This window comes from Microcaecilia unicolor, chromosome 3 (assembly GCF_901765095.1).
Source record: "Microcaecilia unicolor chromosome 3, aMicUni1.1, whole genome shotgun sequence".
NCBI classification, from domain to species: Eukaryota; Metazoa; Chordata; class Amphibia; order Gymnophiona; family Siphonopidae; genus Microcaecilia; species Microcaecilia unicolor.
Window position 1 is genome coordinate 365,569,765 of NC_044033.1, and position 144,179 is coordinate 365,713,943.

Here is a 144,179-nt window from a genome sequence, read left to right on the forward strand (position 1 = left end):
CAAGTCACTTAACCCTCCATTGCCCCATGTAAGCCACATTGAGCCTGCCATGAGTGGGAAAGCACGGGGTACAAATGTAACAAAAAAAAAAAAGTAACTGATTTAAGGAAAAATTGCATGTATACTCAGAAAAAGCAGCAAGAAAATGATCTCAGCTAGAATAGGAGTGGTTAAGCAAATCTCAATACAGTATCTGCAGCTGGTGTTAGTCATTGTGTATGGGACTAGCTAAGTGACCATTTCTGCCATGAAAAAGTTGGGAGAAGAACCAGCTCTGTTGTTTAGCACCTCACAAAACTTTTTATGCTCAAGAAAGTTTAGTGAGGCTCATATTTAGGTGCAAAATAATAGGCACTGGCAACCCCTCCATTAGCCACAATTTTTCTATGCATATACATTTAATATATTTAGCTTGAATATGTGATGGTGTCCACGGTGATGAAATATCACGTGATGAATTAGCTCACTGATGAACTATTGCGTGATAAAGTTGCTCAGTGATGAACTGTAACACCATGAAGCATCAAGTGATGAAATGTCACCAAAACACTCCAGAGAAGGCTCATTAGTGGATATCACTTGTGTGATTTCCTTTGGGGAGGGTATGGTTAGAGATATTCCTTGGGAGGACCTTAGCAAACTTGGAGGTGTATAGAGGGAGATCTTGTTCTTCAAGTACTCTAGCCTTGAAGGCCTTGAATATCAAACATATAGGGGTCCTTTTACTAAGCGGTGGTAAGCTCTAATGTGTGCTTACCATGCGGGAAAATGCATTACCACGGGGCGTGCTAAGGTATCCCACTGTAGTGTTGGCATGTGCGCATGTGTTCCACGCGCTAAAGAAAACTTGTATTTTTTAGCACTAGGGGCATGTTTGGGGCGAAGAATAAGCATGACCCAGCGCTAATTGGTTAGCGCAGCTACATTGCCTTATGCCTATCAATTAGCACGTGATTAGTGCATAAACCTTTTCCACCTACTAAATAGGTGTCAGTAAGGGCTCACGCATTTATGGCCACTTGCCAAAATGAAAAATTAGCCATTTTACAGTTGTGCTAAAAGTGGCCTTAGTGTGCAGGGAAACCCACACACTAGTCATAGTGCAGGCCATCTTTTAGCGCAGCTTAGTAAAAGGGCCCCATAGACTTTTAAATTCAGCCCTTTATTATACTGGTAGCCAGTGAAGTTTTTGCAGAAATGGTGTGGTGTTGGCACAGCTCATCACATCCTGTGATTCTTACTCATATGATTTTTGAATGCATCAAACTTAGAACTTTTTGGTCCTCTATATGGTCTACTATTCAGAAAATATGCGATGCAGACACTCCTGTTACATTATCTGTGGTCCTATGTAGGTCTATAGTCATATCTCCTATGATAGACGTATATGTAGGCAAACTGCTAGATATTTTGTTCACATTAGCAATTAAAATGATATTATCCTCTTGGAAGGATATTGATAGTATATTATCAGGCTTATTTTTGAAAGAGAAGGACGCCCATCTTTCGACACAAATCGGAAGATGGGCGTTCTTCTCACAGGGTCACCTGAATCGGCATAATCGAAAAAGCCAATTTTTGGTGTCCCCAACTGCTTTCCATCGCAGGGATGACCAAAGTTCCCAGTGGCGTGTCGGAGGCGTAGCGAAAGCGGGACTTGGGCGTGCCTAACACATGGGCGTCCTCGACCCATAATAGAAAAAAAAGGGCATCCCTGACAAGTATTTGGTCGACTTTACCTGGTCCAGTTTTTCTTATGACCAAGGCACAAAAAGGTGCCCGAACTGACCTGATGACCACTGGAGGGAATCGGGGATGACCTCCCCTTACTCCCCCAGTGGTCACTAACCCCCTCCCACCCTCAAAAAAGAACTTTAAAAATCTTTTGTGCCAGCCTCTAAGCCAGCCTCAAATGTCATACTCAGGTCCATCGCAGCAGTATGCAGGTCCCTGGAGCAGTTTTAGTGGGTGCAGTGCACTTCAGGCAGGCAGACCCAGGCCCATCTCCCCCTACCTGTTACACTTGTGGTGGTAAAAGTAAGCCCTCCAAAACCCACCACAAACCCACTGTACCCACATCTAGGTGCCCCCTTCACCCCTAAGGGCTATGGTAGTGGAGTTCAGTTGTGGGTAGTCAGTTTGGGGGGCTCAGCACACAAGGTAAGGGAGCTATGTACTTGGAAGCAATTTCTGAAGTCCACTGCAGTGCCCCCTAGGGTGTCCGGTTGGTGTCCTGGCATGTCAGGGGGACCAGTGCTCTACGAATGCTGGCTCCTCCCATAACCAAAGGGCTTGCATTTGGTCATTTCTGAGATGGGCGCCCTTAGTTTCCATTATCGCCGAAAATCAGAAACGACCAAGTCTAAGGATGACCTAAATATCAAGATTTGGGCGTCCCCAACCATATTATTGAAACAAAAGATGGACATCCATCTTGTTTCTCTAATATGGGTTTCCCCGCCCCTTCGCCGGGACGCCCTGCGAAGATGTCCTCAGAAAAATTTGGGCGCCCCTTTAGATTATGCCCCGCCACATATTCACTGGTGAAATTTAGATTGCTTAAACAAGAAAATTAGAAATAGCTAGTGTGGTGCATTATAATAGAAATTTGACAGTATGTAAAATCTGGCATCCTGTAGACACATGTATGAACCCTTCCTCTTGATCAGATACCTTATGGACATAGATAAGGTTCTGCTTGCTCCCTATTTAGATTTGTTTATTGTTGAGAATGTTTGGTTCTTTTCATTGAGTTAAATAGTTTTACAACTCACTCTTTGTATCCTAATTCCTTAGACTCTATTTCTATGTCTGGTTCAAAATAAAAATGTCAATAAATAGATTGAACTTAACAGAGAAAGAGAAATGGTGTGTCATCATCATATCACTTACAGCCTTCTATCATCTGTGCTGCAACATTCTGAATCAATTGGAGCTGGCACAAACCCTTTGTACTGAGAACAATCTTTTTCCTTAGAGCAGAAGATAGAATTGTATTATTATTTTCCCTAATGTATGTCACTTTGTTATAGTCTTCTGGATGAATTATTGTCGTGCTATTCATTTCCCTCCCTACAGTGCCTTTTGTGTTATGTTGTGACAATCTTGTTATCTACCTATTGTGGTATTGTTTTATCTTCCAATCATACAAAACATTTCGATTTTGAAAGGCAGTATAACAACAAAAGAATGATATATATATATATATATATATATATATATATATATACATATATATCATTCTTTTGCAACCCAAGTATATATACTTTGTTTTATGTAAACTACACTAAATGGTTATGGTAGGGAGACTGATAATGAAACCTACATTAATTTAGATAAGGATTATTTGCTACAGTTGATTGGTTGTTGAGAAAGGAATGTTTAGGATGTGGATAATGTGCTCTTTAGGAAATGAAATTTTGGTGAAGTTTTTTGTCAATAAAATGGAGGCCTTGTGTGGTGGTCTAGATTTACTCAACAATCACTGAAGAAAACAAACCTCTGCAATGGTAAAACCAAGAGAAAGGCACAGCGAAGGTGACAAGGTGGATGATGTTGATGAAACTACTACAGGACTCAAAAAAAGTTCACAGCAAGAGTTTATTGATAAAGACTGGACTCGACACGAATCGTGTTTCGGCCGCTCTGGCCTGCCTCAGGAGTCCCTAAAATAATACGCAACAATTAAATAACAACATAACGTAAATGAATATTTAAAAATATATACGAAACGGGTGAATGACAACTTAACTTTAAAATATTTACTATATAACATTTACAGAAACAAACACACACTGAAATATATAGGTCCAATATATAAACACACTTAGTGAAATGAAAGTTAAAAGATTACATGAAAAAGGCACTCAATATATATAACAACAAATGATAATAATGTATTACGTAAAAATGCACTCAATCTACGTGTAGCATTAAGTGATAAAAATATTTTTATTACATAAATAATAAAGAATATTAAAAACATAGTTAAAAGGGCATACGGGGACCTCATGGCCCAATGAAAAAGTTAAAATAATCAAAGAAAGCATACAGTTGCATGTACTAATAATGACATAGTCAAAAGGGCATACAAGGAGAAAAAATATATAAAAGAATGTGTGGCAGAGTTAAAAATCACATTTATAAAATCAAACCATTGAAAATCAACAGTAGAAAATGATCAAGAACATATTGTTTATATGTGCTAATATCTGCACATTTTGACACAGTCAAAAGGGCATATAAGGACCTCATAACCAAGTAAAAAAGTACAAGAAAATGTGACAAAATTAAAAATAAAATCTATGAAATTGAGCATTGAAAATCTACAAGTGAAAATACAGTGACATGTGCTGATGTGTGTACATATTGACACAGTCAAAAGGGCATCATAGATGAGTAAAACAATGTGTGGCAGAATTGAAAAAATCTTACAAAGTCACCATTGAGAAACATGATCGTTAGTAATCAAGGAGAACACGACGGGTGGGAAATCAGTCCATACATGTGCGGTGCTTGCGCGCCAGAAGACTCTGGCAAAACGTTTTTTATATTTTGCATGCAAAATGCTGATTCCTGGTCCGACGTGGACGTTGACCCCACATGTGAGAACAATCAGCCTGCTGTCCTCGGAGAATAGCTGCTACAGTAAGTATCTTCACTTTACTCCCTATATTATAGAAAAAGATGTTTTGAGTTGTGGCACAGACTCCATCCTTCCTGTCTTGGATATATCTGGACCTAGTGGTCTTTTAAGGCTTATAAGTAGCTCAGAATGTGGCAATGTGACTTATTTCAGGGAAATCAAGATAGGACCCAGTGACCTCATTATTAGGGGTGTTGCACTGATTACTTTGCCTGGGGTTTAGAGCTTTGGATAGCAAGGGACTAAGTACTAAGCAGTAGTGACGTATTTAGGGTAGATGCATCATGGCATATGAACCCCTCTCGGTTTTTAAGGTGGCAGGGGGAGGACAGCAGCAGGAGCGATGGCAGTGGCATGGGGGGGCAGCACAGAAGAGCAAAGGGAGACACACCCCTATAAAAAGTTACTGGCTATGCTACCGCTTGTCAGAGAAGTTAAATTGATATGTTCCAGGCAGATAGTCATGATCATGTCAAGGGATGTATCTTAGAGTTCCATCTGTGAAGCAGTTCCAGTAGTGTCAGCTACATGCAAGAACCTTTTCAAATGTGGTTACCACATCCTGCAACACCTTCCCAGGGAAGTTGAGACAGGAGAAGAGTTATGGAGTATTTCCTATGAAATTGAAGGGCATAGTGGTAGAGTGGGGTCCTTATATCCTGTACTTGTTGCTGTAGGGGTGGAGGTGATGAAAATATATTGATTTTATGATATTGGTGAGATCGTGCAATATACATTTCCAGAGATGATTTAAAGAGTGACAAGGTGATTTTAAGTTTTGGGGGCAATTTTGTTTTTATTGTAATATCTAGCTGGCTTTCTATTTTTATAGTTGTTAACTGCTTCAAATGACTTTTAAGGAACATGTAGGCTGTATATAAGAATCTATATAAATAAAATCCCCCTCAGACATTCTGAATCCCCCTCAGACGTTCTGAAGCTCACCTCTCTCCAACTGTGGCTCCTGACCTAGGCTATTCGGACTCCCGCACTCAGCCACGCCCATCTGCGCCCTAGGCCACGCCCCATCTGGACATAAAAAGCACTCTCAACGTTCCATTGACCACTGACGTCAATGAAGCCAGTTCGTTTGTTCGAAGCTCTGTAGCAGCAGATGTGGGCCCCGCCCTCGCGTCAAACGTAATGACGTTGAGGGCAGAACACATTCAAGGAGCCAATCAGTAGCCGAAAGCAGGAAAGAGGCCAGGTTCTCACTCTCGCACAGGACAAAGAGGGAGGGCGGCAACACAGTGAGCAAATGGCTGCGGCGAGTGTCCAATGTGCAGGAGGCGGGTGAGGGCTCGGGGTCGAGGACCACTGGCAACTCGGAAGCGGGGGGAGGGGGGAGGAAACAGCACTGCCTACGACTCCAGCGCAGCTGTCATCCCATTCACTGAAAACAAAAGAAGCAAACCTATGACATGCTTCAGGACGTTTAATACACAGGAGTGGAAGTGACCCAAGCAACTGTACGGTAAGGAAGGAAGCCCATTGGTTAATCTCTGTTTCAACTCCCCCACGCAGCCGTCATTGCTATACACTCACAAACAAGCAAACCTAGGAGCTGCTGCTTCACATTGTCGTTTTTAAATTGAGGACAAAAGGAGAGGGGACACAGACAGACCCTGCAACTGGGAGGGGGGACCCTGCAACTGGGAAAAAGGGATGGGGGGAACCCCCCTGGAACTGGGAGGGAGGGGGGAATCCCCCCTGCAACTGCAACTGGGAGACAGACCGGGGGGGGGGGGGGAGACCCTGGCACATACTCTCATTCTCACACACACACTCGCACCCAGTCTCACTCTCCCTCTGTCACACACACACACACGCGCGCACATTCACTCTCTGTCACACACTCACTCTCTCAAACATACACACTCCGAGGAAAACTTTGCTAGCGCCCATTTCATTTCTGTACGAAACGGGCCTTTTTTACTAGTTTTATATAAATAAAAAAATAAATAACTCACCAACTTCTCCCTTTTTCTCCTCAATACTTTCTTAGCCCTACAAAACTAGAGCTTGATTTTTACAGTCATTCTTTTTGCTATCATGGGATTCCCAAAGAAGTAGCCAAGGATGACATCACATGATTCCACTTCTTCTCTAAGCCTAATACTTCATCTTGGAAATTCCACAACAAAGTCTTAACCACTGCTGAAACATCATTTTAGACCAAACCCATGCCTATCCATCATTTTCTCTGCAGTTCTTCCTTCCCAATAATGCCTAGATCATAAATCACTAAAAATGATTGCACCTGGGGATCAAAATGTTCTTTTAACTCTTCAAGAGGAGCAATACTGAATGCCAAATCTAAAAAAAAGGTCATTTTCATGGGTTGCAAAGTTGATCTGCTGAGTAAAATTCATAAATAATGTCATATCTGAAAGCTCCATAGTCACCCTATCTGAGGGATCATATCCTAAAATAATAGGACAATAACTATATTCCAATACTCAAAGATGCCGAGTGAATTCTTCATTTATGTATGCAAGCTGTGAAATATGCTTTGTCTGATATTCCTGTTAATGTTTCAGAAGCAACAGAGAAAATGGCAGCAGATAAAGACCATGACCAATTTAGTCTAGTCATCCACACCAACTACTAATCTCTAATATCCCTTCCTCTCCCTTCGAGATTCTCAGTGCTTGTCCCATGCTACTTTGAATTCAATGTGACAAGGCAGTGGCTGTAGACTGAAGGATGCTAGGCTGCATATAGAGAGGTATAACCAACAGAAGAAAGGAAGTGTTGATGCTCCTCTACAAGTCATTAGTGAGCAGGGCCGTGCCAACACAGTAAGCGGAGTAAGCACTGCAGGGGGGCGCCGACCTCTGGAGGGCACCGTCGCGGTGCTTACCCTCGCCGCTTACCTCAGCTCCGCGCCGCCCTGGGGGCTTTAAATCTTTTACCTCCGACGGCCGCAGCAGCTGAGCAGCATCAGTGAAAGTGCTGCTGACGTCTCCAGCCTTCTCTTCACGCTCGTTGGTTCCCTCAGTGTCCTGCCCTCGCAAGGAAATGACGTCAGAAGAAGGTGGGACACTGAGGGAACGAACGAGTGAGCGCGAAGGGAAGGCTGGAGACATCGACAGCACTTTCACTGATGCTGCTCAGCTGCTGCGACCTTCGGAGGTAAAAGATTTAAAGCCCCCAGGGCGGCGCAGAGCTGAGGTATGGGAAGGGCAGAGAGGGACATGGATGGGAGGGCAGGGCCCAGGGAGAGGAGAAGTTGCTGGAAATGGAGGGGAGGGGAGAGAGGAGAATTTCTGGCTATGGCTGGAGGAGGGAAGGGCAGAGAGGGACATGGATGGGAGGGCAGGGCCCAGGGAGAGGAGAAATTGCTGGAAATGGAGGGGAGGGGAGAGAGGAGAATTGTTGGATATGGATGGAGGAGGGAAGGGCAGAGAGGGACAAGGATGGACATGGATGGGAGGGCAGGGTCCAGGGAGAGAGGAGAAATTGCTGGACATGGAGGGGAGAGAGGAGGATTGTTGGACATAGATGGAGAAGAGCTCCTATTTCCTTTGCATCTTGTGCCACACGGGGAGGGGGGCACCAAATGATAGTCTACAGGGGGGCACCAGAGACCCTAGGCATGGCCCTGTTAGTGAGGCCTCATGTGAAGTATTGTGTTCAGTTTTGGAGGCCTTATCATGCTAAGAACAGAAAAAAGATTTGAAATGGTTCAGAAAAAAGCAACAAAAATGATATGGGGTTTATGCCAATAGACATACAAGAGACCTGAATATTTGTACGTTAGAGGAAAGGAGGGATAGGGATGATAAGATACAGATCTGAAAGGTATTAATATGCAAACAAATCTTTTCAAGAAAAAACTAAACTGTAGAAATAGAGGACATAGATTGAGATTAAAGGGAAGTTGACTTAGGAGTAATGCTAGGATGTACTTTTTCATGGAGAGGGTGGTGGATACCCTCCTGTGGGAGATGATGGAGATGAAAATGGTAGTGGAATTCAAGAATGCATGGGGTAAGTATGGAAAGAGAATGGATTCAAAACAACTTAGCTGTGCTTAAGTAGCAATTCTAGTAGTTGGGAAGTTGGGCAACCTTGGTAACAGATTGAGAGGTCTTGTTCTTCAAGCCCTATTCTTCAATTGCAAATTTTCCCATGAGTTGTTCACATCTCTGTTTACAAGGAGGTCCTAATACAGTTAAGCAATAAAGACATGCAAGGGCAGTGTTGTAACATTACCTCTTCTGCCTCTCATACTACACCTGAGATGCGACGCACCTCCTCTCTTGTCTCACGGCTCACCTGACCTCTAATCTGACCTTGCTGTGGGTGCTGCACTGGTGTGTGTCGTGTGCCCTGCATGAGGATCTTGCTGCGTAGGGAAGACCAACCCACATACGTATGTGCCAGTAGATCAGGTGACCTCTGCTCTACTGGTGTGTGTGTCTGCTGTGGGGCTGCGAAAAACCCAGATAATTAAACAGAATTTGAAACCCGCCCGGGCGCCCCATAGTGACTTCAAAAAGAGGACGTACCAATTTGTCTGTAATGCTTAGACTCTTTAAAGTTCATAGTAGTAGTGTGCAGCCAGAACAGTTTCATTTTCTGTTGTTTACAGTGTAATTTCTGGGAATGTTTCCCCCCCCCCCCCCCCATATGTTTTCACAGGAGCAATGTCATTAAGAGTGCGTGTTGCTGTGAAAGAATGTGTGCTCTTTCAAATGAGTGCATGCTTTTTTGGAAAGAGTGTCTGTCTGTGAATAATGTGCCCTCTTTAAGAAGACCACACACTATTGACAGCAAATGAAAAAAAAAACCATGAAATTGTATGTTTTCAGCTCATATTTGTTTGTCAGTGACATAGAAAATGTCACACCATATCCTATTTTATTTAAAATAAGTGCACATGTCTAGTTCATATCCTGTTTATAAAAGTTATTCTGCGATTCCTAATTATGATTACGAAACGCGGTTACATTTGTGACTGAGATTGTTAGCTTTCTTTACAACATCCTTTTCCTGCCTTGCTCTTTGATCTGTCTCAGATTGATGACAGTCTTCCTCCATTTCATGCTTTGTACCATTCTTAGTGTATGAAGCCTTCCTTGCACTGTAGTTGGTGCCACCTTATCCATTTGCAGTACCTAGGGGTATAGTTACCTTCTCTGTAAATAGGGAGAATGTTTGATATACCTCTTAGTCCTCAATTACAATGTGCTCTTCAGAATATCATTTTGTAGCCTAACAAATTTCAAGCACTTAAGTAACTTATGAGATTATGGTAAATTGATGCCACTTGGTATGCTGACCTGATCAATGAATTCCAATGCCCAAATATTTGGGGTTAAACCCCTGAACACATGGGACATTCTAACAGTGCTGCTTGGAGTCATTATGCTTTTTCTATCTTTTATCATCTTGGAGTGTTCTTGCCACTGTTGGTGCTGCTTTGCCCCATTCCTAAAACATGAATTTTCTTGATCTTTTAAGAGTGGCTTCAGAATACATAACTTTTTTTCTGTCTAAAATTCTCAGTGCCTTGAGGTATTGCTGCTTTGACTTTCTTCTGGTGCTTTGGGTTGTTCATGGATACTGTTGATGCTTTTTTGTTCTTCTTTCAGTGCCTTGGGCTCTTCATGCAACTATTGGTGATGATTCGGCCCATTCCACATGCTTTAGGATCTTCATGCCTCCGCTGTTGGTATTTTGTCCCTCTCTCAATAGCATAAGATATTCCTTCCATTACTGGTTTTGTTTTGCCCCTCTCATGTAATCAAACAACTGAAAGAAGTCGTAAGCAATCACCATTTGTAGTCCATTCTGTGTTGAATTTCACAGATAAAGTTTAGTTGGAAGCTGCTTGCTCAGAGATGATGAAGGGAAAGGTATAAAAATTACAGAGAGAGAATGAAAGCAAAGGAGTAATGATTGGGTGGGCTCTTACAGGTGGGCATTCACTCTGTATATCTTTGAGATGTGACTTTTAAGACTCTCTGGGGGTGTTTTACATTAATGCAAAAACCTCTACACACTCTGTTTCACTCATATCAATGGTTTCATAGGACAGATATGGGAATGGGAGAAGTGAAGGAAGAAAGGTAATTCATTCTCCAGAGAGACCTAAGATGACTATAAACACTAGCAGTTATGATAAGAGACTTGGGATCCCCTGTAGTCCATCATAGAAACTAGACAAGATATAGAGAGATTTTTTCCAAGAGTGAAGAAGCATTGCAACCGACAATGATTTGTAAGAAATTGAAACAATAGCTTTCTGCTTCCATCTCCATACATGGACAAAGAAGGCCTAGTTGGTAGAGGATGACAGTAGTGGTAAGGGGGAGAGGGACAGTAGTAGGAGGGCAGCCTACGCCCTCCTCAGAATTCTATGGCACAGATTTTGCAAAACAGCACAGAGAGGGTCCAAAGTACAGAGCAAAGTCCAAATAGCAAAAAGAAACACCAGGAGCCTTCAAAATCGGAACACAGTTCCTTTAATCATATAACTTGAACATCAATCTTTCCATGGTGACCTGACAAGGGCCGTGTTTCGGCGCACAGCGCCTGCATCAGGGGTCAATAGTGTTCTAACATCTAATGTGCAGCAACAGAGCTTTCTCCCATGCATATCACAAACTAATCGCTCAGTGGAATTGAAGCAAAGACGGCCCTTTGTACTTTGATCCATGACTGAAACACAGATTTTTCAAGGCACTATTTTGCCACATTTCTGCTGCTTTGGAGTATTCCTTCATCTGTAGTTGCAGCTTTGCTCCTCTCTCAGTTCCTGGAGGTGTTCCTTCCTTCCAATACTGGTGCTGCTCTGCTTTTCACATACTACCTTGGGCTACTAGTGCATTTTTTATACTGCTCTGCCCTTCTCATGGTGCCTAGGTTTGTTCAAGTTTTGCTTAGGCTGTATTACCCCTCTCATGGAGCCTCAGTGTATTCCTACCGCTATTGGTGGTGCTTTGCACCTCTCTCTGTCCCTTAGGGTCTTCATGCCACTGTTGCCACTGGTGTGCCCCTCTCATGCTGCCTACAGTGTCCTTGCCACTATTTGGGCTGCATTTTACCCTCTATCAGTGTCTTGGGGTGTTCAGGCACTATTTTGGTGCCCTATGCCCTTCTTTGGTTCCTTTGGATATTGATGGCACTATTTTTGCTACTTTGCCTCCATCAAGGTTGCTTGGTCTACTCATGCCACTGTTGGTGTCCTTTGTGGCTCTTGGCACCATGGAGTATTGTTACTCTTGGTATCTTGGGGTGATGTTGCCACTGCTGCTGATGCCTACCAGCAATTTTAAGCAAGTTCTGTAAACGGTAGATAGAAAAGTCAGCTCTCAGAGTCCAAAATTGCTTCCCCATTTACTTTATTGGAAATGAATGAACCTAATTAAAGAAATGGGTTCCAGTGCCCTGAGCACAAATGAACCAAATGAAATGAAAACTGATCCAAAAATGAACTGAAGCAAACATTTTTTCAGTGCAGATTGCTACCATTTATTAATGCCTGCCTATTTACTGCCTTCTCATGCATAAGTATCTAGTAGCTTTCAGTTAGCTAAATAAAGAATCCTATTTATTTTATCCCTAGTTTTTTAGAACATCTGAATTTTTTTCACTAATAATGTAGTGAAAGCTCTGAGGAGGGCTTTACCCAATTAAATTATCCCAGAGACCACAACTGGGAGATTTGACAGTTATAACAACCAAGTTACGTGGGACCCCATGTGCTCCTCAGCTTATCTGTAAAAATGATTTTGTGATACATAATAAAGCATGCCAAAGATATATAATCATTAAATCATTTGCAGGATACATGCTGTTTAGTCAAGTACAAACACACTGGCGAAGGGGTGGGAAACCCGTATTATTGAAACAAGATGGGCGTCCATCTTTCATTTCAATAATACGGTTGGGGACGGTCAAATCTCCACATTTAGGTCAATCTTAGAGATGGTCGACCTTAGAGATGGTCGCCCCCGGTTTTCGGCGATAATGGAAACTGAGGACGCCCATCTCAGAAATGACCAAATCCAAGCCCTTTGGTCGTGGGAGGAGCCAACATTTGTAGTGCACTGGTCCCCACCACATGCCAGGACACCAACCGGGCACTCTAGGGGGCACTGCAGTGGACTTCAGAAATTGCTCCCACGTGCATAGCTCCCTTACCTTGGGTGCTGAGCCCCCCAAAACCCACTACCCACAACTGTACAACACTACCATAGCCCTTATGGGTGAAGGGGGGCACCTACATGTGGGTACAGTGGGTTTAGGGTGGGTTTTTCAGGGCTCACATTTACCACCTCAAGTGTAACAGGTAAGGGGGGATGGGTCTGGGTCCATCTTCCTGAAGTGCCCTGCACCCACTAAAACTGCTCCAGGGACCTGCATACTGCTGTCAGGGAGCTGGGTATGACATTTGAGGCTGACATAGAGGCTGGCAAAAAGTATTTAAACAGGTTTTTTTAGGGTGGGAGGGGATTAGTGACCACTGGGGGAGTAAGGGGAGGTCATCCCCGATCCCTCCGGTGGTCATCTAGTCAGTTCGGGCACCTTTTTGAAGCTTGGTCGTAACAAAAAATGGACCAGGTAAAGTCAGCCATGTACTCATCAGGGACATACTACTACTACTACTTAACATTTCTAGAGTGCTACTAGGGTTACGCAGCGCTGTACAATTTAACAAAGAGAGACAGTCCCTGCTCAAAGAGCTTACAATCTAATAGACAAGTGAACGGTCGGTCCGATAGGGGCAGTCAAATTGGGGCAGTCTGGATTCACTGAACGGTAAGGGTTAGGTGCCGAATGCAGCATTGAAGAGGTGGGCTTTAAGCAAAGACTTGAAGACGGGCAGGGAAGGGGCTTGGCGTAAGGGTTCAGGAAGGTTGTTCCAAGCATAGGGTGAGGCGAGGCAGAATGAGCGGAGCCTGGAGTTGGCGGTGGTGGAGAAGGGTACTGAGAGGAGGGATTTATCCTGTGAACGGAGGTTATTGGCCAAGGACGCCCATATGTTAAGCACGCTCCAGTCCCGCCTTCGCTATGCTTCCGACACGCCCCCAGGAACTTTGGTCATCCCTGCTACGGAAAGCAGTTGAGGGTGCCCCAAATTGGCTTTCGATTATGCCAATTTGGATGACCCTGGGAGAAGGACAACCATCTCCTGATTTATGTTGAAAGATGGGCTCCCTTCTCTTTCAAAAATGAGCCCAACAGTGTTTCATGCGTTAATTGGGAGTTGGCACGCGCTGACCGGTCACCGTGCGTGTAGCATGTGAGCCCTTACTGTTAGATCAATGGTTGGCGTTAAGGGCTCAGGCTGTAAATAGGCATACATTGGTTTCTATTCTACCAGAGGCCCTTTTCCCAGCCCATTGAAAAAACACCCTTTTTCTCAGTCACAGTAAAACAAGCGCCCACACTGCCACAGGCCACTTTTTGCCACACTGAAGCTGGCCTTAGTGAGTGGGAAAGTCCCTTGTTAAAACGTGCTAAGGCTGGATTCTAACATGGTTTAGTGAAAGGGCCCCTTTGTGCAGTAACTTAGCTGGTTAGTGGACTGAAAACCAGTACTAACCAGCTAAGTTGATGCTCTGCCCTAATTCTACCCTAGGCCTGCCCCTATCCTATCCCATTAGGGGATGGCTGGTTAGTAGACATATTCAGTGGCACTAACTGGTTAAGTACCACTGAATATCAGCTGCCAGATTGCTCAGTGGGGTTAAATCAGGCAGGAGTCTCTCCTGCCTGGTTAAACCCTCTTGGATATCAGGTCCTGAGTTACTTGTTGGTTTTGATACCAGAATTGCATAAGGCTTTAAGGGTTGAAATAGAAACAAATGATATGAAAATTGTGGCCTGTGATATGGACATGGTAATCAATGCTGCAATTGTATGTGTAATGCCCCTTTGCCTGAGCGCTACTGGGTCTGGAGTTTGAGTGGGCTGGAGCCCCCATGAAGGGCAGACTCTGTCAGTCCTTCACTCACTCACTTCGTGAGAGGTGCCTCCACGTGGGGAAAGAAGTGTTAACGGGTGGGATGAACTTCTTCTTCCCCAGGAAACTCAAAGTCAAGGTCCAGAACCCTTCGTGAGAGTTAAGACTGGCAGTTTGATTTGGCTGTCTAGTCCAAAATGACCACTCTGTAGTCAGCAGTTTAAACAGTTTATTCTTCAACTTGAAAACACAGGAACAGTCCAACTGCATAAACTTACCATCACTTGGTGCAATCTTTAAATCAATTGTAGTTCTGATATTCCCCCCTTAGGTCATAGGAGCCACTTTTCAAAATGATTGGGGATGCTGAACACAAGCCAACATTCTCCCTCCACCTGCCACCACCAAAAAATAAATAGTCCTAGATTGCATTCAAAGATTAACACGAGGCTCCATTCCCCAAAGTTTAGCTTATACACCATTCCTTATTCCTGAGACATTACTATACCATCAGCACTGCTCTCTGCACATTTTAAAATTCAAAACACACCTTGTTAAAACATCTTTAACACTATACACCAACCCGGGCATAACACACTCAGAATATTACCATAGCATAATAGCACTAACTGCCAGTATATGAAGAGTTACAACCTCTTGTGTGAAAAGGCAGCAGTGTAAATACTACACTGGGCCCTAAAACCCCAACACACTACCTAGTAAAAACAAACAAACAAAACAATCAAACAAAACAAACAAGATCTCTACACAGAATACTACACCATGGCCTCACATGAATAACACATGACACAACAAATATATCATCAATATGAAGGCAAAACAAAAAAAAACTGAACTGGAAACCTCAAGTGGTCAACTAAAATGAAAAATATCAGAGATGTGCATTTCCAAAAACTGACATATTCCAATTAATGCAAAGTCTGTACTCCCCCGTTTCTTTACTTGCTGGTACATTTAAGCAGGACTTATCTAATATTTCCTCTAAATTAGAGGATCAGGCTCAAGTGCAGGAACTGCAAAATACAAGGTCAGAAGATTTGGAATCCTGTGTAACTGGTTTGAGTGAAGTTAATATGATCCGGATAATGAATATGTACATCATAAATTGGATTTTTCAAAAAGAAGATAAAACTTGAAATTCCTGAGCTTTCCTAAGTCACTTTTGGTTTCCCTGGTGAAAATGGTAGGCAGGATACCTGCCGAGACATTATTCGTCATTGTGAGAGTGCAATATTTATCTGTATTGGGTCATGGTGAAAACCTTATGGTAGGATTTTAAGAAAGGACTCAACCTGATTTGGATTTGATGGGATTTATGGAATCATCTTTAGATGTGGTTACATAATGAACCGCCTTTATACTGACTTTTACTCTTGAACTCAACTGAAACATAATTTTGAGACTTTGCTTTGAACAGAACAAACGAAACAGTGGAGGTGACCAAACCAACAGTCTCACACCAAGGGTGCCATCAATTCCTTTATTCAGTCTTCAAATAGACTAAACACAAATCGTGTTTCGGCCTACAAGGCCTGTATCAGGAGTCTGAAGATCTGCAGAAAAAGGAATAGAAATGCATATGCTCTAAATATCCTGTATCTACCAGAAATCCCTCAACAATAAGTGCCATTCGTGGCTAAGACACTTTATGCCTTACAGGCCAAAACACAATTCGTATTGAGTCTGTTTGAAAACTGAATAAAGGAATTGGTGGCACCCTTGGTGTGAGACTGTTGGTTTGGACACCTCCACTATTCTGTTTGTTCTGTGTGTTACCCATGGAAGGTAGTTCTTCTGGGAGTTTTTTGAGACTTTACTTCCCACATATGAATAAACCATTTTTGGGATCTGTAATTTGAATATTTCCTGATGTATCTGAAATAACAGAAACGGTGATATGGCTGCTTGGTGCTTAAAATAAGAGTCACAGAAAGTGGACTTTTTAGTTGCAAATTTGTTTGGGAATTAATCCCGTGGAGGCTTGGTTTGAAGATTGAAGAATGGCTGAGGAAGATCTTTTGATTGTTTGCTCTTGGGAATTTTTAATTTTCTTTATTATTATTTCCTGTTGCTCCACCTTTTTCTTGGTGTTTGAATTCTAAAGATATCTATGTGGTTATTGATTAATTCTGTTGTGTATGTTTTTTTCTTTTTTCATATTTACTAGTATTAGAGTAGCTTGTGGCAGACACAAATTCTAAAACATCCTCATGTCAGGTATTTCCAGCAGAAGCATCAGATATTCTCTTACTGACCTTTAAATGCATCCATTCTGCAGCGCCCCATTACCTCTCCTCTCTCATCTCTCCCTACATTCCTCCCCGTAAACTCTTCTCACTGGACAAATCTCTCTTGTCATCCCCCTTCTCCTCCACTGCTAATTCCAGGCTTCGTTCCTTTTCCCTTGCCGCACCTTATGCCTGGAATGGACTTCCTGAGCCTGTACGCCTAGCTCCATCTCTACCTGTTTTCAGATCAATGCTGAAAACCCACCTTTTCACCACTGCTTTTGGCTCCTAACCACTACTCAATTCCCCTATCCTTGTTCCTTCTCACCCAGTACTTTCCTTGCCCTTAATTGTCTTGTCTGTCTGTATTTTTAGATTATAAGCTCTATCGAGCAGGGACTGTCTCTCTGTGTCAGGTGTTCAGCGCTGCGTGCGTCTGGTAGCGCTATACAAATGTTAATAATAATAATATTGAAAATGTCACAGCTGAGGAGGGTCTGTTCTAAGTGATAAGTAGGTTAGAAATGATATTGGCAGTCCCCTCCTACTCCCCCCCCCCCCCCCCCACACACAGGTAGTTCCTAAAGAGGTAGAGAGGAAATCACATAAAACATCAAACAAGTGCATGCATTTTTAAAGCATGTATTTAAGGATCTGTATAATACAGACTACATGTACTGTGTGAAGGCCATTAGTGAAGGAAAGCTAATGGACTATCTTTTGAACAGTGGCATGCTGCATCGTTTGTGGAAACAAATAACCTGTCTAGCTATATTCAAGGTAGGGTGCTGATAGTAGCTGTAAGCAGCAGCAGCTGCAGAAAAGAAGAAATCCAGTTTTCAAGCTGAGTCCCCAGCATCTTCAGCCAGTTAGGTGGCAGATGAGAAGACTTGGTGTCCTGGAAGCAATTTCACATAGAGGAGATGGGGTGGTGTTCAGTATCACTTTTGTGGGACAAGCAGTAGGCAGCAACGAAGGTGGTAACATGATGCATAGGAGCAAATGATTGCCTTGGATGACCAGCTCCTGTAGGTATCGAGAATATGGAGTTTAAGAGGCAATTGTAACTCTTTGTCCCGAGTTGTCAAATGTTTTTCTCCAGGACAATTTTTAGAAGGCAGGTGATCCCCAACCTGTATCAACAACGCCACACCTAGCTGCAGGAACAACTAACCAAGGCTTTTATGTTTCACAACTGATGAGGTTTATATATCCTTATATCACTTTTTATATCCATTACAGTTTATGTGTTCCTCATTTTGAGAGATTAAGAAGTCAATCTGTATACGTCAAGCTGTTGGTATGTAGATTTATGATGCTATTTACAAATAATTCTGATGTTCATCTGAGATCGCTCAATATATATATATAGCATTTGTACACCACATTTTCCCACCTATTTGCAGGCTCAATATGGCTTACATAGTACCGTCAAAGGCGTTTGACCAGTCTGTGGATAACAAATACAAAGTTGTATAGTGATTGTATGATGTATAAGTGGAGGGTTGAAATGAATGAAGATTGCGTGTTGTCCTGTGCGATCATAGTATATATATTTTTATTTCCTATTCACTTGATTTTATATACAAACTTTGTGTGGTATGGGTGTCTGGATATTGCAATTATTATACATGTGTGTTTATGTATATACAGTGGGGGAAATAAGTATTTGATCCCTTGCTGATTTTGTAAGTTTGCCCACTGACAAAGACATGAGCAGCCCATAATTGAAGGGTAGGTTATTGGTAACAGTGAGAGATAGCACATCACAAATTAAATCCGGAAAATCACATTGTGGAAAGTACATGAAATTATTTGCATTCTGCAGAGGGAAATAAGTATTTGATCCCCCACCAACCAGTAAGAGATCTGGCCCCTACAGACCAGGTAGATGCTCCAAATCAACTCGTTACCTGCATGACAGACAGCTGTCGGCAATGGTCACCTGTATGAAAGACACCTGTCCACAGACTCAGTGAATCAGTCAGACTCTAACCTCTACAAAATGGCCAAGAGCAAGGAGCTGTCTAAGGATGTCAGGGACAAGATCATACACCTGCACAAGGCTGGAATGGGCTACAAAACCATCAGTAAGACGCTGGGCGAGAAGGAGACAACTGTTGGTGCCATAGTAAGAAAATGGAAGAAGTACAAAATGACTGTCAATCGACAAAGATCTGGGGCTCCACGCAAAATCTCACCTCGTGGGGTATCCTTGATCAAGAGGAAGGTTAGAAATCAGCCTACAACTACAAGGGGGGAACTTGTCAATGATCTCAAGGCAGCTGGGACCACTGTCACCACGAAAACCATTGGTAACACATTACGACATAACGGATTGCAATCCTGCAGTGCCCGCAGTGCCCCCTGCTCCGGAAGGCACATGTGACGGCCCGTCTGAAGTTTGCCAGTGAACACCTGGATGATGCCGAGAGTGATTTGGAGAAGGTGCTGTGGTCAGATGAGACAAAAATTGAGCTCTTTGGCATGAACTCAACTCGCCGTGTTTGGAGGAAGAGAAATGCTGCCTATGACCCAAAGAACACCGTCCCCACTGTCAAGCATGGAGGTGGAAATGTTATGTTTTGGGGGTGTTTCTCTGCTAAGGGCACATGACTACTTCACCGCATCAATGGGAGAATGGATGGGGCCATGTACCGTACAATTCTGAGTGACAACCTCCTTCCCTCCGCCAGGGCCTTAAAAATGGGTCGTGGCTGGGTCTTCCAGCACGACAATGACCCAAAACATACAGCCAAGGCAACAAAGGAGTGGCTCAGGAAGAAGCACATTAGGGTCATGGAGTGGCCTAGCCAGTCACCAGACCTTAATCCCATTGAAAACTTATGGAGGGAGCTGAAGCTGCGAGTTGCCAAGCGACAGCCCAGAACTCTTAATGATTTAGAGATGATCTGCAAAGAGGAGTGGACCAAAATTCCTCCTGACATGTGTGCAAACCTCATCATCAACTACAGAAGACGTCTGACCGCTGTGCTTGCCAACAAGGGTTTTGCCACCAAGTATTAGGTCTTGTTTGCCAGAGGGATTAAATACTTATTTCCCTCTGCAGAATGCAAATAAATTCATATACTTTCCACAATGTGATTTTCCGGATTTAATTTGTGATGTGCTATCTCTCACTGTTACCAATAATCTACCCTTCAATTATGGGCTGCTCATGTCTTTGTCAGTGGGCAAACTTACAAAATCAGCAAGGGATCAAATACTTATTTCCCCCACTGTATATATATATATTGTAACCAGGTCTCCCTCCCAATCCCAGGTGGGAGCTGGGATTGACCCTGCTTAGCTTTCACCGGCTTCGGTCTGCTTTCCTAGCCAGCCACCACACTTTTGCTCGCCCTCTCTCTCCACCTTGCCAGCTGCTGAGAAAATCAGTCCCACTCCAGCAGTAAGAGCAATCCAAGTTCTTTATTGTTACAGATGTCAGCCTTGTCTAAACACCTCCAACTATCAACAAACTTTAATCCATTTTCAATTACAGGCTTTTGTTTTAAATTCTCCCTCCCAAACCTCCAGCCACACTATCTTCACCGCAGATAGTTTTGGAGATTTAGCTGGAACCACCTCCTCTCTCATCTCCTACAGTTTTAAGTTCCCCAAAATGCACATGCCTTTCTGACTTAAAACCCTTCCCCCCCTTCCACAGCACTACCTCTTGGGAACAGCCAATATGGTAGCAAGTTGTGCTTTCCAGTTGCTCCCCCACTGCTTTGCTCCCAGCTTCCCCCCAACTCCACAACCGGGGCAATGCTGAGGCCACAAAAGCTCTCACCCTGTCTGCACGGGTTAGAGCCAAACCACCCACCTCCATATATTCCCCCTTACCTTCTCCTTCTACCTCTTCTTTATTCCACTCCATCTCCTCCTCCTCCCCAAGCTCCACCAGCTGTTCCCCATCTCCAGGATCAGACCTCATCTCCCAATCAGTCATTCCACCCTCCCCCTCCTGAGAGTTCAGCTGACCCTGCACTGGCTTCTGGGGAGTGTAGTTTTTCTCCTGCATTACAGCTTTCCCTGGCAGTTTGATCCCTAGAGGGCGCCCTGCTCTCCTAGCTGGGTTGAATGACCGGGGATGATGCCGGCTGAAAGAACCACTATCCCCTTTCCCTCGTACCAGCCCTCCAGAGTGCTCACTATATATATATATATATATATATATATATATATATATATATATTTCATTACATTTTATTGTATAATATATTTTATTACATTAGTTTACTTCATTGCATATTTTGTGTAATTCATTATATTATCAGGTTTATTTTCGAAAGAGAAAGGCGCCCATATTTCGACCCAAATCGGGAGATGGGCACCTTTCTCTCATAGGCGCCCAAATCGGTATAATCGAAAGCCGATTTTCGGTGCCTCCAACTGCAGTCTGTCGCGGGAACGGACAAAGTTGATGGGGGCATGTCAGAGGCGTGGTGAAGGCGGGACTGGGGTGTGTTTATCAGCCGAGGAGAGATGGGCGCGCTCGGCCAATAATGGAAAAAAGAAAGGCGGCAGTAGCGAGAATTTGGGCCACTTTATTTGGACCCTTTTTTTTCACGAACAAGTCCCCAAAAAGTGCCCCAACTGCCCAGATGACCACCGGAGGGAATCGAGGATGACCTCCCCTGACTCCCCCAGTGGTCACTAACACCCTCCCACCAAAAAAATGAACTTTAAAAATTTTTTTTTTCCAGCCTGTATGTCAGCCTCAAATGTCATACCCAGCTCCATCACAGTAGTATGCAGGTCCCTGGAGCAGTTGTTAGTGGGTGCAGTGGACTTCAGGCAGGTGGACCAGGCCCATCCCCCCCTTACCTGTTACACTTGTGCTGGTAAATGGGAGCCCTCCAAACCGCACCCAAAACCCACTGTACCCACATCTTGGTGCCCCCCTTCACCCATAAGTGCTATGGTAATGGTGTAGAGTTGTGGGGAGTGGGTTTTGGGGGGGGGATTTGGGGGGCTCAGCACCAAAGGTAAGGGAGCTATGGACTTGGGATGTATTTTACATTTTTTTAAAACTTTTTACAAGTGCCCCCTAGGGTGCCCGGTTGGTGTCCTGGCATGTGAGGGGGACCAGTGCACTACGAATCCTGGCCCCTCCCACGACCAAATGCCTTGGAGTTGTTCGTTTTTGAGCTGGGTGGCTTTTGTTTCCATTATCGCTGAAAAACGATACCGCCCATCTCAAGTCCGCCCAAATCTGATGCATTTGCCAGGCACCAACCGCCCATCTTTTTCGAAAATATGGTCTGTCCTGCCCCTTCGCGGACCCGTCCTCGGAGATAGTCGCCCATGGAGATGGGCGCTCGCGTTCGATTATGCCCCTCATAGTATAAAAGGCATCTATGAAACCTGGTAAAAGGAGGATAACCAACGGGACGCTGTCATACCATAGTACAAATTCCATCACAGTGATAGGTTAGATCAAATTAGTGGAGGGATAGTGCTGTATGTTAAAGAAGCTCTTGAGCCAAATAGAATAAAAATCCAGCAGGAACAAAATACACTTTGGAATCCGTATGGATAGAAATTCCATGTGTAAAGGGGAAAAAGGAAAACAAACAGACAGATGTTGAAATGTCAGCAAAAATTATGGAAGCTAACAAATCATGTAATACAATAATATTGAATGATTTTAGCTCAATCTCAATATATGGTAGTAGAAAATTTATTGTATTATTTAGATTCCATAGCACTCATAACATGCCCCTGATATTCAGTGCTAATTAACCAGCCAGGAATGGCTCCTGGACAGTTAAATAACGGTTAGCCGGCTAACCGCTAATATTCAGCAGGAGATAGCCGGTTATCTCTGCTGAGTTATTAGTGGTTAGCGCATACCCCCAGATTCTGTATAGTGCGCCTAGAGATTCGTGCCAAAATCTAAGTGTATTCTATAACAATGTGCGTAACTTAATTGGCTTAACAAGCCAATCAGCACTGTTAACAGTACTTAACAAGTAATAATGAGCACTAATTGTCAATAATTAGAATTCACACGCACAACTCCCTAAGCAAATTCTGTAATGCACTGCACCTAAATTTTAATGGGCACAGGCAAAAGGGGCATGGTTATAGATGAGGAAATGGGTGTTTCAAAATTTACATGTGTTATAGAATATAGCCCTCTGTGCCTAAATCAGGATTTACGCCACATTTTCATGTAAATGGAGGTATGTAGTTTTAGGAGGTAGGATATCAGCTAGGTGTATTCTATATACAGCGCCTAAATCTAGCCTCGCTAATAGAATCTGCTTAGGCGGAAATGATTTCAATGCAGTTTTTCTAGGCACCATATATAGAATCTGGCCCATAGTGGCTAACCTGCTATATCATGGGTATTCAAGCACTGGCTGGCTAAGTTTATCAGGCAAATTGGACTGCATAATAGCAGGCCTGTCTTTTGCCTGTTATTAACTTAAACGGCCAGCACAGAATATTGACATAGCCGGTTAGTTTAAAGCCAACCCACAAAATCCCAGATATTCAATGCCAGTCACCAGAAACAGCCCGACATTGAATATCCGGGGTCAGCACTGACCGCAGCACTTATATGGGCTGCCTCCCACTGTCTGAATATCGGTTCCATAGTAAATAAATTTATACAAGATAAGTCAAAAAGACAAAACAAAAATGGAGATAAAAAAGATTTCAGCATATAGCAGCTCTGTAAGACACTGAAGTAATACAACACCATCATGGGTCACAAGAAACAAAACAAAAAAAACTCCACCTACATGACCTTCATAATCAGATTTTCAAAATGACAAAGAAATGAAGGAAAAATAAAGATCGCATATTGACTAGTCAAACAACAAAGAAACATCTACCACAGATGAAAAAACTTTTTTTTTCTCTTTAGTTTCTTCTCAACCCAAGAAGGGCCCTTGTATCACCTACTGCTGCATTAGGGGAACAGCAGACTCTCAATACAAGATGTTAGTCAAAATGGATTCATTTCAAGAAGATGCTGTGAGCCCCAAAACACCAATCAGGACTCCCAAATGCAATGACATTAGCCTATCTTTGAACCAATCCATTTAAGTCGTCCAATGCATCAAAAATTCCAACAAAGGTCTCATGTTTCAATGATGGCTGCATCGGGGTTTTGCTACTCTGGTGAACTGAATGGATGATTGAAATGAAGATGAATTTAAATGAAAAGTTTTGCCATCCATATTCCTAAGACCTGCACTCCAAAAAAAAGAGGTTGTTTTTTTTGGTCACCTCACATAGCATCAATTTCACCTCTCCATGGGCAAAATTATCCTTTTGAAATAAAGAATTCTTTCTAGTGGCCATTTGTACATTATGAAATCTACACTTACACATGTGGAAGTCAATATTAAGTATAGCTTAAGCTGGCAGAAGAGACTCCTGCATGCTTAAAGCACATTGAGGGACCAGCTGCTGATATTCAGGCAGTGATGCTGAATATCTGCTCTGACTGTCCAACCTAAAACTGGGCAGTGGAGGCATGGTCTGGGGTGGAATTGGTGCACAAAAAGGTTGCCCTATCTTTGGCTACTTAGCTAAATGGATGTCGGGCACTGAATATCATCTGTCAGCCACATAACTTCTGGATTGTCAATCTGATCCTCCCCACTCTGATCTCCTAGATCCTGCTCTTTGCTCTGATAAACCCCCCTGTCCCAATCCCCATACCCAACTAACAATTCCTGTTGCTCTGCCCAGTTGCTCTGAACCCTCCAATGCTCCACCCAGGAGTAGACAGAACCAACCCTGGGAGACTACTCTTGGTGGTGACTGGGATGGGGTTCTTCTACAACATCTGGCTCTGGGTGCAAAATGGTGCCAGCTGTCCCCTGGTGGTAGTCTCGTTGTACTACCACTAGGGCTCAGCCTTCCATATAAGGGAAGATGCCCTTATATGAAAGTCTGACCCTTACTTGTAGTATTGTTAGACTACTGCTAGTGGTCAGGGGGTGCCATTATACACCCAGATTCAGATGGAGCAGGAGGACTGACTTGTCCCAGTCACCACCAGGAATGGCTTCCTGGTAAGTCCCAGAGTATCTCGGCGGGGGGGCTGTAGGCATAGCTTCAGAAAGGTTCAACCTTGCATCTTAGAGAGTTGGTGCGACTGAGCATTGGGGTTTCTTGGGTGGGTTCTGAGTTGGGAGTGATCGGAATGGGGGGAGGTTTGGAGGACTTGACACATCACTTTATGCAGGTTCTGGTGAATATTCAAACTGGATCTGCATAAATGTCTTGTGCGAGTCCTGGCTACAGAGCTGCACAGGAATGCGGATCGCGGGAATCCCACAGAACTCACGAGAATTCCATGAGGATGGAAGAAGTTTTCATGGGATTCCCAATGGGATGGGAGAAGTTGCCACAAGATTTCTGCAGAAGCGTAGTCAAAATCTCTGGCAAAGCCAGAATGAGGCTTGGAATGCACTGAAACAGGCAGCTGGAACACCAGACTGTTGCTTGAAACACTCACTGGTTGAACAATAAATACTGCCCCCCCCCAAAAAAAACAAAAGCACAAAGACTTTTGGTGTTGGGGGGGGGGGGGAACAGAGATCTGCAAGCAAGTAATGGCGCTGACTCCTATGGATACGGGAGGGGATGGAATGGATCTTAGTAAGTATGGCTTAGATTCCAGTGGAGATGGGTGAAATTTCTGTCCCCCTGCAACTTAGTGCTGGCTAAATATCGGCTGGGACCCACATAAATGCCAGTGGCCAGCACATGCTTGGTCATTCCCAGATATTCAATGTCAGTATTTGGGCAAGGCCAGCATTGAATATCCATGTCTTATTTACCTGGCAGCAGTCTGCACTTAAAAAATGCTGACCACCACTGAATGAATATTGACTAGGGGATTACTGCTGACTCATTGGATGTAACTTTTTTGGGTATTGAAATTTGTAAAATTACACTAAATCTTGTTGTACATTGCTGCTGATTTCATGTAGAAGTGACAAATTCAGATTTATAGAAGGCTTTGGATAAGAACATAAGAATAGCCATACTGGGTCAGAATAATGGTCCATCTAGCCCAGCATCCTGCTTCCAGAAGTGGCCAATCCAGGTCACAAGTACCTGGCAGAAACCCAATTAGTAGCACCATTCCATGCTACCAATCCCAGGGCAAGCAGTGGCTTCTCCTATGTCCATCTCAATAACAGACTATGGACTTTTCCTCCAGGAACTTGTCTAAACTGCCGTTACCATATCCTCCGGTAACGAGTTCCAGAGCTTAACTATTCTTTGAGTGAAAAAAATGTTTCCTCCTATTTGTTTTAAATGTATTTCCATGCAATTTCATTGAGTGTTCCCTGGTCTTTGTACTTTTTGAATGAGTGAAAAATCGATTCACTTTTCCCCACTCCACACCACTCAGGATTTTGTAGACCTCAATTATATCCCCCATCAGCCCTCTCTTTTCCAAGCTGAAGAGCCCTAAGCTCTTTAGCCTTTCCTTATATAGGAGCAGTTCCATGCTCTGAACCTTTTTGTAATTCTGCTATATCTTTTTTGAGATACAGCAACCAGAACTGAACACAATACTCAGGGTGAGGTCGCACCATGGAGCTATACAGAAACGTTATAATATTTTTCGTCTTATTTTGCATCCCTCTCCTAATAATTCCTAGCATCCTGTTTGCTTTTTCAGCTTCTGCCGCACACTGGGCAGAGGATTTCAGCGTATTGTCTTCAATGACACCTACAACTTTTTCTTGAGTGCTGACTCATAAGGTGGACCCTAGCACCAGATAACTACGATTCGGATTATTCTTTCCAATGTGCATCACTTTGCATTTGTCTACATTAAATTTGCCATTTGGATGCCCAGTCTTCCAGTTTTGGATGTTGGTCTGGTGTTCCTAATCACCCAACAAGTTGATGGTGCTTCAGGATCCACCTGATTTGCTTACTTTGTCTGTCATATAAGAAGGGTTTCTGTGCGTCTCACTTTTCAAGATGGCATAACTGCTAGAGTAGTGCAGGTGGAAGAATTTTGTGAAAATTTTTGGTTGTTTGTTTTATATTGTTGGGGGTGTTGGAGTAGTTTCAATGTATACATTTGTAGAAGGTACTAGAAAGATGTTGTAATGACATGCACTTATAGATTGTTGTATTAAGGTCTTAAGAAAAAGCTCTGCCCTGTCCAATGTTTGTTAGTGTTGAGAAGCTCCTGGCCAGTTCATTTGCTTGTGTGGGGCTATCCATTGATATTCAGTGACACTTAACCAGTTAGTGTAGCCAAATATCAGCAGTAAACACTATGGCTATTTTCTGCGGAATCTTGGAGTCAGAGTTGGTACTTATGAGGTTAGGTGCCAATATTCAATACTTAACCACCCAAATGAAAGCGAACAAAGATAGGACTGAGTTTTATGCAGTCCCGTTAACTTATGCAGTTTTGTGCTGAATATTGCAGTTATCCGCATAAGAGGTAGCAGGCTGCACATAACCAGATATTCAATGACTGTGCCGGACATGGTCCAGCATTGAACACCTTAAGGTCCTTCCCCCTTTTTTCCAAATTTGGAATTTTTAAAATTGAGAACTTGGTCCTTTGCATGACACCTCTTCACCTTAGCTGTCAATCCCAGACCCATATGACTACTGAAAATGTCTGTGTCTTCTGAAGAGATGAGGCATGGGAAAATGTACCAGAAGATCTCTGTGTTAAAATGGTTAAAGGTAAAAGAAAGAGTGGGGTTTATATTTATTGGGTTGGCATCCCTTAAGATAACTGGTTAACTTAAGTGTAGTTGTTATCTATAATGACTTCCTGATGGAGGGGGTGGAGATGAAGACTGTATCTGAAGTTAAGAAAGCTTGGAACAAGTGCATAGGATCTCAAAGGGACAGGAAGAGGTAGTAGATGGCATGGCTGGATAGACTGGAGAGGCTTTCATTTTTCTCTGTTTCTATGTTGAGTGAAAATTAAATTGACTTATTCAGTTACTACATTGGACTGCAGAATGTGCAGTCCTAAGGTTAACCAGGTAAGTTATCTGGGCAGTGATTTATGGGGTACTACATAACAACATATTGTAAACCAGATGACCTTGCCCTTCATTCCTTCTAGAATGAAGCAGTTACATTTTAACTGGACAACTTGTTGCCCAGTTAAATTTTAACCACACATCTGCAAAGGATTTTTTAAATAATGAAGCTATGTTTTTAACTCCCAGTTAAACACACAGTACTTTTAAATATTGATCTGTGTGAGCAAACTGAAATTATCTTAACAGCCAAAGGAAGATACAGCTTCAATGCAAACCATATAAAGCAAATAAACCTCCATATAAGTCAGTTTGTCTTTGAATCATTGAAGACAACAAAGTGCACGTTACTGACCGAGCATGTAATAGTAGTTTTGCATGCAAAATTGTTTTAGAATTAATATATTCTGATTGACAGTTATATCCTTGCAAATGTGAAGGTGTTATAAAAAAGCCAAACCTTAGAGAGTATCAGTAAATAAAGAACATAATTTATGCACACTAAACTATTAATGTGTCTCTGCTGCATATGAAATAAACAAATTCATGAATCTTCATTAGTTTTTATTTTATAGCGAATAAGTTCACATATTCCATCTCAGCAAAGAATGAAAGCAACAATTTAAGACAGCTGAAAGAAGCTGCTTTGTGTCTGCAAGGATATATCATCCTGCAAGGTCACAATACTACTTTCACATATTAAAGGAAAGTAATTACTGTTCCACAATTGTGCCCTCTTCATATTCTTTCTGTATACATTTTGACCCTTGCGGAATCCAATCTAGGAGAAGAGTGTGGAGTGAAAGCTTAATAATACTTTTAGATTTGGAAAGCTCAAAGGCTAGAGAGATGCCATAAAAGTCTTTTTCTTTTCTTAAATTTTAAAAACTATTACACCCCCTCATCCTATAACAGGTTGCTTAAAGTTAGGCGTCAATTGTGTGCGTAAGTTATAGAGTACTAGCAGTTTTGTGTGAATTTTACAGTTAAACCGCACATTCTGCAGTATTCCATAACAGTAGTTATAACATAACATAACATAACATAACAGGAAAAGCTACGAGAATGGTATGGGATTTGCGTTACAAGACGTATGAGGAGAGACGTGTTGACCTGAACATGTATACCCTGGAGGAAAGGAGAAACAGGGGTGATATGATACAGACATTCAAATATTTGAAAAGTATGAATCCGCAAACGAACCTTTTCCGGAGATGGGAAGGCGGTAGAACGAGAGGACATGAAATGAGATTGAAGGGGGGCAGACTCAAGAAAAATGTCAGGAAGTATTTTTTCACAGAGAGAGTGGTGGATGCTTGGAATGCCCTCCTGCGGGAGGTGGTGGAGAGGAAAACAGTAACGGAATTCAAACATGCGTGGGATAAACATAAAGGAATCCTGCTCAGAAGGAAGGGATCCCCAGAAGCTTAGCCGGTGGTGGGAGGCAGGGCTGGTGGTTGGGAGGCGGGGATAGTGCCTGGGCAGACTTATACGGTCTATGCCATGAAAAAGACAGGTACAAATCGGAGTAAGGTATACACAAGAAATGGCACATGTGAGTTTATCTTGTTGGGCAGACTGGGTGGACCGTGCAGGTCTTTTTCTGCCGTCATCTACTATGTTACTATGTTCCATAACAGGAGTGCAATACGCTTACCACATAAATGCAAGGGGGGGTGGGGCACAGTGTGTGAGGCTTGGTTAGGGCATCAGTAGGTTCCATATTTATGAGCTTACCTTACAAAATACTGTAAGTTGTGTGCTAAGGTGCTGCATTTAGGTGTGGGCATTGATGCCAGAAAATGTCAACTTGCGCTAGTAAGGATTCTGGGCACCCAGATGCTGTTATAAAAGTAGCGCTTAGCATGCTAGAACTTGTTGCCCAACATTTGGCACCCTTTACAGAATTGTCCTCTTAGGTCCCGATGATCAAATTCCTCACGCTGTTCTGAACAGCGCTGAAAAATTAGCCCTAGAGCAATGCGGGAAATTAAAGCCCTGATGATCAAAACTAATAGCATGCTTTTAGTTTTGATCATCCTGCATGAGGATTGTGCCTGGACATGCGCCCAAGGCACAATCCTCCTGAAGAAGTTGTTTGACAAGTCTGGGCTGTCAAAAGAAAGCCTGGACTTGTCAAACATGGGCTGGAGGCCTCTCCATCCCACCGCAGGCCAAGAAGCACCCCCCTCAAGCCCAAGCTACTTGACACAGTGGGCTTGAGATCCAGTGGACCTCCAAGTTCTCCCAGACCCTCCCCGACAAAGGACCCCAAATCCCCTCCCCTGGACAGAGAGCGCTGGAGCTTAGCCCTCCAGCCCTCCCCCCCCCATGGTCTAGCACCCTCCAGAACCTTACCCCCCAGTACCTCAAAGAGACAGAGGAGGGAGTAGCATGCTGGGGATCTTTGGAGTCATTGGTCAAGGCACCTTTGCTCTTCTACTTGCCAGCTTTGAAGCGGTGGTTGCAGCATTATCCCAGTTGAGCTGATTCATGGCTACTGTGGGAAGGGTTTTCTTGGGATTTGTTGTTCCTTTTTTGAGTCTTCTTTTGCAGCTTAGATCACACAATGCACCTTCGATTGTTTTGCATATGTCAGTGGCTTGTGATAAGATCCAAAAAGAACTGAGTCTTGGTCAGATTATGGATCTTTCCAGGCTTCTCCTTTTGAGAAGTTTGTTGTTTCCCCTCTGGGAGGAATTCCCAAAATTTACCATGCTTGCAACATTTGATTAAAACTGGTTCTAGTCAGTCTACTGCATACATTATTCAGCATGTAATGCACAAAGAAGTTCTGCGTTGCTTTTTCTGTTCATGGCAGATGCTACCGATAATCCTAAACAAATGTATTACAATGAGCTCATTAGTATTAAAATGCAATACACAGAAAGGAGCATCCACCATTAATGTTCAAAATATCCTGGAAGGTCTGGAGCTGTCATTGCATGAGGACAACTTCTCAGTGGAGCAGTCTGCATTTTTTAATAGTATCTGCACATGTGTGTTAAATGTGCCATGTTTGTGTGTATTATATGTGTGTGATCTGCACATAATAGTAGTGTTAAAAAATTGTCGTAGAACATTCATTAATAGTATCTGCACATGTGTGTGTGTGGAATGTGCCATGTGCGTGTATTAAATGTGAGTGCATGTCCTGCACGTAAGTGGCGTAGCCACAGGTGGGCCTGGGCCCGCCCATTGGGGGCTGAGGCACACCCAACAGTAGCACATGTTTAGCGGTAGCTGGTAGGGATCCCAAGCTCTGCCAGCTGAAGACTCCCCCCTGATGGTAATGAAAACACTACTCTCCACGAGACCGGCACCTGCACATGCTCAGTTTTCAGTGCATGCCTGCTGCAGACTGCCAAGGTGGAAAGAAGCGTTTTCCCGCCAGCTGAGATATTTTTCTGGTCATAGTGGGGGGGAGGGGAGGGGGGAGAACACTTGGTGCCCACCCACGTCTTGCTTAGGCCCACCCAAAATCTGTTGTCTGGCTACGCCCCTGGTAACAGCACTGTTAAAAAGTTGTTATGGAACCAAAAAGAAAAGAAAAGAAACGAAACTTCATGTGTCATCATGCCAGGGGATGCACATTTTTTGCTGCAGTGGTCATCTTTTTTCCCTGGGCATGCATATAACATTAACGCTTACTGCAAGACTGTCCTACGCATGTGCTAGGCCCTTTCCCTACCAAGTCACTTGCAGAATTTCCATGCATCTCATTTGCATGCGATTTCCTTTGAGTATCAATCACTATTTCAAAATTGTTAAGTTCAGCTACGGATATAGACGCATGCTGTATTTATTGGTGACTTTTGAGCATCTGGCCCCAGGTATGGTGCCCAAGAAGGACCCTGGGAAGTTTCACTTAAACTATAGTCTGTCTTATCCTTGCATCAGCAGTGTGAGTTAATTCATTGACCCCAGTTTTTGCACAGTCCATTACGCCTCTTTGGTCAGGCGGTGGACATGTTGCAGGTTTTGGGTCCTGGGGCACTTATGGCAAAGGCGGATATTGAAGCAGATTTTTTTCATTTATTGAGTTTTCAGTTTGATTGTCTTATTTTTTTTTTTTTTACTATGACAAATGTATGCCAGTGGGCTGCCCAGTGTCCTGTGTTTACTTCAAGGTCTTCTCTTTGTTCATGTATTGGGTGGTATGGCAGGTGTTTCTTTTGATTGTCTACTATTTGGATGATTTTCAGTTTGGAGGCTCCACATCTAGCTCACAGTGTCAGCAGTTGTTTTCTGCATTCCAGTTTGTATCGTGTAAATTGGGGATCCCACTGGCAGAGGATAAATCTCAGGGCCCATGCACTACTTTGGTTTTTCTGAGTATTGTGCTTCAGTCCCTTTGGATGGAGTCGAGGCTGTCTCATGATGAGGTGAAGGAACAGCTAGAGGTCATCCAGGGGGGTGCTGTATAAGCATAAATTTATTTTGAAAGACATTCAGTCTCTTGTGGTAAGGTATAATTTTGCTGTGCATTTAATTCCCATTAGGAGGGTGTTTTCTTGTTGATTGGTGTTGCTGTCTCGGGGATTGCAGAAGAAGCATTTTCTGGTGTGGACTCTGAAGAGTGTGTGGGAGGATTTGCGAATTTGGAGTTTATTTTCAGTCCAGTTTAATGGGGTTTGCTTGTGGCAGTTGCCTTTTTTTTTTGTTACATTTGTACCCTGCGCTTTCCCACTCATGGCAGGCTCAATGCGGCTTACATGGGGCAAGGGAGGGTTAGGTGACTTGCCCAGAGTCACAAGGAGCTGCCTGTGCCTGAAGTGGGAATCGAACTCAGTTCCTCAGGACCAAAGTCCACCACCCTAACCACTAGGCCACTCCTCCACTCCTTCAGTCTGCACAGGATATGCAGTTGTTCATAGATGTCTCAAGAGGCCTGGGTTTTGGCATTTATTTTCAGGGCGCCTGGTGCGCATCCCTGGCCTGAGTAGTGGTGGGAGTTGGGTTAGAGTGCCAATATTGCACTGTTAGAGCTTTTCTGGTGTGGGTGCCTTTGGTGGTATGGGGAGAGCATTAATTGGCAACAATTTGGATTTGCACATATATCTTGTTAAGTGCTATTCTATAAGATACGTGTACAAATCTTACTGAAAAGGGGGCTTAGCCATGGGAGGGGCATGAGTGGGTCAAGTCATTAATTAAGGATGCATGCAGTATTACAGAATTTGGGGGATCCATGCCTAATTTAAACATTAGGATTTACACCAGGTGCCAGTTGGTTTAAATCCTTGTACCCAAAGTGGGTGCAGTTCCCGGTGCTACGCGCTGTTCTATAAATGGGAGCATTGTTAGTACATAAGTATTGCCATACTGGGAAACTGTTTCCAACAGTGGCCAATCCAGGTCACAAATACCCAGCAAGATCCCAAAAATGTACAAAACATTTTATACTGCTTATCCCAGAAATAGTGGATTTCCCCCACGTCCATTTAATAACGGTCTATAGACTTTTCCTTTAGGAAGCCGTCCAAACCTTTTTAAAACTCCGCTAAACTAACCACCTTTACCACATTCTCTGGCAATGAATAGACTCAGCACGCATATTTTTTGGCCCCCAAATTTGGGTAACATTTACTGAATCTAGTCCTTACTGTGGAAGAGACTTGCTGTATCTGAATTACTCATAATGCTGTTAGCTGCCTTGAGCGTTATTTGGAAAGGAGCTAAATGCCCATGCTATATAGATACCAGCAGTAACAGAGATTTCAGGACTCAAGCAAGGACTCAAGCAAGGAGTCCTGACCTTTCACTAGCCACAACACATTCCAGAACAGGTGCTTTATAGGCGCCCCATATAAGAGGCTTAGGGAGGCTAAGCCTCCCCAGCCCAACCATGACCTTCCCCTGCCTCCTCTGTCAGTACTTGCTTGCTTAATGCCATCCATACCAAGTCACTGCCTCCTGTCCTCCTCAAATTCAAGGCAGAAAGAAGAAAAGAAAATTGTATCTTCCTCTCCCTGCTGGTACCCACCTCCCGCTCACTTTGTTGCTTACCCCGCCTGCCTGACTTGCTATCTCCCTGACTCAGTGACCTTAAATAATGAGAAACCACCTGTGGGGACAGAGCTATAGAGCTCTGTGCACTGCAGCTGCCTCTGTAAGTCCTCCCCAAACACTTACTCATAGGCTCACAGCCAGGCTCTTTCGGAACCTCCCCCTGTGACACACTTCCTGCAGCCATTCTGGCAGAGCCCGGCTGTGAGCCTGTGAATGAGTGTTGCAGCATGTGACTCTATACCGGCAGCTCTTTTTTTTTTAGTGCTCAGAACCTCTGCGGGAAGGAGCCGCTGCTTTGAACTGGGGGGGGGGGGGGCTGCGGTTTTGAAGTGGGGGCGGGCCACGGGAGGTGGGGAGCCCAAGGAGGTTAGTTTGAGAGCAGGAGACCTGTATGAAGTGAAGATGTGATTTCATGTGCCCTAATGAGTTTAATTTTACTTCCATATAATTTCAACATAGTCCATCTTTATAACGCGGCTTCCTAAGGCAGATTACAACAGCTGTTAAGATGAACCCACCAGGAAAAAGTATATCCTCACTGAATTTGGCCATCTCTATTGTATAGAACAGTGTAGAAAAATGAGCACAAAATACAGAGTTTGTAACTGCTGTCTCTACCAGCTAAAGTATTTTAAAGCTGTTTTAGTGATATTCAATTTGTATTTCACGATATTTATATCTATATATATGGGAAACTTTGAAATAAATGAAAAGCTGTCAAATAAGTACAAAAAAATTTTTGTCCTTCATCTTTTAAGGCACTACCTAACCAACTGGAACAGCTTTTGACTTTTTATGGATGGACCACTCGTAGACAGTTTTATGGTGATGCACAATTAAATAGGGTGTTTTCGACTTTCAGATCCATAGACTTGAACCAGAATATACTAAACATTGACTTCTGTGCTATAACTCATTTTGAAAGCCCTATTAATTATACCCTTACTGCCCCTTTTCTCTTTCTTAAAGGCCCTGGGACTTGAGACCGGAGAGCCTCTGCTGGGGAACCTCCTGACTCAGAATCTGGGTTCAGATCTCATCAGACAAACCACAGGAATAATTCTTATCAAATCAGCCTCAAACTCTTGCAGTTTCAACTCAAAAAAAAAAATCTTGTCCTTACTCCTGTATTAGATCTTCTTGGTTCAACTACAATGGGACCATCACAGCCTCATTTACCTAAGTTTCCAAAATCTGTGTTTGGAAAGCAAAACCATTCCCTCACATCAGAATATTACAAGACATTTTCATTTTTAGAATACAGTCAGCAGTTAGATGCAGTTTTCTGCTTTCCTTGCAGACAGTTTTCAAGTGTTTTGAAAGATTCTGCTTTTACTGAAAAAGGAGTCAGGGATTGGAAATTTTTAAAGAAAAAGCTTCAGAAATGTGTAGATTCTGTTATACATAGTAAGCAGTGTTCTGAAAGATGGCCTTTCCTCAAACAATCCAGAGAAGCAGGCTCTATCACAACACAGCTCTCAGCTTCTCACAAAAAGTTAGTAGAAGAAAATAGAGACTATGCTGTAAAAATGACTAATTTGGCCAAACAAGAAATTGCACTGTGGGGACATAATGAAAGAGAAGAATCAGCAAATCGTGGAAACTTCCTGGAATTGTGCAATTTGTTTTTTAAAATACAGTGAAGCATTTACAAGATAATTGAAGGGTTCTTTTCAATCTAGTAGGCCACAGAACGCAAAATGAGCTACTACAGATTGCAGCAGATTTTGTAAAAGCTCAAATCATTCAGAAATTGCAGGGAAATGGGTTCTTTACTCTTGTTGTTGATGAAGCATGCAGTTTCAAGCAAGAAGAAATGACAGTGTGTGTGAGATATACAGAAAAATCTGGCAATAAAAGAAAGCTTTTTGGGATTTATTGATTGTTCTGAGCGAGGAGATGCTAATGCCATCTATCCGCACATTAAACAATTCTTACAAGTATCAGGGATTGCAGATTTGCCAACTGTAGCACAGTGCTATGATGGAGCCGCTGTCATGGCAGGTCAAGTCAATGGAGTACAGCAAAATAGACAGCAAGATCACCTCACAGCTATATATATATATACTGCATGGCCCATAAATTGAATTTGGTGTTAGTAGAGGCCTGCAAAGTAAACCAAACAGCAACAGGATTTTTTTTACACTCTGGAAAGCTTGTTCACAATTTTTTCACAGCCTGTTACACACCATGCATACCTAGAGGCCCAGATGGTGCTTGGTGTCAAATTAGAATTGTTCAGTTTAAGTGGCACGAGATGGGCCTGTCAATGGAAAAATGTATCTGCTGTTAAAAACTCACTGGGAGCATTTGTCAGCACTTTATTGGGACTGTCAGAGCCTCCATACTATACATTCATTGAAACATCAGGTTTGCTGAAAATTGTGCACAAGTTAGAATTTTGTGTGTTGTTGATTGTTTTTTTTTTTTTACTATGTATTTAGTATAATTTATGTCACACACAAAGCACTGCAGACAGAAGATACAACACTTTCTTGGGCTTCTAGTGTACTCCAGAGAACCATTGACGTGTTGCAGAATATGCAAACAGATGCTAAGTAGGCTGATATTTGAGAGGAGATCCAAAAGTTCTGTTAGCTGCATAATGTTCCTGACACAGATGAACAGCACACTTACAAACGACGACAGTCAAGACCTGTGAAAACAACAGCTTCACTAGAATGTTCGTCTATTACAAGCACACTTGGACAACGAGAGTATCTCTTGGAGTCATTGAGTAAAAATGAGAATGCAAAAGAAAAATGGGGAAGACAACTGTATTTCTCTTTGCTAGATACACTGTTAGGAGAATGTAGTAGCAGGTTTTCACCTCAGTCGACGGAAATCGCAAAAAGTGTTGACACAGTTCTGAAATGCGATTTGGAGGGCAGCAATGGACTTCTCAGTAAATAAGCAAATGCTCTTTCTATCAATACAAAACTTGCTCACACAGAGATTGAATTGATAAAAATTAACTTATCAAACTTAGAAATCACTCTGGAAACTCTGAAAGCAGCTGCTTCAACACCTTTTTATCCAAATTTTACGATGCTTTTGAAACCGGCACTTACTTTTCCTGTTGACACAGCTACCTGTGAAAGATCCTTTTCTGTCAAGTGACATGTACAAAACTGGTTGAGATCCACAATGGGTCAGGAAAGACTGACAGCTTTATGTTTACTGAACATTGAAATTGATTTTGTTGGAGATATTAACCCTAAGCAGATCATTGACACCTATGATGCGAAGTCTGGTTGCTGGATGTTACTTCACTAATGTGACCATTTCATTTGAGGATTTTTCATGGATGGAAATAGCAGCATTTAATAATTGATAACATTTTTGAATAGTATAACATTGGTTAATATATACTTGTGTATTTTGCTGCTAACTATGAATATGCTTTTTGTATGTTCATAATATAAATGTTAGAATATATAGGTCCCTCAATTCAAGGTTGGACAACAGGTTGCCATGCTGCCTGGAAATTGGACTTAGGCACTGGTGCTTTTTTTGTCATCCAAATGTTCTGACTGCCTATTCTATAGAAATGTACTTTTCTTCCAACTATACTGTTCAGCCACCAAGCTCTCAGACAGTTTGAGCAACCACTTTATTATTTGACATATGATACATATTTAATATTTAAATGTATTAAAAGGTATTACTTGTGACTATTTTTTTTACTTTTTTTTCTGTGTGTTGTCAGACAATTATGAATGTAAGCCCCGCCCCTGGAACTACCACTTACCCCACCCCCTTTAGCTTCCCCAAACAGTTAGGCCACCGACCTATGAGATCCTGTGACTTCCCTGCCTGACTGACAGGGTAAGAGGGTCCAACCTTAGAGGAAAAACAGAGCTCCTATAAAAAACAAGCACAATGTCTTTGGCATATATCCCTGTGCCAGTGCACCAGAACCATGGTAGGGGATTAACCATTATTAACCTTCAAGTTGCAGCAACCTCTTTATGGGGAGGGGAGAACAGTCTAGGACCAACAGAGGCACTGACTTGGAGAAGACTGGAGTGGGGATCAAGCCTCAGAGCCTATCAAGGTGCTAGATTGATTCCACAGAGCACAGGTATGTGGACACTGTCTCCTCTAGGACTGCCTGTGAGGAGCAGAAGGAAGAGAGAGCTAGAGAATAAAAACTGTGTCCAAGGTAAAGATATCTCTATCCATCAGACGTTCTTCTGGAAAGACCAATCAAGACCTTGAGACTGTATATATGTGTAAACCTGGAGTCGCCACATACAGTCGGGGTGCCAGCTAGCTCGTTGTGGTCAAGGGAATCCCAAGACCAGGGCCAAACAAACAATTAATTTCATCTCTCTCACTCGAGCCATAGAGGAGAGATTGAATTAATTTTTTGCTTCAGTCTTTACGGAAGAAAATGTAAGAGATTTACCTGTACTAGAAATGGTTTTCAAGGGTGACAATGTGGAGGAACTGAAAGAAATCTCAATGAACCTGGAAGATGTGCTGAGTCAAATTGACAAGTTAAAGAGTGATAAATCACCTGGATTGGATGGCATACACCCCAGGGTACTGAAAGAACTCAAACATGAAATTGCTGATCTGTTGTTAGTGATCTGTAACCTGTCATTAAAATTGGCTATAATACCTGAAAATTGCAGGGTGGCAAATGTAACACCAAGTTTTAAAAAGGGTTCTGGGGTGATCCATTTAATTACAGACTGGTAAGCCTGACTTCAGTGCTGGGTTAAACAGTGGAAAATATTATAAAGAATAAAATTACGGAACACATAGACAAACATGGTTTAATGGGACAGAGTCAGCACGGGTTCAGCCAAGGGAAGTCTTGCCTCAGTAATTCGCTTCATTTCTTTAAAGGCGTAAATAAACACGTAGATAAAGGTGAGTTGATTGATGTAGAATATCTAGATTTTCAGAAAGTGTTTGACAAAGTTCCTCATGAGAGATTCCTGAGAAGATTAAAAAGTCTAGATTAGGAATTTGTTATTGGACAGAAAACAGAGGGTAGGGTTATTCACCCTCCTCCATTTTTCTCAATGGAGTAGGGTGAATAGTGGAGTGCTGCAGCGATCTGTACTAAAACATGCAGATTGTGAAAAATTGCAGGAAGATCTTAGGAAACTCGAAGACTGGGCTTTAAAATGGTAGATGAAATTTAATGTGGACAAATGCAAAATGATGCACATTGGGAGAATAATCTGAATCATAGTTACCTGATACAGAGGTCCACCATAGGAATCAGCACTCAAGAAAAAGATCTAGTTTTCATTGTAGACAATATGCTGAAATCTTCTGCCCAATATGTGTTGTTGGCCAAAACAGCAAACAGGATGCTAAGAATTATTAGGAAAGGGAAGCAAAATAAGACCAAGAATATTATAATGCCTCTGTATCGCTCCATGGTGTGACCTCACCTTGAGTATTGTGTTCAATTCTGGTCGCTGTATCTCAAAAAAGATGTAGTGGAATTAGAAAAGGTTCAAAACAAAAATGGCCCAAAATGATAGAGGGGTTGTAACTCCTCCCATGTGAGGAAAGACTAAAGAGGTTAGGGATCTTCAGCTTGGAAAAGAGATGGCTCGGGGGGGATATGATTGAGGGCCATAAAATCCTGAGTTGCGTAGAACGAGAAGTGAATCAATTTTTCACTCTTTCCAAAGTACAAAAACCAGGGGACACTCAATGAAATTACATAGAAATATTTTAAAAGAAAAGGAGGAAATATTTTTTCACTCAAAGAATAGTTAAGCACTGGAACTCATTGCCAGAGGATGTGGTAACAGTGGTTAGCTTATCTGGGTTTTAAAAAAGGTTTGGACAAGTTCCTGGACGAAAAGTCCATAGTCTGTTATTGAGATGGACATGAGGGAAGCCACTGCTTGCCCCAGGATTGGTAGCATGGAATGTTGCTACAAATTGGGTTTCTGCCAGATACTTGTGAACTGGATTAGCCACTGTTGGAAGCAAGATACTGGACTAGATGAACCATTGATCTGACCCAGTATGGCTATTCTTATGTGATTGGGCTCAGGCCAGAGCTGGAAAAAATCTGGAAGACCAAGCTGGGTTTTATTCCTTTTTACTCTATATTCTTTCCTTTACCAGTCTGAGAGCAAATGAATTTCACTCTCACTCAAACCAGACACCAGTCCAGAGAGTTATGCAAAATAGCCAATCTTTACTGAATATTCTAGAACGGGAAGTTCAGATCCTCTTTGAAACAAGGGCACAGCCAGACACCCAATTTTGGGTGGGCCTGGGCCCAAGATGGGTGGGCAGAAGAACTGTGCCCTATCCCACAAGTGCTTTGGTCCTTCTCTCTCTCGCCTTTGTACCATATGGTCTCTCAGACATCCCCCTAACCTTTTAAATAGCAGATTTTCACCAGCAGCGAGCAGCAACTAATGCACACTGCTCATGTTGGCCCCATAGCCTTCCCTCTGATGCAGCTTCCTGTTTCCGCATAGGTGGGAATACATCAGAGGGAAGGCTGTGGGGCCGGTGTGAGCAGTATGTATCAGTTGCTGCTCACTGCTCGCTGTAGGCGAAGATCTGCTATTTACAAGGTATGCAGGAGGGATACTTGGGAGTTTTCAGCTGGTGGGGCTTAGGGATCCCTGCCAGCCACATCATAGGTGTGCTGCTAATGGGTGGGCCTAAGCCCAAAGTGGGTGGGCCTGGGCCCACCCTTGGCTACGCCACTGCTTTGAAACAGTCACTTCATAATCCAACTTGATAGCAGATGCAATCTATAAATCCAGAGCAAACGTAGGGATATGGTGTATCTTTTTTAGGCAATTTATAATCCTACAGTATGTGTATATCCTGTCCATACCCATCCCTTCTGGATGTAAGAACCTAAGGCTATTTCTGCAACACTTGTGCAGCAAGCATATCCTCCTTTTTTGGACCAGATCTCCCTGACTGTCCACACTCTTCCAAAGGAGTACCTCTCAGGCCTACCACCTTTAGCTCTGAACAGCTCTTCTCTGCTCCTAGGCTGGGATCCCCTACTTCCCACCTGGAACACTCCTCCACTCTTACAGTTAATGCTGAAATTTGCAGAAACCTAGTTTGAACCCATCCAGGACTACCCCCTCTCCTCTAAGGGTCCCGGTGAGGTTAAAGGCAACCAACGACCTCGTGCAGTCCCCAAACACAATACTTATTTACACCTCCCACACTGTCATTCAACAACCAGAATCATTTTCCTCTGTAACTTACCCAAAAACCCTTCCCCTTGGGCTGGATCTTTTACCATCCACAACCCTCCTCTCAGAAACTCTGGAGAGTTCTACATTCTTGACACTTAGTAATTTCCTTTATAATGGGGGATTACATATGCAGTGGGCATAAGGAGGAAGATTACACAGGAACTGTAAGTGGTACATTTTACTCTAAGCATCTCGGATATGTCTATCCGAGTTGCAGTAAATCCTTCACAGTTAAGCAACCCACAGGTTTCAGGCATTGACAGATATATAAAGATCTCGCTTTGCAGTGCCTACAAATTGTGGGTGAGAGACAGGTGAATGGAAGGGTGGGAATCTGAATTCCTGAGAATCCAAATCAAGGCAGACTGTAAGCATGCTTTGGACAGATGCCGCACTGGGATTATTTCATTCCTGAAGCAGGTGTGTTTACACCAAAACATGGCTCCATATAGAAGTCCTTGGGTACTGTAATCAACAATTAGTTTTCTATAGCTGATGTTTTAATAAACATATATACGTCTGTCTTCGAGAACCTCATTTGTATTTTATTTGAAGGCTGTTTGTTCACCCGTACTCCCTTTTGCTTGTGACCTCTGGCTATAGTACTGTGACACTACTACTGTGAACCTGGAGGTACAAGAGCAGGAGTAACAAGGGATCACTTCTGCTCCCATTACACAACCAGGAACCCCTCATAAGAGCTAAAGGTGGGATTAAGGGGTGGGTGGGACTCTTGGGAGAGTTGAAGTCTGGCAATGACCCTTTAGAGGAGGGGTTGTGAAGTCTTTTGCGAGGGGAGGGTTGGGATATCTATAGGTGCCATTGGAAGGATTTTGATTTTGGGGAAGTATCAGGCAGTGGAGGATTTCTTCTGTTGTCAGGGGGTCGAGTGGAGAGGGTATGGATGCCAGATTTTGCACCTTCAGGCTGTCTGGCACTTGTATGTAGCTTGAGACAGACATAAAGGCCAATGTCCAACTTTTACATATCCTCAGGTTATCTTTCTTCTAAAATGTGGAATAAATGACAGTATGTTGGACCCACCTAAAACATGCCCCTTTGCTATTTGCATGTGTAGCCCATCTACATATGCAAATGCTGCTATTGGGGTGTGGAGATGCTTCTAAAGATGGGCCTTAGTATTCTAACAATTCAAACAATATTTGCAAGGAAATTTCAATTCAGATTATAACCAAGAAATCCTCTGGAATTTCTAAAAAAGCACCTAAATCAAACTGTGTGAAAGAAGTTGGAATGTTCCAAGATTATTTCCACCTCCACTCCCTTTTTTTTTAATCAGTTTAGAAATTTAACATGACATGGTAACATCATCAAAGTAATAAATAGTATATGAAGAAAACATCATCAAAAAGAAAACTACAGTAAGGAAAAAAATATATAGATAGATAGATAGATAGACCTATCTATCCACAAACTGTTATTAGTCCACCACTAATGAGGGGGAAGCAACAAAGGAAGAGAAGTTTATTTAAATAATAATAATAATAAAGGAAACAAACGATGTTGCCCGAAGATGATCCAGAGATTAGGAGGACAGTCTCTGAGGGGTACTTGAAGTAACTATCCCTTTACCAGACCCATGTGCATCAGTTTTATTTTCCAAATCAGATATTCTTTTTTTTTTTTCAAAGCTACCATTTCAATCAGCATCGAATTATAGTGAGAAGACAAATTCTGTATCTGAATACACAGTGAAGACTGGAGGGTTGAAATAGCCTCCCATATGGTTTCAGTAATGAGGTTAACTCAGCCCTAGGCCCGATAAAAAGAGAATGAATACCTCCTATTCCAGAAGTAACAATTCCTCTCAGGTTCCCTTCTTCTGACTGCTGAATCTCATGTAATGTCGGCTCCAACGTTGACTCCCCCTGTTTCATAGAAATTGCGGGTTTTTCTCCCTCCACATGGCTCTGTTGCAGGCTTGCACTCTACCCTTCTGAGCATCATCTCACAATGACACCAATGGTAGCAGTTGTGCTGGTGGAATCTGTACTTTTAGGGACAAGCTGACCGTTTTGAGGGATGTAGAGCAAACCTTTACTGTGTTGCCTCCTCCAACTGAAGACTGCTCTGGAGTTTTCAGCTGGACATCACACCTACAAAGGCATCTATCGGTCCAAGTAATTGAGTAATAGAACCAGGTTCTGCAGAGAAAACCTGGATCATAGATTCATAGATTTCCTTTTTACCATCAGAGAAAAGGTCAATAATGATAGCATCTGCAGAGCGCCTTGACAGGCAGCCATCTTGATCAAGCTCCCCTCCTTCCCAACAAGCTGACAGAACGTTCTAGAGGATGGTTGTACAGATTTAGGTCCATCAAATATTTTTAAACATATACAAAGCATCATTATTGTGGCTTTTGAAAAGTAATAAAAAATCACGCAAAATCCAGTACAAAAAAAAAATGTTCAACTTGATGTGGATACTGAAACGCCTAAAACCATACCTTCCCCTGAAAACATTCCAGAACCTGGTGCAATCCACGGTTCTTAGGCTGCAAGACCCATATCCTGAAAAACTTCAGACTGCCCAAAATACAGCAGCAAGACTCATTTTTGGCAAACCACAATTTGAATGCACAACACCCCTTCGACAAAAACTTCTGGCTCCGTATCCGAAAACAAATCATCTTCAAGGTCCTTACATTAATCCACAAGATTATCCACGGTGAATCTCCTGACTATATGCTTAATCTGATTGACCTTCCCACCAGAAACATGTCTGAAACCTCGCGAATTTACCTCAATCTACATTACACAAATTGCAAGGGTTCTCAGGTACAAAACCTATTATGGATCCAACTTCTCCTTCTTAGGCAGCCAACTCTGGAATGCCCTCTCCAGACCTATCCGATCAATCAGGAACTATCTACCCTTCCGGAAATCACTAAAAACCCATCTGTTCAATCAAGCCTACCCAAATGACCCAAACTAATCCTATGCACCCTTTTACCCAACACTTGCACATCTCTACCTTCCTATATCTTTTACTATTCTGATATACTTAACATATTTTCTCTATCAATTTTCACTATGAATGCTCTGTAATCCCTATTACTATGTAAGCCACATTGAACCTGCTTTGAGTGAGAAAGCGCGGTATACAAATGTAATAATAAATAAATAAATAACTTCTCTAATTTTCCTATGTTTTTTAGGTTTTCCAGATTATTGTGAAGTTAAATATTATCCTTAAATCATTTTTGCTAAAATTATTATTTTTTTTCTCTACATCTAATCCTAAATACAAAACTACTGGATGGTATCTTTCACTGAAATCAATTGTATTTGAGATGGTGTACAAGACATTTGCCTAGATTGAACTCTGTCAATCTATTGCTTTCCAGATCCCATGAAGGATATCTGGAAAATAATAACTTGTGTTTTTTGTTGCATATAGTGGGATCAACTATTCAGTAGCATACTTAAATGAAATCTCTAGTAGGGTGTGTGAAGCCTGAAAATTTTCATTTCATATAGGGGCCGTTTTACTAAGCTGCGGTAACCACTAATGCATCTTTACCACAGCAAAAGAGACCTTACTGTGGGTCATGCTCACATGTCCCATGGTAATTTTGTGATCAGCATGCACTTCCCACATGCTAAAAAATAGATTTTATATTTTAGTGCTGGGGCAAGTCTTGGCAGAGAGAAGGCATGTTCAGTACTAATCAGTTAGTGTAGCTAGATTGCCACATGATATCCGATTAGCATGTGAACAGCATATAATATTTTACCACCTACAAAACAGGTGGTGGTAGGGATTCATGTGCTAATGGCCTGTACTAATGGGAAAATTGGTATGTGGGTATTAATTTTAAAAAAGTGGCCATTTTACTGCTGCGGTAAAAATGACCTTAGAATGTGGTAACGACCCGCATAAGAATGCTCTAAGGCTACTTTTTACCGCAGTTTGGTAAAAAGCCCATAATTTCCAATGTCACTTTAAGGAATCTTCATTTTGTTTGGGATTTTGTCTGTTTGTTGTTGTTATTTTTTTGTTATGGAATTAATATCATTAAGGGCCCTGTTTACTAACTACTACTACTACTACTATTTAGCATTTCTATAGCGCTACAAGGCTTACGCAGCGCTGCACAAACATAGAAGAAAGACAGTCCCTGCTCAAAGAGCTTACAATCTAATAGACAAAAAATAAATAAAGTAAGCAAATCAAATCAATTAATGTGAACGGGAAGGAAGAGAGGAGGGTAGGTGGAGGCGAGTGGTTACAAGTGGTTACGAGTCAAAAGCAATGTTAAAGAGGTGGGCTTTCAGTCTAGATTTAAAGGTGGCCAAGGATGGGGCAAGATGTAGGGGCTCAGGAAGTTTATTCCAGGCATAGGGTGCAGCGAGACAGAAGGCGCAAAGTCTGGAGTTGGCAGCGTTATAGGTGCATTAACATTTTTAATGTGCGTTAACCATATACATGCCTACAATATCTCTATAGGCGCCTACATGGATAGCGTGTGCACTAAATGTAGGCGTTTTAAAAACACTAATGCACATTACTAAACAGGGCCCTAAGAGTGCACACTCTAGGGAAAAGTGTGCTCTTCCAAGAAAGTGTGCATTTTTCACAAAGAGTGTATGCTTTTTCCAAAGAGGGCAAACTATTTGGAAAGAAGGTGCTGTTCTGTCCTCTGACAGCCTTGCACTAGTTTATAATGTGACCCTAAAATGTGTTTAAATGCTTTTACTGTTATTCTCACTTCTAAGGATTTTCATTGCTACAGTTCTCACTGCAAAGATACATGAGCAATGCATTGTGTGTTATGTAGTTCACAGGCAATGCAGCCACACTTGCTTGTCTGTATAAGAACTGCTACTATTGGTTTGTGCTGCTGCCTCCTCTCTTTCTCAGCCAAGCTTGGCTCCTTTGTCTACCTGCTATCATTTCCTGGTCATTCTTACTATCTCTGTCCTGAGAGGTCAGCCAGGTACGACCTTTCCCTCCAATCGAAGGCTGTCCTCTAGGACCACCCCTTGCTACCCAATGGCAGGCTCTGTCCCCATTGGTCTATTTACCCCCTCCTCCCTGGGTCTGTGTGAGCTCTTCTTAGCCTCTCCCTCTCCCTCGCCATGAGGCATTCTCCATCTTGCTTCAGACAGCACTTGTCCTGCTAAACTCCCTGGAACAAACTTGGTTTTTGACCTTGAATATATCTTTCTAATGAGATATTGCACTCTCCAGTCACCCAGCTCAGAGCCACTTCTACCTGTTCAACTATTTTCTCACCTCTGCAATAAAGCTGCCTCTCCAGATTTCTACCTTCAACCACTGATACATCTCTCAGAATTACGGAGTCTCTGTGCACTGGGGCAACACTTCTGAACATCTGACTGTGAGTAAATTATCTGTGTTTATTCAATAAAAGAAACTTCAGTAAAATAAAGAGACTTCAGGTGTGTGCTGGTGTGCCAAGGTTATACTTCAAGATATTCAAGAGTCTTAAGAGGCTTGACAGGTGCATTCTCTCAGAAGGAGTGTGTACTCTTTCATGATATTGCATGCAGGCAGTACTTCTTTTTCTTTTCTGTCCTATCATATTGTTGGAGTTCTTTTCAAATGTTTTATGATGTTTATTTATTGTTGTACTCTGCCTTGATGGATGTTTGTTCTTTATGCGGTTAATCAAATTTAATAAACCTAAATCTCTTTGCACATGCACAATGGTGCAATACAGAGAATGCATAGTTTTCCTGAATGAGTATGTCCTCTTTACAAATTGTTTATACTCTTCAGAAATAGCATATACTCTTTACAAAAATGTACACTTTCAGCAGAGCTTGCACTATTAACAACATGGAAATAACCTAAATTTAATTTTTGTCCTGTGTCCAGCAGAAAAATGACATGAATAGGGATGTGCATTCTTTCTCAAGGCCTGCACCCTGATTCTGCTGTTTGACACAGCAGGCATCATTCTTCTTCCTCCATCTGCCTCCCTGAAGTCAAGTTGTTGCAGCTTGAGGCTTCATACTTTGGAAATTCCTGCATTCCCTCTTTTCAGGTTCCATCGCAGCAGCTTGAACAGCTAATGTTAGTGTATTGAGATAGCCGCTCAGGTTCTATCATGTCTGGGTCATGTGGCAACCTCTGCTCCTCCAAGCTCAGCATTGCTGCGGGTCTAAAGAAACTGATAAAATTTCCTTCCCCTGTCAATACCTCCAGTACCACTCTGGAGCATTTAGGTTCTGAGGCCTCTTGTATAAAAAATTGATTCATTGGGCTGGGAGTGCAGGGAAAAGGAAGACACAAGGTTATAAGTCTGCTGCTAAATTTTCTGCTTTCCCAATGAGACGGGAGCAAATTATTTTTAGCAAACTATACAAAGAAAAAATTGGAAACAGTGAAATGACTTTCTGGACGCTGGAGCTCAAAAGAGCATCATGTTTGTAGTCTTGCTCTCTTTTTTTTTTATTTTAATTTTTTTGCTTTCTCAAATAGCTTATTACCAGCCTAAAGCTGAGTAAATGAAGCCTATTATTTTTAAAATGTCTTTGCTATTAGTTTTCTAGAAAAATATTCACATTTATTATGGAAGAATAATAGGGTTGTAAGTTTGGTAAGAATTATTTCATTAAATCAGTGGAAAATAGAGAAAATGTCATTTTAAAGCAGCGATGAAGCCTTTAGTTATGCATAAGTTCTACAGTGATGCTTGCACTTTGTTCCAAAGTAGTTATCTCTCCAGTACAAAGTGTCCTTATTGAGGTCAGTTGGTAATCATCCATCCTAAGGCTTGCTGCATAGATTTTTGGAAACTCTATGGTTCCCCAGCATGATTATTTTGCATGAAAGTGAAGCTGCTGTTACTTGTTCAAAAGAGAGCCTTGCCTGATCTTTTGTTCTAGGCTCATTCAGTTCTGAAGCTATGGTTAGGGAGGTAATTTCTCCTTCTAAAGCTCATCTGAGAGTGGCCCAAATGCATGGGCGTAGACTGGGGGGGGGGGGCGAGGGGGGCATTGCCCCACCAAACAACAACGACGACGACTTACCCGAAGTCTCTTCGGCGAATTGGCGGGCGGGGTGCCAGTAGTGAAAGCAGCAAGCAGGCACTCTCGTCTCCGTCCGCTTCCCTGCCCTCTCTGCGTCCCGCCTTCCTCTGATGTCATTTCCTTTCGGGCGGGCGGGACGCTGAGAGAGCAGGGAAGCGGACGGAGACGAGCGTGCCTGCTTGCTGCTTTTACAACCCCCGCTCGTTCGCCCACCTGTTCACCACTGGAGTGGAAGTGCTGGCTCCTATCTAGCCCACTGTAAGAAAGGAAGCTATTTGGTAAACCTCTGTTTCCACTCCCCCGTGCAGCCATCGCCGTTCACTCAAAACACAGCAAACCTGTGAGCTGCTGCGTCCACGTTGCCGTTCTTTATTGTTGGTCTGTCTTGGGGGAGACGCTGGATAGAATCGGGAAGGGGATGGAAAGGAACAGGATGGGCAGGGGAGAGAGAAGAATTGCTGGACAAGAGGGATTGTTGGAGGGGAAAGGGGAGAGAAGAAATTTGCTGAAGATGGATGGAGGAGAGGCAGGGGAGAATGGAGAGTTGCTGGACATGGAGCGCAGGGCAGGGGAAGGAGGAGAATTGCTGGAGGGGAAAATGGGAGAGAGGATATTGGCTGCATATGGATGGATGGAGGAGAGGGCAGGGGAGAATGGAGAATTGCTGGACATGGATGGATGGTGGGGAGGGCAGGGGAGAGAGGAGAATTGCTGAACATGGATGGATGAATGGAGGGGCGGGGGATAGAGGACATTTGCTGGATATGGGTGGATGGAGGAGAGGGCAGGGGAGAATGGAGAGTTGCTGGACGGATGGATGGAGGGGAGAGAAGTCAGGAAGGAGATGCACATGGATGGAGGGGAGGGAAGAGAGGAGAAATGCTGGACATGGATGGAGGGAAGGAAAGACAAAGGAAGGAGATGCACATGGATGGAGGGGAAGGGAGAGAGGAGAAATGCTGGACATGGATGGAGGGGAGGGAAGACAGAGGAAGTAGATGCACATGGATGGAGGGGATGGAGGGGAAACTGCTGAGTTTAAGGGCTGGTTTGGAACACGTTGAGGGCAGATACTGAAACTTGAGGAAGGATAGGGACAGGGCTACAGATGGTAGACAGGACGCATAAAGACATAGGAGGGTGGTGGACATGGCGAGAGAAAAAATATCAAATGGGAAGAAGACACTGCATAAAACAGAAGACACTGGGACCAAAGCGAATAGAAAAACTAAATGATCAGACAACAAAGGTAGAAAAAAGTATTTTATTATGCATCTGTGATATTTTGCATGTAAGTTTCAATTTTTCTGGTATTGCTGCATGCTGAGTCTGACTTCTTGAGTTAACTTTCCAGTTCAGTATTTTGCCTTCATATTTTTTAATTTCTAGTTCCTTGTGTCATGTGTGTTGTGTCATGTGTTTTTCATGTGTGATCAAGGTGCAGTATTTTGCTAGCATGTAGTATTTGCAGCCCTTTTTGTTTTGCTTTTTTTTTCACAAGGTAGTGCATTGGTGTTTTAGAGCCTGGTGTAATTACAGTTCTGCCTTTTCACACATAAGGTTGTAGCTCGTCCTGTCCTTGGAATTAGTGCTGTTATGGTTTATTAAGGATATGAGTGTGTTTTTGCACAAGTTTGTGTATAGCATTTTGCAGTGGAGAGATTGTGTGTTGGCCTTACTGAGGTGGCACCAAAACATCAGAAAGGGTATAGAGCCTAAATCATGACACACTACCTCTTGAAGGATCTACATATAGAGCCTATGCATTTCTAAGGTCAACACTGGCATAGTATGGGAAAGGGGGTGGGGAAATACTACTGGAGAGGAAGAGGGAGTGCTGGGTAAGGAGGAAAGAAGGAAGGAAGGAAGGATGGAAGGAAGGGAGAAAGAGCTGGCTTGATATCTCATACATATTCATTATGGTTATTCCCCAAAAAAGCCAGCCCTTTTTCCCTTTCTTCCTCCATATTAGCATATTCATTTGTGTGTATATATATCTATATATCTATATCTATCTATATATATATATACACACACACACACACACACACACACAAATGAATATGCTAATATGCTCCGCCCCATCCTTTACCCCCCCCCCCCCAAATGAAACAGTCAAACTACGCCCATGCCCACGTGTGACTCTATTTCCAACTGGATTTTCATTAATGGACTGATGCTGGTTATACAAAGACCCCATAATTCTACAAAAGTCACCAAAAATTGCACATGGAAATATGGGCACATGTCCAGTTTGCACACACAATTGAACTGAATAATGAGCTCATTAGTACCAATGATTGGCTTTTTAACAAGCAATTATGTTTATGTTAAATAAAATGTTTTATACCGCTTAACTTTGAATAAACAAAGCAGTTTACAAGTTAAAAACATTACTTATATAACTCCCCTTTGCCTAGGCACTTCTGGGTCCGGGATCTGAGTGGGCTAGAACCCCCACAAAAGGTAGACTCCATCAGACCCTTACTCTCTCACTCACTTGGCACGTGGTGTCTCCACCTGAGGAAAGAAGTGTTAGTGGGTGGGATGACCCTCAAAGTCAATGTCCAAATTTTTGTGGGAAGCATGGCTGGCAGTTAAAATAGGCTGTCTGTGGGAAGACAACAGTTGAAAAAGGTGAAATTCAAACCATAGGAACATCTAACTATATGAACTCTTCATCAAATACAGTGAAACCTTGGTTTTTGTTGATAATCTGTCTAAAAACAATTGGCGAAATCCGAAACCGATGAAAACCGAGGCAATTAACAAGGACGCCCAAAATCGGGAGAAGGGCGTCCATCTTCCGATACAAATTGGGAGATGGACGTCCTTATTTTTCAACGAAATCCGAGGCAACCAACAAAAACTGAGACAAATTTCTCGTCGAAAAAATCAATCAAATCCGAAACCGACGAAAACCGATGTCAACAAAAACCGAGGTACTACTGTAGTGCAGTCCTTTTAAAAATCTTTCTTTGGTATTCCCGTAGCAGAACTCCTGTATTCTCCTCACTTAGGGGTCCTTTTACTAAGGTGCATTGAAAAATAGCCTGCGGTAGTGTAGGCGTGGGTTTTGGGTGTGCGCAGAATCATTTTTCAGTGTACCTGTAAAAAAGACCTTTTTTAAAAAATTTTGCCAAAAATGGATGTGCGGCAAAATGAAAATTGCCATGCGTCCATTTTGGGTCTGAGACCTTACTGCCAGCCATTGACCTAGCGGTAAAGTCTCACACGGGAACCGGGCAGTAATGACCTACGTGTGCCAAATGCCACTTGGCGCGCATCTGATACATGCGGAAGAAAATAAAAATTATTTTTTGGCCCCGTGTATCGGACGCACGGCAAAAATGAAATTACCGCAAGAGCCACACGGTAGCCATGTGGTAACTCCATTTTGGTGCACGTTGGGCGCGCACAGACGCTTATGTGACTTAGTAAAAGGGCCCCTTAGGGTATATCTTACAAGGCACTCTCAAACAAGGCTATTTACTCTTTGTACAGCTCTAGTCTGTGCCTACCCCGAAAGATAGTGTTCCAAAGGCTATGCTCCTCTTTCGGTTTCAGGTCCAGACCCTCCTGGTCTGACCTCCACCTGGGGTGACCTTTGCATTGGCTCACTCTGGCTATGAGATGGGCACTTCTGGCTTCTATCCCATGCTCAAGGGCTGGGTATCTCCACTGCCCACCAGAGCTCTCCTTCATAGGTACTGTTTCTCCAAGCAGCAACTCTCCTTGTACTAGGCCAATGGATCTATTTCTTTTCAATAAGATCCACCTTCTCCTTCTTTAGGTCACTTGGCAGGGGCTTGCAGTCAACCAAAGACCCATAGCTACAAGAAAAAGTGAACTTCAAAAAGAGTCCCCCCTCCTAAAAGGGCAACCAACTCTTTTATTAACAGCTAGCCCCACCTCTCCTGTCACTCTTCATTTTAGTGCACTTTTTGCATTTTATTCTAAAGCTACTCCCCTTGGGCTGGGCTTCTTCTCAGCCAGGGACCTCTCAGTCACTCTCCCCCCCCCCCCCCAGCGACTCCTTACGGGGATTTAGGGGCCCTTTTACCATGCCACGTAAGTGTCTATGCATGCTCAATGCACACCAAAATGGAGTTACTGCTCGGCTACCTCATGGCTCTTGTGGTAATTTCATTTTTGGTGAGTGTCCGATATGCCAGCCAAAATTTTTTTGGGACACACATATTGTACGTGTACAGGTCATTACCGCATGAGACTTTATCGCTATGTCAATGGTTGGTGGTAAGGTCTCAGACCCAAAATGGACGCGTGGCAATTTTCATTTTGCCGCACATCTATTTTGGGCAAAAATTTAAAAAAGGCATTTTTTTGCAGGGGCGCTGAAAAATGATTCTGTGTGCGCCCAAAACACACACCTACACTACCAAAGGCCATTTTTCAGCACACCTTAGTAAAAGGACCTCTTACTCTGCTATTAATCCCCAGTGTAATAGGTGAATACACATATAAATAAAATCATAAGTAAGAACTCTATAATTATGACAGGAAAGGCTAAACATTTTCATTCTAGAGACCATGCATACATATTTCAACCCTTGCTGAACATGTGTTCTGAGAAAAGCCTGTAAATCCTATTAATATATCTTATCCTTCTATTCTTAATTTATTATGAAAGGCTTGTTTGAAAAAAAAAAACAGTTTCAACATGACCTTAAATCTACTAAAATTTGCTTCTGCCCTTAGAGAAGGTGGCAGATTATTCCACAGTGCAGGCACCACATTAAAAAAAAAAACACGCCTTACACTGGGTAGCCACCCATCTAGCTTTCTTTAAATTCAGTATCTACATTCTATTATCTTGTAAGGAGTGTAAATTCCTGATTGGTGTATATGGGAGTGTCATAAAATGTAAATATCCAGGAGATTGTCCATAATAGACTCTATGGGCCATGACCAACAATTTAAGATGGATCTTATATGATACTGTTAGCCAGTGATAGTCTGGATACTAGTAAAGCATGTAATAAAGTATGCAATGTTTTTTCATCAAAGTAATATTTTATCGAACAAAATAATCTCAAGGTATAGAAGCCTTTTTTCATTAAATGTTAGTTGAAGGTCTACCATAACTCCTGATGGAATGCCTTTCCCTACCAAATTCGGGATCAACGTTAGTTGGAGATTTTGACCTGTAATCCAATATGTCCTTGTTTTATCGATATTTAAGACTAACTGATGTTTGTTAGCCATCATGGTGTAGCAGTTAAAGAAGCTTGACACCCAGGTCCATAGTTAGCCACAATTAAGGTGTCATCTGCATAACAATATACTCTCCTTCCGAATTCTTGAATCACTGTTAACAGTGCTTCAATAAAAATATTAAAGAGCACTGGAGAAAAGGCAGAACCCTGGGGCACTCCACATGTCAATTCATAATTTTTAGAGTTCATATCATCCATTACCTCTGCATAAGTTCTTCCCTGTGGGAATGAAGTAAACCATTCTAGAACTGTGTCAGTCACACCTACAGATTGCAGTCTATCTGACAAAGTTCATGGTGCAACAAATCGAAAGCTGTGGCTAGATCCAATGATACTGCTAGTTGATAACAATTGCTATCAAGTATTTCATGTGCTTCACTTAAGGGGTCTTTTACTAAGCAGTGGTAAATCCAATGTGGGCTTACTTACCATTCGCTATTCCGAAACTACCACTGGGCTATGACAGCAGCCCAGCGGTAGTTCCCACCCCCCAGCGTGTGCCATTGCTGGCACTATAAAAATATTTATTATTTTTGTAGCGCCAGCATTTACCTGGTGGTAATTGGGCAGTGCCTTGCATTGCCCAGTTACCACTGGGTTAGCAGTCTTGAGTTCAATGTGGCTTACAATATAGATTGATTGAATATTGACTGAAAAATTACATTGGTCATATAATATGTTGGATTGAGTAACAAAGATTAACAGATAGAAGAGTTATAACAATTAATCTTACAGAATATGTAACAGAAAAAGAAATCAGTGTATGATCCATCCAAGAAAATGCTAAATAAGCCAAATTGGAGATGAAAATAGGTCTGGGCAGGTTAGACATAATCAAGTCCAATGTATGACCCACCGTATGCGTGGGTGAACAAATCTACTGCTTCAGACCTAAATTCAAAATAAATGTTCTAAAATATAAAGTGCAAGCATTGCCCGCCTGCTCAAAATGGATATTGAAATCACCTAAACTCACTATATTAGGGTACTAGTAAAAGTGGCCCGTTTCGGAGAACAATGAAATGGGCACTAGTGAGGTTTTGTTGTTTTAGCGATGTTCGGGGGGGGGGGGGGGGGGGGGGGTGAGTGACATACCGACACCGTGTGGTCCCGTATCCTTGCATTATTGGAGGTCCTTGATCGGTGCTTCGTGCATGTGTAAGGTATTGGTGTGTGTCGTTCGGTAGCGTAGCATTGTGGGTGCTGTTTGATTGGTCCTCCGTGGCTCCACCCTTGATGTTATGACGTTGTACGCGAGGGCGGGGCAGACAGTCATGTTTCCCCTGCGATCTACACCATGACGGAAGTTGGAGTTGGAAAATGTTGCTTCATTAGAACATTGGGGTTGTGAATTATGTCTGGAAGGGGCATGGCTGAGGGCGTGTCTACTGAGTGAGGGTGAGTGGTGGTGACAGCCTAGGAGTGTGAGTGGTCCTGACAGCCTACCCTAGGAACAGTAGATTCAGTGCTTCACTGAACGTTGGAGGTGAGAATTATTTATATAGATTGGCCTACCTATTTGGGCTATAGTTAAATAGTTGTTTTCCCAGATTCCTACTGATAACCCTGGAGGGCAGTAGAAAAGAGCAATATACAGTGGCATCATAGCCTGCACTTTACCTAACAAAACCTATTTCTAAGGCAAAGTCCCCAGTGATAATTCAATCACGGTCAGCTTTCCATCTATAACAGAGCCAGTCCACACCATTTCCTTGCCATACGTGGCATAGAGATAAAGGACTATCCTACAGGGATCATACATAAGTACAGAAGTATTGCCATACTGGGACAGGCCAAAAAATCCATCAACACCAGCATTCTGTTTCCAACAGTGACCAATCCAGGTCACAAATTCCTGATCCCAAAAAAGTACAAAACATTTTATACTGCTTAGTCCAGAAATAGTGGGTTTTCCCCAAGTCCAATTTAATAATGGTCTATGGACTTTTCCTTTAAGAAGCTGTCCAAACCTTTTTTATACTCCGCTAAGCTAACCGCCTTTACCACATTCTCTGGCAACAAATTCCAGAGTTTAATTACACGTTGAATGAAGAAACATTTTCTCAGATTCATATTAAATTTACTACATTGTAGCATCATCGCTTGCCCCCTATTTCTAGTGTTTTTGGAAAGAGTATGATTCATTTCCACCTGTTCCACTCCACTCATTATTTTATAGACCTCTATCATATCTCCCCTCAGCCACCTTTTCTCCAAGCTGAAGAGCCCTTGCCGCTTTAGCTTTTCCTCATAGGAAAGTCGTCCCATCCCCTTTATCATTTTCATCGCCCTTCTCTGCACCTTTTCTAATTCTAATATATCTTTTTTGAGATACGATGACCAGAATTGAGCACAATATTCGAGGTGTGGTCGCACCATGGAGTGATTATACCATCTTCATTTTTGTTTTCCATTCCTTTCCTAATAATACCTAATATTCTATTTCCTTTCTTAGCCGCAGCAGCACACTGAGCAGAAGGTTTCAACGTACTATCAACGATAACACTTAGATCCCTTTTGACTCCTAACGTGGAACCTTGCATGACGCAGCTGTAATTCGGGTTTCTCTTTCCCACATGCATCACTTTGCATTTGCTCACATTAAAGGTCATTTGCCATTTAGACGCCCAGTCTCCCAGTCTCGTAAGGTCCTCTTGTAATTTTTCACAATCCTCCTGTGATTTAATGACTGAATAACAGCAAATTTAATTACCTCACTAGTTACTCCCATCTCTAGGTCATTTATAAATATGTTAAAAAGCAGTGGTCCCAGCACAGACCCCTGGGGAACCCCACTAACTACCCTTCTCCATTGAGAATACTGACCATTTAACCCTACTCTCTGTGTTCTATCTTTTAACCAGTTTTTAATCCACAATAGGACAGTACCTCCTATCCCATGACTCTCCAATTTCCTCTGGAGTCTTTCATGAGGTACTTTGTCAAATGCCTTCTGAAAATCCAGATACACAATATCAGCCGGCTCACCTTTATCCACATGTTTGTTCACCCCTTCAAAGAAATGTAAAAGATTGGTGAGGCAAGATTTCCCTTCACTAAATCCATATTGGCTTTGTCTCATTAATCCATGCTTTTGAATATGCTCTGTAATTTTCCTCTTTATAGTAGTCTCTACCATTTTGCTCAGCACCAACGTCAGACTCACCGGTCTATAATTTCCCCCATTTCCTCTGGAACCTTTTTTAAAAATCGGTGTTACATTGGCCACCCTCCAATCTTCCGGTACCATGCTCGATTTTAAGGATAAATTACATATTACTAACTATAGTTCCACAAGTTCATTTTTCAGTTCTATCAGTAATCTGGGATGAATACCATCCGGTCCAGGAGATTTGCTACTCTTCAATTTCTAGAACTGCCGCATTACATCCTCAAGGTTTATAGAGATTTCATTCAGTTTCTCCAACTTGTAAGCTTTGAATACCATTTCTGGTACTGGTCTCTCTCGCAAATCTTCCTCAGTGAAGACCAAAGCAAAGAATTCATTTAATCTCTCCGCTACGACTTTGTCTTCCCTGATCACCCCTTTTACCCCTCAGTCATCTAGTTGTCCAACCGATTCTTTTGCCAGTTTCCTGCTTTTAATATAGCTAAAAAAAAATTTACTATGTGTTTTTGCCTCCAACGTGATCTTTTTTTCAAAGTCCCTCTAAATAAGTTTCCTCCCCATGCCTAAGCCAGGTTTCAGTTAAACCCATAATCTGAAAACGATCATATTCTAACAAATCAATTACAAAAACGGTTTTACTTTTCAATAATCTATTTTAAAAACACTGTTACCTAAAAGGGTAACTTCAGAATATATAGCACAGGGAACAGGAAGGAGATGAAAATATGCAGGGCCCTGTCTCAATAACTGGTTATTCGTATGATTACCCAATATTGTAGGAATTCTTACCTCAGTTAAGCTTCTATCCTCTATCCTAACTAAGTAGTCATTCTGTCTTCTCCTAACCATATTTCTCTCCATAATCCAGCAGCTTGCCCCGAAGCAAACCTCAAGGAGCAAGGCCAAAGGTGCATGACCTGCTCGTTAGGCATGCTCTGCCATGACACAAATGCTGCTAGGTGATCCTCTTTAATAGTGTGAGACTCAAGTGTGAGGTTTACTTCCCCATGGTCAAGTGACTGCTCTAATTCATTAATTAGATTTAATTTGCATTTATATGTGTAAATTTAGGCGTGGGATCTGCACCTAAAATTTAAGTGCAATCCAAAAGGCGGAGGGGGGGGGGGCATGGAAATGGGAGGATCATGGGCACAATAGGGCATTCTTAAAATTAACACATGCTATTACAGAATAACGGGGGTAGACGCCTAATGTAGGCATGTACATTTGCATCACATTTCAGTTGCTGCAAATGGCCAAGCCTAAAGTTAGATGCGATTCCCGGGCATAAGCGCTATTCTATAAACCACATCTAACTTTATGTGAGGTTTATAGAATAATGCTTTTTTTTTCAGCACCAATTTTTTTTTGGCACTATATATAGAATCCAGCCCAGATTGTCATCGAGCAATGGAACCGGACACATGTGGAGAAAGAGAAAACAAAACCTACAACACACACAAAGCTTCTGCAAACTTTCCTGCATCATGTTTTGGTGATCAAAAAGTTCTCTCCTTTTTTTCAACAGCAACTAATATAACTGGATTATTGACTATTTCTATATTTGTATTATATGTCAGAAGAAAACAGGCTCATTATTCACTTCAGCTGGGATAGGTTTAGCAGTTTTATGACAAGAACATACTCAGGAAACACCAGCTGAGATTTACATCATTTCTCTCCTGGTGCTCTGACAATACGTGCTGTTAATAGAGGAAAGAAATTCATATGCTGCCCAGCTGGTAGTCACCACCACGAGAGCTTCTATTAGAAAAAGGGCTTTATTTCAAATAGTAGTTCTATTCATATCTCTATTTTTCATCTCAGTTCTGTGCCCTGACAGCTATATAGTTCCACTGACTTGCACTATATATTATTATTTGACTCACACACACAATCTTGAAGTACGTTTATTCAAAAAATCATATTTCTGGCCCACATGTCTTACAATCTGATTGGCAAAAAGAAAAATAAATCATGGCATCCAACTGAGGATAACCTTCAGGAAGACCAGCAACATGCTTGGAATATTTTCAATGAAATATTTTAGATTTAAGGAGCCCTTTTTACTAAGTCGTGGTAAAATTTGCAGTTACTGTGGCTTAGTGTGAAACTTCATCATGAGGTAGTTGTAAACTTAACATGACAAACACTGGGGCCTTGTTTACTAAGCCGCATTAGAGGTATGCTAGTGACTTTAGCACATGCTAAAAATTAGTGCACTCTAAACCAGGGGTGTATCTGCGTCAGGCCTCAGGGGCCTGGGCCCCTGCAGATTTTGCACGTTGTACGTGCTGCGACGTCAGATTCTGAACTGGATTCAACAGCTCCTATCAACAGCAGCACGGCCACGGAGGCCAAAGATGAACTTTAAACACCTCGGGGTGGCTGGCGGGGGTTTGGGGTCCCCTGCCAGCTGAAGAAATAGTTTTTAAGGCAGCGGCAGGTGGAAGCAGACCTCGGCTGGCGGGGGTTGGGGCCCCCCCACCAGCAAAGGTAAGCAACGGCAGCGGGGGAGGGTTGGCGGCAGGAGGGGGTATGGAGAGAGTCGTTGGCAGCGGGGGGGGGGGGGGGGGGGGGGGGGGGGGGGGGGGGGGGGGGGGGGGGGTTAAATGTGCCCCTCCCTCTGGCTCTGGCCCCCCCCTACCGCCGGAGTCCAGATACGCCCCTGCAGTAAACACTAGAGACACCCATAGGAATATATGTTTAGTGTTTAGCATGCTAAAAATGCTAGCACAAGTTAATAAACAGGGCCCTAAATTTGCAGATAGCACATAGTTCTGTGCTTGGAGTTAGCATGGAAGCACTTAGGACTAGATTCTAGTTATCATGCCTAAAGAATTGGCAGTGAAAAACATATGTCTAGGCGGATTCTCCTACATAAGCGCAAAACTATGGAATGGCCTCCCCAAAGCTGTGAAAACAATGCACGACCACTTGAACTAAATGGTCTCTTCCCCACAGACAAAGGAAATATCCTTTTCACCCCACTGCCAAAAGATGCCAAGAAAACCACAATGGACCTAACCAACTACCGACCAGTTTCTTCGATCCCACTCATAACAAAAATGATGGAAGGTATAGTGATGCAACAACTCACGGAATACCTGACCAAACACTCAATTCTACATGAGTCTCAATCAGATCAAATCATAGTACTGAAACCGTACTAGTGTCTGCAATGAATTCATTCAAAAAAACAATTGCAACCGGCAAGAATATACTCGTACTACATAGTAACATAGTAACATAGTAGATGACGGCAGAAAAGGACCTGCACGGTCCATCCAGTCTGCCCAACAAGACAACTCATGTGTGCTACTTTTGTGTACACCCTACTTTGATTTGTACCTGTGCTCTTCAGGGCACAGACCGTATAAGTCTGCCCAGCACTAGCCCCGCCTCCCAACCACCGGCTCTGGCATAGACCGTATAAGTCTGCCCAGCACTATCCCCGCCTCCCACCACCGGCTCTGGCACAGACCGTATAAGTCTGCCCAGCGCTATCCCTGTCTCCCAACCTCCAGTCCCACCTCCCACCACTGGCTCTGGCACAGACCGTATAAGTCTGCCCCGCACTATCCCCGCCTCCCAACCTCCAGCCCTGCCTCCCACTACCGGCTCAGCTATCCAATCTCGGTTAAGCTCCTGAGGATCATAACCGAGATTGGATAGCAGAGCTTTCGACATGGTAGATCATGGAATACTATTACACCTGTTAGAATACTTTGGAATCGGAGGCCCAGTTCTCAAATGGTTCAAAGGATTCCTTACCACCAGATCCTACCAAGTAACAACGAATAATGATAGATCACCACCTTGGACACCAGAATGTGGAGTTCCTCAGGGATCCCCCCTTTCGCCAACTATCTTCAACCTTATGATGATACCACTAGCCAAACTTCTAGCCAATCAGAACCTTAACCCCTACATATATGCGGATGATGTCACGATCCATATCCCGTTCAAAAGTAACCTAAACGAAATAACCAACGAGACCAACCAGAGTCTCCAAATCAAGCACTCCTGGGCGGACTCATTCCAGCTAAAACTGAACGCAGAAAAAAACTCAGTGTCTCGTTCTCACCTCCCAATACAATACAAACAACTACCCTACCATAACCACACCATACTGCACACTCCCTATCTCAGAAAATCTGAAAATTCTTGGAGTCACCATTGACCGATACCTCACACTCGATACCCACGCGAAGAATACAATGAAAAAAATGTTCTACTCGATGTGGAAACTCAAGAGAATAAAACCTTTTTTCCCAAGAAACATCTTCCGTACCCTAGTACAATCATTAGTAATAAGTCATCTGGACTACTGTAACACTTTGTATGCAGGCTGTAAAGAACAGACCATTAAAAAACTCCAAACAGCCCAAAACACCGCAGCCAGACTCATCTTTGGCAAAACTAAATTCAAAAGTTCAAAACCGCTACCACTGGCTACCACTCAAGGAACGAATTGAGTTCAAGATCTGCACAACCGTCCACAAAGTCATCCACGCAGACGCCCCTCTTTATATGTTAAACCTAGTGGACCTACCACCTAGAAACGCCAAAAGATCAGCCCGCAAATTCCTCAATCTGAATTTCCCCAGCTGCAAAGGAATTAAATACAAACAGTCATATGCTACTACTTTTGAGTACAAAAGCACACAGATCTGGAACGCACTACCCATGACCCTGAAAAAAATGGACAACCTAACCAGCTTTCGCAAATCTCTGAAGACACATCTCTTCAACAAAGCCTACTAAGGACATCCTCAATAACTATTCCCAAAGTACTCAGATGCATTTAAAACACCTCCCACAACACCTACCTAGCACCTGCATTTAAATTACCTACCTTAGCTTATTATCGACTGTATCTAAGATCATGTGATGACTGCATCATAACAACACTCTATAAGCCACATTGAGCCTGCAAAAAGTTGGGATAATGTGGGGTACAAATGCAATAAATAAATAAATAAAATAAATAAACTTCAAGAAATCACTAAAAACCAACCTCTACAAAATGGCCTACCCCAACGGTCCCACGTAAACCTCCTCACCCAGCAACACAGCATGACTATAATCGTACTGGACATCACACAATCTTTATCCCTTGTGACCCTCTACTTATAATTCATACGATCACTATACAACCTTGTATCTGTTATCAACTGACTGGGCAAACGCCTTGACGGTACTATGTAAGCCAAATTGAGCCTGCAAATAGGTGGGAAAATGTGGGGTACAAATGCAATAAATAAATAAATAAATAAATATTCAATAAACCGCACCTAAATTTAGATGCGGTTGATAGAATATGCCTAAATCTAGTTGTAGTTTATAGAATATGCCCAACACCTGTTTTCTGCAACTATATTTAGTCATAACCATTTACGCCAATGGAAACCTGGTTTAAATGCTGACAATTAAATTACTGTATGTGTGGAATGAGTATATTCTGTAGCAGTGCTTTTAAATTCTAGGAATGCCGACAACCTGCCCATGGCCATTCCCCCTTTTCAGAGCCATATCTTAGAATTTACACGCATCACTATATAGAATATGCTTAGACATGTGTGCGTGTAAATTCTAATTTATGCCAATTAGTGCCAATAATTGCTTGTTAAGTTCATTTATTGATGCTGGTTGGCTTGTTAAGCTAATTAACTTGTTTGCACAAATCCAGAATACAACCGGATTTGCGTGTGCAACATACAGGAATCTGTTCAGAAGAAATGGATCCTCAGGAGCTTAGCCGAGATTGGATAACAGAGCCGCGGAGCTGGTGGTTGGGAGGCGGGGATAGTGCTGGGCAGACTTATACGGTCTGTGCCAGAGCCAATGGTGGGAGGCGGGGATAGTGCTGGGCAGACTTGTACGGTCTGTGCCCTGAAAAAGAGAAGTACAAATCAAGGTAAGGTATACACAAAAAAGTGGCACATTTCTTGGGCAGACTGGATGGACCATGCAGGTCTTTTTCTGCCATCATCTACTATGTTACTTTGTTATTATGTTAAGTCGTGCTATATGGAATGTGGGGATTATTTAGGAGGTGATAAGTGGTACTGTGTTAACTGCAAAGTGGTGGTTAGCACATGTTATTTAAGTGTGGTTTAGTAAAAGGGCTTAAGGCAAATTTCAAATTCAGGCATAGTGGGTAGGTCTCTCCATGTTCTTCTACGCTGTCTATTCTGGTACTGTTTGTATAGTACATCATCTATATAAATAATTCTCACCTCCAATTCTGAAGCTCACTGTGTGGCAGGGAAACACTGAAGCCCTGTACTGTTGTAGGCTGTCAGCAGGGCCGTGCCGATGCGGTAAGCGAGGTAAGCGCCGCAGGGGGGCGCCCACCTCTGGAGGGCGCCGCCGCGGTGCTTACCCTCGCCCCGCCGAGGACTTTAAATTTTTTGGCACCAGAGAGGGGGGTGCCGCCGCTCCCGCTGCTCTTCATGATCCTGGCACCCCCCCCCCTCCCACACCAGCCCTTTAAATTTATTTGCCGAGCGAGCGCAGCACCTCGTGTGCAAGTAAAAGAAGCGGATCCGATCATCTCATTGGGCCTTCCCTCACTGTCCCGCCCTCCTCTGACGCAACTTCCCATTTCCTCTAGGGCGGGACAGTGAAGGAAGGCCCAATGAGATGATCAGATTCGCTTCTTTTACTTGCACACGAGGTGCTGCGCTCGCTATCGCGTCGGCAATTTCTTTTTTAAAGACGGGTGGCAGGGAGAAGACGAGGCAGGGTGAGGGTGGGGGACAGATGGGGTGAGGGGGACTCGGATGGGCAGAAGGGACTGGGTGGGAGACAGATGGGGTGAGGGTGGGGGGCACTTGGATAGCAGAAGGGACTGGGTGGGAGACAGATGGGGTGAGGGTGGGGGGCACTTGGATAGCAGAAGGGACTGGGTGGGAGACAGATGGGGTGAGGGGGACTCGGATGGGCAGAAGGGACTGGGTGGGAGACAGATGGGGTGAGGGTGGGGGGCACTTGGATAGCAGAAGGGACTGGGTGGGAGACAGATGGGGTGAGGGGGACTCGGATGGGCAGAAGGGACTGGGTGGGAGACAGATGGGGTGAGGGTGGGGGGCACTTGGATAGCAGAAGGGACTGGGTGGGAGACAGATGGGGTGAGGGGGACTCGGATGGGCAGAAGGGACTGGGTGGGAGACAGATGGGAGAAGGGGCATGGAGCTGGAACTGGGGTCTGAAAAGCGAGCAGGAGGGAGAATGGGGTCATGCCTGGGGCAGGGGTGGATGGGAGAATCAATGGATCTGGAACTAGGGGCAGCCGCAGGTGGGAACTGGGAGCCGAAAAGAGGGGGCAGTGAGAGAGGGGGGATAGATCCTGGATGGAATGGGGAGTGAGAGGGAGGGCAGACCCTGAATGGATGGGAGGGCAGAGAGGCATGGATGGGAGGGCAGGGCCCAGGGAGAGGACAAATTGCTGGAAGGGGAGGGGAGAGAGGATTGCTGGCTATGGATGGAGGAGGGAAGGGCAGAGAGGGACAAGGATGGACATGGGGGCCCAGGGAGAGGACAAATTGCTGGAAATGGAGGGGAGGGGATAGAGGAGGATTGCTGGCTATGGATGGAGGAGGGAAGGGCAGAGAGGGACAAGAATGGACATGGATGGGAGGGCAGGACCCAGGGAGAGAGGAGAAATTGCTGGAAATGGATATAGAGCAAGAAATGAAGAAGAGAGGAGAAAAGTAAAGAAATAAATGGAAAGGAAGCCCTGCAAACGGAGTTAAGAGGACAGATAGCAGCAGAATCAGATACTGGGCCAGCATGATCAGAAAAAGAAAGTCACCAGACAACAAAGGTAGAAAAAAAATCATTTTATTTTCATTTTAGTGTTTGGAATATGTCCACTTTGAGAATTTACATCTGCTATCTTATTTTGCAATGTATAGCAATTTGTTTCTAAGAATATTGCTGACAATTCCTTTCAGTGTGGCAAGTGGTGAGCGATCATTTTCATGGGGGGGGGGGTGATCATTTTCACGGGGGGGGGGGGGGGGGGGGCGCCAACTGATAGTCTGCAGGGGGGCGCCAGAGACCCTAGGCACGGCCCTGGCTGTCAGCACCACTCACTCTCACTCTCATTCATACGCCCACCCTCAGCCACACCCCATCCGGACATAATTCGCAACCCCAATGTTCTAATGAAGCCCCCAAGCTCCACCCACTTCCGTGAAGGGTTTGTAACTTTATGGTGGTGAAGCCTCTCCACTGACCATGTCTCTCTGTCACGCCCTCACTTCGAACGTGATGACGTCGAGGGCGGAACAATTTCCGAAAACCCTCCCCCGAAGCCTTCACCTACCTCTGCTGATGGAGACGAACTTCTCTTCTTGCCTGTGGGGCATGCCCCTCGCAAACCCTCCTCCTTGCCCCACTTCCACTCCGGGACACGTGCCACCCTGCCGCCCACCCCTTCCACCATCATGCGGTTATTCCTCCAGATGCTCATAGCCCTAACTCCCTCCCTGCACCGCTCTCTCCTTCCTTCACTCTGCACCCACAGCCCGCCTCTCACTCTGTTCGTCAACCATTCACTCCCTCACGCGCACTAACCACAGCGATTCCCAACGTCAACATCCGTCACACAGCTGAGGCTTCAAAACTGAAGGAACGGACTCGACACAAACCCTGCCGTCTGAAATAAAAACAATGCCCTCGAGGCCTCAGCTTCTGTGCCTGCGTATTGCACAAAAACAATACATTACACACCCATTCCCAACGCCAACATCTCCCCCCACAACTCACGCTTCAAAACTGAAGGAAGGGACGTCATACAAACGCTGCCGTGTGAAACAAAAACAATGACCTCGAGGCCTCAGCTTCTGTGCCTGTGTGTTGCACACACACACATACCAAAAAAACTTCTACTACAACAATCCTCTGCTCTCTCTGGGGAAACAGCTACACTTTGCAAAAACTTTGAAGCACATCTTTTTTCCGTGGGACATCAAAAGGTTTGGTTTTGTTTCTTTTTTACTTTCACCTATTATACAATGATGTGTTCATTTGCTCCCCTTCACAACCTTTTCACCTCTTTGCGGCTTTCCCTGTCACTTTTCACAACAGGGAACTACAATAAACTGTGCTGTAAATATACCATGGACACATGGAAATTTTTCTACATAGGGGGAGGGGGGGCTCACACCTGACAGCAGGGGGACAGAGGGACCACAAGGGGGGAGGGGTCCTACGACCACACAGAGGGAGGGGGGAGGTATATCTGCCACCCACACACTGTCTCTCTCACTGTGACACACTGTCCACCACACACTCTATGTCTCTCACTGTGTCACATTCACACACACTCTCATTCTCACACACACACTCTCTCACAGACACACTGCCACCCACACTCTCTCTCTCTCTCTCACCCACACATTCACTCTCTGTCTCTCACACAATCACTCTCACACACACTCTCTCAAACATACACACACCGAGGAAAACCTTGCTAGCACCCGTTTCATTTCTATCCGAAACGGGCCTTTTTTTACAAGTTTATTATATTTCTGTTATATGATTGTTCTGCAGTGTTGTTAAATGTGCATATTTCTGATACTGTTTCATGTTAGTCCTATTATTCGGTTTCAATCTGCTGTTTCTAAGTTTACCTCCTTGATTGATTGTATTTATAATTACGTTTGGTCAGTTTGCTACTGTTATGCTGTTAACAAATTGGTAAGTTTTATGTTAAATTGTACCTGCAGTAAACTGCTTGTGTGAACTTCTTCATAAAGAGGGTTAATAAAACCCAATAAATAAATACCAAGAAAAAAATAAAAAGCTTAAACACCACTGTTCCCTCTAAACTCAGCAGGAGACCTCGGACTGCATTGCCGCCAGTGGGGGTGTGGGTGGGGGGTGGGGGGTGGGTGGAGCTTCAATATTATGTTTTCAGTGGCTAGAGACAGGCAGACTCCTTGGAGACCTACAGAGCTTGCCTGTCCCTCAATATCAAAAATGTGATAATGAAACAGCACCTCCCACTGGCAGGACTGAAGGTGGAGGACTCCCGCTCATTTTAGACGGAACAGTGCTCAACACTGTTCTGTATATACATACATATCTTAAGCATGTGTTTGACAGGCGGGCAAACACATGAGCAAAGTGTGAACAGAACATAGGCAGGATCTATATGCATGCAACATAGAATACTATAAGTTACCCATGTATCACTGAAATTTAGTTGTGAGCCTTTACACCAGCTCTACAATACGGTGTAAGTGTTCACATCAAACTACATATATGCATATATACCAGTTATACTAGTATTCTATTAAGGTAAATAAGAGCCTACTTTTATTTATAGAATAGGTACCACTTAGGCACCCTCTTGCACTGTTCCCTCTAAATTGAGCAGGAGTCCTCCAACTGTATTGCTGCCAGCAGAGAGCAGTGCTTCAATATTGTGTTTTCAATTACTACTATTATTTGTTACATTTGTATCCCACATTTTCCCACCTTTTGCAGGTTCAATTTAGCTTACATATAACTGTTAACGGCGTTAGCCGATTACGGTCTGAACAAATACATGGTATGAATGAATACAAAGTGATATTTTAGTAGAATGAGGTACATGTATGGTAGTTACATGTATGGTAGGTACAGTTGGGGGGAAGTTAGAGAGGGAAAGTGGGAAGAAGAGTCAGATAATGTCCGTTACGGTCTTTGATTGCATTGTGTCGCAAGTGACCAGGTATTTTTATGTTGGGTCAGTGGGGTATGCTCTTCTGAACAGGTCTGTGTTTAGTGCTTTTCGAAAATTTAGGTGGTCGAGCTTAATTTTTACTGCTTTTGGCAGTGTGTTCCATAGTTGTGCGCTTAGGTAGGAAAAGGTGGATTTGTATTTGAGTCCTTTGCTGCTTGGGCACCAGAGAGGGGGGTGCCGCCGCTCCCGCTGCTCTTCATGATCCTGGCACCCCCCCCCCCCCCTCCCACACCAGCCCTTTAAATTTATTTGCCGAGCGAGCGCAGCACCTCGTGTGCAAGTAAAAGAAGCGGATCCGATCATCTCATTGGGCCTTCCCTCACTGTCCCGCCCTCCTCTGACGCAACTTCCCATTTCCTCTAGGGCGGGACAGTGAAGGAAGGCCCAATGAGATGATCAGATTCGCTTCTTTTACTTGCACACGAGGTGCTGCGCTCGCTATCGCGTCGGCAATTTCTTTTTAAAGACGGGTGGCAGGGAGAAGACGAGGCAGGGTGAGGGTGGGGGACAGATGGGGTGAGGGGGGGGACTCGGATAGCAGAAGGGACTGGGTGGGAGACAGATGGGGTGAGGGGGACTCGGATGGGCAGAAGGGACTGGGTGGGAGACAGATGGGGTGAGGGTGGGGGGCACTTGGATAGCAGAAGGGACTGGGTGGGAGACAGATGGGGTGAGGGGGACTCGGATGGGCAGAAGGGACTGGGTGGGAGACAGATGGGGTGAGGGTGGGGGGCACTTGGATAGCAGAAGGGACTGGGTGGGAGACAGATGGGGTGAGGGGGACTCGGATGGGCAGAAGGGACTGGGTGGGAGACAGATGGGGTGAGGGTGGGGGGCACTTGGATAGCAGAAGGGACTGGGTGGGAGACAGATGGGGTGAGGGGGACTCGGATGGGCAGAAGGGACTGGGTGGGAGACAGATGGGGTGAGGGTGGGGGGCACTTGGATAGCAGAAGGGACTGGGTGGGAGACAGATGGGGTGAGGGGGACTCGGATGGGCAGAAGGGACTGGGTGGGAGACAGATGGGAGAAGGGGCATGGAGCTGGAACTGGGGTCTGAAAAGTGAGCAGGAGGGAGAATGGGGTCATGCCTGGGGCAGGGGTGGATGGGAGAATCAATGGATCTGGAACTAGGGGCAGCCGCAGGTGGGAACTGGGAGCCGAAAAGAGGGGGCAGTGAGAGAGGGGGGATAGATCCTGGATGGAATGGGGAGTGAGAGGGAGGGCAGACCCTGAATGGATGGGAGGGCAGAGAGGCATGGATGGGAGGGCAGGGCCCAGGGAGAGGACAAATTGCTGGAAGGGGAGGGGAGAGAGGATTGCTGGCTATGGATGGAGGAGGGAAGGGCAGAGAGGGACAAGGATGGACATGGGGGCCCAGGGAGAGGACAAATTGCTGGAAATGGAGGGGAGGGGAGAGAGGAGGATTGCTGGCTATGGATGGAGGAGGGAAGGGCAGAGAGGGACAAGAATGGACATGGATGGGAGGGCAGGACCCAGGGAGAGAGGAGAAATTGCTGGAAATGGATATAGAGCAAGAAATGAAGAAGAGAGGAGAAAAGTAAAGAAATAAATGGAAAGGAAGCCCTGCAAACGGAGTTAAGAGGACAGATAGCAGCAGAATCAGATACTGGGCCAGCATGATCAGAAAAAGAAAGTCACCAGACAACAAAGGTAGAAAAAATCATTTTATTTTCATTTTAGTGTTTGGAATATGTCCACTTTGAGAATTTACATCTGCTATCTTATTTTGCAATGTATAGCAATTTGTTTCTAAGAATATTGCTGACAATTCCTTTCAGTGTGGCAAGTGGTGAGCGATCATTTTCATGGGGGGGGGGGGGGGGGGGGTGATCATTTTCACGGGGGGGGGGGGGCGCCAACTGATAGTCTGCAGGGGGGCGCCAGAGACCCTAGGCACGGCCCTGGCTGTCAGCACCACTCACTCTCACTCTCATTCATACGCCCACCCTCAGCCACGCCCCATCCGGACATAATTCGCAACCCCAATGTTCTAATGAAGCCCCCAAGCTCCACCCACTTCCGTGAAGGGTTTGTAACTTTATGGTGGTGAAGCCTCTCCACTGACCATGTCTCTCTGTCACGCCCTCACTTCGAACGTGATGACGTCGAGGGCGGAACAATTTCCGAAAACCCTCCCCCGAAGCCTTCACCTACCTCTGCTGATGGAGACGAACTTCTCTTCTTGCCTGTGGGGCATGCCCCTCGCAACCCTCCTCCTTGCCCCACTTCCACTCCGGGACACGTGCCACCCTGCCGCCCACCCCTTCCACCATCATGCGGTTATTCCTCCAGATGCTCATAGCCCTAACTCCCTCCCTGCACCGCTCTCTCCTTCCTTCACTCTGCACCCACAGCCCGCCTCTCACTCTGTTCGTCAACCATTCACTCCCTCACGCGCACTAACCACAGCGATTCCCAACGTCAACATCCGTCACACAGCTGAGGCTTCAAAACTGAAGGAACGGACTCGACACAAACCCTGCCATCTGAAATAAAAACAATGCCCTCGAGGCCTCAGCTTCTGTGCCTGCGTATTGCACAAAAACAATACATTACACACCCATTCCCAACGCCAACATCTCCCCCCACAACTCACGCTTCAAAACTGAAGGAAGGGACGTCATACAAACGCTGCCGTGTGAAACAAAAACAATGACCTCGAGGCCTCAGCTTCTGTGCCTGTGTGTTGCACACACACACATACCAAAAAAACTTCTACTACAACAATCCTCTGCTCTCTCTGGGGAAACAGCTACACTTTGCAAAAACTTTGAAGCACATCTTTTTTCCGTGGGACATCAAAAGGTTTGGTTTTGTTTCTTTTTTACTTTCACCTATTATACAATGATGTGTTCATTTGCTCCCCTTCACAACCTTTTCACCTCTTTGCGGCTTTCCCTGTCACTTTTCACAACAGGGAACTACAATAAACTGTGCTGTAAATATACCATGGACACATGGAAATTTTTCTACATAGGGGGAGGGGGGGCTCACACCTGACAGCAGGGGGACAGAGGGACCACAAGGGGGGAGGGGTCCTACGACCACACAGAGGGAGGGGGGAGGTATCTCTGCCACCCACACACTGTCTCTCTCACTGTGACACACTGTCCACCACACACTCTATGTCTCTCACTGTGTCACATTCACACACACTCTCATTCTCACACACACACTCTCTCACAGACACACTGCCACCCACACTCTCTCTCTCTCTCTCACCCACACATTCACTCTCTGTCTCTCACACAATCACTCTCACACACACTCTCTCAAACATACACACACCGAGGAAAACCTTGCTAGCACCCGTTTCATTTCTATCCGAAACGGGCCTTTTTTTTACAAGTTTATTATATTTCTGTTATATGATTGTTCTGCAGTGTTGTTAAATGTGCATATTTCTGATACTGTTTCATGTTAGTCCTATTATTCGGTTTCAATCTGCTGTTTCTAAGTTTACCTCCTTGATTGATTGTATTTATAATTACGTTTGGTCAGTTTGCTACTGTTATGCTGTTAACAAATTGGTAAGTTTTATGTTAAATTGTACCTGCAGTAAACTGCTTGTGTGAACTTCTTCATAAAGAGGGTTAATAAAACCCAATAAATAAATACCAAGAAAAAAATAAAAAGCTTAAACACCACTGTTCCCTCTAAACTCAGCAGGAGACCTTGGACTGCATTGCCGCCAGTGGGGGTGTGGGGGGGGGTGGGGGGTGGGTGGAGCTTCAATATTATGTTTTCAGTGGCTAGAGACAGGCAGACTCCTTGGAGACCTACAGAGCTTGCCTGTCCCTCAATATCAAAAATGTGATAATGAAACAGCACCTCCCACTGGCAGGACTGAAGGTGGAGGACTCCCGCTCATTTTAGACGGAACAGTGCTCAACACTGTTCTGTATATACATACATATCTTAAGCATGTGTTTGACAGGCGGGCAAACACATGAGCAAAGTGTGAACAGAACATAGGCAGGATCTATATGCATGCAACATAGAATACTATAAGTTACCCATGTATCTCTGAAATTTAGTTGTGAGCCTTTACACCAGCTCTACAATACGGTGTAAGTGTTCACATCAAACTACATATATGCATATATACCAGTTATGCTAGTATTCTATTAAGGTAAATAAGAGTCTACTTTTATTTATAGAATAGGTACCACTTAGGCACCCTCTTGCACTGTTCCCTCTAAATTGAGCAGGAGTCCTCCAACTGTATTGCTGCCAGCAGAGAGCAGTGCTTCAATATTGTGTTTTCAATTACTACTATTATTTGTTACATTTGTATCCCACATTTTCCCACCTTTTGCAGGTTCAATTTAGCTTACATATAACCGTTAACGGCGTTAGCCGATTACGGTCTGAACAAATACATGGTATGAATGAATACAAAGTGATATTTTAGTAGAATGAGGTACATGTATGGTAGTTACATGTATGGTAGGTACAGTTGGGGGGAAGTTAGAGAGGGAAAGTGGGAAGAAGAGTCAGATAATGTCCGTTACGGTCTTTGATTGCATTGTGTCGCAAGTGACCAGGTATTTTTATGTTGGGTCAGTGGGGTATGCTCTTCTGAACAGGTCTGTGTTTAGTGCTTTTCGAAAATTTAGGTGGTCGAGCTTAATTTTTACTGCTTTTGGCAGTGTGTTCCATAGTTGTGCGCTTAGGTAGGAAAAGGTGGATTTGTATTTGAGTCTTTTGCTGCTTTGGTAGTGGAGGTTTAGGTATAATCGTGCAGATTTTGTGGTGTTTCTGGTTGGCAGGTCGATGAGGTCTGTCATGTATCCCGGTGCTTTGCCGTAAATAATTTTATGAACAGTCGTGCAGATTTTGAAAGTGATACATTCTTTGATTGGTAGCCAGTGCTAGGGACAGGCAAGTTTCCTGGAGTCCTACAGAGCTTGCCTGGCCCTCACTATTGAAAATGTGATAGTGAAACAGCACCCCCCACAGGCAGGACTGTTAGTGGACAACTCCCGCTCAGCTTAGAGGTAACAGTGCCCTATAGGTCCCTAATTTTAGGCACACTGTTACAGAATAAGAACATAAGAATAGCCATACTGGGTCAGACCAATGGTCCATCTAGTCCAATATACTGCTTCCATCAGTGACTAATCCAGGTCACAAGTACCTGTCAGAAACCCAAATAGTAGCAACATTCCATAATACCATTTCCAGGGCAAGACGTGGCTTCTCCATGTCTGTCTCAATAACAGGCTATGGACTTTTCCTCCATGAACTTCTCCAAACCTGTTTTAAACCCAGATACACTAACTGCTATTACCACATCTTCCGGCAACAAGTTCCAGAGCTTAACTATTCACTGAGTGAAAAAATATTTCCTTCTATGTGGTAATTCTATAATGGGGAGGAGGGGGCTAGATTTAAACATTTGGAATTTCATAATTTCATGATTAAAATTTCATAATCTTTGCATGAAAATAGGTGCCCCACTCACACTCTGCCCATCTAAACACCCATCTGCCAAGTACACGTCATTGGTGCATACTAACAGCATGCCACTTAGCCGGAACTGCTCATTTACATGTTCATGTGTTCATATAACCTACATAAATGACTAGAACTGAGGCATTTACATGCATTCTTGCAGCCTAAAACTAGGTGGCTCCTCACTGAGTTACCTTCTATGTTTTCTAAAGTCAGAATGATGAAATATTTTGACACCTACCAGATGAGGATCTGGGTTTCCTAACCCATTACAGACCATAAATTTGTATTGCCTTATCATCTAGTTACTCATTCTCCTCTCTGTTTCTTCCTGTTACTCCTTTTTTGCACCCCCCCCATACCTTTCCCTTGAGACTTTCATTAAAAAAAAAACAATATTTCTGACTTAAATGAGACTTTTTAAGTGACTTTAGAAAAAGAGTTAAACAGTAAATTGACTCAACATTTTGTACTGAATAAAGATAACCACGGGTAATTAACAAGACCCAAGTTTTGTGGAGAATTAAAAACAGTACTGTATTAGCATTTCCCCTGGCTACATTCCAAGGTGCGCTTAAGGTCAATGATGCCCCTTTGCCTTACAAATACCTGAACTGCTCACATCAACACCTCCCCCCTCTCCATTGCCTGCAGCAATTCCAATCCTGCAATTTGAATAAGAAAATTATCTGAATTTGTAACCATGAGAGCTGCACGGTGTCCTGCCGCCTGCCCTAAACTCTCCCTTCAAAGCTGCATGAATTGACCATGGAAGAAGGGTTGCCTGATAGAGGAACCCAAGGAGTGCTTAAGGTCAGTTCTCTTCATTGTCTTAAAAATACCTATCCTGCTCAGCTCTGTACTTATAACCATACCTCAAACAGCAAATAATGGAAATTACCAACTCTGTAACAAGAGAGCTACACTGTGGCCTCTTACCTAATCTAAATTCCCCCTACTGCTGCACGACAGACTATGAAGAATAGCAGAATAAATTAGGAACCTTACCTAATTATAGCGAGTAATAGCATCATTTTGAAGCCTGCCACATCAGAACATCCACGCCTCCCCACCATATGAGTACCTGAGACACCATGTCCTCTTCTCACCATCGGTGATATCTACCTTCAAGGTGGTCTCTGTTCTGAAGTCTTTAACAGTGCACAATTAGGACTAATAAAGAGCGCCAAACCCAATTGATTTATACTATCTCCAAATGCTATCACAATGAAGTGGAACCCATGGATTTGCTTAGCCATTTTGAGCATGTCGGGCAGCAACCTACCAGATAACTTAGTGCCTAATCCTATCCTTGTAATCTGTAACCCATCTAGAAAACCCTGTACTAAGAAACACCTTAATTGTATATCTACTAGTCAATGCCAATATATACCGTCAGAACACTTTTATGGTTACAGACCAGAACCAAATGGCTAACATTCAATGGCCTAAAAAATCTCGCTACTTTTTGCAATTATCCAAACAATTCTCCCCTTTGGAACACAAATTTCAACTCACTCCTGTCCCCACCATTTAAATCAATGCCAGGTCTGAGGAGAACAAGGCTCTCTTACTCAGGGATCTGCTAGAATCTTGAGATCTGGGCTTTCTGTTTATCTCAGAAACATGGTTCATAGAAGTTGATAATCTGATATTGCCCCATATCTATCCACCCGGTTATGGTATTCTTCATTTTTCAAGACATGGGAAAAAACAGGAGGCAGACTTGCTCTTATCTTTAGGAATTTTTCCCCCATGTATCTTTAGTTAGTTCTGGGGTTTTCCCTGAATTGGAATACATGCTGTGCAAATTCTGCGATGATTCAAAAGAGGCAAATCAAATTGCCCTACTCCTCATTTACCGTCCTCCGGGAGCTTGGTCCAAGGCAGAACCTCTACTTTAAGAGATTATATCCTCTGCTATGTCACAATTTTCAAGGATTATTTTCCTGGGAGAATTAAACCTACACTTGGAAAATGATGCAGACATCAATGTCCACAACTTTAAATCATTCCTGAAGGACTGCGAACTAATTACGTTCTCTGAGGGTGCAACTCATGAAAAAAAGGTCATATATTAGAATTCATGACTTCCTATCCTAATAGCTTGATTAGTTCAATCAAATGAAAGCCAGTACCATAGTCTGACCACTTCCAACTGGATTTCAATGACACACTTTCTGGTCAGAGCTAACAGATTCCCTCACTACTGCATATCCTACACATGGTTCAATTAAATCCCACTGGGATACCAAGGTGAAAGCCATACTAGACAAAATTGCTCCACTTATCATAAAAAAGTCAAGAATTCCAGAAATTCGCCATGGTTTACAGAGGAAATATCCATCCTAAAAAAAAGAATGCTGATTTCTTGAAAAGCAATGGAGAAAGAACAAAGATATTACTGATAAATCCAAATGGAAGCCAGCCTTCTGATGCTACAAAAAGAAGGTAGCGGACTCAAAACGCCAATACTATAGCAGGCTAATAGGTCAAGATGATCTTGACATCAAAAACCTGTTCTCCTTAGTTAAAACACTAGCTTCCACTAATAAGGATGAACATTCACAGAAACCATGTTTCACTGCCCAAGTCCTAGCTGATCATTTTGCCAACAAGATCCTCCAAATTAGGTCCGCTATCTAAAGCTACACCAACAGAGGAAAATAGTCCAACCTGTAGCTCTGCCTTAATCACCAGAGATCCCACAACCCAAGGACTCAAAACTTGAAATTGAATGTGCAAAAAAATAAAGTCCTGTGGTTCCGAAATCAGGGAGTTGAGGTCCCATCATCAATATCTTTGACCAATGGTCAAATCTTTACAATTGAATCTGAAACCAGAGTACTAGGGGTCTTGCTTGATTCTTCACTTACCTTCTCTTCCCATATTAACCAGTTATGGAAGAGAATTCTATTCAAAATGAGACAGCTACATCTAGTCAGATAATTCTTCAACCAAAAAGCCTTCACTCTACTAGTCCAAATGTTAGTTCTACTTCACTTGGATTACTGTAATATTCTATTTCTTGGTATTGTCAATATCAGATAAAATTGCAAATCATATAGAACACAGCTGCTATACTCATATACAGATTGAATATACTGGTGTTTCAACTTATCTAAACAAACTGCACTGGCTTCCCATAGCAGAAAGACTCAGGTTCAAAGCTGCTTGTTTAGTTTTTCAAATCCTACAGAGCTTCACCTCTGAACTGCTGACTATGACCACTTGACTATCCAGCTTATAATCGAACGAGAAAAACGCCCAAGTTCTGACCTAAATCGGGAGATGGGCGTTTTTCTCACAAAAACAAATAAAGCGGTATAATCGAAAGCCGAACTTTGGACGCTTTCAACTGCACTCCGTCGCGGATGCGGACAAAGTGGACGGGGGCGTGTCGGAGGCGTGGTGAAGGCGGAACTAGGGCGTGGTTATCACCCGAACAGAGATGGGCGCCTTTCGCCGATAATGGATGCGTTTGTAGCTAGAATTTAGGGCACTTTTCCTGGACCCTGTTTTTTCACGAATAAGGCCCCAAAAAGTGCCCTAAATGACCAGATGACCCCCAGAGGGAGTCGGGGATGACCTCCCCTGACTCCCCCAGTGGTCACTAACCCCCTCCCACCACAAAAAAATGATGTTTCACAACTTTTTACTTTCACCCTCAAATGTCATACCCTCCTCCCAAGCAGCAGTATGCAGGTCCCTGGAGCAGTTGTTAGGGGGTGCAGTGGATGTCAGGCAGGTGGACCCAGGCCCATCCCCCCCCCTACCTGTTACAATTGTGCTGCTTAATGCTTAGTCGTCCAACCCCCCCAAACCCACTGTACCCACATGTAGGTGCCCCCCTTCACCCCTTAGGGCTATAGTAATGGTGTAGACTTGTGGGCAGTGGGTTTGGAGGGGGATTTGGGGGGCTCAACACCCAAGGGAAGGGTCCTGTGCACCTGGGAGCTCTTTTACCTTTTTTTTTGTTTTTGTAAAAGTGCCCCCTAGGGTGCCCGGTTGGTGTCCTGGCATGTGAGGGGGACCAGTGCACTACGACTCCTGGCCCCTCCCACGAACAAATGCCTTGGATGTATTCGTTTTTGAGCTGGGCGATTTCATTTTCCATTATCGCTGAAAAGCAAAAACGCCCAGCTCACACCTTGGCGAATAAAACATGGGCGTCTATTTTTTTTGGAAAATACGGTTCACTCCGCCCCTTCACGGACCCGTTCTCGGAGATTAACGCCCATGGAGATAGGCGTTTCTGGTCGATTATGCCCCTCCACGTCTGTTCCAGTCTAACAGATTGAAACAATGTTAGTATCACCATTCCAAAAGACAAAATCAGAGGATTTTCAGATTCTTGGAGTCAAAATATTGAATTACCTATTCTTGACAGAACAGAAAACAGCTACCTCAACTTCAGGAAGAGGCTAAAAACCTTTCTCTTCCCAATGACTGCTTCATAACAATCCATCATGACTTCTACCTCCTAGTATCACTCATTATCGTTTCCTCAATGTTTTTTGTCTTATGCATTACAACAATGGCCTCTAATCCTTGCTCAAAGCCCACCTCTTCAATGTCGCCTTCGGCATCTAACCACCATACCTCTATTCAGGAAATCTAGACTGCCCCAACTTGACATTTTGTCCTTTAGATTGTAAGCTCCTTTGAGCAGGGACTGTCCTTCTACTGTACAGCGCTGCATAACCCTAGTAGCGCTCTAGAAATGTTAAGTAGTAGTAGTAGTAGTAGTAATGTTTCTCATATCTCACACTAACACTATTTGCTTTTGTCTCACCTAGAATGTAAACCACATTGAACTCTGGAAAGGGGATGTAGAGGTATACAAAAATTGATTTGAATTGAATTTTCAAGTTTCACCATATATATTTTGATATCTGACCTGAAGAAAAGGGCTCTACCTTTGACATCTTATCAAAAAAATATATTGCTAGTCCAACAACAAAAAAAAGTATCACATTATTTTGTTTTATTTCTATTTATTCCTTTAAAATGGGCTAACATGGCAGCCACACTACTATGACTAATCAGTGTATCTATCATTAAAATACTGTACAGTAGAAGAGAAAGGCAGGAAAAACATACAAATGACTCAAAAGATCTCTGTATTTCAGAAAAAGTGACGTAATCCTGCTTTGCATTCCATTTTTGGCTAGCCCTTGCTTTGAGTAGGAAGGACTTTGTGTGATCTCCTGAAAGTTAGCTTGTAAACATGCTAGATTCAGTGGTCCAAATTGTTAAGAGTAATTTTTACTTTGTAGTAAAATAGTAGTTTTAAGAGCTGTACTTTATTTCTTTTACTTGAGTTTTCTTTCATTTTTGAATAAGACTTTCTTCTTTTACTTCACTACTTTTGAAGCTAGTACTTTTACGGGCCAATATTCAAAGTGATTTAAGCAGGCAGGAGAGGCTCTTGCCTGCTTAAATAGCTTCCTGCTGCCTAACTGGGGATATTCAGCGATAGAGGTCTATAAAATACTGAGTGGAGTGGAACAGGTAGATGAGAATCACTTGTTTATTCTTTTCAATAGGACTAGGGGGCATGAAATGAAACTACTGAGTAGTAAATTTAAAACAAATCAGAGAAAATATTTCTTCACTCAACAACTAATTAAACTCTGGAATTCGTTGCCAGAGAATGTGGTAAAGGCAGTTAGCTTAGCAGAGTTTTAAAAAGTTTGGATAATTTCTTAAAAGAAAAGTCCATAAGTCATTATCATGACTTCTTTTTGGAAGCTTATCGCTTATTGGTACAATCTTTAGTACTTACCAGTTTAGACTATTTTAACATCATATATATTGGATGTAAGAAATCACTGTTGTCCAAACTTCAGACAGTGCAAAATACTGCCGCCCATTTGATATGTAAAATATCGAAGTTTGAAAGAGCCTAGCCATTGTTGATGAGGCTACATTGGTTACCTGTAGAGGCACAATCATTGTTTAAGTTATGCATGCTCATTTTTCAAATAGTATATTGAATTGCACCCAGTTATATGCAGGGGCTTATCAACTTGTCCAATAGGAATGCTGATCTTTGATCTTGGAATTTTTAAATTCTTTCCTTCCTTAGTTGTAGGGATATTGTTTATAAAACTTTTCATCTCATTGGTGGAATACTTTACTGGTAGAAGTCAGGTCCTATTTCATAGAGTGTTAAAATCTTTTCTATTCAAAAAGTTCCTGACTTCTTAAACATAAAGGAGATTGTATTTGTAACCCGGGTCTCACCACTACTAGCTCAGGTCCAAAACCCCGACCACATGTCAAAGGGATAATCCACTCTCTTTCTCTCTAGTCATGGTGTCACAGGGGACCACACATACACCGCACTCAAGTCCCAATTCACCTGCAGTCGAGCTTGGGCATGAGTCAGTAGTCCAGGATAGAGATCTGTGGTATTGAGAGCTTAAGAGAGACCTTCCTTCTCAGTCTGGAAGCAAGCATCCTCCTCTCATGCCAAACCCCACTCTGTACTCCGGAAGTTTTATTTAATGTAAAATAACTTTACTGGAACTTCTGCAACAAGCAGGTAAACTCTTCAGAACTTTTTATGCACATTTTCCACCCAAGACTATTTATGATCATCTTACACACTCCAATTTACTCTTTGAGTATTCCAAAACTGTACATATTTGCACAGGCTCCTGTCCTTTACCCATCCTTTTGTGCCAGCAATAAACCCAAGGCTGCTTCTGTTACTCCTGATACCAGTCTAACTCCTCCAGGCATAGACCCTTTAGGTTATCCTTCTTCCAGCGATGCACCTTGCAGGGCTGCATCCCGGCCTTGAACAGGCTTCCCTTGCTCTGGTTCCTGCTTCCAGGCTGGATTCCCCTTAGCCACCTGAAGCTCTGACTCCTTCTCAATCGCCGCTTATAAGGACAGCACCTACTCCTTTACTCAGCCTGTATTTATTTCTTTTACTCCAGGATCCCCAAATGCTCCCAAGGGTCCTGGTGGGGGTACAGGCAAACAAGGACCTCATGTACCTTACTCCAATCCCTTTTATTATTTTTTCAACTCCACCCCTGCTGTCACTCACCACAAGGAACCATTTTATCTCTGCAACTTCTCTGCCAACCCCTCACCTGGGCAGGCCTCTAACTTCCTCTCCAGCCTACTGGCAGGGACCTCCCTCCCCTCAGGGCCTCTGGAAAAATCTATCACTGTTGTCTTAGTAATACTCATATCATGGGGTATTACATATCATTCCTCAAGTGTTTGTGTTCTCTTATATTCCTTGCTATGTAATTTTTATTGATCTGTAAGCCACATTGAATTTCATGGCTAATGTGGGATAGAAATGGCTAATGTAATGTAACATCCCTGTATCTCTCTCTATGTGAGGAGTTCACCTATCTCAATGATATAAGGATGAAAACCTTGACAACATTGAGGCAGCCATTAACAATAACAAGGAAGCAAGGAAAGTTGGCTGTTTCTTTCTTCATAAGAAACAGCTTCATGTTTGCAGATTCCCTCTGTCTATAATAGTTTCATGGTCAGAATAAGCCAAAGGGAAGGAATAACTAGGAACTGCATTAGTGCTGGCTGTCATTATCACCCTTCTTCACTCTCTCCTGCATTTATTTTGTTTTAGTAGAGCATGCCAGATCCCAATCTCCCACTTGGCCCTTCTGCTAAATGGCTACTAGAATCATTATGCTGAAGGAATGATTTAACATCATAATTACAAGCAACGAAAGAATGATTAGAATAAGATATTTGCTCTCTAATTTTCTCCCTTTAATTCCCTAGCGTGTAATCCTTTCTTCCTTTTATTGCTTGCTCACTGATGGTTTCCAGTAATATGCACTGGTAGAGACAGGGCTAAGTCACAGCTGAACAATCAACATTTTTGCACACAACAGTGTGATGAATTGTTATGCTTATCCAGTTCTACTTTTCTTTTCATTTCTTTTCTTTTTTAAAGCTTAAAAAGATTAAACAGTCTATGAATGTAAAGTATAACTATCTTAGAAAGTTTTACCAGAAGAATTAAGTTCTGGTTAACCATCTATGGAAAGACAGGCATGTCTTTCCATAGACATTACACAAAAGAAGATAGCTAATACTTTTAGCCCACAGAACAGCTGAGGAAATGTTAGAGACTTTGGTAAGGCTTTTTTTGTTTTCTTTCTACAGATACAAATATGGCTTGGAAACATCGTGCCAGCAAATCTGTTGCCCCAGTTACAGCTTCTGTCTCTGTGCAGACAGAAAGCTAAGTTACTCACCTGTAGCAGGTGCTCTCCGAGGACAGCAGGCATATATTCTCACAAATGGGTGACGTCATCCGATGGAGCCTGGTGCAGACACTGCCAAAGTGCACTGCTACACTTTAAGTCTTTTTAAGCAGTGCCCTCACCTTGCATTCGCGGGTGCCTTCCCGCCTGATGCATGAGCACAGGATCGGCAGTACAGTGTTAAAGTTAAGAAGACAACTCCAAGGGGAGGTGGGCAGGTTGTGAGAATATATGCCTGCTGTCCTCGGAGAACACTTGCTACAGGTGAGTAACTTAGCTTTCTCCAAAGACAAGCAGGCATGATATTCTCACAAATGGGACTCACTAGGTACGAGACTCATAGGAAACATACATTCTGATAGTCCAGCACATAGTGGTGGAAAATGATCCAGAGGATGGAGTTGGACTGCTTGTCCAAAGTGGCTATCCTACCTGGAATATTGGTCCAGACTGTAGTGAGTTGTAAAAATGTGAACAGAAGACCACGTCGCATTGCAAATGTCTTGAATAGAGGTAGAGTGGAAATGGGCTACTAAGGCCACCACAGCTCGTATATTATGAGCAGTGACATGGCCATCCAGGGTCAGCCTAGCCTGCGCATAAATGTAGGAGATACAGTCAGCCACCCAAGTAGAAATTGTACACTTGGTGATGGTAATTCCCAATCTGTTAGGATCAAAGGATACAAAATGCTGCGAGGACTGTTGAGAAGACTTTGTACATTCTAGATAGCATGCTAAAGTATGTTTGCAGTCCAAAGTATGCAGTTATGCTTCTCCAGGATGAGAATGCAGTTTAGGAAAGAATACAGGAAGAACAATGGATTGAGATGAAACTCCAAAACAACCTTTGGGAGGAATTTGGGATGGGTTCAGAGTACAACCCTGTCATGGTAGAATCTGGTGTAAGAAAGATCTGCCTTAAGGGCTTGGAACTCATTGACTCTTCTGGCAGAAGTAAGAGCTATCAAGAACAATACTTTATAAGTCAGGAATTTTAGAGAATAAGAACATAACGGTTTGAACAGAGGTTTCATGAGAGAAGTGTGGACGACATTGAGATCCCATACCACCAGAGGCAGTTTGATAGGAGGTTTAGTTGTTATATAAACCTTTCATGAATCTAGTTATCAAGGGATGCACTGCAATTGGTCTATTATCAAGTTTAGTATGAAATGCACTGATGGCACTCAAATGTACTCTGACTGAGTTAGTCATGAGGCCAGAATTGGAAAGATGGATGAGATATTCCATCAGAGTAGGTAGACAATATGAGATAGGGTTGAATGACTTAGAGAAGCACCAGACAGAAAAACCTTTTTCATTTTAGATGGTAACATTTTCTTGTGGAGGGATTTCTGGAAGCAAGAAGTATTTGAGAGATTGCTTGCGGAATGCTTAAAGAATACAATTCTGCGTCATCAGGTACCATGCCATGAGGGCTAGAGAATGATGGTTTGGATGAAGAAGGGATCCTTTGTTCTGAGTTATGAAGGTTGGTAAAGGATCCAACCTGAATGGTTGATTGGATGACAACTCCAGGAGTGGAGGAAACCAAATTTGTCTAGGCCAGTAAAGAGCAATTAGAATCATGGTTCCTTGGTTTCAATGGAGTTTGAGAAGCATTTTCTCAATTAGGGGTAGTGGGGGAAAAGCGTAGAGAAGATCCTTCACTCAGTGAGGCAGGAATGCATCTGGGGCTATACAGTTGAGAGCATAGAGTCTGGAACAGAATTGGGGAAGTTTGTTGTTTTGAGAAGCAAAGAGGTCTACCGCTGGTGTTCCCCATTTCTGAAATATCACCCTCCATTGCCTCAGGTACAAAATTAGATTGTGAGCCCTCCAGGGACAGGGAAATACCCAGTGTACCTGAAATGTAACTCACCTTGAGCTACTTCTGAAAAAGGTGTGAGCAAATCTAAAATAAATGCATTATGCACTATTCTATAAGGTAATGTGTAGGTGCTTTAGAGCAGTGTTTCCCAAGTTAGTCCTGGAGGACCCCCTTGCCAGTCAGGGTTTCAGAATATTCACAATGAATATGAATGGAGGCAGTGTATGCAGATCAATCTCATACATATTCATTGTGGACATCCTGAAAACCTGACTGGCAAGGGTGCACTCCAGGATCGACTTGAGAAACACTGCTTTAGAGTGCAACTGCAAGGGGGGCTTACACATAGGTAAAACATGGGAAGGACACGGGGTATCTCCAATTTTACTCATATAACTTATAGAATACTATCATAGAGAGCACTTAGTCGTGCCCTTGACCTGGCATAGAGGATCATGCTTAACTTTAGGTGTGCTATTGCTGACTTACACTAGTATTCTATAAAGGCATCTGGGCACACAGTAATAGAATTGTCCACTAAGTTTGTACCTAACACAACTACTCCTTTTTGAGTTTCTACCTAAATAATGGAGGATTACATGACTTGCCCAAGATCACACAAATATCAGTGGGGTTTTGAACCCTGACTTTCCTGTTTTTTAGCTTGCTGCTCTGACTGTTAAGCTACTCCTCCTCTTATGAAAGCCTTTTCTGATTCATAGAGATACCACAAAATCAATGGCAGGTTCTGCCACTGATTATCGCTAGAAACATCTTACATTGAATCATAGTTTGAAATTTCTTTTGGCTCTGGCATCTGAAGACAAATTCTACAAAACATGTTCCATATGCAGATCTTTAAAAAAAAATATTATTTTATTTTTGAGACAGGGATGCGTTTTCAGATACTGGTGACTAATAGAATGTGACTGATTGACATTTTAGGGGAATTTTAGTAAGGGGTGCTTAGGTGTTGGTGCTCCAAAGCAGCACAGGGAGCACCTACTCTATAATTGCACCCAGATTCTGTTATAGAATACTGGTGTACATTTGCATCAGTGTACCTAAATGTAGGTGTGTCCACTTATGCCAAGTCTAGTTCAGGAAGCAGCACATGCAACTTAAAGGGACTCATTTTCGAAAGAGAAAAATATTCAAAAAGTGTCATAAAACAGCATTTGGATGAATTTATTCTCAAAACATCCAAATAAGTATTTTCTAATCCTATTTTGCACATGTTTATCTATTCAAATCATCTTTAGTGTGTCCAAATTCAAAGGGGCATGTTGGGGGTGTTTTGAAGGTGGGATTAGAGTGTGCCTAACACATGGATGTTTTATAGCCATAATGGAGTTAAACCAAAATGTACTCCTGTTTTTCTAATTAAGAAGACATAAAAAAGCTGCCCTAAATGGCCAGATAACCACTGGAGAAATTCATGGATGATCCCTCCCTTACTCCCTCAGTGGTCACACACCCCCTCCCACCCCTCAAAATATGAATAAAAATACTCACCAGCTTCTATGAGAGCCTCAGATGTTATAGCCGGGTCCATTCAAGCAGCATGCAGGGCCCTGGAGTAGTCTAGTGGTGGGTGCAGTACACTGTAGACAGGTTGACCCAGGCCCATACCTCCCCCTGCCTTTTACACTTATGGTAGAAACTGTGAGCCCTCCAAAACTCACTAGAAACCCATTGTACCCACATATAGGTATCCCCTTAACCCATAAGAACTATTGCAGTGGTGTACAGTTGGGGGTAGTAGGTTTTGGGTTGGTTTTTGAGGACTCAGCAGACAAGAGAAGCAATGGTGAGATGTGTACCTGGGAACATTTATATGACATCCATAGCAGTGACCCCTAGGGTGCCCTATTGCTCTCCTGGGATGTCTGGCGGACCAGTCTGCTAAATATGCTGGCCCTTTCTACATTCCAATGGCTTGATTTTGTGTGTTTTTAACTTATGTGGTTTTTTTTTTTTTTTTCAAAAATGGCCTAAAAAGATAAACGCACAAAGCACAAAACTTTGTTTGAAATTGTATTTTAAAAAAATAGATGTTTTTCTTTTTTTTTAAATGGTTACATTTGCTATTCAGATTTGGTATGTTTAGCAGAAAACCTCAAGTCCGACTTTGGGGCCCTTTTACTAAGCCATGGTAAAAAGTGACCTGTGGTAGTGTAGGCGCATGTATTGGACGCTAGGACAGTTTTTACTGCATCTGAGAGATTCACAAGACATTTCATAAAGCACTGAGTTAATGTGGATGAGTGGAGAAGTGTGAATAAAAGAATAAGCTTGTTCACTGTCATATTCACCTCTGTGAAAAGTGTGAGAATAATCTCCAACTGCTGCTATCTCATGGTACAAGTGGCTTCAATGATTTCACAATGCAATATTTATGAATTTGGACTTTATAAATACGTCTATTTTTGTAAACTAAAACAGATCTGGAACCACCAGTACTCTTCTCAGGTTGAACTATTTTCTTGGGTCTGGAGCCCTTGATCCAATAAAACTTCCAGTGGTTTCTATTGAAATTGTGTCTACGGAATTGTTTCATTATAAAGGGGTCTACTGAACATTACAGAGTGAAGGTTTCAGTTTGGTAAGTTGACTGTACCAGAACGAAGAACCTAGAGGGTCCTTTACTAAAGATTAACTCGAGTTAGCAGTAGCAGAGCCCATTTTATTACTATGGGCCCTGCTGCAGATAACTGGGGCTAATCTTTAGTAAAAGATCCCCCCCCCCCCCCCCCCCCCCACTAACCTAGGTAAGTATTGGAACCTTTGTATTAGGCAGCAACAAATCAATTGTTTGGTCTCCATTTAGATTTAAATAGCCTACTTCCTGCCCTTATTTTTTATTTTTTTCTGATTGCATGACAGAGCAATTCCTAGGCTGGGTGAATGGAGATGTCAAAGAAATAGGTAAGTTTTCACACCTTGTCTAACTGGCTAGAATGAGCTAGATTTCCATTACTGAAATGTTCAGAAAAAGATTCTAGTGAACAGCAGCACCTTTACCTGAAAAGATTCACACTAGTGTCATCATGCAAGTGTTCTCATTAGCATTATAGCATGCAAGCAAACGACCTTTTAGCTAATCTATGTCCTGCTCCAAAAAGATATCAAAATGACAATAGTCTAGTAAATCTCAGGCCTATAGCAAATATTCCAATATTTAGTTGTTAGTCAAAGATCCAACTACTTGGATACTCACAGTATTCTTCATGAATCTCAGTCAGGATCCATGAAGGTTTTCAGTATGGAAATCTTATTGGTTTCCTTGGTTTTGAAAGCTAGGACATTTTTATCCAAGGGGCTACAGGTCATACTTGTAGATAATGGTCTTTTGTTGTAACTGTTAAGCAACCTAGGGATTTCTGGCAGACTATTCAGTTGGTTTGAAGGCTTCCAATCACAATGAACTTATAGGATAAAAATGTCTGACTCATGGGAAAAGTATGGAGTTCCACTGGGGGTCACCTTTTTCTCCCATTTTATTAAATGTTTTGATGTGTTCCTTTGGCCAATAATTTACTCTATTCGGGATCAGATGCTATCTATACAATATTACCCTACTTATTTCTGTTCTCTCAAATTGGGATGGCACTAACAATTATTAAACAGTGCTTTGATAAGTTTGAATACTGGGTTGGTGCACATTATCTGAAGCGGAACATAGATTTAAAAAAAAATACAAAGTATTCTTGTTCAGCCCTCTTTCTAGAACCACTTTAAGAGACAGATTTGTTATCCATGGCAATACTTTCTTTTTTTGAATCATCACTGAGGTTACTGAGACCCAACCCAATTGTTGGATAAAATGTTTTTGTACAGTTTAATGATGCAACTTGGATACATAACAAAGTGCTTTTTTATTTGATTAATTTAGGATCACTGATCGGGCACGTTAGATTACTGTAATCTTCTTTATATTGGTTGTCCTGTCAAACTACTAAAACGTATACTAACAATGCAGAATGTTACTGTTAGGCTATCATGCAATGTGCATTTGTCTGATAGAGTGATCCCTTTGATGATCAAGTTGCATTGGCTCCCAGTACATGCCCATACCATTATCAAGATGCTCCTGGCTGTATGAGCCACTTTATAGTATTTTCTTTAGGAGTTAGGCTTTTATATAAGAACTAGTAAAAAAGGCCCATTTCGTAAACAAATGAAACGGGCGCTAGCAAGGCTATAGAGAGAGTGACAGTGTGTATATATGTATGTGTGTCTGTGTGTGTGTGTGTCTCTGTGTGAAAGAGAGTGTGCACAGGTAGGGTGAAAATGAAGAAACAGCAGTGAAATTTTACATAGGACAGCTGAACCATTTGAGGCGTGTTTGTGTGTCTGTGTGAGAGAGTGTGTATATGTGTGTGGGTGCGTGTGTGTGTGAGATAGAGACAGTGTAAGTGGGTGTGTGTGTGTGTGTGTGTGTGTGCGTCTGTGTGAAAGAGAGTGTGAAAGGGTAGGGTCAAAATGAAGAGACAGCATAATAATTGTACATAGCACAGCACAAACATTTGAGGCAGTTCTTGCCTTATCTCCCCTGCCGCCCCCTCCATACCCAACGATTCGTTCCTTGTCTTCCATCCCCTCTGTGTCCCGTATGTATGTGTGTGAGAGAGAGAGAGAGAGAGAGAGAGAGGTGCTAGCAGTGAGAGAGAGAGAGGTGCTAGCAGTCCCTGTGGCAGGTCAGTTGTTCATTATAGCCAGTTAAGAGTGAGAGTGTGTGTGTATGTGCTGGTTTTTTTCCTTCCCTCCTATGCCCTCCGTGTCCGTTGTTTGTGTGGAGAGCAGAGATCTATATGGTCCTTTTAGCATTGCTGTTGACGTCACGTAGCAACTGTGTGCTGCTGGTTTTCATTGTTCTGCGATGTGTGTTATGTCACGTTCTGTTGCTTAGTAACGGGTTTGCGATGCGATTGGTTGTCATTGCTCCACCCTCAACGTCATGACGTTTGGGGCGGGGGCGGGGCCAGCACTCATGGGTGAATTCCGGGTTTCACCACCATGCATTTAGAACGTTGGGACTTGTGGAGGCTTCAGAAAGTTGGAGGTGCGTTTTATATAGAGAGATGATCAATTGACTTTACACTTTATTGTATATCGGCTTAATTTTTTAATTCATCATTTTCCTATCAAGGCACAATATTGTAGGACTACTTATAATGAATACTAAATTAGAACTTAACTATATGTAATTTAGAAAAAAAAATGAAAACCTTTCTGTTTGAGAATTTTCTTGTTATTTTAAGTATGTTTTTTTCCTGTTTGTAATTCCAAGTTACTGAGTAGTTTCCTTGGTGGGATCTTAAATACTCCCATTGCCAATTCAAGAATGGTTCCAATTATATTATATATATATATATATATATATATATATATATATATATATATATATATATATATATATCATAACAGTTTTACATTGAGATAATAACACAACAACAAAGCATCATAATTAGTGATTCCTGGGTTAATTTTTATTAAACTGCATTGTAGAAAACAATTTACCTGGAGACTTAGCACTAATGTTGAAAATGAAGCCAAACTTTGGAATGACTTGCCCTTTCCCATCAGAAACCAACCAATCTTCACCTCTTTTAAGAAACTATTTCGAGACCTACCTTTTCCTAGACCTCTTCTCCTCCTCTACTACCTAGGTCTCTGCTCAGCTATATTCTGTTAGTACCTCCTTTTTCTCTTAACTCCTTTTTTTATTGTAAACTACTGTGTTGCTTATGCTGAGGCTAACGTGCGGTATATCAAGTGGCATAAAATAAAATAAAATAAAATAAATAATTATACACATAAATAAATACACACACATTAACAAATAAAAAGTAGAACATAGGTCAAAAATGAACAACTCAAATTGTTTGCCATTTTTTGAAGGATTTTATCAGCATCAAAAGGATATACTGTATGTTTTCAGTTGCATTACAGTGCAAAAAAGTATGTATGGACAGGCAAATTCAGGTTCTTGTGTGTACTTTTTCAGCAAAAATCTACCCACAAGAAAATAAGTGTAAATGACTTCATGTGTTGAGTACCCATAGTAAATTCCAAAGTAAAAATACAAGTAAGGAGTGTTCATCCATTTTGAAACAGGCAAATTTGAATATCATTTTGTTTCCCTAACTGATTAGACATTCCTGAATAAACCAAAAATCATTCATTTCTACACAATTTTGATACTATCATAATCTATAGGGTTAGGAAAACATCACATCTTTTATCCCTGTACCAAGATAGGGTGCAGCCCTAGGGGCAGTTGCATGGTACCTAACCTATAGGTAGGAAGAAGGTGCACCAACATACACTCAGTCCAGAACCAGGCTGATTCCTCCTCCAGAGGTGTGGTAAATTGTAGTCAATGGGCCTCATACCTTACCAATGAGGCCAACTGGTATTTGTAAAAATCTGAGAAGTTAACACTGCTATACTGTCTAGCTCGTAACTTATGAAGTGCTATGTGGGGCTTTAGTGAAAAGTGCTTAGAAAAGATCACAGAATCTAGTAACACTCTGCCAGAGACAGAAATTCACCTAGCATAGCAATTCTCTGGACTTGTGAGTCTAGTGAATGGTATCGCAGAACACCAAACAGGTTTTGTTTCATATTGAACCCTAATTTTTCACATCACAAGCCACGTGCTCAGCTGGATTTCTGGATGAAAGACAGGATCCTTCCCTTCGGCTTAAGCTGTATTTACTGTGAGCCAACCATTAAGCATCTGGTTAGTACAGAGATAAGTTACAGATCCAGCCAGCACAAGTAGGTAGTCTCTCACACAAGGTTATAAGCCATAATTCTCAGCTTACACTTCTCTGTAATGTTGGTATAAAGAGAGGCACAGTACTTAGAAAACAAAAAAAGACAGTCTCTCTCTCTAGAGCTCTCGGATGTGCGTCCACTCTGGTGCCGCTCCAAAACTCTTCTTCTTTGTTCGTCACAAAGTCTGGTATCAGACTTCTGTCTACTGTCCTCAGTTGACTGTTTTGGCACAATCAGATCACACATTCCTCCTGTCTAGCAGACAATATTCAGGTCCGGAGAACAAATATGTCCATAGTTGATTTAGACACACTCCCTGCAAGTGCTGGCACTGACCAAAGAGGCCCACAAGCCTTATCTCAGTGTAAATTTGTCTTGTTACCAACTTCACACCCAAAGATGAAGTGCAGATGGTTTCTGGAATGCCAGTGTGTCCTTGAGCTGGCAGACAGTGTAGAAATGTAGGAAACATTCAGGCAACCATGTCAGTATTGTCCTAAAAAGATGGTTCTTGGCCTAGTCAGAGTTTGGTTTATAGGCTTCAATTGCACAAAAGGTGATACACTGGGGACATCCCTAGAGTCCCCCACCCTTTGAAGGTAGAAAAGCTACAATGGAATTTATTCTATCTTCAACTTATCTAACAATACAACTACCTTCCCAGAGGAAAGAAGATATCTTAGCATTGGTAATAGAAAGACTTTGAACAAGGTTGAGAAGCATAGAAAGAATGTAAGTTAACTGTGGGACAAGGGGCATTTTGATGGTCTCCAGTCTCCCCCACCAAGCCAACAGCAGTAGAGACCACTAAGATATCTTATCTAGCACAGTGTGGATACTGTCTATATTTAAATAGCATAATCAAGTTCTTGTTTACTAAAATGCCTAAATATTTAATGGCTTTGGAAACCCGCACAAAATCCAAAACCTCTAAATATTTTTTTCTACAAATCATTGCAGGGCATGCCTTCAGATTTCTCCCAGTTCCCCTTATATACTGAAAATTAAGAGTAGGTATAAAGTAGTTGCATAAAGTATAGCAGAGATTGCTTAAGATTTTTAATAAAGAGCAGACACCATCTGCATATGCAGCTAATTTAATGAGGCTACTCTTTACATCCTTGCCTCATTCCCCTGTGTAGTGCAATATTTTTATGTGCATGGTGTTAATTAAAAGGCAAGATATAGGTTGGTGATGTATAGTGCATATCCACTGCACAAAGGTAGAATTCAATCCAAACCAGTGTAGCACCTGAAATATTGTAAGACTGAGATGTAGATGCTAGGAATTGAAGAGGTATCTATCCAGGTCCATTGCCCTGATGTTACATGTCACAAAACATGGCCCATGTTGGCAGATGTTTTGCTCTAGGGCTGTCCTAAATAAGGCCGCTTAGCTAGGCGGGGGCCAGCTCTGAATATTGGGCTGGCACCTGCATAATATTTTGTTCAGTGTAAAAAAATAAAAAGCCCCCGAGATCCCTCCCGTCCCAATATCCCCTCTTTCCTTCCTTCCTTCTATATCCCTCCTCTAGCATTATTTTTTGAAAATAAAAACATTATGTGGGCCGGAGCGGCCCGATTTTCATAACCTCCGGCAGCCTGCCTGACCCAAATTATTCCCTGATATTCAGTGCCGGTGCTCAGACATGGCTCAGCACTGAATATCGGGGGATAATTTAGCTGGTGATGATCACTGTTTAAAAAAATGCTGACTGCTGCCGGCTGAATATGGGAGGGGGGGGGGGGGGGTCAGTGTTTCCAAAGTTTTCATGAGTGTGTGAGGTTTATGTTGATGCAGGACAGCTGTTGGGCAGAGTGTTTACTCAGACATCCATCATCAAGTGTACTTTAAGGCATTATTTTGGAGTTAACCAAGCACTACTCACACCTATATGCTTAGTGCCCCCCATGTTAAGTCTGCCCCCCCCCCCCCACAAATGTCAGATCTGGCTCTGGCACTGGTCATGAATTACCTTAAACTTAGAGTTTTCTTGTCCAAACATTATCAATTCAAGCAAAAGATGAGTGAATGAAAGGTGTGCTTTTATTTTGGATTTTTGCATTAATTGAATAGTGAAAGCTTATGAAAGATACATGAAGGGCTAGTCACTAAGGGGCAATCTTTGACAAGTGGCTCTACCGCTCATGTTTTAATCTTTTGCTAACTCAACCTTGGCTGTTAAAGCTTATAAAATTCTTGCAAGCTGGTCTCTCAAGTGACAACCTTTTAAAGTTTTCAAAATCATGTAAAAGCACTTGATTAGATTCTAATAGCTTAAGAGTAGGAAGAATATATTACTTTTCCCCCTGGCATGTTTTCTTATTTATTCATGCATGGTGTTTGCAGTTTCAGCAAACTTCAGACTATTTAATAGATTATTTTCACTAGGTTTGCATTTTGTATTTCAAATCATGTGTGTCTTTTTTTCAATTATTAGCTATCTCTGGAGAATATACAGCGTATTTGATGTATCTCAGCTAACATACATAAAATCAAGGGCAGTTAAATTGAGAGGGGCAAACCATCCATGCACAAACAGTGGGATTCTTCAATATGTACAACTCATCTTGCTGTAACTTCAGTGTTACATGAAGTAATTAGGGTTTTTTTTTTCCACTAATAAGCCATACACCTACACTTGCTAAATTATTTTGCACAAATTAAAAAATCATTTCTGGCACAATCCCACTTGGAAATTGTATAGCCAAAAGTAGTTTAGTTTATACAATTAGTTGCTAATGTTGGGATTTGCTTACTAAGACAATTTAGGGGTGTTCATTTAGTAGGGTGCATTTGATTCATTACCACACCATATAAAAATTTAACGTGTGCTAAATTGATTTAGGAAAGGCAAAGGGGAAGGGGAGAGATTTTAGATTAGCTCACACTTTTTTCAGTAATAGGTCAAGCTGAGTTACATTCAGGTACAGTATTTTCTTGTCCCTGGAGGGGTTACAATCAAAAGGACCCTTTTGCTAAAGGGTAGTAAGTTTTGCACTTACTGCACATTTAAAGCAAATATTAATGTGTGGTATTAAGTGTAAATCCTGTGCAGTAAATGCAGTGGATATGCCCTGCATTGAGGGGTCCTTTTACCAAGCTGAGCTAAAAAAGGCCCAGTAGCAGTAGGGGCCGTTTTTCCTGCAGTGAGTAAAGAGACCCTAGAAAAATGGCCATGCGGCAAGATTACTCTTACTGCATGGCCATGCAGCGGGGAGCACTTACTGACACTCATTGGGGTGGTGGTAAGGGCTCCTGCTATAACCCGATGGTAAAAATGACAACTGGAAATGGCATGTGCTTGAGGCGGAACTATCACCAGAGGCCGCATTGGGCTGGCGGTAGTTCCGAGTTGCAGTGCAGCAACCCTTTATTCAAAGGGCCCCCAAGTACACAAAGGAAAAAGAAAAGATACCAATAAGGACAAATTGCAAAGAAGCAAGAAGTTGCTCATTCAACGGTCTTAGCAATGGTCAATCGAAATGAAGAGCTGAACAGTTTTCAGTCTTGGGCACGCTGAGATCAACCAAGATGTATGGATGTATGAATGGACAGTGTGATCATAGAGGCAGCTAAACATTCCCTATGAACATCACTTTTAAGTATACTTTTGAAACATTGGCCAATTATACAATAGTGTACCAGAATTTGAGAAGAAAGAGAAAATGGTTACATTTAAAAGAAATAAGAACTTCTGCTCTCCCATTTCCACAAACAAATTATACCATTTGGAGACATTTTCCCTGTTTAAATTGTTCAGTCTCGTGTCAAGTGTAAAATTAAGGTTTTTGTCCATCCAATTACTGGTGATAGGTTAGAGTTATACCAGTACTTGTGGTGTATGCAGATGGTCATGTAAGCTGCTTTAAGTTTGAAAGTCATGACATGCACTAAATAAGCAAATTAAAAGTGCCATAAAAAGAAACATAGCTGAGAAACCTTTAGTTGTGCATATGTAAGCCAAACGACATAGGTTTGATGATTTGAGATTTACTGAATTGAACATCAATATCTCTTCCTCTCCACATTGGGGAGGAAGAGATATTGATAAGATTTTACTACAGGACGAGCAGAAATTAGTTTTTTAAATATAATACAGTGACACCAACGGGTCTGAATCAAGAATCAGACTTTTCTGCATTTTTATATCACCAAAATGGACTCTTTAATGTAATGACCACATGGTTACTGTATTTGATTTTATGATGATTTATTCTATTGTTTGTAACTGCTTTTGTACACATTTATTTAATTGGATTTGATATGTGGCTTTAGCTATATATATTTTTGGTTGTATTAATTTGTCTTTTAATGTATTATTACATATTTATAGGTATAATCATTGATTTAATTATTTTATATAGTTATGGTTTGTACATTACATCATATTTTATGTTAACTGTGAAATACATGTGGTCATTTATTATTTTTTTTTTTTAATTTATTACATTTTACAATGTTTTTGAGCCTTTCTATGGTCTTTTTTCTTACTCTCACTGTGATGACAGAACTTCCTTTTATTAATACTTTCGTTTGTATCATTGGAATGGATTTCAAATGGCTGCTGGAATGCATTAATTTTAGAACTTTAAACACAATTTTAAAGTGGTTTTCCAGCATTTTTAAACCAAAATTGGTGATTTCAGGAGCATATATTGTGCTCTATTGTATCCCACTATTGTTTTTCATTTTTATCCATTTTTGCAACTGCTGATTGGTACCAATTAACACTAATTTAAGCCAATAATTAGCTTTTAACTACAATTAACAGATAATTAGTAAATTAAATTGTGTACACAACTGACCTTATTCTATAAATTGTGCATGCAACTTGTCATGCTAAGCATAAAGTTGGATGTTCAATTTTATAGAATTCAGGGGTAAGCACTATAGAGCAGCAGGTCCTCTAGAACCTAGATGAAGAGCCAGTATGGGGGATTGATAATCTGGACACATATCACCAATCAGGGGGAAGTGGTAAATGTTACTCAACATACCTTGCTGTACAGGCAACCATATCCCTAACTTCCCAGCTCTGTCCATCCAGGGGCGATCCGTGGTCGGCTGCCACCTGGGGCAGATCGCCACTACGCACCCCCCCCCCCCACCGGGTGCAGCGGTGTCCGTCCACCCCCGGGTGCAGCACGACCCCCCCCCCCCCCCCAGTGCATTCTTACCTGCTGGGAGCAGCCGCGCAGCTGTCGGTTCTGCTGGTTCCCTGCTCCCTCTGCCCCAGAACAGGAAGTAACCTGTTCCGGGGCAGAGGGAGCAGGGAATCAGCGGAGCCGACAGCTGCGCAGCTACTTTCTGCACCCCTCCAGAGGCGTGCACCCGGGGCGGACTGCCCCTACCACCCCGCCCTCGGTATGCCACTGTGTCCATCATATACTTGAGGCAGTAGGTGCCAATGTGTCATGCAAATGGTACATGGTCCCTGCATCTTGGTTAATATGGAGGAGGGAGATCATGGTGTGGGGTGCTCATGTCAGATAACTAGGAAAGATGCCACCATCACTTAATTGTTTTTCTATCAATGCCCTCACACTAATACCTAGTGTTGAAGCCATGCCTCCATTGGCAGTAGTTGTTATAGTACACTCAAGCCTATTTGCCCCTAATTGAATAGTTTTTGCTCTTACCATCAGTTGAAGGCTAGGATATGGGGAGGGGGGGGAGGGTTCTCACAGCCAGCTGTGCCCATACAGGAAACACTGCAGGCAAATGACGAGTGGAGATGGTAGTGAACCAGAAGTCACAGGAAACAGAGACTGTTGAGCCACCTGTGTTCAGAGTGGAAAAGTGTGAGGATATTCAGTTGCCTGCATCATTGCTCTTCTTGGATCATGATGTGGAAACAGAGGCAGCAGCTGGTGCTGGTGGGGCCCAAAAATGCCCATCAAGATGCAGGCAGTAATTGGTGACCTGTGCGTGTGATCTTCATGCTCATAACAGGGTCATCATTATACAGAGAGAGTAAACTTTGGCCTCACAAGAGTGCATGTGGCAATGATGGAGTGATAGATGGTGCAAGTAATGAGGAAATGCAACTGAGCCAGGTGACGGTGAGGATGATGTGCGCATGGACCTGCAGAATGGAAATGCTATGCGACAGAACAGAGCAGATGATGCTGTCTTGGGCAATACATCCCTACAGCCATCCTGTGTGACTGGTCCTGTGTCTACCAGTGAGCCCCCACCATCAGTGTACCCATGGGTGCAGGAAAACATCACACCACAAGAATTGCCTCCAAGAAGCCTATGACTGCCACCTGCTCAGGGCCTGTTCCAAGGGTTCTAGAGGGGCAGGCATGCAACACCACCCACAATGCAGAAGGAAATGGCACAATGCCATTCCTCATGATTACCCTTGACGTTCCCAGAAATTTCTGCAGCTGCTTGAGAGGCTGGAATGGATACTAGGTAATCATCATCCAGCTATGAGTGCACTGACACATTCTCCCAGAGTCCAGAACATACTGACAACCAAGGTATATCCAAGAGGGGGGAAGGTAGAACCCAGAAGGGAGGGGAAGGGGGAGAGGGAGAACAAAAAGTAGTTGGACTGCAGGAAGGTGGGGTAGGGAAATCCGGAGAGTGAGAGGGATATGGTGGGCTTTGAGGGCGAGGGAGGATGAATGGGTGTGGCTAAGGGAAAGGTAGCTCATATGGGGTGGTAGGGGAGGGGCAGCTGATAGTGGAGTGGTCATAGGTAGTACACAGGAGTGGCACTGAGAATGGGAAATCAAAAAGGATTAGTTGATGTGGGATACAGTTTGTACATATGCCTTGTTCAAATATTGAAACTATACCTTCACAGAAATGTTTATACTTACTTTTATTTGATATACCACCATTATATAATAGGTGAAAGTGGTTAAAAAAATTAAAAAAATAAAGTTAAAATACATAAAAAGAAGATAAGGGAAAGAAACACATTACTTGTATAGGAAAGGTAAGCAGTCGAGCAAGATCATGCATAACACAAAATGAGCAGTGTATGAGTTAATTCCTTGCTGCACTGCCCTGCTATTGTAGATGTGTAAGTTTTTGTGTTGATGGTACCTGGTCCTTCTCTCTGTCCTCATCTGGTGGCTCCAGTCCTTCAGGGAGTGGTATTCTGCACTTCAGTGTCAGAGTGTATAGGATACAGCAGACCATGAATATCTTGCAGACCTTTTCTGGTTTGTAGAGCAGCTCCACTCAGGATCTAACTAGGCACCTGAATCAGGTCTTGAGCAGTCCAAAGGTACATCTGTCAGCACCAATACAAGCAGTCACAAAGAAACACTGCAGTGACACATTCACTTTTTACACCAGGTGCAATCCCAATGTTTTTCTTGCATTCCCTGCATGTCGACATACTACCCAAAATCACTGATAGATGTTGAGGACAACGCACTGTCCATGACACCTCCCCCTCCCCCCCTACTAAAATGCACCTCAAACTCCTCTGGCCATTTTCAACATTTTTACCACATCCATGTATTTCTTCCAGTCTGTTCTAAAATTGCACTGTAGACGTTTTGGACATTTGAACGTTGATGTACCAGGACATCCACATTTAAAACACAAATATCACTTCTAAAATGACTACCTTTGTGAATAAATAATTAACAGGAGTAGATTAAAACCATGTGTTAAAGCATATTTTCATACACATTACAGATTACATTGAAGTGTTTCACAGTGCAAGCCCCTTCCAGCAAAAATGAGTTCATAAGACCATGGGCCTAACTTGTCTCCTCTCTATTTTGATAATTACGTGCCTGCATGGACTTGTATCAGGTACTGCAGGTTAAACAAGCAGTAGCTCTTCAAGAGTCTGCAAAAAAGAAATTCCATTAACTGAAGTGGCAGTAACATTACTGTATATTTTATTCAAGCCTAGTTCCTCTAGCTCCCAAGCCCCTTAAATTTCATTTCTGTGCCTACAGATGCACAATTTAACCTGAGTGGACATCACAACCTCAGACAGATTCTGTCTCTCAGTTCTTTTATTATCAACAGAATTTTGCTTTCAAATCCATTTTGTTATTTGCAACCCAGGAAAAATTGAAATGTCCCAAAGTGTTTCAGGAAATTAAAGCCTTTGATTAAAAAAAAAAAAAATTTGCTCTATTTCAAAATTGTGCAAACAGACTTACAGTGTTTGTGAACTATTTAACCCTGCTTTTATTAGATCCTTAAATTTGACTGTAAGAGCAGGACATAGAACACAAAATAAGTAGATAACTTCTACTGTCAGTTTTTATTACACATAGAAACATAAAAGATATTAGCTTATAAAGGCTGCTTGGTGTTCCTACTTTGCCCATTTGAACCCATCAACTCTGTCGTCGGAGAATATATGGTCTACTTTCTCTTTTCCCTTATTAGGTGAAGAGCACACAGGAAAGGTACAAAGGCATGTATGTTGAATCTGTTTTGTAAAGGTAATTTTGATTTCCTATTCCATATAAGTGCATAAATGCCAGTCCAGCCTCTGTTCTACCTATTCTGTCCCCTTAGGAATGCCTACACATATACCCCCAGATTCTATAAATGGCAACTTACAGTGGGGGAAATAAGTATTTGATCCCTTGCTGATTTTGTAAGTTTGCCCACTGACAAAGACATGAGCAGCCCATAATTGAAGGGTAGGTTATTGGTAACAGTGAGAGATAGCACATCACAAATTAAATCCGGAAAATCACATTGTGGAAAGTATATGAATTTATTTGCATTCTGCAGAGGGAAATAAGTATTTAATCCCTCTGGCAAACAAGACCTAATACTTGGTGGCAAAACCCTTGTTGGCAAGCACAGCGGTCAGACGTCTTCTGTAGTTGATGATGAGGTTTGCACACATGTCAGGAGGAATTTTGGTCCACTCCTCTTTGCAGATCATCTCTAAATCATTAAGAGTTCTGGGCTGTCGCTTGGCAACTCGCAGCTTCAGCTCCCTCCATAAGTTTTCAATGGGATTAAGGTCTGGTGACTGGCTAGGCCACTCCATGACCCTAATGTGCTTCTTCCTGAGCCACTCCTTTGTTGCCTTGGCTGTATGTTTTGGGTCATTGTCGTGCTGGAAGACCCAGCCACGACCCATTTTAAGGCCCTGGCGGAGGGAAGGAGGTTGTCACTCAGAATTGTACGGTACATGGCCCCATCCATTCTCCCATTGATGCGGTGAAGTAGTCCTGTGCCCTTAGCAGAGAAACACCCCCAAAACATAACATTTCCACCTCCATGCTTGACAGTGGGGACGGTGTTCTTTGGGTCATAGGCAGCATTTCTCTTCCTCCAAACACGGCGAGTTGAGTTCATGCCAAAGAGCTCAATTTTTGTCTCATCTGACCACAGCACCTTCTCCCAATCACTCTCGGCATCATCCAGGTGTTCACTGGCAAACTTCAGACGGGCCGTCACATGTGCCTTCCGGAGCAGGGGGACCTTGCGGGCACTGCAGGATTGCAATCCGTTATGTCGTAATGTGTTACCAATGGTTTTCGTGGTGACAGTGGTCCCAGCTGCCTTGAGATCATTGACAAGTTCCCCCCTTGTAGTTGTAGGCTGATTTCTAACCTTCCTCATGATCAAAAATACCCCACGAGGTGAGATTTTGCGTGGAGCCCCAGATCTTTGTCGATTGACAGTCATTTTGTACTTCTTCCATTTTCTTACTATGGCACCAACAGTTGTCTCCTTCTCGCCCAGCGTCTTACTGATGGTTTTGTAGCCCATTCCAGCCTTGTGCAGGTGTATGATCTTGTCCCTGACATCCTTAGACAGCTCCTTGCTCTTGGCCATTTTGTAGAGGTTAGAGTCTGACTGATTCACTGAGTCTGTGGACAGGTGTCTTTCATACAGGTGACCATTGCCGACAGCTGTCTGTCATGCAGGTAACGAGTTGATTTGGAGCATCTACCTGGTCTGTAGGGGCCAGATCTCTTACTGGTTGGTGGGGGATCAAATACTTATTTCCCTCTGCAGAATGCAAATAAATTCATATACTTTCCACAATGTGATTTTCCGGATTTAATTTGTGATGTGCTATCTCTCACTGTTACCAATAACCTACCCTTCAATTATGGGCTGCTCATGTCTTTGTCAGTGGGCAAACTTACAAAATCAGCAAGGGATCAAATACTTATTTCCCCCACTGTAAGTTCTGCATGCATGCATAGCTGATTTGCATGGAGAACTTAATTGGTTAACAAGCCAATCAGCACTGGTAATTGAATGTTAACAAGCAAATAGCGGTACTAATTGGGACTAATTAGGATTTATGCGCTTAACTCACTGAGGGGTCCTTTTAATAAGGTGCACCGAAAAATGGACTGCGCTAGGGTAGGCGTGTGTCTTGGGCACACGCAGATCCATTTTTCAGCGCACCTGTAAAAAAGGCCTTTTTTAAACTTTTTGCCGAAAATGGACATGTGGCAAAATAATAATTGGTGCGCATCTATTTTGGGTCTGAGACCTTACCGCCAGCCATTGACTTAGTGGTAAGGTCTCATGCGTTAACTGTGCGGTAATCATCTACGTGTGTAGAATGACAATTACCGCCTAGTTTCTGCCGTGCGCCAGAAAATAAAAATTATTGTCCAGAGCGCATAGCGGACGTACATCAAAAATGAAATTTCTATAGGGGTCATGCAGTAGCCAGGTGGTAACTCCAAACTGACGAACATTGGGCATGCACAGGTGCCTACTTGACTTAGTAAAAGGGCCCCTGAGTGTATCTGATAAAGCGATGCATGTAAATCAGACCACGTGGATCTCAAAAGAGAGGGCATGGTCAAGGGAAGGGCATGGGAGGGTTGTGGATGTTCCGAAAATTTACGCACACTGTTACAGAATATGTCCGATCTGTGCCTAAATAAGACATGGGCGTTTACACCATATTTCAGTTGGTCTAAATGCCTGTGCCTACATTTTAGTTGCAGGATGGCCACTACTCATAATCTATAAACTGCGTCTAATGTTAGGCGATGCACATAGAATAGCACTATGTACAGGTTTTTCGGAGGAAGGGAGGGAGGGAGGGCATGACCCTGGAACTGGAAGGGAGGGAGGGGGGGACGGATGACCCTGGAACTGGGAGGGAGGAGGGGCCCCTGGCACACACTCTCATTCTCACACACACACTCTTTCTCTCTCTCTCACAGACACACTCTCACCCAGTCTCACTCTCCCTCTGTCACACACACACACTCGCATATTCACTCTCTCTCACAGAGTCACTCTCACACACACTCTCTCAAACATACACACTCCGAGGAAAACCTTGCTAGCGCCTGTTTCATTTGTGTCAGAAACGGGCCTTTTTTACTAGTATTCTATAAACTGCATCTAATGTTAGGCGATGCACATAGAATAGCACTATGTACAGGTTTTTCGGAGGAAGGGAGGGAGGGCACGACCCTGGAACTGGGAGGGAGGGGACGGACAGACGACCCTGGAACTGGGAGGGAGGGAGGGGGGGCCCTGGCACACACTCTCATTCTCACACACACACTCTCTCTCTCTCTCACAGACACACTCTCACCCAGTCTCACTCTCTCTCTGTCACACACACACACTCGCACATACATTCACTCTCTCTCTCTTACAGAGTCACTCTCACACACACACTCTCTCAAACATACACACTTCGAGGAAAACCTTGCTAGCGCCTGTTTCATTTGTGTCAGAAACGGGCCTTTTTTACTAGTATTCTATAAACTGCGTCTAATGTTAGGCGATGCACATAGAATACCACTATGTACAGGTTTTTTAGTGCCAATTTTTTAGGTGCCGTGTATTGAATTTAGCCCATATCGCATTAAAATAGGCAGTATGGTTATGTGCACCTACTTTATTTGTATACCCCAGGCGGTTTTATAAGAGCCTATTTGAAAATGTAAAATGCTTTTCTCCAAGGTCAGGTCATTGATATTCCATCACAGTTGAGTATAATTTCTATAATTAAAGAAATTGCCAGTAAATCTGTCAGGGGCAGCAGGTTGCTGGTATATGCCAAGTTGAGCAGCCCTGCTGTCTCTCTTTTCTTGGTTGAATGAGAGCTGTGATCCTGCCTCTTATCGTTGTTGAACGGGTGTGTATGTTCTTGTGTCTCTTGTCCTGCTTAGTCCTATTGGGACCAGTCCAGAGAGCTGGAGGTTTATATGCATTACCTCTGGCCTGGTTCAGTGCAGGGTCATTGTCTTCATTGCTGCTATTGCTTGCATTCCTTATCTGCTTTACATTCTTCTTCCTGAGAATGCAGCCTGACCTTATTTCTTTATATTCCTGTAGGTTTTATCCTGTGCCTTGTATTCTTGTGCAACCCGGGTCTCGCCCCTTACTATTTTAGGTCCACCACAACCCAGACACGGGTCACAGGGGAAACACCATTTATTTTCTCTCTCTCTGGTCACGATGTCAGTGTATTGCGCACACACACACTGCACTCAAGTCCCAATTTGCCTACAGTCGAGCTTGGGAGTGGTCAGAATAGAGATCAGGGGGTGTTGGGAGTTTAAGAGGAATTATATAGTGTAATTTTACTCTCAGTCTGAGAACAAATCATCTCACTGTCTCACCAGCCTCTTTGCACAGTCACAGGGTTCTGGGCCAAAACCTTGAGCAAGTGTCAAAAATTCACACCTGCCTACAACAGTCCAGCACAGCACAGCACAGCAGCACAATATCCAGCACCAAGAGTCAAACAAAAGGAAAAAAGGAACGGTTTAAAATCCTTTTCAGTAGTGTCTTTCACACTGAAGTTCTTATGAGTTCATGCATGCTCTAGAGCTCTAAACACACTGTTTCATAGGACTCAGCACCTAAAGGTGAGTCCTCAGCCACACCTCCCACTTATCAGGTGTTTTATGTCTCTGTGTGTGTTTCAAAAATAAAAATTAAAAAAAAAGTCCTCATGAGTTTCAAATGCTACTTATAGGTCCATTTCACTCTATGGGAATTTCCATATCTTCCTCAACTGGAAGCTGCTCTCCTTCAGGGGACAGCTGCTCTCCTGCCTCCACAAACTCCATCTGTACTGGCCTCTCTCCATGTCCTCATCTTCCTTGAAAGGCAAACAAGGCTCCACCCCTTCCCAGCTTCTCTTTGGTTCCATCACATACTGTTTGGTAAGCCAAGGATATTAGGCTTGGTCTAAGTACTGGCCCGCCTGTAAGGACTGACTCCTGCTTTCCCGGAAAGATGCTACAGATAGGGGCTGGTTCCCCTCCTAAAGACCTGCTGGGTTTTCCCCTGTTCTGTCGGCTCTGTGCTTGTCAGAATAGGTCCCAGTCCCTTGCGAACCAGCTCAGTTCACTGAGATTTACCTCCTCCCCCTCTCAACACAAGATTTGTTGCCTCTGTGAGGACGCTGGCAGGCATGTTTTAAGCAAGCATCAATTAAAAAAAGGATGGAAACCCCCCACTGTTAAAAGTGCAGAATTGTTTGCCTCATTGACTTTGATGGAGTTAAATGAAATAAACAAAACAAAGTTTTCATAAACTAAAAAATGAACCGCAAGACTGATTGTGGCAGCATGGTCCCAACCAAACCTTTTTGCCATGCATACCCCTAGTATTTTTGAGACTTCAGAATGTGAAAGTGCTAAGGAATAAGAAAAGATTTTGCAAGACACTGTATATGTAGTTGCACACTGATGAAGAAATTAATAGATTATTTAAAACAATTTACAGGTACCTGTGCTGACACCCAGAAACTGCTATTTTATATGGAGCTTCCTAAAGATTGCCCTCTGTGATCTACAGATTAGTCACAGATTTTTATAGAAATTTCCAACATTTCTTGCAGCTTACATTATTGAAATAACAATGAGGAATATATTCAGGATTATTTAAAGGATAGGAGAAGCTCCTATCTGGTTAAACAGTGTTGGCTGGCTGCACACATGATATTTGGTGACACCTCACTGGATAGTGTCACTGCGTACCATGTGTGGCCATTGTGGCACTATTTAGACAGTGACAGATCAGTCCAGTGACGGAGTTGGGGCAGTTCTAGCAGTTATCCAGGCTCCACCAATATTCAAAGCTGGTGCCTGGATAACTAACTAGGATATTCATAAAGTTAACCTCAAAAACTCAACAATTTCCCTAAAATTTAAAAAAATAATAATTTTATATATGAAATGGAGCCCTTAGTAATTAATTTCAGAATGACCAAACCAGGGGCGACCCAAGGCAAGATGCCGCCTTAGGCAGGGCTGAGATGCCGCCCCCCCCCCCCCCCAGGCCATGGTCTGGCATATCCATCTTCCTTCTTCCATCCCCTTCTCCGAGTTTACCTTCTTTTCCTATTTTCCAAAAGGTGCCGGCGGCAGGGCAGCGTATGAGTATCGCTGCTGCCGCCACCTGGTAAGTTATCTAACTACTGGCATTGAATATTGGCAGTACCTGGATATCTTTCAAGACCCTCCAGAGACCCAGATATTCATGCCAGTACCTGGATATGGCCTGGTATTGAATATTCAGTCATAATTCTGCCCACCTATGTTAAATAAATAAATAAAACACAGGTCTAATTCTGCCCCATTTTGCGTTACAAAAAAACACTGGACTGACTATTGGAGTGGCCTAGTGGTTAGAGCACCAGTCTTGAAATCCAGGGGTAGCTAGTTCAAATCCCACTGCTGCTCCTTGTGATCTTGGGCAAGTCACTTAACCCTCCATTGTCTCAGGTACAAACTTAGATTGTGAGCCCTCCTGGGGCAGAGAAATGCCCAGTGTACCTAAATGTAACTCACCTGGAGCTACTACTGAAAAAGGTGTGAGCAAAATCTAAATAAATACTGACCAGAATATAAACTTAGTACATTTCAATGCAGTTTGAAAAGTAAGTCTGCTAATTACTTTTTAAAATTAAACCAAGATTCTCATTACTAATGTTACTAATTTGTTACCCTTATCTGATGACCAGCTCATGATTTAAATTTTTTCTACATGTCTTTTTGGCTGTTATGCTCAGCTTGGGGCTAATAGAAGTTGTTATCTATTTCTTTCTCCTCTGCCTGCTCTGAACTTTCTGTACAGTTGGTTCATCTTTTTCCTGCCTCACAAACCACTAGATAGGGATATGAAAAAAAAGTTAATTTATCGCTCTGTGAACATTTTCTCAAGATATCAGGAATGTTCACTTTCTTGCGAATACTTTCTCCATAGATTTCTATATAACATTTTTACATGAACAAACTAATGACAGCTTGCACAGAAATGGTGAACATCCAAAGGTACAGTAATATAATATCACCTTCAGCTTATCTGGGTATATTGTGGTAGCTGGAAATTAACAGAGAGCATTGAAAGTTTTATTAAGCAGTAAGTAGATAAGGAGATTGAGCACCGAGTTTATCTTTGGAAAGGCAAATTTAGATGTGGTGGGAGGATGGGGAATTTTATGTGTTATGGATAGTGGAAGTTAAGAGGCTCATTTTATATAGGATGGATAAGCACTGATGATCACTGGGAAATCAGACTGCATAAAAATGTGATGGCATTTTATAAATGGATTAGCTGGAATCATACCTGTTTATGAAATAGGCATATTATCTGCACAGAAATATACATGTACAGATTCATGCAAATTTTGTACAGGGACAAAGGTTAAAAAAAAAAGACTCCATGGGTCTACAGGTTCAATTCTGGAACAGAATACACCTTCTTAACAGGGACTCCAAGCTGTTACATAGCTCAGGGCAGTTGAGTGGCCAGGACTGCATGAGCTAGACCTGGCTCCTTAGGCCATCAATACAACAGAAATACTTTCTACACCAAAGAGGTTGGTAAGAACCTACAAAGATAAGCATTCAGGAATCACAGGATATCCATAAAGAAGAGGGGGGGACAGAGAATACCTTGAAGGGAAAGATCATGTTTTATGGACTGAATTCTGCATTACTAGAGTTCCAAATGAAACCGCTGTTCTGAATAGGTATGTAAGTGCCAAGTGGGCAAACTCTGACCTTCACTTCTTTCAGGTTTCAGGACCACTGGGGATACAAGAACATAGAAACCTATAGAGGCCAGAGAACCATTTAGCAGCACTCAGCACCTATGTGAAGATCTTACTGTAGGAAAAGGGCAGTAAGTACCTTCCACTGCCCCTTCACTTTCTTCTCAGATTCTGGTTGACTTCTTCCATGTTGAGATCTACAAAGTTAATTGAGAATTCTCCACCAGGCCACCACTTCTTTCCCCACTTTCTTTGTCTCTTCTTTTGACCTCTGCTACACCTCACTCCTATTTTGAAATAACAGAGGATGAACCCACTAACTTCTCAGAAAATCTTCATTGGGACTTACCAGCCATGATAATTATTATCCCATTTACCTTTCCTCTTTTGTATCCAAAATGCTTGAATACCATTTGTATTTGTTTTTTTTAGATTCTTTTTCATCCTAATTGTTAGATATAAATAGGATGGAGTTGGTCTAGAGGGCGGCTACAAAATTGGTCAGCGGTCTCGGCCATAAAACATATAGGTAGAGGCTCATGAGAACCTCAACATGTATACACTGGAAGAGAGGCAGAAGAGAGGGGATATGATAGAGACGTTTAAATACCTCAATGGCGTTAATGTACAGGAAGTGAGCTTTTTTTCAAATGAAGGAAGACTCTGGAGTGAGGGGGCATATGATGAAGTTAAGAGGAAATAGGCTTAGGAATAATCTAAGAAAATTCTCTTTCATGTAAAGGGTGATGGATGCGTGGAATGGCCTCCTGGTGGAGGTCGTGGAGATGAAGACTGTGTCAGAATTTTAAAAAGTATGGGACAGGCACATGGGATCCTTTAGGAAAAGGAACAGTTAGTGGTTATTGAGGATAGTCAGACTGGATGGGTCATTTGGCCCTTATCTGCCATCATGTTTCTATGTTTCTAGTTTAGGTCAACTTCACTCTTTCATCCTCTACATTCCACATAAACTATTTTTATCAAAGTATCCAGTCACCTCCTTATGGTCAAAGTCAAATGCCTTTAGTCTATCCTCATCCTCCTTAACCTATCCATTGCCCTTAACAATCTTAATCACCATCTACTCCTTTACCAGCTGCACTCAATTGTATTTCAGGCCTTGATTTTCTTCTTTCCTACCCCATCATGCTTTTGATGTAACCTGGCACATACTGCAAGGCTATCACTAGAGATCATGACAACCATTTTGCAGTAGCTGCTTTGATGGGCAGGAGCAACTGGGCATTTCTCCTGCCCGTAAGACCCCACTGGACCACCAGGCATTTAACAGGTAGGTCCAGAAGGGTTATGGGTGTGGAGACTTGGTTGACCCTTATATATGTCTGAGGTAGGAGGGAGGGAGGATTGGGGTCAAAGAGGAGGGAAGGGGCAGCAGGAAAACCAGTGCCACAACCCAGAAATTAACTGGGCATGGACCAATATTCAGACTGGTGCTCAGTTAGCTTTGTGGCTAAAGTTAGAGCAGACTTTTTGGTGTCCTAACTTTAGTCATGCACCTTAATACCGGTTAGTGGTCTGAATATGGTTGCTAACTGGTTAGGTCCAAGCTCATTCTGGGCTCTGCCTAAGCTCCGCCCACAGACTGCCCCAGCACAAACCAGATAGTGCAGAGGTGGTCTTTGGAGATATTCAGTGGCAGCTGTCTGGTGCAGCTGAATTTCACTACTTAGGCAGTCAGAAGTGATTTAACTGGGCAGGAGCCTCTGCTGCTCAGTTAAATAACTTTTAATATTGGGCGAACAGACTTTTTTTTTTGACTGTCACAGCTTGCATTTAAAACAAATGCTGATTGTGGTGAGTAAATATCAGCTCAAGTAATTTTACTCATGGAAACAGGCTATTTGAAAACTGCCCACCCTATTTGTAGGTAAATGTATGCACATTGTTCCAGATTCTATGGGCCGATATTCAAACCACAGGAGTTAGACCGTCTAACTCCCTCGGTCAACACTAAGCCCAGGTATTCAATGCCGGGCCATTTCTGGTGACCAACATTTATTTTTGGCTGGTTTAAAGGTAACTGGCTAAGACAATATTCAGACTTAGCCAATTATCTTGAAACCAGCCAAAGATATACTAGGTTTTCATGTGGCCAAATATGGCTACGAAAACCCAGTTTAAAAATCGGCGGATAGCCGGTTATATCGGCCAATATAACCGGTTACCCACTAGCCGCTAACCGGGGATATTTAGCAGTGGATAACCGGTTATCCCCCACAGAATATCGGTGGATAGCCGGTTAAGTGCTATCTAACTGGTCAGCAGCCGTTCTGACCAGTTAGTGTTGAATATTGAGGGGAATGTGTATAATTTTAATTACACTTAGCTGCGGTGTACTAGATGGCAGGGTTAAGAAAGACTGAAACTATGCACGTGTTTTTGTATTTTTGAAAGTACATGCATTATTTTGATTGGAAAAAGTGTTTGCAAATAAATGAGATGAAAGTAACTATATATACTTAAGCACATACTCTTTCTCTTTAAAAACTGGAGTAAAGTCCATGGCTTAAAAGTAACCATCAAACTTCCATCTATGTAGACAACATGAAAATTGCTTGCATTGAATATAGCAGGGGCGTAGCCCAGTGGCGTAGCCAGACTGCCAATTTTGGATGGGCCTGAACCCAAAGTGGGTGGGCACAAAATTTTCTCTCTACCCCCCTCCCCCAGCAAAATGTAGTCACGCTAATCAGATGCATTTGTCACACAGGGTAAAGTGCTGCTTTTCAGTGCATCAGATTTCAGAAAATTTATTTAATAGCCTAACACCCTTTTCAGTGAGCTTTCAGAGGCCAAAACCTCCTGCCTCAGGTCAGTATAATGCTGTTACGGTATCCTCGCCTGACCTAAGGAAGGAAGTATTGGTCTCTGAAACTTCATTAACACAGGTACCATATTACTTTATCCTAAATTTAAAATAAAATTATTTTCTTTACCTTTCTTGTATGGCCATTTACTTTTTCTCATTGTGTCGCTCCCAGTCTCTAGATTCTGCTTTCCTTCGTTTTCGCTTAACTCTTCTGCCACGGTTTCCTGGCCATTTCTCATTTTTCTCTCCTTTTTCTTTGCTTTCTTCAATATTTTTCTGCCTCTCTCTCTCTCTGTCCTGATTTAATTCATTCTTACTATCTATTCTTTAATTTCCTTCATCTACTTATGGCTTTTCATCTTTTTCTCTCCCTTGTTCTCCCCATGCCCCTTCCTCTTATTCTCCAGTCTTTCACTACTCTCCTTTTCCATCCAGCAGCTCTCTTCTTTCTCTCCCCATCCTTCCAGTCTCCCCTCTCTCGCCCCATCCTTCCAGTAGTCTCCCCTCTTTCTTTCTGCATCCTTCCGTCCAGTGTCACCTCTTTCTCCCTACCCTTCCATCTAGCGTCTTCCCTCTTTCTCTCCCCATCCTTCCATCCATCTACCCTCTCTTCTGATCCTTCATCTAATGTCTCTCTCTCCCTCTTTCTAACCAGTGTCTCTGTATCACTCTACCCTTTTCTGTTCAGTGTCCCTTCTCTCTCCACATCCTTCCAGTCTCTCCCCTTTCTCTCTGCATCCTTCCAGTCTCTCCCCTTTCTCTCCCCATCCTTCCATCCAGTCTCTCTCCCCATCCATCAGTTTCCCTCTTTCTCTCCCCATCCTTCCATGTTTTCCCTCTTTCTCCCCATCCTTCCATGTTTTCCCTCATTCTCTGCCATCCTTCCATCTGTTTCCCTCTTTCTCCCCATCCTTCCTTGTTTTTCCTCATTCTCTGCCATCCTTCCATCTGTTTTCCCTCTTTTTCTCCCCATCCTTCCATCTGTTTTCCCTCTTTTTCTCCCCATTCTTCCATGTTTTCCCTCTTTTCTTCGACGAGGCCCACCCTGCATGCCAGCGCCAGCCAGCCCCAGCTCCCATTGCCGGCCACTGCTGCTTTTCCTGTTGAGCAGCAGGGCCGGCGCTACAAAAAGAAGAAGCGCTAATGGCGCTAAGGATGAAAAATGTTAAAAAAAAAAAAAAAAGCGCGGCACCGGCAGGCACTGTCTAGGCAGCCTTGAGGCATTGGCTGCTGGCTCGCAGGCTCCTCCCGTCTCCTACGTCACTGCATTTTTCATCCTTAGCGCCGTTAGCGCTTCTTCTTTTTGTAGCGCCGGCCCTGCTGCTCAACAGGAAAAGCAGCAGTGGCCGGCGATGGGTGCTGGGGCTGGCGCTGGGTGGGCCTGGGCTGAAATTGGGTGGGCCTGGGCCCAGCCAGGCCCACCCGTAGCTACGCCCCTGGCGTAGCCAGGGGTGTGCTGGTAAATTTTTAACAACAGGCTCTTTCTCCGGACGTAGCCAGCTCTGCAGTTGGAAGGGCCAAGGGTGGCCGGGGGGGGGGGGGGGGAGCAACACTTGCCTCTCTCTCCTCCCTCCCTTCGTGCGGGCACACTAGGCATACCTTTGCTGGCAGCCAATAAATGGACTGCCACCACTCCCAACGTCTTGCTCTGAGCAGCATGCTGAAACTTCTCACACATGCTGGAGAAGTCCCAGCCTGCTGCTCAGAGCTGGAAACAAGGAGTGGGGAACAGCAGCAGTCTATTTACTCAGCATCCCCACCAGCAAAGTAAAAGAGAATTCAGCAGGGGGCCCAAGCCCACATTTTGGGAGCCAGTTGTTAAAGTAGCCATGGAAGGCCCCACTTTAACAACCGGCTCCCAAAATTCTTAAAAACTTAACAACCGGCTCTTGCAAGCCTGTGAGAGCCTGCTCCAGCACACCACTGGGCGTAGCTATGGTTGGGCCTGGGTGGGCCCAGGCCCACCAAGTTTCGGGTCAGGTCCATCCAGCAGCGGTATCCCAGATACATCTGAGAAGATTCTAATTTCACAATTAAGAAAAACCTTTTCCTGATGTTTAAAATATGACCTTAGGAGTCAGTCCTTATTCGAGCTAAACATGAGTGTAACCACAAAGGTGGAATGATTCACCAATTCAGTCTGATCATTCCAAACAAAACTGAAACCTCCAGTAAATCTGTTGAAATAAACGAGACTGTACACAGGAATACTATCTAAAAACATGGGTCCCTTCACTTTCTTACAGAACAAACTTAGAAAGACAATAACAATTCCCTGATGCCACCATATAAATATTGATTTCCCCAAAGAGGGAATTGATTACGAAGATGACTACCCTGAGTATCACAAGACTTAACGTGGTCTATTCTCCCTTACAGAACAGGACAACAAGCCATTTCCAGTAAAGAAATTCCTATCAGGGCCCATCTAGGTAGATACTTGCTGACTGTTCAACTTGAACCCTGACTCACTTTTAGAGTAACACAAAGCATATTACCCAACTGCAGTACAAAAAAATAGGTCTCATAACCTCAGGGGAACAATCCTAGTTTAAGATCCAGGAAGATGTTTATAGAAGTAGCGATCATCAAGCACAGATTACTGCGAGAGATCAGTAAAAAAATAATTACAGAAGATTAAAGTTGATATTGAAATATGTTTTAACATCATAGAGTAATATACAGGCCATTAATCAGCTGGCAGTCCCTGCACTCTTTACAGCTTTGGAATTGAAGACTGGCCTTTAAATATCTAAAAAAAAAAAAACCCCTCTTCCATGCTCATGTCATTTATAAGAATCAATGTATGCAGAGACTATACATTCCTAGAGACAAAGAAGGGATGGTTATCATTAGAAATAGATCATATATGTGAAGGGAACTTTCTAACCTAGGCACTTACATTTACTAGCAGATTACATGTGTAAATGTTCAGAATACTAGCATTGACACAAATATTTGCACAAAGTGTGTAAATGCTAGTATGGTGCTGAGGTGCTATTCTGCAAGTATCAACTTACATAGCACATACTTGCAAGGCAGTATACACAGGAATGGAGCATGAGTAGAACATAGATGGGGTTCCCACTTAAGTACATAGAGGGGAGATTGTAAATATGGTGCCTAAAAAAATCTGTGCAGAAAACATTTTTTGCCTCAGCGTCTTCGATAAGTGGTGCCTACATTTAGGCACGGTATATATATAATATGCTTAGTTCATATCCCAGCACCTAAAACTACACAGTAAATGAGTGTACGTAGTTTTAGGTGCTGGGATATGAACTAAGCTTTTTATACATACAGTGCCTAAACATAGCCACCATTTATAGAATACACTGAGGCAAAAAATGTTTTCTGCACAGATCTTTTAGGCACCATGGCATAAATCCTGGTGCATAGATTTAGGTACAGAGGGCCATATTCTATAACTATGCACATAAATTTCAGAATGCCCATGAAACACCCATTTCCACGCCCATAAACATGCCCCTTTTCGTCTATGCACATTAGAAGTTAGGCACAATGCATTACAGAATACACTTAGCGAGTTGTGCTTGTAAATTCTAATTATTGCCAATTAGTGCTTATTTATTGCTTGTTAAGTGCTGTTATCAATGCTAATTAGTATGTTAAGCCAATTAAGTCGCACTCGTAATAGAATCTGCCTGGATTGCAGCATGGATCTCTAGGTGCACTATATAGAATCCAGGAGATAACTTACAGTAAGTTATGCACCTTCCTGCCACACCTAGGTATGGGCACTTATACAGGCTCTATGGCTGGTTTAAGCAGGAGCACCTACTTTTTTAGTCACGTTGGTAGCCAGTTATGTTAGTATTCTATAAGGGAACCTAGACACCAAGGTTCTTTTACTGAAAAAGTTACTACCATCTGCTCTCTAAACACCTAGTTGGAGGCTCCCAGTTATAAAATTGCCTCTTTACATTTATTTATTTAACACATTTATACCTCACATTTTTCCACTTAGTTGCAGGCTCAATGTGGCTTACACAATACCGTAGAGGCAGGCTCCAGTTCGGTCAAATACAAATACACAATATAGTAGTAGGCATATAAGAAACATAAAAGCAGCAAAGAAATAAAGAGGGGGTGGTGATAAAAGTCCAATACGGTCCATAGTTTTGTTTTGTCGCAGGAAGTAGAAAGTTAATTTGGGTCGGGGGGGGGGGGGGGGGTAGGCTTTCTTAAACAAGTTGGTTTTCAGTGACTTCCTGAAGTTAAGATGGTTGTGGATAGATTTTACGGTTCTGGGCAAAGCGTTCCACAGTTGTGTACTTATGTAAGAAAAGCTGGATGCATAAATTGATTTGTATCTAAGTCCATTGCAGTCTGGATAATGCAAATTTAAGTAAGTTCGGGATAGACTGGTGCTGTTTCTGGGTGGTAGATCTATAAGGTTCAACATCTATCCAGGAACTTCGCCGTAAATAATCCTGTGGACCAGGGTGCAAACCTTGAAGGTAATATGTTCCTTAGTGGGAAGCCAATGCAATTTTTTCATGAAGGGCTTTGACACTTTCATATTTTGATTTTCCGAAGATCAGTCTGGCTGCTATATTCTGTGCGGTCTTAAGTTTCTTAGTTAGTTGTTCTTTACAACCTGCATAAATTCCGTTGCAGTAATCTAAATGGCTTAATACCATTGATTGTATTACGTTGCAAAATACATCTCATGGGAAAAAAGGTTTTAAACGTTTAAGTTTCCACATTGAGTGGAACATTTTCTTTGTGGTGGAATTTACTTGGCTTTCAAGTATCAGGTTGCAGTCAGGTTATATAGCGTACAATCATAGCCTTCCAAGCCTACATAACATCGTCAACAGACCCAAATGCACAAAAAGGACTAGATTCTATATATGATGGCTAAAAATTTGGCACCGAAAAAAAATGCTTAAGCGGTATTCTATAAGCCACACCTAAAGTTTGGCAGGGTTTATAGAATAAATACTTAAGCAGACAGGTCATGCATAAATTTAGACACTGCCATTTGCACCATCAAAAACGTGGTGCAAATGCATGTACCAAAATTTACGTGTGGTTATTCTATAATTACATGCTTAACTCAAAAACATGCCCCCGATCTGCCCCAAAACATCCACCCTCCCATTTCTGCACCCCCTTTTTCGAGCCACATAAAATCTTAGGTGTGGATCCTGCGCCTAACTCTACACACATAATCCACAATCAAATTTAATTAGTGCCAATAACTGTTTGTTAAAAAGTCAATTGTTGGCACTAATTGGCTTCTTATTCTATTACATTGCACAGGCAAATTGAGGCCATGCCTACGCACAAATTTGGATGGCCTTTATAGAATCAGGGGGAAGTGTGAAACTATGAAAGTAAACATTCAGAATCTGTCTTCATCATTAAACTTCGAGTGCCCATAAGAAAGGAAGCAACAGGAGTTGCAAAAAATATATATACTCTTTTAAGAATCAGATCAACAAATAAGGAAAAACAAGTGGGAAATGTGTAAATATAGTGGGAAATAAAAATCCCCCAATATTCAGCCGATGGTGGTCAATGTTTTTTTTAAATGCTGATCATCACAGGCTAAATTATCCTCTGGCATTGGCACTGAAAATCGGGGATAATTTTGGGTGGCCTAGCCACCAGGAGCTTATATGGGTCTGGCTGATAGTCAGCTAGGGTTACATAAGATTTATGTGGCCAAGACCAGTTACCGGGAGTGGAGGAATAGCCTACTGGTTAAAGCATTGGTGTTGACATGCAGAAGTGGCCAGTTCAAATCTCACTGCTACTCCTTATGATCTTGGGCAAGTCACTTAACCCTCCATTGTCTCAGGTACCAAATTAGATCATGAGCCCTCCAGGGACAGAGAAATACCCAGTGGTACCTGAATGTAACTCACCTTGAGCTACTACTGGAAAAAGTATGAGCAAAACCCTAAATAAATAACCTTTTTCTGCTAAAAAAAAAAAAGTCCCGTCTCGCACCCTTGTGCCAATGTCTCCTCTTTCCCTCCTTCCCTCCCCTAGCCCACATCAAGACCCCCCCCAGAGACCTTCCACCCCCTGCCCCCCCAACCATAAAATTAAATCCCCAGGCTTACCTTCATCCCTGGTGGTTCAGCGGGGTCATTGGGGGCAGAGGCACAGCCCCCTCACTCCTGCCCCTTGTGGCACCTCTGTAAAATGGCTGCCACATCCTCTCACAGCAGCTCATGGTACTACACAAAGTAGTACCCCGAGGCTGGAGCTTGATGTCAATTGAGGGAGGGAGAGGGAAAGAGGGGACATTGTCAGAGGGGTAAAAGGGGGCTTTTTTTTCTTTTTAAGAAAAAAATTATGCTTTTGCCGTCCCGATATAAAGAGCTGGCACCCGCATAGCTAAGGACGACACTTTATTTAGGAAGACACTTTATTTAGGACGACACTTTAGCTGTCATAAATGAAGCCGCTCAGCTATGTGGGCACCGGCACTGAATATTGCTGGCACCCGCATAACCTGGGGCTCCTTCCCAGTGATGCCCCCAGTGCAACCCCTGATCTGTCCACTTTTTGTTTGGGCGGTCTCAGGGGATATTTAGAGGCACTGTCAGGTTAAGTGCAGCTGAATATCCCCAGTTAGGCGGTGGAAAGCTATTTAAGCAGGCAGGAGAAGCTCCTGCTCGTAATCACTTTGAATATCAGCCTCAAAGTGTTTGCAAAGCAGACATGTGAATTTTTAAGGAGAGAAGAACTAAAACCCAAGGACTAGAGATTGATTTTAGCAGCACAGGACATAAGATTACAGACAAGATGGTTCACAACAAATATAGAAAAAAATGGTAAAACAGTCATATATGTACACTCTGTAAGAAAAGGCTAGAAACAGTTGTTCATCTCACAGCCGGCTGCGAAGATCTGATGGCAGACAATTTCTATTCACAAAGGCATATACGATGCACATCTCTCCCATTGGAAACTTTTAAACAATATAACATTACTGTAGTGGAAAAGTATCAAGGGAATGACTAAGAGAAATATAGAACATGGAGAGGTTATTATCACTTCAGAGTTCCCCATTCTGACCGATATAAAAGTGGATGCAAGCAAAGGAGAAAAACAACAGAACAGCATTGATTATAGAGGTGTCAGTTCCAAGTGATTATTCTGTGAATCAGTTGGAAAGGGAGAAGGTCCTTATGGACCAACAAAAGTAGTCAGAAGATGTAGCAGAAAGATATAGAACTATTTCCTATGCTAGTGGGTGCCTAATGGTTAGTGCAACAGGTTTTGATCCTGGCAACCTGGGTTCAATTCCCACTGCAGCTCCTTGTGACCTTGGGCAAGACACTTAGGGGTCCTTTTACTAAGCCACTTGCGGCACCTACATGATCCCAACGCGTGTCAATTCGGAGTTACAACCCAGCTACTGCGTGGTCCGGGCATTAATTTAATTTTTTATATGCATCCGCTATGTGCAGTGGAAAAAAAAAATTATTTTCCGATGCACAACGGAAACCGGGCAGTAATTGTCATTCCATACGAATAGACCATTACCGCCCGGTTAACACATGAGACCTTACCGCTAAGTCAATGAGTGGCGGTAAGGTCTCAGGCCCAAAAGGACACACCCCAATTTTTATTTTGCTGCATGTCCATTTTCGGCCCCAAAAAAGAGTCCTTCTTTGAAGGTGCGCTGAAAAATGGATCTGCGCACGTCCAATACACGCGTCTACACCAGTGCAGGCCATTTTTCAGCGCACCTTAGTAAAAGGACCCCTTAACCCTCCATTGCCTTAGTTAGGGACAGAAAAAGTACCTGCATATAAAAAAAATGTGTACAGCACTGCATACATCTAGTAGCATTATAGAAATGATTTGTAGTAGTAGATTAAAAAGCAATTTTCAAGCACACCTTGATAGGTTACCTCTCCAAGTTACATCATATGAACTCCAGAAGGAATATCTCTTTGGCACCATGCATGGCAGGTGTTAGCAGTAAATTTGAGATCATATTCCACATTCCCTAGCTTAGGAATGAGGTTCATTTCGGTCATGGTATGCGCAACACTAACCCATTTGGAACCTTTGGCCCTGAAAATCTGAGTCAAACAATGATAAAAAGTCGCCCTCCCATATTTTGATAGACCTATAGTCAAAAACAATCAATTTCACAGAACCAACAATATTCCCATCCTGAAAATGTGCTCACTCCCCCATGTATGCAACTTCGTACAACCGCAACAATTTATGTGTTTTAAATGTAAAAGGCTTTTTGTTTTACTTTAAGTCATTTCAAAAAGCGCAGTGGCATACACCAGAGAGTATATGATAGGATACAGATACACTTCTTAGGTAACAAAGCCAATGCACACTATGTTTAGGTAGAAAAAAATCCTTTAAGGCAACCTTTCTCACAAGTTATTATATCGATTTTTAAATTAATGGGGTCAATATTCCAAGCAACATAGGCAGGTTACTGCAGGAGTTAAGATTTCAAATTCTGGACAAATTCTGGTTAATTTCTGTACAAAATTTAACAAGTTAAGAAGAGGCAGGATTGAGGGAGGACAGTAATGCTTTAACCAGCGAGCACCACTATTCTACACAATCCAGGTGAAGACAACTAGTTAAGGGGCCCTTTTACTAAGCTGTGTAGGTGCCTACGCGCTCCCAATGCGCACCAATTCAGAACTACTGCCCGGCTACCACCTGGCCTTGGAGGTAATTTAATTTTTTATGTGCGCCCACTATGCGCGCTGGAAAATATTTGTTATTTGCTGGCATGTGGCACTAACTGGGCAGTAATTGGCATTGTATGCGTGCTGACGATTACCATCTAGTGAACACATGACAGGCCCCAAATGCAGTACAGTCTCAGGCCCAAAATGGATGTGCGCCAATTTTTGTTTAGCCACACATCCATTTTCGGCCCCCCCCCAAAAAGGCCTTTTTGCAGGTGCACCGAAAAATGGACCGGTGTGTGTCCAATACGTGCATCTACACTAGCGCAGGCCACGTTTCGGCGCACCTTAGTACAACGACCCCTAAATCAGAAAACACAAATAGTTGGCCACAATTAGCTGGATGAGACATTCCATTAGCTTTAACCTGCAGTACTGCCTTTACCAGCTATGTCTTTGAATACCCAATTAATGCCAACACGATAAAGTACCCTAAGTATTGACTTCACTTTTTATTTCTGCTACACAGGAATGCAATGACTTTTCCAAAACTGTACATTAGAAGAGGGAGGAAGCTTAGATAACTAACACACAAATACATTTGTGCATCTAAAAGCTTTTAATTGCATTAATTACTGGGGATATGGAGCAGCTCAGTGAGATAATTTGTCATTTTTGTGACATTCTGAGCAGCTGGTGTAGTCCTGACAGCTATAAATGTTCCAGGCATTGCTTCCATGCCTGTGCATTGGCTCCAGAGTAAAACTATTTTTTATTTCCAATGTCAGCTTCCTGGCAATCATTCCACCAAATCCATTTTAGCCCACAGAAGCTGACCGTAATGCTGTCACTTCTTAATACATGTCCTTGCTGTCATATACCCTCAAATTCTATAACAAGTTGCTAAAAATTACATGCACAATTTAATTGAATAAAAGTCAATTAGTGCTGATTGGTGCTAATTGGGTTTAATTAATATTTGCTTGTGTAAATTTAGGTGTGGGATCCGTGCATAAATTTTGCACATGGATCCAAACAGGGAGTGTAGCCATGGGAGGGTCATGGGCGGATTGGGGGCGTTCCCACTATTTATGTGCGTTGTTATAATTTCCTCATTTAAGCACAGGGATTTACATCAAGGGTTCTTTGGTGTAAATGGTCATGCCTAAATATAGTCACGGTTCCCAGTGTTAAGCGCTATTCTGTAAAAAAAAGTGCCTAACTTTAAGCACCGTTTATAGAACAGCACTATGTACTATTTTTTCATCAACAATTTTTTAGATGCCATTTAGTTCATAATGCTGAATTCTATAATGATCCTTGCAAAACAAAAATGAGATCAACAATTCTGAAATGTTCCAATGAATACTGAAAAAAATAAACACCACGAATGCCCAAGCTATTCGGCAATCTAAGACTTGTTTTATACAAGCCTAATTTCAAATCTGTGGTCAAAGGTAATAAAATGACAGCTAATACTGTATACAGCAGTTCCATGTCATTAATAATTTATTTACATTTATACCTATAGAGTCCTTTTCAAGTGTAAATGCAAGTGTCTGTGGTTAAAATGCTGCTTATCAAATTACCCCTTACATAAAAGTATACGCAATAACAGAACGCATGTACCTTTGTGCAAATTGGAGGTAACTATGCATACAGAGCCTTTTCTAGAGAGGTGTGGTAGCCGTGTTAGTCCACTTTTAAAGGTAATCAATAGAAATAAAACAAAATAAAACATGGAAAAGAAAATAGGATGATACCTTTTTTATTGGACATAGCAATACATTTCTTGATTAGCTTTCGAAGGTTGTCCTTCTTCGTCAGATCGGAAATAAGCAAGTGTTGGTAGATGACAGTATATGTAAGTGAAACATCAAAGCATTTCAGTGACAGTCTAACAGGATGAGCCTTTTCTAAAATGCATGCTGAAGTTCATTTCCTGCCGTGTGCAGTGGGAACAGCTATTTTGCAAATATTCACACTGAAAAAATGCATGACATGAACCCAGCATGTCTGAAGACATTGTTTTGTACAGATGACAGTGGTCCTGGTTTGCTTCCTGGGGTGTACAAGAGCACCAATCTATTGCTCTATCTTTGTCCTTTCTGCTAGTTGATGATGTACTTCCTTTCTTTTTACATTTCCTAGATATTATGTAAGTCTGTACACCGCTCAGATTATTTCTGGAATGAATGGTATATCAAATACTGATTAAACTGCTACACTTGGTAAATTTCAATGTGGAGGTGCTAGCACACCTGAAAGTGGCATCACTTTTACATCTAGCTGCTCCATTTTACCAACCTATACAAATAGGCTGCAATTTTAACTTGGCTTCATTCTAGAGGTGGAATTATACTATATGAAATTAAGGAAAATGATTCCTACATAAGTATTGCTATACTGGGACAGACCGAAGGTCCATCAAGCCCAGCATCCTGTTTCCAACAGTGGCCAATCCAGGTCACAAGTACCTGTCAAGATCCCAGAACAGTACAACACATTTTATGATGCTTATCCTAGAAATAGGCAGTGGATTTCCTAGAAATAAGGAATGGGGTAAGAAAAGGGGAAGGGGAAAGGGACAGCGGGAGACTGGGAAGGGATGAATGGACAGAAGTGGAGGTGGTAGAACTGAGAAGGAAGTGAGGAGAAGCAGCAGGGGCACTAACCTGTGTAAATCCCTGGCTGAAATAAGCACTTATTAAAAATTCATGCATGCCTTTGAGCTAGTGTAAAACCCAATGTGGACATTTTTCCCCATACAAGTGTATTTCCTTTGTAAAATAGACATGCTTTGCAAATTGTGCGCGTACATTCTAATTATTGTCAATTAGTGCTCATTATTACTTGTTAAGTGCTGTTCTCAATGTTGATTAGCTTGTCAAGCCAATTAAGTTATGTGCATTGATATAGAATACGCTTGGATTTCAGGGCAGAACATGAAACAATATATAGAATCCTGGGGTAAGCACTGACTGTGAATATTCAATAGGAGATAACTGGCTATCTCCTACTGAATATTGGCAGATAGCCAGTTAAGTGTTATTTAATTGGCCAGCATTGTTCCCTCTAAACAGGAGTTCTCCACCTAAGGTCCTGCCAGTGGGGGGTGCTGTCTCACTATTACATTTTCAATAGTAAGGGACAGGCAAGTTCTGCATGACTGTAGGGAACCTACGTATCCCTAGTGGTAGAAACACAATATTGAAGCACCACCACCTACTGGCAGCAATGCAGTTGGAGGACTCCCGTTCAGCTTAGATGGAACAGTGCCGGCCAGGAACTGTTCCTGGCCAGTTGAATAGCACTGAATGTCAGAGGGAATATGCATAAGTGAATGCTGCAAATTACACATGGATCTGTGTCTAAAATAATGGACTTTGTCAGACAAATTTATAAAGATGCCCACATTATTAAATAGGTATCTTCCTGCCCTTGCCACCTAGGTGGCCTGTTATAAAATTATCTTCCAGATATTTTATACATTAACGTGAAATTCTAAATAAACACACAAAAAATGATCATTGAGTACCTTTCATGCAGATTTGTCAAGGGAAATGATTCTCACTGCTGAAGGGTAGGAGAGGTGAATGATAAGGGAGTAATACAATCTGTGTTTCATTGGATTATTGTATTTTATATTGTATTGTATGTGATTTTATGTTCGGTGTTATGGAGGAAATCGAGGAGGTTAGTTTTTTAACTGTATATCACTTCAAACGTTTTTGTTAACTTGTAGGCAGTATGTACATTTATTTAACAATCGTCATCATCATCATCAGACAATAAATGTTTATTTGCAAATAGTATAATATTTAATTGTTTACCCTCATTACAAAGTCACACATTCCATCACTGTCCAGCCATTCTTCTAGCTAGCAAAATTAATGAACATTTTATATAGCAATGCTTACTGTTAAAGTACAGTATTTTTAATTTAGCACATAGTGGCATTTTTGATATGATGTTTAAGTCCAGCTTTGGTCATTTTGTAAACAATATCCAAAATCTGAATATGAAAGAAGGTCATTTTCAAAAAAGAAAAATGTGACAGGGTCGATTTGGTGCATGCTACCTGCACAGTAGCCCTATCATGACTTAGTAAAAGGGTCCCTGTGTGCTCTGAAAACAAGCTTCTTTAATGTCACTCATGGCCAGGCTATTCCATTTGAATAATGGCTAAATAGTTTAAAATCAATTTCTACCTTCATCTGAAGCTGGGTACTTAATCTTCTACACTCACATTAAAAATGGGCAAGTGCATATAGAACTATCATGCTTGACACCGGTGATGGCTACAGGCAGAGCTTGCTGAAATAAACACATTCATTTAAACTCAGCTTTTTTTATTTTTTAGGCAAGCTTCGGAAACTATTAAGAATTAAATCTTGGACCCTCAAAATAAAAGGGGAAATACAATTTATAAAACCATTTATGCAAGTAAATAGCTATTTATGCATTCAGACTGGCTGGAAACTGCACTCCCCCAGTACAGTTAAAAGGAAGTATGATTCCCCAGAAATATATGCAGTTTGTTTTCAGACACCTTTAGGGGAAGCCTTCCTGAACGAGTGCTTTGGATAGGATCTGAAATTAATTCAACTAAATTGGATTTTCGAGTCTACTCCTATTGCTTTCCATTAAAAAAAATGCCATCTGCAAAACTACATAAATATCATTATCCAGATTCACTCTCAAGTAATGTTTTTAATATATCCAATTATAAATTACATGTATCAAAATTAGAGTTGGTTATTCTAGTGCACAGCAATGGAAATTTATGCCCTGCTATTCAAAGCCAAGTATCCTGGTAGGAGGTGTTACTATCAAGGTAAATCAAGCTCACCAGTGTCATCTTTGGATTTTCTATGGCATTATCTTGATTATGCTGCTGAAAATCATTACAGATGCCCACGGTGCCATCTGCATAATGTTCGGGCAGACCATGAGCATAGAGAGGAGAGGTCTCCCGACTTATCCAGTTAGCAGTGATATTCAGTCTTCTAACTAGATAACTATCTGGATAAAGTTAGGACAGCAAAAAGGTTGCTTAAACCATACCCGGTTGCTATTCAGATAGCATGCTGATTTTTACCCCTATCCAGCCAACAGTCACCACTTAATCTGATATTCAGCACTAGCCACTATCCACCTAATTCTATAAGGGGGTCTTTTACTAAGTCACGGTAGTGTTTTTAGCTTGCAGTAGAAATCAGCTGGTGGTAAACGCTGTAGATGTCCGTTTTATTCCTATGGGCATCTCGGTGTTTACCAGCAGCTGATTTCTGCCGCGAGCTAAAAATGCTACCATGGCTTAGTAAAAGACCCCCTAAACTTGCACCTACAATTTTGCACTTAGAGCTAGATTTTATATAAAAAATCAGCACAAAAAAAACTGCTATTCTATAAGCCATGCTTAAAGTTTTGTGCGGTTTACAGAATAGTGCATATGCCAAGGAATCACACCTAACTTTGGGCGCAGCCATTTGAATCCACTGAAACATGGTACAAATGTGCGCATATTCCTGTTATTCTATTCCAATGCGCATACATTTTAGGAATGCACCCTTATGCCCATGCCCACACCCCCTTTTTCAGATCAGACATAAATTTTAGATGTAGATCCCATGCCTAAATTTATGTGTGTGAAAATGCCAATTAGATCTAATTACTGCCAATAATTGCTTCTTAAAAAGCCAATTATTGGCACTAATTAGCTTGCTATTCACTTAATTTACACATGTAAATTGGGCACGTCATAACATAAGAGTAGCCATATTGGGTCAGACCAATGGCCCATCTAGCCCAGTATTCTGTTTTCCAACAGTGGCCAAGTAAGGTCACAAGTACCTGGCAGAAACCCAAAGAGTAGCAACACTCCATATTACAACTTCCAGGGTAAGCAGTGGCTTCCCATGTCTGCCTCAATAGCAAACTATGGACTTTTCCTCCAGGAATTTGTCCAAACCTTTTAAACCCAGATACGTTAACCGCTGTTACCACATCCTCCGGCAGAGTTCCAGAGTTTAACTATCTGCTGAGTGAAAAAATATTTCCTCCTATTTGTTTTAAAAGTGTTTCCATGTAATTTCCTTGAATGTCACCTAGTCCAAATTTGCCCGTATAATTTTCAGTGACTTTTATAGAATTAGGGGGTTAGTGCACGATATGTGTGCAAGTTATAGAATAATATCAGTTACATGCACAGCGTAATTTAATAATTGGCTGCTAATTGGCATTAACAACCAGTAATTGGCTTTAATTGGTGTTAATTAGTGCTAATTTGCAGTTACTCATGAAACTGCCCTTAGCTGGTATTCTATAAATTGTGCATGCAAACTGCAAGGTGGCATGAATCTGGTAGGAGCATGGGCAGGTCAGGGGGTGTTCTTAACACTTATGCATTCAGGATTTAGAATACTAGCAGTTTCACACTTACTGCCAGATTCTATATAGTGCTCTTAGAGATCCACACCAAAATCCAAGTGTATTCTATAACAAAACATGGAACTTAATTGGCTTAACAAGCTAATAAGCATTGATAACAGCACTTAACAAGCAATAATGACCACTAGTTGGTGATAATTAGAATTTATGCACACAACTCGCTAAGAGTATTCTGAAATGAAATGTGCCTAAATTCTAATGCACGCAGCCCAAAAGGGGCATGGCTATGAACAGAGAAATGGACATTCTGTGGGCATTCCCAAATTTATGCCTGTAGTTATAGAATATGGCCCAGTGTGTGTAAATTTATGCACAGGGATTTTCGCCACGTTTTCATAGGTGTAAATGGAGGCACTTAGTTTTAGGCACTCAGATATCAACTAAGTGTATTCTATATACCACACCTAAATGTAGGCACCGATTATAGAACACGCTTAAGTGGAAATGTTTACCGCATTGATTTTTTTAGGTGCCTTATATAGAATCTGACCCTTAACTACTAACTGTTAGGTGCATGCATCTATACCAGCTGTTGACCTGGCATATGTGCTCACATCTAAACTTAGGTATTTAATTACAAACTTATGCAGTACACTATCACAGCAATTATGCGCTGAATAATTGAATTTACTTCAGCAGTGGCAACTGGTGTTTAAAAAAAATGCTGACTATCCTGGCTAAATATTGATCCAATAATGTCTATATCTCCATTAGTGGCTAACCCATGTAGACACTCTTAATACCATATGTGGGCCCCTTTTAGCTGGTATTGTCGCGTGTTTTTCATGTGCGCCGAGGCCCCCTTTCACAACAGCGGGTAAAGCACTTGCCACGTGGCCATTTTGGGGGGGAGCCCTTACCGCCACCCGCTAAACCAGTGGTAACTGGGCAACGCATGGCACTGCCCAATTACCACTGGGTACACTCCGGTGCTACAAAAATAAATATATTTTTGTAGTGTTAGATATGACGGTGCACTAGGGATGAGAAGTACTGCCGGGTTGCTGTGGTAGCCTGGCGGTACTTCCTGTTTACCAAGCGGTAAGACTGTTTTGGGCTTACTGTCGCTTAGTAAAAGAGGTCCTTGGTCCCTTAATTAGAATGATCTTACCATGGTGTAGTTTTGACTTCCACAATGGTCAGTTAAGATTTGTCAGAGGTGATGAGTTTTCCCTCTCATTTTCAGTCTCTTCCTTCTTTCTCATGGTCACGGTCCTTTCCTTAGGTCTTCTTTCAACTGAAGATTTTTCATACTTGCATTTATGCTTTATGGGATATTTTTTTAAGGGGGGGGGGGCTATGTCCAGAGACTTCTGCTGTTCAACTACTTCCTGGCTATGCCTTTGGGAGGGACATTCCTGGGGACAATGTCTCCCCTAAAATGGCCAAATGTATTTTCATTTCATCCCTTGGGTATATCTGTATCTGGTCTAGTTTTTCACTAGAGTACTTTCTCAGATCAGGTTAGTGTGCTTTCTCTGTTCATCATGTGAATGATGATGTCTTGGTCTCTTATCTGGTTTCTATTAGATGGTTCTGCTTTTACTCCCAGTTGCTAGGATAGGTATTTTTCAAGTGGTTGTCTTAAACCAATCTGTCTTGTTTCAGTTTAGCTTACCTGGTGCCATTATCTGTAGTGGCATTCTGGATCAGACCTTGTTCTGATCTCTTGTTTTGAAGCCATTAATCTAGAAACAGTCATTTTCCATCTTTCCATGTGAAATACTTGCATGTCAATGCCAAACTCACTTGGGACCACATAATTCTTGTTTTAGTCTGGCAAAAGAATAAAATACTTGTAAGAATTTTAAACAAAAAGACAGGTCCTTTGTTTTAAAACCCCCATATTATGTGTTATTACCCAGTTCAAGGGTAGTTCCACATTTTAGTGATAGCTGACCACAAGCCTTCATAGTTGCTAGCTTCTTCCTCAGTCCCATCTATGAGCTACTTTTGTCCCTAAACATAGCTCTATTCCATGCACAGTGGAATAATGAGGGGCATAATCGAACGGCGCTGGCCATCTATATGGGCAGCCATCTCTAAGGCCGGTGCCGTAAAGAGGTTTCCCAAACCGTATTATCGAAACAATATGGCCGGCCATCTTTCATTTCGATAATACGGTTGGAGATGGCCAAATGTCAGAGATGGCCGGCATCGGTTTTCATCGATAATGGAAACCGATGCCAGCCATCTCAAACCCGGCCAAATCCAAGGCATTTGGTCATGGGAGGGGCCAGCATTCATAGTGCACTGGTCCCCCTCACATGCCAGGACACCAACCGGGCACCCTAGGTACATAGCTCCCTTCCCTTGGGTGCTGAGCCCCCAAATCCACCCCAAAACCCACTACCCACAACTGTACACCACTACCATAGCTCTTATGGGTGAAGGGGGGCACCTACATATGGGTACAGTGGGTTTCAGGTGGGTTTTGGAGGGCTCCCATTTACCACCATAAGTGTAACAGGTAGGGGGGGATGGGCCTGGGTCCGCCTGCCTGCCTGAAGTGCACTGCAGTACCCCCTACAACTGCTCCAGGGACCTGCATAATGCTGTCATGGAGCTGGGTATGACATTTGAGGCTGGCATAGAGGCTGGCAAAAAATGTTTTTTTGTTTTTTTTTTTAGGGTAGGAGGGGGTTGGTGACCACTGGGGGAGTACGGGGAGGTAATCCCCAATTCCCTCCAGTGGTCATCTGGTGAGTTGGGGCACCTTTTTGAGACTTGGCCCTAAAAATAAATGGACCAAGTAAAACCGGCCAAATGCTCGCAGGGCTGGCCTTCTTTTTTCCATTATTAGCCGAGGGCAGCCATGTGTTAACCATGCCCCTGTCCCGTCTTCGCTACACCTCCAACACGCCCCCTTAAACTTTAGCCGCTCCTGTGATGGACTGCAGTTGAGGCCGGCCAAAATCAGCTTTCAATTATGCCAATTTCGCTGGACTTCAGAGATGGCTAGCCATCTCCCAATTTGTGTCGGAAGATGGCCGGCCTTCTCTTTTGAAAATAAGCAGGATAGTGACCTATCGGGTTTTAAGCTCAATAAAATGAAATCACAGGCACCTCCCTCTGTGCACAGGTTCAAGTGACTTGGCCAGGGGCGTTTCCTCGTAGTTGGGCAGAGGGGTGCCTCAAATATTTCGGGGGTACTGATTCCAGCTGTCCTCTCTGAATTTTCCCCACCTGGGTGAGGCATTTGCCTTTCAAAAACCACCTCTGCCGTGCTTGCACCATTTGTGAACATTTTTTATCATTTACCATTTGTGAAACAATTTTGATCATTCACTTTTTAGCATTTATACTCATTTTATATGTACAGTTTGATTAAAGCTAGTGATCCCTTTACACACAGTAAGTTAAATAATTTGTATATGATGTTAGTTTTTCTATAGCATACACTGAGCTCAGATTGGAGTTGCTAGGGAGAAATTGAAAGGATACATTCTGCCAGATTGTCCACTCCACACAAACATGTCTTTTTAAAACTGCCTCACAGATGGGTCTCACAAACCAAGTTCCAGCCTATTTTTTAACAAACAAACCATACTCAATTGAACCCTTCTTCATAGAGGGGGTTTCACAATGAGACCCTGGGCCAAAATAGCATGGCTTGTGATACAAATAACTTTACAATTTTATAGGGGACTGAGCCTTCTTATTAATTATATCCACACTCAAATCTAAACAAGCTTCTAAATAAATATCGTATGCACACTTTTTTTATGGAAAGGAGGAAAAAGCCTCGAGCAAACTCCTGGACTCAACAAACAGTCTTCAAGGAGTTGGACTTCCTCATCATCAGCAAAAAACCTCCTGGAGCTCTTAATAATTCTTTTCTATATTTCAAACTCTCAAACTAGGTATAAATTCAAACTTAGCCTTATAGTATTGGTCTTAGTACGTTTCTCCAAGAGTTGACCGTGATCAACGGCAGCCAGCGTTTCAAATTGCCTTTTCTTCTTCAGGATCACAGGCCAATAAATCTGGAATCAAAGCAAAAACACTTAAGTCTTGAGTAGTGAAATGGTTCCCCATCTTGTGTGAAGCTTGTAGTTTCTATCATCAAATCACACATCATGATGTGTGATTTGATGATAGAAACTACAAGCTTCACACACCCAACCACTAGAGAGACATATAAATTGAAGATAAATACCACATGCAAATCAGATTTTGTTATCTATTGCATTATTTGCCCATGTAACAAAATTTATGTTGGTCAAACTTCACGGACCCTTTTTGTTAGACTAGTGGAACATAAAAGTGCGATTAAAACTGTAAAAGTACCTCTCCTTTAGCACTACATTGCGACAACAAATCATTGGGCAGAGTGACTCTGTAAGGTTCGGACCCTGTTACAAAATGAACAGAGATGGATTTTTAAATTAAAAGCTTCTGTTCCAATTGGTCTTAATTCAAAAAATTGAATGGATCCATTTTCTTTGATTTATTAGCATTGGAGTAATTTGATTAAAGGTCCAAAAATTTAAATGTTAATAATAATGATAATAATTTTAAACACAATGTAAGAATGATGTGTGATGTCTGTAATTCTTTAAGAACCCGCCATTTTCAAGGAAGGGCGTCTTAGCAGCTTCCGCCGGCTAGATTGAGTGGAGGTAAGCACACTAAAGCAATATAAAGAATAAGATGGGGAACCGTTTCACTACTCATGACTTAAGTATTTTTGCTTGGATTCCAGCTTTATTGGCCTATGATCCTGAAGCATAAAGGGCAATTCGAAACGTTGGCCGCCGTTGATCACGGTCAACTCTTGGAGAAACATACTAAGACCAATACTACAAAGCTAAGTTTGAATTTATACCTAGTTTGAGAGTTTGAAATATAGAAAAGTATTATTAAGAGCCCCCAGGAAGTTTTTTGCCAATGATGAGGAAGTCCAACTCCTTGAAGACTGTTTGTTGAGTCCAGGAGTTTGCTCGAGGTTTTTTCCTCCTTTTCATAAAAAGAGTGTGCATACGATATTTGTTTAGAAACTTGTTTAGATTTGGTTGTGATACAAATAACCCATCTTAATGGTAGCCCACATTAATAACTTTGAAACAGATAATATTTTAAAAATGACACTTATCTTGAAAAGTATCTGAAGACTATAATTTGGTTTATTCTTCCCAATGTGCCAATGTGCATCACTTTGAATTTGTCCACATTAAATTTCATCTGCTATTTAGATGCCCAGTCTTCCAATTTTCTAAGGTCCTTCTGTAATTTCACAGAGTCTGCATGTGATTTAACAGTCTTGAATAGTTTTGTGTCATCTGTAAATTTAGGGGCCCTTTTACTAAACCACATTCAAAAGTGGCCAGCACTGTTTGTAGCATGTGGATTTTCACATGCTGCAGCCACTTTGAGTGTGGTGCTAAAATGGCTGCATTTGTCTAATTTCCTGTAATAGCCATGTGCTAATTTCCCAATTAGCACATGGCCATTACCGCGGGAGCTCTTAGTGCCACCTATTTGCTAATCAGGCAGTGCATGGCAATCGTTTATAGTTTATTAAAACTTACTATACTGCTCAAAACTGACAAAAGCAGAGCAAAGGTGGTGTACAGACTAAAATCAAAGAAAGAAAGAAAAAGAACTTCATTGATTGACAGGACAGTAATAGATACTTCTTGTATAGAATTAAAATTCAAATTAAGAAGAGAAGAGAAGAAAAATGCAAATAAAAAAATATGCCAAATCAATATAAATAGGACATAATAATTTTAGTGATTCTAACTAACTTAAATTACCAAAGACCTGATTAACCAAGTCTTCAACTCAGATTTAAACTTGTGAACAACAGATTGTTCCAAGTATAAGGGAAGAGAAAATAGAAAGCCCATCATCTTTTATAACCAATTCAGCAAATTTGGGGCTTGGCAGGATGAGGCGTTGGTCATTTATGGAACAAAGAACCTGACTGTGGGAGTAAGGAATTGTAAAGTTTGACAAACAGTCTGGGGTACCTACTTGAAAGGCCTTAAACATTAATAAAGCTACTTTGTTAATTATCCTGTATTCCACAGCTAACCAGTGATACCCTTGATACCCGATTAGTGCTGGGCATGCCTACTCTCTGCCCATAGACATGTCTCCTATGCCAAAAAAGCCCTATTTTTTAAGCCCAGGATTAGCACATGCTGATTGGCACACTACTGCAGGATGCTTCAGTGCATCCTGAGGAAGTGTTTTTTGGTAGTTCATATCATGGCTTAGTAATATGTCCGCATTAATCGCTTCACTTGTTGTTCCCATTTCCAGATAATTTATAAATATGTTAAATAGCACTGGTCCCAGTACAGATCCCTGTGGCACTCCACTATTTACCTTCTTCCACTGAGAGAAATGGCTGTTTAACCCAACATCTGTTTTCTATCTTTTAACCAGTTTCCAATCCACAACAGAAAATTGCCTCCTATCAAATGGCTTTTTAATTATCTCAGGAGTTTCTCACAAGGGACTTTTCCAAAAGCTTTCTGAAAATCTAGATGCAGTATATCAACTGGCTCTCCTTTATTCACATGTTTGTTCACTTCTTCAAATAAATGAAGCAAATTGGTGAGGCAAGGTTGCCCTTGGTTGATTCCATGTTGACTCTGTCCCATTAAAACCATATGTTTATACGTATAAACGTATGATAATTTTGTTCTTTATAATATTTTCTATAATTATGCCTGGCATTGACATCAGGTATAGTGGACTGTAATTTCTCGGATCACCCCTGAAAACCTTTGTAGATCACCCTCTTCAATCTTCAAGTACCATGGACAATTTAATGTGTAGTCCATGTTAATAACTATGGCTCTAATGCTCCTGGGGCAGTAAATAATTTCAGTTTTTTCCAGTTATAAATTTTATTTATTCATTATTTATTTATTAGGATTTATTTATCACCTTTTTGAAGGAATTCACTTAAGGTGGTATACAGTAAGAATAAATCAAACATGAGCAATAGACAATTACAGCAGTAAAAATATTAAAACAACAATACAAAGTATAGCATACTGCTTACAATGTCAACACAATATGTAATAGAACATTTTAATTGACAGTGTAGGGTATAAGCAAAGATGGAACATTTAGATAGGCAAGAGAGTAAGAAGAGTTAGAAAACATAGAGGGGCATAATCGAACGCCTATCTCCACGGGCGTCTATGTCCGAAAATGGGTACGTGAAGAGGCGGGACAGACCGTATTTTCGAAAAAATGGACGTTTTTCAGCTGGGCGTTTGTTTTTTTTTTAGCGATAATGGAAACTAAAAATGCCCCCAGCTCAAAAACGTCCTAATCTGAGCCATTTGGTAATGGGAGGGGCCAGGATTTGTAGTGCACTGGCCCCCCTGATATGCCAGGACACCAACTGGGCACCCTAGAGGTCAGTGCGGTGGACTTTAGAAACAGCTCCCACATGCTTAGCACTCTTACCATGGGTGCTGAGCACCCAACCCCCTCCCCCAAAACCCACTACCCACAAATGTACAACACTACCATAGCTCTTAGGGGTGAAGGGGGCACCTACATGTGGGTACAGTGGGTTTTGGAGACCTCCCATTTACTAGCATAAGTGTTACAGGTAGGGGGGATGGGCCTGGGCTCACCTGGCTGCAGTGCACTGCGGTACCCACTAAAAGTGCTCCAGGGACCTGCAGGCCTCTAGGACTTGTTGCTGCTATATAACATTGTCACAACAGTTGACACCTGAAGACTAATCTCTCCGAAAACATCCTTTATTGGAATAAGCACGCTTACTCACAGTTAACTGCAGATCAGAGGTTGTGCCCCACTGGCAAAGAGTCTCCCTGGTACTGAGATGAGCAGTAGGTCAGAGCTGGCAGAATGCTGTACAATGCCCTCTTTCAGCCACATTCAAGGTAAGAACTAAGTTCTGTAACGTGGCTAACACGTGAAAGGGATCTAAAACTGGCTTACAAAAATGGCCACTACCTCATGGACTACCGGAAACAAAACAGGGCACATTCTGACCCAGTAAGCAGGGGGAAAGCACCATGGGAGTAGAGCCTACCAACTACCAACATCGTGAGCATTTACCACAAGCTAGTGGAATCACAGAGCCCAATACCCTACACCCACCACAATGCATTGCTGATGTGACTCTGCAGTGCACATAACAGAAAAGGTGTCACACTCACCCGAGAGCCACATCACAACCAGGGAAAGGCTGTCATAGGATAGAACACATTCTGCTGTCATGGAGGTGGGTATGGCATTTGAGGCTGGCATACAGGCTGGAAAAAAAGTTTTTAAAGTGTTTTTTTTTTTGGTGGGAGGGGGTTAGTGACCACTGGGGGAGTCAGGGGAGGTCATCCCCAATTCCCTCCAGTGGTCATCTGGGCAGTTGGGGCACCTTTTTGGGACTTGTTCGTGAAAAAAAAGGGTCCAAAAAAAGTGACCCAAAATCGCGGTAAAAACGCCTTTTTTTCGATTATCAGCTAAAGACGCCCATCTCTCCTCGGCCGATAACCACGCCCCAGTTCCACCTTCACCACGCCTCCGACACGCTTCCGTCAACTTTACCCGTTTCCGCGACGGATTGCAGTTGGAAACGCCCAAAATCGGCTTTCGATTATACTGATTTGGGCGCCCACGGGAGAAAGACGCCCATCTCCCGATTTGGGTCGCAGTATAGGCGTTTTTCTCTTTCGATTATAAGCAGGATAGTGACTAATTTAAAGAAAGGTGCACATGAGGTCAGAGGGATGGTTAAATATTATCTCAGCTAGAGTAGGAGTGGATAAACATGTCCTGCTGCAGTATGTGCAGCCCTTGTCATTCCTTGTGTGTGTGAGTGAGCCTAACAAGTTAGTTACTTCTTCCATTAAAGGCCTAGTTGAAGAGCCAAGCTTTCACCTGCTTCCTGAAGTAGAGATAGTCTTGTGTTAAGCAGAGCCTTTCAGGGAGTGCATTCCAGAGTGTGGGGGTTACTCTGGAGAAGGCTCGCTTGTGGGTATCACATCGTGTAATGCAGTGGCGCAGCTAGGGGGGGCGCAGGGGGAGCGGTCGCTCCCCTAAACAGTGTTTTAGAAAAAATGGCGCCTATGCACCAGAGGCGCCTGTTTTAACCTTTCCTCCCTGCTGCTGCGCTGCCTTTTGAGTCTGCAGCAGCCTGGAGGAACTGCGAGCATCCTTTACCTGCCCCTCACTGACTGACTGGGTGACATACACACGGACAAAACCCCGCCTTCGCGTTGAGAAGAACTCCTTGCATACAGCGTTGATCGAGAGATAGGGGTCAGAATTACGTGAAGACTGCGCGCGCTGCCATGGTGCAATCCTCCACCCACCTTGTCAATGTCACTGAGGTGCCCCTGCCGCCTCCCTGCCAATTCCCCCCCCCCCCCGCACCAAAGATGTAACTTCCTGTTTGGAATCAAGCGGAGGAAGGAACCGGCAGATGCACCAGTGGCACGCATAGGGCTATGGCCCCACACGCGGCTTTATTATTCTTGCAGCCAAGTTGAGGAGGGGAGGCAACGGCAACGATGTGAACAAGGAAGTCGACCGTCGAACTGAAAACATTGAAAGGCAAGCCACCGCTGTAGCCGTCTTTTATCTGTACTGTCTCTCTTCCTTTCCTCCGCTCCATGCAGCCGTTAGCTGAAAGCAAGCAAATCCAAGAGGAGCTGCTGTATCAACATTGTTGATTTTAATTGTTGGTAGTATTTTTATTTGATCTTCTTTTCTTATATTTTTAAGCATGCCGGCTTGTGCAGCATATGGATGTGTATACAGAGGAAGTTTTTGTTTCATAGGTTAGAGTACTGCTTTCTTCTAAATTGTGTCACTTGGAGGGGCTGGCTATAGGGATTCCCTGTATTCATTAGAGATGTTTTCAGGTGCTTAACAATCAGACTTACTATTTTGTATAATTTAAAAAAAACAACATTAATTAGGTTGAAACCCGGGAGCATTTAATATTTTTTTTCCCTGTGCCTACATCAAAAGATTATGGCATGTGGGAACTTGCTCCTTTTTTTTGTGGATTGCAGTGGTATATTATAAAAATGCGCTTGCCTTTTTTATTACTACTATTTCACGGAGAGGTATTGAATAATGAGGGGATGGTGTCCTTCATGCAGAAGTTCTATCCAGTCAGTCTAAATATGCTAATATTGTCCTGTCCAGCACACTATTAGCCACCAAGTTAATACAAAGATAATTGTATTCAGTGGAAAATAAAACTGTTGGCTCAGGCTGCTTACTACTGAATATTCCATCATTGTTTCATTATTGTTACTAAGTATTACATATTAAGGGCATTTGCTTTAAACTTTGTTTTAATTTGTTTATTTAGTCCTTGCATGCAAAGGTGAATGAATCCTAAAGGCGGTTGAACAATTAGGTATAAACTGCTGTTTCTGACTTTACTTTTTTTGGAGTGCTTTGGGTCCTGCGATCTGTACATCTGCTGTCTAGAATTTTAGAAGATGGAAATGAGAAAATAAAAAGTTTTGGATGTACTCTGTAGAAGTTGCACAGTACATAAGAGATTGATTAAAGAATAAAAATAAAAGCGATCTATTAAAAGATATAAATATTGGGAAGGTTTTTTTTTTGCCAATGATGGAGAAGATCATTTGATCAAGTTAGCTCTTTAAATCTGTATGATTTTGAGCTCTTTGAGGCTTTTTCCTTCCTTTTATAAATATCTGGATATCAGTAACATTTTTATGTTGTGGATTTTTTTAGTGTTGTTCTGTTCTAGCGAAGTTGTTGTTTTGCAATGTGTGTATAGAAGCCTGTTCTGGTGTGTGCATGTGATAATATTTGAATAATTGCCTATACTTATGGCTATGATTTCAGGACAAGTGACGTCACTAAAGTTTAAAATCCCAGTTAGTGTATATGCTAATCTCAACTTTGTCAAATGTTTCAGACATGTCTATATACTTTGCTTCCATGATATAACTGAATTCTATGGTGATGGCACAAGAAAAGCAAATTTGATCCGGTGAAGACTAACTCAAAATAACCTGTTCCTTAGTTGGGCTCTAGTATTACCATAGTGAAAATGCGACCATACCATGCCTCTGTGGTTATGTTCCACTAATAAGTTAAACAATTAACTGACTTTCTTGAAAGGATTTGATAAACTTTGGATGCATGACTAGTGATACAAACATACACTTATTTATTCAACGTCACAATTCCTCATGTACAGCCACAAAACAACCTTTTAGGGTTGATAGTGTTCACAATCAATTCTTTTTACTACTGACCAGATAGAAGCATTTTCATTTTTGGCACAGTATATGTCATCACAGGAACAAAATACAAGAAAACCAATGGACTGCACTGGGGACTTATAGCCTGTTTAGTTGTGTTTAAACAGAAGAAATCTGCATGAAACAAAATATGTATTTTTATTTTGACTTATAAAACCACTTGTCCCTGAAACATGTCTCAAAACAGAATAATCCATTTGTGTATCTACAATGTAAAAACTTCTACAAAACAGATGAAGTGAAGATGTGATTCCATATGTCCCAAAGAAAGAGTTTAATTTTATTTTATTTCCATTTAAATTCAGTATATTCCATCTTTATAACTCCAGCTCTGGAACTCTTTGCCGGAGGATGTGGTAACAGTGGTTAGCGTTCTAGGTTTATAAAAGGTTTGGACAAGTTCCTGCAGGAAAAGTCCATAGTCTGCTATTGAAACAGACATGGGAAGCAACTGCTTGGGATTTGTAGTATGGAATGTTGCCATGATTTGGGTTTCCTGTTGGAAACAGGATACTGGGCTAGATGGACCATTGGTCTGACCCAGTATGGCTACTCTTATGTTCTAAGTCAGCAGTTCAGGAAGAAAAATACAGAAGTACACAGCTATTTGATATTGGGGACATAAAATGAAAGATCAATGCCAGACAGATGTAGAGAAGGCAAGAAAGGAGACAAGTGGAAAGGCCAACCTGGAAAAGAATCTGGAAGACTGACTCATGGAATGTGGGGGGGGGGGGGGGGGGGGGAAAGACTGGGACCAGCCCAATTAGAAAATTAAATTCCCAGACAACAAAGGTAGAAAAGAAAAAATATTTTAATGTAATACTTTGTAAGGACTGAGATGTACCTGCTTTGTAAAATGTAGATTTTTTATTTTGCAAAGTACAGGAGAAAATGCATTCTGTTTCTCTTTTACCAGTATTGCACTGAGTCTGGCTTTCTTGGGCAGAATGGAGGGGGACTCTATTTGTACGTTTTTTTGTTGTTTTTTTTGTGGCTCCCTATTCTGTATTAGATGAGGGTGTCCCATGTTCTGCATGTGCGACTGAGATGAAGGATTCTGCTAGCATGTAGTGTCTGTGTAGGAGTTTGTAACAGTGTAGCTTGTACCAGTTTCCCAATGTTGGTGCTCTAGAGTCCAGTGTAATATATATAGCACTGTCTTTTCATAGGTGGGTTAGGGTTGTTATGGTGTGGTAAGTTTGGTGGTCTAGGGCACTGTTTCCCAAATTGGACCTGGAGTACCCCCTTGCCAGTCAGGTTTTCAGGCTATCCACAATAAATATGCATAGAATTGATTTGCATATATTGCCTCCATTACATGCAAATTCATTGTGGATAGCCTGAAAACCTGAATGGCATGGGGGTAATCCAGGAGCACCTAGGGAAACCTCTCTAGGGCCCAGTGTAATATTTGTAGCACCGTCTTTTCATAGGTGGGTTAGGGCTATTATGGTATTGTAAATTTTCAGTATAGGTTTTGGTGTCATTTTGCAGAGTTTTGTGTCCTATTTGTCTGGTCCTATTTGAAAGTAGGCTGTGGGGTAGGGGCTGCCTTTGGTGGCACTTGTCACCCAAAATAAAAATGCTCAGGACTAGTGATCTCCACATCCTGTAGAGTCACCACACAAACAAAAGCCTATCTGATTTAAATAAAGTGTCCAGCACTGGAAAGAGTGTATGTGCTATTCCTGGGGTGATGGTCACAATTTTAATATTTTTACTTGTAGTTAAGAAGACAGGTTGCTTTCTCTGGCCAGTCCAGGGATCTCTTCTGCGTCCTGTCTCCTGATGTAACTTCCTGTTTCCTTGTAGGCAGGATGCAAGAGAGACAGCCTGTATTAATCATTGCTCGCCATAGCCACTGCACCTGAGAACAACACAGGCACTGTTGACTAGCTGACACCAACCGGCGCCTATTTTATAAATGTCTGCTCCCCCTGATGTCAAAACCTGGCTACGCCTCTGGTGTAATGTCTTTTGGAGAGGGTGAGGTTAGGGATAGTACTTGAGAGGATCTTAGTGTCCTTGGAGGTGTGTAGAGGATCATCCTATTCTTCAGGTGCTCGGGGCCATTTCATTTAAGGGCCTTGAATATCAGAGTTTTAAATGTTGCCCTGTATTGTATTGTTAGCCAGTGAAGTTTTTGCAAAAATGGTGTGATGTGGTCACTTCACTTGCAACCTTCTCTTAGTCTTGCTGTAGCATTCTGAATTAATTGGAGCTGGTGCAGGACCTTTCTAGTCAGACCATTGTAGAGTGTATTACAGTAATCCACATGATAATTGATATTATCATGGCATACAAAACTGAGATAAGATGTACCTTCTCGATATAAGGAGAGAGGCACCGTAGCTGTCGGAAATAGTAGAAGCAACTCTTGAAGATTGCTTGGATTTGAGGAATCAGATTAAGTGTTGAATCTAACTGTAGTCCAAGGTTTCTGACTTGTGATTTGAGGGGGAGTTCATACTTCCAAAAAGAGATTTTGATGTCATGTATATAGCCACTTATATTAGGGACCCATAGAAGTTGAGTATTACTTGGGTTTAGGCGAAGTTTGTGGTGTGTAGCCCATTCTTGAATTGATGTTAGACAGGTAATCAGTTTATACAGAACTGTAGGTAAGTCAGGTTCAATGGGTGCACATCATCCACGTAGATGTAGAACTGAGTGTCCATTGACTGAATTAGCTCAGCTAGTGATTTGAGGTAGATAATGAACAGAATAGGTGACAGTCATGCTTATTTTCGAAGGAGAAGGGCACCCATCTTCCGACACAAATTGGGAGATGGGTGCCCTTCTCTTATTGACGGCCAAATCGGTATAATGGAAAGCCAATTTTGGCCGCCCTCAACTGCAGTCCATTGCAGGAGCGGCAAAAGTTTAAGGGGCGTGTCGGAGGCATAGCGAAGGTGGAACGGGTTCGATTATACGGTTGGTTCCGCCCCTTCCCGGGGCCAGCCCCGGAGATGGGTGCCCTTATAGATGGGCGCCCCATTCGATTATGCCTCTAAGTATCAATCCTTGTGGTACCCCACATGTCAGTGCCCATGGTGGTGATGAGTTCCTGCCAAACAATATGGATTGTTGCCTGTCTGAAAGATAGAATCTGAACCAAGCAAGTATTTTTTCATTGATACCTGTTTCTGTCAGTCATGCTAGTATGATATCATGGTAATATATGTTTTGCATCTAATTACTATATAGCCTGAGTTGACTTAACTGCATTATGGTAATTTAAGTCATGTTAGTGCCCTTTAACATGCGTTAAGGGGCAAATAACATGTCTGTGGGGTGAAGATACCAATGTAGATAATTTTACAAGTAGCTCAGATCATTAGTAACTGTGGGGCACAGTTATCAACATAGGCTGCCATTAAGATATTATTTTACCATTAACTCATGCTATTTTAGTATAGGTCCCGTTTTATACAATGAGAACTAATTACTAATAACCAGGGTTAACAGTAAAATAGCACATCTTAATGACAGCACATGTTGATAACTTCTTCCTTAGGTCTCATTGCATAAAATGAGACCTTGTGTTAAAAATAGCACAAGTTAAGGGTAAAGTTATCAACATGGACTACTGATAATAACTGGGGTTAACAGTAAAATAACATGTCTTAATCGTTGCCCACATTGATAACTTTCCCTCTTAGAGTCCTCATGCTGCTTGATAACTTTTCCCCTGAGTCCCTAATTTAAACTGAAGACTAAAATTTCTCTTTTCTTCATTTAGGAGTCCTTTTTATAAAGGTGCGTTAGCGTTTTTAGCGCACACTACAAATAAGCATGCGACAAAAGTTAGAGACACCCATATATTTCTATGGGCATCTCTAGCGTTTACCACGCACTAATCGTTAGTTCACACTAAAACCTCTAGCGCATCTTTCTAGAAGATCCCCTTAGGGAGGAAATTGTCAATGTAGCCTCCTGTGAAGATGTATAATCTTACTGATAGACTCAGTTATTTGTAATTATGTCTCATTGTATAAAATGGGACCTGTGCTAAAATAGCATTAGTTAGTGGTAAAATAACATATCTTAATGGTAGCCCACATTGATAACTTCCCCTTTAGGGGCCTAGTTATCGATAAAGGCTGCTATTAAGACGTTATTTTACCACTAACTCATGCTATTTTAACACAGGTTTAATTGGGTACTGATTTTATGTCTTTAGATATATGTTGAAGAAGAAGAATTTTGCATATGTTTTAAGTAAATTCCTTTGAGCAAACTTTGAGTTCCTTTTACAAAATCACAGTAGTGATTCAGGCGTGGCAAATGCAATGAAGCCCACTGGAATTTAATGGGCTTTGTCACATTTGCTGTGCCGGGAATCACTACCATGGCTTTGTAAAAGGAGCCCTTTGTTTGGTTGGTATAAGGGTTATATACATTTTAAATAAAGATAATAATAAAGATAAAGATTTTATGAAATAAGATCTATTTACTGATAACTTGATTTAACAGTAATAGTAGACTACACTGTTAACTCCCCCTCCCCCCTCTTATTTTATTATCTTCTATATCTTGGGTGAATAACCAAGTCCTCTGTTACAGAAAGAAATGATCTTTGTTGTGAATAGGCCAATAATTTTCCCACTGTGATGATATACTCAATTGGGAATATAAATTATTTCACAGAACAAAATTACCAGTTCTATTTAATGCTTGTATATTTCCCCCAAGTCTGATAAATCATTCTTTCTTTTATCTGCTTTGGTACTCGGTTATTTATATCTCACTGTTCAAAAAGAGAGTCTCTTATGCCATAATAATTACACTCTTATTTATGTTGTAACCCTCTAGTAATGCAAATCAGTATTTGATTTGTCTTCTACAGAACAGCTCCCCATTAGAGTACTGATACTCAATAGATTTCATATCCTTCTGCTACTGAATGACCTTTCTTTCTAGAAAATGTTCCTCCTTCATATTCTTTATTCCAAGAGTCATAATTTATGTTTACCCGCCCTCAGCTATATGTGCCACCTAGTTAACCACGTATTCAAATAAGTGATGCTTTATTTTATTGCCTTGCAACAGTACCACTTGATACCATAATCTGCGTAGTTTACACAACAAAATTTTCAATAACTAATATCATAGTGTTTGAACAGAGATTTTGTTTTCAGGTAGAGTAAGATGAAAACCTTTGCTCAAGGAAATGAATTTAAGCTTTTACAACAAAGCTTTCTGCAAGTTCCTTATAAGAACACTTGAAGGTCTTTTTTTTTTTATTAGAGTTTAAAGATACAACAAATACAAAAATAGTACAGCAAGCTGAGTTCAAGTCTGAACATTAGTCTGTAGACGAAAGAAAAAGGTCTAAAGATTTCCATTTTTGAAGACCAGAGTTGTGTCCAGTGGCTAGAAAATCTGTATTTTCAAATGTAAAATTTAGGAATAATTGTAGCAGTCTGATTAGTTCTAAAGTAGACTGGTTCTGTTAGTGGTTAGGAGTGTCTATCCAGCTTATTTTTGAAAGAGAAAGACACCCATATTTCGACCCAAATCTGGAGATGGGCGTCTTTCTCCCGTGGGCGAACAAATCGGTATAATCGAAAGCCGATGCACTCCGCCGCAGGAATGAACAAAGTTGCGGGGGCGTGTCGGAGGTGTGGTGAAGGCGGGACTGGGGCGTGGTTATCGGCCGAGGAGAGATGGGCGTCTTTAGCTGATAATCGAAACAAGAAGGGCATTTTTGACGAGAATTTGGTCTGCTTTATTTGGACCCTTTTTTTCAGGTCCAAGTCCCTAAAAAGTGCCTCAACTGACCAGATGACCACTGGAGGGAATCGGGGATGACCTCCCCTGACTCCCCCAGTGGTCACTAATCCCCTCCCATCAAAAAAACCCCCACTTTACAAACCTTTTTTCCAGCCTTTATGCCAGCCTCAAATGCCGTACCCACCTCCATGACAGCAGAATGTGTTCTGTCCTCTGACAGCCTTTCCCTGGTTGTGATGTGGCTCTCGGGTGAGTGTGACACCTTTTCTGTTATGCACAATGCAGAGTTCTAACATGCACCCCCGGTGTTCCTGATGGAATCTGTGTATCTCCCAGAACCGGATGGTTGTAGTCCGGCCAGGTTCTGAAATTACACTGCAGAACACCGGGAGTGATGCAGATACACTAACCACGTCTCCCAGTCTCAAAGAATGGGAGAGGAAAAATAAACTAATTTTGGAATTCTTTCCCAAATTTACCTTGATCAACACAACACTTCAGTTCTTCTTTAACATAGTAACAGGCTTTATTTGAAACACTTTATGTTGGTAAGATGCAAAACAATGGTAATTTTCATGTAACAGAATTCACTATTAATGAATATGTTTCCTTTTAGAAATGCACTTTGGGAATAACTTCTATCCCTTTCCTTTTACAGGAATCTCATCCCTTCAACAGTATCACTTTCAGATAAGTATGATACCTCACTTCTCAATTTTATTCAACCCAGCATAACATGTTTGTACTTCGACTTCAATTATTAACCCCAAGAATTTGATCCTCTGTGTTGTTCTTTTTTTCTTTCAGGTTTAACCTCAACACCACCTGCTATCCAGGAGCAGAAAGGTAAGTATTTTCTTTTTCCTTTATTCCCTATTATCTCTCCCCATCCCAAGTGTCCCCGTGTCCCACACAGTCACTTAGCTGCAGCGAATTCTTTTCCTCTTTCCAAGATGAACGATTCACTTTCTTGCGGTGGGGCCCTTGACGTCAGTCGAATGCCGTTGATCCTCTGTAATTCTTCTCTCTAAACCTCTCTCTCTTAATTAAAGTAATGGTAGGCAAAACCCTGACTGCCTATTGTTGCAGCAGAAACCCTATTCTGGATGACATTTTTAACAAAGACTGTGGCCAGAAACTATATCAAATAAAATTAAATGAAATCCCCTCCTCTTCCAGGCCTATGCTTGTTAATTACTGTCCCTATACTGTACAGAGTGGCTGGCTTACTCTCACTCACTGCACATCCTCACAGCATTCCGTTCTCTGCACCAAACCCTCACATTTCACCCTATTTCCCACTATGTAAGCTCTCTCAGCCTACAGGTTCTTTTTCTTAAAAAAAAAAAAATGAGTTTAAACCCCTAAGATTAACACCCCTCCTATGGCATTGCCTTAGATAATACCTCCCCTTAATATTCCAAACCTTTTTGCCTATCTATCCTTCTCCTCCTATACCAGAACTTCAAAGTCAGCTAAACTTTAAATAAAACTCATCTCACCAATCCATACACTATCATACAACAGTACATTCTTTATCACTCAAACCCTCTCTTCAAATCTTCCTTTACCTCAAATCTCTCCTTATCTCTCTCACACCCTGCTCAGCACACCCACTCACTCCAGCTGCCTAACCAACTCTGCTAACTGCCCACTCACTTGGTCACCTAGGAAACTGGCTTTAGCTTGGGGTTCCAAACCCTTCTCAAACTTCCAAGCTGCATTGCTGACCGGCGGAATGTTCGCCAGCACAAGTATCCCTAACCCCATGTTACAGAGTCACATCAGCAATGCATTGTGGTGGGTGTAGGGTATTGGGCTTCGTGATTCCACTAGCTTGTGTTACATGTTCACGATGTTGGTAGTTGGTAGGCTCTACTCCCATGGTGCTTTTCCCCCTGCTTACTGGGTCAGAGTGTGCCCTGTTTTGTTTCCGGTAGTCCATGAGGTAGTGGCCATTTTTGTAAGCCAGTTTTAGATCCCTTTCATGGGTTAGCCATGTTACAGAACTTAGGGCTAGATGCACTAAACCTTAACGACCCTCTAACAACCCTTTAACGAACAAAATTCCCAACCGTTGCATGCATTAAAGGCCTTTTTCCAACGAAGCAAGCAGCTAACGAAAATGGAGTAACTACCATTGTAATGTGGGCGATTCGGGATGCACTAACAATACCGACGATTACACCGAATCATTTTCCGCAACATATTTAACTTGTGGTCAGACCAGTCGTAAAGGCCTGAGCTGTCATCTCCCCGCTGCCCCCTGTACCAGAAAATCAAAGCTGGCATGTTTAAACATGAAAAGTGAGAAAAAAAAATAAAAACACCATAAACACTGGCTCCCCGCTTTCCCCTGCATTACTAAAGAAATTAACATACCTTAAAAAAGGATCGGGAGGGGGCAAAGGCGCTCTTCAGAAGCGTCCTGTATGGACGGCCTTGCCCCCCCCCCCAGATCGCAGCTGTTCCACGCTTCCGCCCTTCACTAAATTAAAAACTGAAAATAAAAAGTTAAACTTTAGCAGTGCCGGGCACCCCTCCCTTCCTGTGTTCATCTTCTTCTTTTCCCAACACTGCTCCGCCTCCCGCCATCCTCTGCCCCTTGCTCCGCCCCCCCGAGTTTGTCGCCGCTGTTCCCCCCCTCCAAAGGACCCCCCTCCGCCTTACCGGCCGTGCAGGGCCTCTCACCTTTGTGTGAAGGCGCTGCACGAGATGAAACAACGGATCGTCGCTCCCTTCTGCCTCCACCGACATCTCTCTCCTTCTTCCTGTGCACGCCCTCCTCTGACGTAGGCATGTCAGGGGGGCGAGTGTACTAGGAATCGTGGCCCCTCCCACGACCAAATGGCTTGGATTGGGACGTTTTTGAGCTGGGCGTTTTTAGTTTCCATTATCGCTAAAATAAACAAAGGCCCAGCTCGGAAACGACTAAATCCATTGCATTTTGATCCGTACAAACCGTATTTTCGAAACGGAAGATGGCTGCCCATTTTTTTTCGAAAATACGGTCTGTCCCACCCCTTCACATACCCATTCACGGACATGGGCGTTCACATTCAATTATGCCCCTCCACGTGTGTCTCCTACACATTTTCTCTTTGTGCGTGAATGTTTGAATTCTGTCCTAATATTATAGCTCCTTTTCTATGTTTGTCCCATTAAACTATGTTTGTCTATCTGTTCTTCAGTGATTTTAAACTTTACAATAGTTTTCACTATTTTGCCCAGGCTTACCAGTCTGTAATTCACCCGATCACCCCTGGATCCCTTTTTTTAAAATAGGCATTACATTGGCCACCCTCCAATCTGCTGAAACTATATTCATATCACTCCCCCCCCCCCCCCCAATGTTAAACCCGGATATTCAATGCCAGGCCTTTTCCAGCAACTGGCATTGAATATCCAGTTTCATTTTTTACTGTGGCAACTTAGGCCCCCTTTTACTAAAGTGCGCTCACGTTTTTAACACACGCTAAATTTGTGGGCGCGCTAAATGCTAGAGACACCAATAGGAATGCATTGGCATCTCTAATATTTAGCATGCCCACAATTTTAACACACGCTAAAAATGTGAGCACGCCTTAGTAAAAGGTGGCCGTAACCAGTTAAGCTGATATTTATTTATTTATTATTACATTTATACCCCGCACTTTCCCACAGAAGCAGGTACAATGCGGCTTACATAGTAAACAGAATTACAATTATTATATTCATTAACAAGAATATTACGAGCTATAATGT